At 43.0% G+C, this 144,179-nt stretch overlaps 1 protein-coding gene across 1 annotated transcript; it reads right to left on the bottom strand.

Moving 5' to 3' along the window:
- Positions 1 to 42,027: 42,027 nt before the first annotated feature.
- On the bottom strand, positions 42,028 to 121,314 carry SHB (SH2 domain containing adaptor protein B). Its single transcript, XM_013197526.3, has 6 exons — positions 120,550 to 121,314; positions 97,315 to 97,432; positions 76,768 to 76,983; positions 66,817 to 66,988; positions 62,460 to 62,579; positions 42,028 to 44,802 (listed from the first exon to the last, which is right to left on the bottom strand). Exons 1-6 carry the CDS (start codon positions 121,129 to 121,131, stop codon positions 44,619 to 44,621), a joined length of 1,392 nt encoding a protein of 463 aa, XP_013052980.2. The 5' UTR covers positions 121,132 to 121,314; the 3' UTR covers positions 42,028 to 44,618.
- Positions 121,315 to 144,179: the final 22,865 nt, after the last annotated feature.

Raw genomic sequence — 144,179 nt, 5'->3', positions numbered from 1 at the left:
GACAGGAAAAACACTCTAGAAATCTGAGACTGACAAGGGTCACTGACATGCTAGTGATGTCAAATTAGACATGGTCTGTAGGATGATAATCTAGTAAGAAGCATGGGCAGAATGAAGAAACAGCATGCCTCAAGCCATGGCCACAGCAAGGAGTTGGGCAGATATTCACATGCTCTCAAGAGGGGGCAGCGTCCTTATGCTAGTGAGGAAAAAAACATCTTTTTGTGTTTCCTTGTTGTCACCCCTCCTTTTCCCAAGCAGGGAAACAATTTGTGGGAATATTTCTTCTAAACTCAGATCTGTCATTAGTCAGTCCTGGGCAAAGTTAACCATCTGAACAGATAGGATTCTATTTTTGCTATTGTGAAGCCTCCGCTTCAAAACATATATTACGAAATGTGTACTTTACTTCTGGAATCAAGGCATCTGTAGCACATAAATAGGTGTGGTGAGTAGCTGAACTCCACCACAACTGCTCTCTCACTCCCCCTCCTCCTCAGAAGAGGGGGAGAAGAAAGTATGTGGAAAGAAAAAAACAAAACAAAACAAAACAAAAAACAACTCACAGGTTGAGATAAGGGTAATTTAATTAAAAAGAAAAGGAAGAGGGAAAAAAAACAAACAAGCAAAAGCCGTGTGGAAGCACAGAGAGAAAACAACTATTCTCTACTTCAACTTTCTACTTTCTACTTCAGCAAGTGATGTTCAGCCACATCCCAGGAAGCAGGGCCTCAATACATGTTGCAGTTGTTTGGGAGGGCAGACGTCTTCATAACGAGTGACCCCCCTCTCCTTTCCCTTCCCCACCTTTTATTGCTGAGTGTGACACCACACGGTATGGAATATCCCTTTGGTTGGTTTAGGTCAGCTGTCCTGGTGATGTCCCCTCCCCGCCGGTTGCCCACCCCCAGCCTGCTGGCTCTTGACAGGGTTGGAGGGAGTCTCGGTGCTGTGCCAGCACTGCTCAGTGACAGACCCAACACTGGTGCGATACCAGTGCTGTTCTAGCTACAGGTGCAGAGCACTGCTCTGTATGGGCTGCTATGGGGAAAGTTAACTCCATCCCAGCCAGACCCCGTACAATAAGTTAAACAAGCTATCCCTACTTGCATAATTTTCAGCCATGTGAAGTGAGCAAAACAAATGCAATCATTTTGGTTATACATCTGCTCAGAAAATGCCATAAATATGTGGTCATAAAAAGAAACAGAAATGCAGCTCTTTTGACTATAGCATGGTATCTTCTTTCAAAAGGTATGCAAACCTTTAAAATAACAATATAGGAAGCTAGGAGGAAAATCAAATGGTCAGTGCTTAGATTACAATAAGACAGAAGAATTGTAGGAGTTTGATAGGTGGATGGACAGAACAGCAGAACATTTTAAATAGGTGGCCATCTGCTAAATCACCGTTGCTACTGACAACCAGCCTCGGTATTCTCTCCTACACAAGTCCAACTGTCTTCACCAGGAATTCACAATTCTTGGATGTGCCATAGAGATCAGGTGTGTTACGCTGAGGCTGTGGTCTTCTGCAGAGAGTTTTGGTCTCTTCAGCCTTGCAGCAGGCATATATACGCTCACAGACTTGCACATCATTCTTTTGGACTAGACAGAAGGTGAGACAGAACAGACCTGACTGAGCACTTCATTCACCAGCTCTTTTCCAAATTATCTCCCTTTATCTATCATTGTGCAGCCTTCTGCTGCATTTGGAAGGAATTCTATAGAATTCCAAGGATCAATAGGATAATAAGAAGAATAGGATAATAAGAAGAACAGGACTCTAGAGTTTAGGCTTGCCATTTCCCTTCAGGATATGATTTCCTGCCACTCAATTAGACAACGGAGAAACATAGCTTATGCATTCACTTCTGTCTTTAATAGGACTTAGCATGCTACCTATGAGACTGGTAGTTATGTCCTCACTTCAGACGATATCAGAGAGACAATAGAGAAGGCAAATATCGAAATACCTATGTGTACATGATACAGGTAAGGAAGGCAAATGCCATATATATATATAGGTTACTGTACATATACTCGAATGTTCCTAAACCCTGTGTGAAAGAGGACAAGACTAAATCACCGAGCCATTGGAAATAAAACAAAGATCAATATGTTCTCTCTAAAAGGATGAATACTCCAGAGCTCTCATGAGATGCCAGTGCTGAATTCAATCTGCCAGGGAGACTGTGTGTCTAATGAAGTAGCTACAGAACAGTCATCAGGTACCTCTAACCTAGAGGAACAGGCCTGAAGCAGACATCCCAGAAATGCTCTTTTTCATTTCTGTAAGTTCCCGTTCTCTGAATTGTTAGAAGTCAGCTGTAAAGTTTGCTCCCTCTATAGGGAAAAAATCACTTCTTTAGCCCAATAGCTTTCCCGTAGTGAAGACTTTTGGCTTAGATTTGAAAAAATAGCACACTCCCTGGGATAGGACCTTGCTTCCACTCAGTTTGCACACTCTGTGTCCACCATTTAAAAGCAAGTTCTTCTACCACAGCAGTAGTGAAAACAGTCTGTGGGTCCCAGCACTCACTTTTTCCTGCTGGCCAGCTGATTCAACCCAACTTATTCCATTCTGTAACCAACGTCCCTTCTGTTTTTCTAAAACTTAATCCTGCACAATTTTGGTAAAAAGCAGGAGCTAGACTCTTTCAAAGCAGTATGTTTATTCACATTGTGGTGCAATATCATTTGAAATGGAATTTGTCATCACGGTATATGTGCCTCTGGGGACAAGCATTTCTTCGAGATCACACATGTATACAGGATCAGGGAGAGAAGGAATGTGTTCAGAAAGAAATGAGAAAGAGGGCCGATAATGAATTTTAGAGGAGCTAAATTTTGTCATGCAGGAAATGAATGTTTATAAACTACAATCCGAATTCAGTTAAAAAGAATTTTTGCTATTATCTTCACTGATGGTGAGGACAATTCATCCTTGTCTGATGGACATCCTTCAAGAGAGCAGGAAAAAAAACAATTTACCTGGTCAAACAGAGGCTCTAAGCAGGGCTAAGTCACTGGTCACGCTGAACTGAACAACACTCTACACAACACAAAACACCTCTGAAACGTCAGCTAGTGTCTCAGATACATACTCCCAAACTTGGACAACGAAAACAACACACAGTTTATGACTATCTGTTTCATCAGAAAATTATCTACAAAACACAGGCTCCTAAAAATATTTTAAGCTACACTGGTCTGATGTGAAAAACCCTGATAAAGGCGGAGGCCCTTGAGGTTTGTTTGTTAGGAGAATTTTTCTGTTGCCTCTCATGTTTCTTCTCTTCATGTTTATCAGCACAAAGTATCCCAGAAGAGTATCTAAGATGCATTTTAATCTCAGTTCACTGATAATGATATCATTATCACATGTATACTTATCTCTTCATTCTGGTGTTTTGCTGCTTATCCTGTGAATAAGTTTTCCTACCAAACCTTCCAAATTCCAGTGAATTGGACTTTGTGAATCACGCTTTTAAAATAAATGTTAATGAATCCCTTACTAGTGACTAATACTAGTGACATTGAACCTATAGTAAATAGCAGCAACTGCAGATTTGTCCACACCAAAGGAAAACAAGTGAAGCATGCATTAGTATGGTATCCCTTGTTCGGTCTAGGTATTAAAAGCATAATATGGGGCACTTTGTGAACCAGTTCTCCAAAATGTCTAGTCTATGCTTGATTTGATGAAGATCCTGCACTATTTGGGGGTCCATCGAAAACTGGTCATTTGCTCTTGATCTTGAGTTCCATTTACTCTGGCTGCTGAAACATATGGTGCCAGTGGTTGCTGAAAGGCAAAACCAAATCTCTTTGATTTTCCATACACCACAGTTCTGTGAGTTGTTTGAACTTTAGCCATTTAATCTTATCATTATTATCTGTAATTTACTTGTGAGACTGTATGAGGAATTAATGACCCAATTATCTGTTCTTATTTCTCGGTACTATCCTGTATCTTAGTTAAATAAATATCCATGTCTTCATCCCAAAACTTGGTTTTGAATTGAACAGTTCAATCATAGGTCAATGCTGTTATGTCTGGATTCACACAACCTAACTTGACATATATAATTCAAATGCTCAAATTAAAATCCTATTTTAAAACTACAGTGCAGTTTCTCTATGTACTTAGTGGAGACAGTCATGTCAAGGGAAGTATTTAGCAGGACAAATAATTCTCCAAATGGTGCCTGGTCCTCCATATAGAAATGCAGAAAGATTTCTATGTACAAAGTTTAGAATAAGTCCTTAGGTTCTTCTGCTGAATGCCTGAAGTTGGATAAGGGTTCCCCATGTCTTTGACTTTCTATGGTACAAAGCTCTGTCTATAACACACAAGTGTCAATACTGCCTCCTCCTGGATGTATCCTTCTCGAGGGAAGGAAGGCTCTGCAGGAGGATCTGGATAGGCTGGACCAATGGGCTGAGGTCAACTGCATGAAGTTCAACAAGGCCAAGTGCCAAGTCCTGCATCTGGAGCGTAACAACCACAAGCAGCACTACAGGCTGGGAGATGAGTGGCTGGAAAGCTGCCTGGCAGAGAAGGACCTGGGAGTACTGGTTGATAGGCAGCTGAATATGAGCCAGCAGTGTGCTCAGGTGGCCAAGAAGGCCAACAGCATCCTGGCTTGCATAAGAAGCAGTGTGGCCAGCAAGTCTAAGGAGGTGATTGTCCCCCTGTACTCGGCTCTGGTGAGGCCGCACCTCGAGTACTGTGTTCAGTTTTGGGCCCCTCACTACAAGAAGGACATGGAGGTGCTCGAGAGAGTCCAGAGAAGGGCAACGAAGCTGGTGAGGGGTCTGGAAAACAAGTCTTACGAGGAGCGGCTGAGGGAGCTGGGGTTGTTTGGCCTGGAGAAGAGGAAGCTCAGGGGAGACCTCATCGCTCTCTATAGGTACCTTAAAGGAGGCTGTAGAGAGGTGGGTGTTGGTCTATTCTCCCACGTGCCTGGTGACAGGACGAGGGGGAATGGGCTAAAGTTGCGCCAGGGGAGGTTTAGGTTGGATGTTAGGAAGAACTTCTTTACTGAAAGGGTTGTTAGGCATTGGAATAGGCTGCCCAGGCAGGTGGTTGAGTCGCCATCCCTGGAAGTCTTTAAAAGACGTTTAGATGTAGCCCTTAGTGATATGGTTTAGTGTAGGACTTGTTAGTGTTAGGGCAGAGGTTGGACTAGATGATCTTGGAGGTCTCTTCCAACCTAGACGATTCTGTGATTCTGTGATTCTGTGTGATTCTGTCATCTAAAAGGTCATTTTTCTAGGGTAAGGACTATCTCATGCTCTGTATTATACACAGCATTTGATACAAGAAACTTCCAGCTCTTCCTGAATTTTCTAGTTGCTACTGCAAGTAAATAAGAGCAAGTTAGGAAAATATAAAGATCCTTTGACAGAAGGAAGGCTTGCATGTGAGTATGTGATTGTGTTAATGAGCATTTTGGCTCATCTATGTGGAACAGAACTGGAAAATTAAATGCTGATTATAATGATTAACTAGGAGGAGGATTTCTGAATGACCCTGGGGGAGAAACGGAAGCTTGAATTCTAATGTTCCTCTTCTTGTTCTTACAATCACCTCCTAAAGTGCTTGGAGTTACACAAATGTTGAACATGGTCAAGAAGATTTTGCCTCGAGGAATGGCCTTGACACAAAGTGCCTGAATCTATGGTAATCTTTCTGCCAAGCTCAATCTGCTCTGATTTGCAGAGATAGTTTCAATTTTCCTTCCCTGGTGGGAATTTACCCTCTTCTAAGATGAACATATGCTTAAAGGGCATGGCAGCAGAATTAGCTGGGTTCTGAGCTGGCAACAGTTGGCACCACCTCTTCATTGGTAACAGGGAGGAATCACAATGCACAGGCATTTTGCACTGTCCTTAGGTTACTTAAAAGGCAAGTGACAAGTAAACTGTCCTTACATCCATATGTGTTATTCCAGAGTTTTCACATATAAATAGTAGGTACAAGCCATAGAGATTCAAAAATTTAAATATCATTAACTGATGGGGACATTTTGGGGAGGAATAATGACATGTCTCTAGCTTCCTCTGAAGTGTTCCAGACTCCAGTGAGTTTTTGTGAGCCAGAGAAATGAAACGGTTTTTAAAGAAGAGAAATGAAACCTGTATCTCCTCTGGCATGCACATAGATGCACATGGATTAGCTGTAAGTGCCTGCCTGAAGTTTTGGCAGAAGTCTATACGCAATAGGCTTTGGTCCTGCACTGAATTATTCACCACCACCACCCCAACATGCTCTCCCCCCTTCCCCCCCCAAAAAAAAAAATCTAAATATTCCTCCAAATCCTAAGTAAATTCTGTCTACATTGAACTAGAATGGATTGGATTCTGCCATTGTGTATCGCATTACACAAAGAAACCTGGCATTCTTCTTCTGAACTTTTTTTCTGCAATGTCTTTTCTATTGTGCTATCTCAGTGGTGCTTAGAGATTTGCAGTAATGTAATAACAACCCAACTAAAAGTTTTGAAACACATATGCTTATAATGCATACCTTGAGTTACGTAGCTCTGTAAGCAGTGTCTGATTCAGCAAATAAAACATGGTAGAAAATACCAGTCTCCATAGCAATAAAAATGCAAAGACTGTAACAAGAGTTACTCTTGTACTTGCTCCTTATAGGTACCTTAAAGGAGGCGAGGTGGGGATTGGTCTATTCTCCCACGTGCCTGGTGACAGAACGAGGGGGAATGGGCTAAAGTTGCACCAGGGGAGGTTTAGGTTGGATGTTAGGAAGAACTTCTTTACTGAAAGGGTTGTTAGGCATTGGAATGGACTGCCCAGGGAGGTGATTGAGTCGCCATCCCTGGAAGTCTTTAAAAGACGTTTAGATGTAGCCCTTAGTGATATGGTTTAGTGTAGGACTTGTTAGTGTTAGGGCAGAGGTTGGACTAGATGATCTTGGAGGTCTCTTCCAACCTAGACGATTCTGTGATTCTGCGAAGAGAACCTGTGATACCCTTGTCAGACCTGCAGTGCACAGGTTTGTTATTCCTGTGCAAAGCACAAAACTCTAACTGTGCTAGAGCAGGTATTTTCACATGAGACATCCAAATCTGATTTGAAAACTTAAATGACAGAAAATCTCAAATATATCTTAATAAGGTCATCAGCTGCTATTTAGCTACTGTGTAATTTGTTATAAACTTACATTTTTTTCTCCAGCCTGATTTTGTCTGCATCTTTGGTGTAATCATCTTCTAGATTAATGAGCCATTTAATCTCTGAAACCCCTTCTGATAATGGTATTAGTAAGCCGCAACCACGGCATTACCTCTTAACATCTCTTAAATAAGAGGTTTTGTATCTGGTTTTTGCTCTCTTCCTGCCAGGGAAGATTTCCAAACCAAAAAATTATTTCTCCAATTCTCATAATCTTTTCCAATATTCACCATACCTTGAGTATATATGCAAGAGCCAAATATGCTCCCTAATGTGGTACACAGTGTTGCTGGAACACTTGAATGAGTAGTTCCCTGGTACACACTATGAATTGTATTCTCTGTGTCAGTGCATTTCTCTGCTCTCTATCCAAAACACTGTTACGCACTTTGTAAGAGGAACTGATTCTGAGATATGAGACCTTTATTCACCTGAATTAATATTTATGCCATTCAGAAGAACATATTTTGCTATGGAGGACAGGTCTGGCCATCACATTTATCATCAGTTCTTATGAGTTAAAGTAGTGAATAAGTTTAATAATAAACTTCATGAAGGTGGGTTTCAAGCTTGAAAGTTTCTTCCAGACTATGCTGAAAGACAAAAACAATGTCAGTTATCTTGTCTACCTTTGAGAAAGCTGAATTTATTTCAATTTGATTTATTTAATCAAATAATTTATGTTAATTTATTTATTAAAATAAATTCAATTTATTTTCCCTCAGTGTTTGGATACCTCTTCAGTACTTCAAGATTCTTTAAAAATAAATTGAATCAGCAGCTTCAGTTCAGCACACCAGCCAACAAATTCCTATCAAACACTTGGATGCAAGTTATTCATAACCGTAAGTTTACAAATGCATAGCTTCAGGAGTTGCACTCCCAACAGCTTATTTACAGCTGGTGTAGAAATTTCTTTATTGTCCTCATAGTAGAATGTTACTGTATCATCCAGCTAATTTCCATACATGAAAAATAAATTTTTATGGGAAGTTTTTGCCATTTCAACCTTGATGTATTCTTGATAGCTTTACTATGTCTACTTAAAAAAAAGTCTTCACTATTCAGATATTTTATTTCTTTATTTGTGGCAAATCTGAAGTTATATTTTCTTATACTTTATAATAATACTATTTCATAATATTTTTATCTGTTATTAGTTGTCTGAACATAGAAACTAACGAATTATAGTCATTGCTATCAATTCTCCCCTTTCTGACTTTTTTTTTTTAATTGAATGTTCCAGGATTTATTTATTCTTAACAACTTTAAATAACACATCTCTCTCTCTCTCTCTCTCTCTCTCTCTGTTAATTCTGCTTTCAATCAGCTTTTCTCAGCTTTTCTTATATTTTTACGTAGTATGAGATCATCAGACTGACTTGCCAAGGGCGTATATGTTACTTATTAGGTTTGCAGTCTCTATGTACATAACAGAAGTAATGTGTTGGAATCACTTGTAGAGATCAGGGATTTCTTCACCAATGGTTGTCAGAATAATGTCTAACATAGAAATACTACACACTGAGGAAACTATTATCTAATTTATAGAATCACCGGGGAGGTATCACAGTAACACGGTACTTCCAGCTTTAGCCCAGAGTGGCTGAAATTCCCTATGACTTCACATGATTTTTTCCCCTAAGCCATGCCTAATCCAAGCTACAAGAGCCATTTTATCACATTGTAACTTGTGTCAGTGTCTGTATTAGATCACTGTTGAATTAGAGCAGTGATCCACGTGAATTGACAGGAGCTCTGACACAGGTCATGACATTTCCAAAGTAAACAGCCACACACTCTCATACCCTCCTTCTTGCTCTAGCTTTCCTAAAGAGGAAGAAAGGCCAACCTGCAAGACATTTGAATCCTGCTGACAGAATCATAAATTGGCTGGAAAAATGAAGAGCATCTACCTAACCTGAGCTAAACTTGTGCTTGCTGATTTTCAAACATTACCTGTCAAAATATGGAATATATATAAAAGTTCCTATGTATTCTTCAGTGATTTATTACAGAAGCAATCCTCAGCATCATTTATATAAGTATTTGTTAATAGTATTACTCCACAGGCAGACATAAGCAACCCTCCCTCCTCACATGGTCCATTAACAAGACCAAGACGCACAGCTGAATCTAGCAATATGCCATGAATATTAGCCTCATGGATGAGTTCTGCCATATGGTGTAAAACTAGTTCTGGATGTTCCTTGAACAGAAGTGGCCTGCCACCCTTCACATACTAGTAAGAGATTTCTGCAGTAAATTACAGCTAAGATGAGGAGGCTCAAGTTCTGCTCTTGGACTGGTAGAGTAAAATCATGCAGGATTTTCATCCATTCACATCCTATGAGGGAGTGAACAAAATGCAAAACTCACTGGGCTTAAAATAAGTAGTTTCTTTGCACTGTGATACAAAATCATAGTCCTGTAAAAAAATCATTGAAAATCACTGGGGTGTTGCTCTTTTTCTTTCACAGCATGACGACAAACAAGCCCTAAGCCCTACTGTAACCACTGTTATCTGCAGCGCTTTGGAAGAAGAGGTAGTATTTTGCCTGCACAATATTTTTTCTGCCACAGTCACATACTTTGAAATGTTTATTTTCTAAATTATGCTCCATCTTTCCTCCATTGTCCTATTACAATTTTTTTTTTTACTGAAAAAGAAGTCATTTTTCAAACTAAATAGCATTCCAAAACTTGCAAGAAATGAAGATAGTCAACAATTTCATCTGTGGACAGAGATCTTATCCACGAGAAAAAATATTTTAAACATTTAATTACCTGTGAATGCAAATTTGTCATTTTCAAGTGCAGACACTGACCTGGAAGATTTTGAAAACTCTTGTACTGTACTCATATACTTATTATATAATGTAGATATTTTACCTAATTATATAATAATAATTATAGTGTATAATATACATTATATGTCATGCAATATACTAATGCTTAATATATAATGTACTATGTAGTATATGCCATATACTATATAAATCATGTATCTATATATTTATATCTATCATCTATATATAAACTGATAATATGTTATAAAATAATATATGATACATTATATATAATATGCAATTATCTGATTATATATTTTTCTGTTTGTTACGTTTTACTTAATAATAATAATAAATTATAATATAATAATAATGATAATAAATAAAAAATATAGTATAATTGTTACTGAAACACCATTTCTGTAAATGCTTATCAAATATTTTACTACACATAGAATGCATACAGGTATAATTAATAGAAAACTAATGGTCAGTAGCTGCTGTTTTGGAATACGAGAAATATGTTAAATATATCCAATATACTTGATGTCTCTGCCTAAGGCAGGGCAGTTGAACTAGAAGATCTTTAAGGGTCTCTTCCAACCCAAACCATTCTGTGATTCTTTGAATATATTATTTGAATAGATTAATGAATTTCAGAAGGAAAACTGGAACAAATACAGAGATTGACTCCATAGCTCCTAGTACAGAGGACAGTGTCTCTTCACCTAATCTTCCTCTACTGTTCTGAACCAGCATAAAGCCAGAATGTTGTCCAATATATTTATTAATTACTGAATTACTGAGCCATAGCTTACCAGAAAAATAAAATAATAATAATAATAAAAAACCCACAGTTCTCATGTATTAGGATGCAGGACTAACTTTTACATACTATGGAGTGATACTGGCTGAGCCATTTGGAAGAAAATTGTCTCACATTTGCTTTTCTGTGTCTAACACGTGGACATTATTGGTATGAAAATAAAACTGAACCTTAGTTGTATGCATATCTAAACAATTATTTAGGCTTTTGCTTTTAATCCATTTTAAAAGTCAGTCAACAAACAGATTTTCTATCAGTTTAAGTATGCTAGAGAGTTATGCTTTGTACCTTATTAAGCCGTTGTAACTACTGCATTTGTATTTATATCAATAAAAGTGCACTACAGTGGTACTCTTAGTTAGATACAGGAATGTCAATTTGCAAATAATTTGTAAATCTTGCATCTGTAGCAAGTATTTGAACCTTTTGACCTGTAGTAGTTAGGGCTATAACTAAGACATTTAGTCTTCGTGTCAAAGAGGCTAAGCATTATGGAAGTTTATTTTTAATTTGATTTCTCCCATGATTGGAAGTTCAGCTTCCTAATTTTCTGTTTAGCTTGTGATAGCTTCTGCAGTGCTTTTAGTAGGTATTAATTCCTCAAGTTCCTACTGTTAAGTAAAATCTTTGACGAGGTATTAAAGATGATAGCAGTGCAGATTAGGTTTGAGTATAAAATTTTATAACACATTTCTATATTTCAATTTCCCATGCCTCCTGAAATACAGCTTGAGTTTCCTTTGCTCTGTGACTTTCCTGATTAATTTTATTTCTTGATGTTTTTCTTTTTAAAGGAAAAGGATGTCCAACTTCTCCTTTTTCTCTCAGATCAGATTCATCTTCCAAGGCTCAAGAAGAAAGCAAAAAATGTTCCTGGATAACTCTTCCTTAATATCTGGGCTATGGAGAATCATCACTTGATCATCACAAGGTGTAAAGACATCATTGTGCTTTTACCCCCACAGTATGAAAAAGAGCAGAAAAGGATAAAAGAAAATGCTTTTCAAAAATGAAATAATATATATTGTAGTTTTAAACTCTGCTGTGACAAATGAATTTTAATAAGCAACTAAAAAGATCAATGGGTTGTAGCCTTGTTTGTTTAAATAAGACATTCATAACTTTTACTTCCTTTTTTAATAATTCACAAATTGACACTGTACCCATCTGAAATGACAGAGATATGTCTGAAAACTGCCTTTCCAAGTAAATTGGACTTCTAGGTAGAATTTTTTTAGCACTGGTCTTTAGGCATTTGTGATGGAGAATTGCACATGGAGGTACAACTGAGTCTACATGATTCCAGCAGTTGATTGCTGCAGAGGATAGGAGTGAGGTTCTTTGATTAAATTGGTCATTTTTGTTATGGTCCAGGGGATCTACACAATAACTTGGCTCAGATATGGAAGCATGCAGACCTGGCAAAAATAGACATGTACATACGTGTAAAGACAGGTCACTGTATTTGCGTGAAAATCAAATTAACCCCTAATTGTATGCATAGCTAGACTATTCTTTAGGGCTCTGCCTTGAAAGTATAATACAACTCAATAAACAGACAGATTTTATACCTAACTAGTTCTTTCTACCACAATGTTTTACACAATTGCAGCTATCATGTTTGTGTTTACGGTGAGAAAAATGCATTATAGTGTTATGTCTTACATATGGGGATATATATTTAACTAATGTTGATTTCCATTGCCCCTAATTTTGTACCTCGGTTGAAGTTTACTAGTATATGAATATATTCATTGAGAGCAATAAATCTGGGACTACATTTTCTCTTCTACTGAACATTGAGGAGAGCACTTCAGTGTCTTTTACTCTTTTTCTCCTTTTGATCTTACATTGTGAATGCCTACACTGGTTTTTGTTTGCTTTTTTTTTTTTCAAGCTAGCCTGTCGCAGTGATGCCTAATTGTGTAGTGAGTTACAAATGTGAAGGAACGGTTCATCATGATACATAAATATAACACACCAGAACATCACGATGCATAAATATAACACACCAGAACACCAATCCATCTGAATTTATACATATAAAGTAGACTAACCTTAATTAATGCAAAATGTAACATCGTTAGTCTGAAATTATCCCTTGTTAAGTAAATGGTGGATTTGTAACCTGTAATATGGATTTCAATGAGCTAAATCAAGTTTTAAAACTCCCAATTATATTTTTGTTATAAATATCACTGTGAATAGGTAGCTGTATCTTTTCATTACATGAAAGAGACTCTTCTTTTTCTGACTTTCTGTCTACTGCAAATTTTCCAAGCATGTTTCAATGTTAATCACTAAAAAAACATTCTTAACTTATTGGAATGTTCAATCAATTCCCAGAACAATTTCATGTGAATACCAAAGAAAACATTTTTAAGAGGCTTAAAGTCCTTCTAAAAATGTATATAGTGATACCTCTAAAAGGTAGAGACAACTCTCATACATATGAATAGTGATATGAACAATCATTCTTTTTTTTCCCCCATTTTTGTGTTATTTGGTATGTCACTGTTGAAGTAATTTATGTATTTTATTAAGGCACATCTGAACGTGAGAGAGACAAGGTACAAAAAATGAACAACACATGATACTTCCATTAAGAATGGATTCTGGGATTTAAGAGCTTTCACCTCATCAGAAGTCTGTCATGGTCAGACTGTGTAATACCAGGAGAAGACCTTTACGCTTATGATGTCACATTTCCATCCACATATATCGTGGTGGAGAATGGGGTTCCAACCTGACAGAGAAACTGAAAGTCCCTAAATTAATGATTCCAAACTGTGGAGATACTATGCTGGTGGTAGACACAAAAGATCTGGAAATAAAAAATCGTGTGTTCCCTCTAATCACAGCAGTGAGTAGTGCTGACTAATTAGAACTAGAGAAAGCTTGAGATTTATTTTTTTTCCCCAAAACAAGAACAACAACAAATAATTTAATATAAGCCTTGGTGATGTCATAAAAACTGGATTTCATCTAACCAGAAGTTGGACTGAAAATGACTGATCTGGAGCAACACATATAATCTTCATTTTATCAGGAAGGAGGAATAACAACAAAAATTTCTGTCTTCTGAGGGATAGCTTCTTGAGTACCTCATTTATAAAAAACAGAACCTCCAATTTCTCTTGAAAATAAAACATAAAAATGTAGATATTACTTAAGCATATTTGTCCTATTATAAAGAAAGGCAGATTTCATCACCTAGGATAAATTACAGTCCTTCAATTTGGAATATTTTCTTCTCCATTGTATGTTCTTCAAGTCAACTTACAACATCATAAAACTTCCATAATATTGTGATGACAATCTCTCATTTGTTTTCTTGTATCTTATTACATTTGTATATAAAAATATAATGCATATCATGAAAAGTGTTTTATAATAACAAATAATATATGCTCTGTTTTACCTGCAACAGCTGTCATAAATTAAAATATCACTATAACCCTTTTAGAGATTCAAAACTTGTCACTAACTGAGGTATATCCATTACTCAGGCTTCTGGACATGCTTCTCCCATGCTTCAAAGAAAAATATGAGATTTTCAAAACTTGGATTTTTCAAAGGAAAATAGAGCACTGAATTTCAATGAAATTAATAGGAATTCCAAACCCACCAAATAAAGTAGGATTTTTTTCCTACTACATGTGATTACACTATCATTAAGGTCAAAAAAATATAAAATTTTGGAAAGGATTTTATATTTTTATGAGAAATAAGAACAACGAGGGTTAACATAGTTCATGAAAATAAACATAGTTCTCAATGTTCAGCTGCTTTTCAAGTTCTAAGTCCAGAAGTTTCCTGTAGGATGCTTACATGTTGGTCTTGATATAGCTGGTACCAACTGCTACTGCAGTTCTACAGGGGAAATGGGAATGGGGACTGCGGTCAGTCCCTGACACTTCATCTCCGCCACTCCCTCACGGTCCCTCCCTGCCCCTGCTCCCCGTGGGGTCCCTCCCACGGGATGCCGTCCTTCCCGAACTGAGCCTGCGGGGGCTGCCCGCAGGCAGCAGCTCTTCAAGAACAGCTCCCACATGGCTCCGTACCACGGGGTCCATCCATCCCCCAGGAGCAAACTGCTCCAGCACGGGTCCCCCACGGGTGGGCGGCAGCTCCCCCCAGACCCCCTGCTCCTGCGTGGGCTCCTGTCCACGGGCTGCAGCTCCGGCCCGGGGCCTGCTCCTGCGGGGGCTCTCCATGGGCCGCAGCCTCCTCCAGGCCACATCCACCTGCTCCACCGGGGGCACCTCCACGGGGGGGCTGCAGCGTGGAGATCTGCTCCGTGTGGGACCCATGGGCTGCAGGGGCACAGCCTGGTACACCAGGGGCCTCTCCCTGCACAGGCCACAGGGGAACTGCTGCTGCCTGCCTGGAGCACCTCCTGCCCTCCTGCTGCACTCGCCTGGGGGGCTGCAGAGCTGTTCCTCTCACACTTTCTCACTCTTCTCTCCCAGCTGCTGTTGCACAGCGGTACTTTTTCCCCCTTCCTTCAATCTGCTCTCCCAGAGGCCCACCCAGCATCACTCCCTAGCTCGGCTCTGGCCAGCAGCAGGTCCCTTTGGAGCTGTCTGGAGCTGGCTCTGCTCTGACATGGGGCAGCTGCTGGGCTCTGCTCACAGAGGCCACCCCTGCAGCCCTGGGCTAGCAAAACCATGCAATGTAAACCCAGAGCAGTACTGGAGATAAGATGTATTTCATTACTTGAGTGATTCATTTATTTAACTTCACAGTACAAATAGAAAAGTAGTCTCCTTCACACGACTTGGTAGTTTGACATTGTTTTGTTGACTCTGTGATATTGAGAACTCTCATTTTCCTTGCCTCGCTAAGGGTGCCTGTAGGATTTTTTACATTCCTCATGCAAATACATTGCAAAAAATACTAAAGGCTGTACTACCATGAGTATGGAGGTATGTGAAACCACCAACTCTCTATTTTTAATCTCAGAGGAAATAATTGCTTCATAATACTTTCTTAATTTTCATCACTGTATGCAGTGTACTTTTCAATGTACAAAATCTTTTGTGTAAGCACTTGGTATCTGTGTCCTGCCTAATATTTCTAATTTTCTAATATTGACAGCAGGAGTCCCCGAGGGCCACCATGCACTTCTAACATTTGTGAAAATAGCCTGAGGGGTGAAAATAGGAGTGTGTAAGCGATTAGAGGTGGCTAATTTCTTATCCTAGGAGTGAGTTTCTCTAGCTGAGTACTTGGCAAAGACAGATGTGGAGAAGGCTGAGGTACTCAACAACTTCTTTGCCTCCATCTGCACTGGCAGGCGGGCTTCCCAAGTCTTTCATTTCCCTGAACCCATAGATGGAGGCTGGGGGAGCAAAGTCCCACCCACTGTAAGTGAAGAGCAGGTTTGAGACCACCTGATGAATCTAAACAACAGGGACAGGTCTGTGGGACCTGATGACATGAATCCCAGGGTGCGGAGGGAACTGGCTGATGTAGTTGCCAAGCCTCTCTCCATCCTAGTTGAAGAGTCCTGGCAGTCAGGCGATGTCCCTGGTGAGTGCAAAAAGGGAAACATCATGCCCCTTTTTAAAAAGGGATGAGAAAGGTCGTTTAGAAAGTAGAGGAACTCCTACTCAGACTGGGAAGGGAGAAGAAGATGAGGTAGGCTACTCCAAAGTGGCTGGGCCATCAGAGGAACAGGAAGACGAAGAGGAAGATATCATAAGGGCATCAAGAACTACCCGAGGCCTATACCAGCGTGAACCTAACTGGGAATGGTTAAGTAGTTGGTTAACAAAGTTAACCAACTACTTAGGAATGCCATCCAGAGGTCTGTTCTGAGGCAGGAGAGTTATGAGTGGCAGGCAGTGTGGGAGGATATGGGCAGGCATCGAGAGCAGTGGACACCTCCAGTGCTTTGGAAGCTCACCCCTGACCAGGTGCAAAATCCTAACAAAATGGCAGAATGAAAGGCTTGAAAAAGGTGTGTCATCACCCTGGCAATTCCAGAGAGACACAAATCACTGCAATGTGCTGGGGCTTGGCCCAATGCAATTGCTCACCACCCGCTGACCAACGCCCAGCCTGTCTCCGAGCAGCCGGTACCCCTGCCATCCCCAGCCTGCCACCCCACATTACTTGTCCAGCATGACGCCAGATGGTATGGAATACCCCTTTGGCCAGTTGGGGTCACCTGTCCTGCTTCTGTCCCCTCCCAGCTCCTGCTGCACTCTGTCTGGCAGGACAGAGCGAGAAGCTGAAAAGTGCTTGATTCACTGTAAGCACTGCTCTGCAACCAGTCAAACAGCAGTGTGTTATCAACATTATTCTCATCCTAAATCCAAAGCACAGCACCCTACCAGATACTAGGAGGAAAATTAGCTCTATCCTAGCCAAAACCAGGACACACCACAGCACACGGTATGGAATATCCCTTTGGCCAGTTGGGGTCACCTGTCCTGCTTCTGTCCCCTCCCAGGTCTTCCTGCACGCCCAGCCTCCTCGCTGGCAGGGCAGTGTGAGAAGCTGAAAAGTCCTTGACTTAGTGTAAGCATGCTCTGCAACAATTCAAACTCATAGGAGGCATTTCTTCTCAGAAAGAGTGGTCAGGCATTGGAACGGGTTGCCCAGGCAAGTGGTGGCCTCACCGTCCCTGGGAGTGTTGAGTGCTGACTGGAGTGCTGCAATGACTGGCTATAGGCTCTTCAGAAGGGACAGGCAGCACAGAACGGGTGGTGGTGTGGCTCTCTATATTAGAGAGTGTTTTGATGTTGTGGAACTCGAGACTGGGAATGATAAGGTTGAGTCCCTATGGGTTAGGATCAGCGGGGTGGCCAACAAGGCAAGCATCCTGGTGGGGTTCTGTTATAGACGGCCAAACTAGGATGAGGAGACAGGTGAGGAGGAGTTCTACAGGCAGCTGGCAGAAGTTACAAAATCACCAGCACTTGTTCTCGTGGGGGACTTCAACTTCCCAGACATATCCTGGACATACAATACAGCTCAGAGGAAGTAGTCTAGGAGGTTTCTGGAGAGTGTGGAAGCTAGTTTCCTGACACAGCTGGTTAGTGAGCCTACCAGGGGAGGTGCCCCGCTAGACCTTCTGTTCACACAGAAGGACTGGTGGGAGATGTGGTGGTCGGGCGCTGTCTTGGGCAGAGTGACCATGAAATGGTTCAGTTCTCTATTGTTGGCGAAGTCAGGAGGGGGATCAGTAAAACTGCTGTCTTGGACTTCTGCAGGGCAGACTTTGAGCTGTTCAGGGCACTGGTTGGCAGAGCCCCTTGGGAGGCAGTTCCGAAGGGCAGAGGAGTCCAGGAAGGCTGGGCACTCCTCAAGAAGGAAATCTTAATGGCTCAGGAGTGGTCTGTCCTCACGTGCCCAAAGACGAGCCGGCATGGAAGAAGACCAGCCTGGCTGAACAGAGTTGTGGCTAGAGCTTAGGAATAAAAAGAGAGTTTATGACCTTTGGAAAAGGGGGCGGGCCACTCAGGTGGACTAGAAGGATGTTATAAGGCTGTGCAGGGACAAAATTAGAAAGGCCAAAGCTCATCTGGAGTTCAATCTGGCAACTGCGGTTAAAGATAACAGAAAATGTTTTTATAAATGCATAAACACGAAAAGGGGGACTAAAGAGAATCTCTCATCCTTTACTGGATGGGGAGGGGAGGGGAAACTTAGTGACGAGAGGTGAGGAAAAGGCTGAGGTGCTTAGTGCTTTCTTTGCCTCAGTCCTGAGTGGCAAGACCAGTTTTTCTCTGGATATCCAGTATCCTGAGCTGGTGGAAGGGGATGGGGAGCAGGATGTGGCCCTCACAATCCATGAGGAAATGGCTGCTGACCTGCTACAGCACTTAGATGTATGCAAGTCGATGGGGCCGGATGGGATCCAGACGAGGGTGCTGAGAGAACTGGCAGAAGAACTGGCCAAGCCACTTTCCATCATTTATCAGCAGTCCTGGCTATCAGGGGAGGTTCCAGTCGACTGGCGGCTAGCAAACGTGATGCCCATCTACAAGAGGGGCCGGAAGGTAGACCCGGGAAACTATAGGCTTGTTAGTTTGACTTCAGTGCCAGGGAAGCTCATGGAGCAGATTATCTTGACTGTCATCACACAGCACTTGCAGGGTAACCAGGCGATCAGGCCCAGTCAGCATGGGTTTATGAAAGGCAAGTCCTGTCCTGCTTGACGAACCTGATCTCCTTCTATGACAAAGTGACACGCTTAGTGGATGAGGGAAAGGCTGTGGATGTGGTCTACCTTGACTTCAGTAAGGCTTTTGACACCAATTCCAACAGCATTTTGCTCGAGAATCTGGCTGCTCATGGCTTGGACTGGCGTACGCTTCTTTGGGTTAGAAACTGTCTGGGTAGCCGGGCCCAAAGAGTCGTGGTGAATGGAGTTAAATCCAGTTCGAGGCCGGTCACTAGTGGAGTCCCCCAGGGTTCAGTACTAGGGCCAGTTCTCTGTAATATCTTTACCGATGATCTGGATGAGGGGGTTGAGTGCATCCTCAGTAAGTTTGCAGACGACACCAAGTTAGGTGCATGTGTCGATCTGCTTGAGGGTAGGAAGGCTCTGCAGGAGGATCTGGATAGGCTGGACCGATGGGCTGAGATCAACTGTGTGAAGTTCAACAAGGCCAAGTGCCGGGTCCTGCATCTGGGGCACAACAACCCCATGCAGTGCTACAGGCTGGGAGATGAGTGGTTAGAAAGCTGCCTGGCAGAGAAGGACCTGGGAGTACTGGTTGATAGGCAGCTGAATATGAGCCAGCAGTGTGCTCAGGTGGCCAAGAAGGCCAACAGCATCCTGGCTTGCATAAGAAGCAGTGTGGCCAGCAGGTCTAGGGAAGTGATTGTCCCCCTGTACTCGGCTCTGGTGAGGCCGCACCTCGAGTACTGTGTTCAGCTTTGGGCCCCTCACTACAAGAAGGACATGGAGGTGCTCGAGAGAGTCCAGAGAAGGGCAATGAAGGTGGTGAGGGGTCTGGAGAACAAGTCTTATGAGGAGCAGCTGAGGGAGCTGGGATTGTTCAGCCTGGAGAAGAGGAGGCTTGGAGGCGACCTTATCGCTCTCTATAGGTACCTTAAAGGAGGCTGTAGCGAGGTGGGGGTTGGTCTATTCTCCCACGTGCCTGGTGACAGGACGAGGGGGAATGGGCTAAAGTTGTGCCAGGGAGGTTTAGGTTGGATATTAGGAAGAACTTCTTTACCGAAAGGGTTGTTAGGCATTGGAATGGGCTGCCCAGGGAGGTGTTTGAGTCACCATCCCTGGAGATATTCAAAAGATGTTTAGATGTAGAGCTTAGTGATATGGTTTAGTGGAGGGCTTGTTAGTGTTAGGTCAGAGGTTGGACTAGATGATCTTGGAGGTCTCTTCTAACCTAGATGATTCTGTGATTCTGTGATACCATTCCTAATACTACATTACTTTTTGTATTGGTGAAGATGTTATTGCCAGGTGGTGAGCTGCTGCATCTCTTGTTGGTTTTTCATTCCTTCTTGTAACATGGGAATCTGTTTTGGATGTGTAAAACATCCTGCTCTGCTTGTTATTTTTGTCAAACTGTTTGGCGGTTTTCAGAGGTGCCATTCCATGTCTCAAGTCTAGATTTTCTTGGTATTTGTAACCCATCCATCTTAATGCCAGGGCTTGTATTGTCTCCACTAGCCAGTGTCTAGAACAAAAAGCTGTGGAATACATTTCCGCTATATCAATGTCAAATCTGAACCAGTCAATTGACTTTCTTTCTAATCCCATAGTCTGCAGAAGCAAGAAGACATGAGAAAAAAAAATAAAAATAAAAAACCTGCTTGACCTTTTAATGCCATATTATAGCAAAAGAATAACTTTCCACCTACCTCCACCTGAAAGAACCCTTCTACTTTATAAAATCAGGGGGAACAGGAGAATGATGAAATGGGGATGGAGACCCTCTGGTCCTCATTTCACATCTTGATCATTGATGCTCTGCGCTCACAGCTTCATGAGTGGAAGAGATAAAAAGCATCCAGATCCTGTAGGAAATAACTAGATTAACACAGACTTTACACAAACAGAGAAAAAATTGTGTGCGGGGCATTATGATCCAACCTCTACACATGCTATTCATTAGATAATATTTTCTTGTCTTTTGGGGGATACTCTTTTGATTCTCAAACCCTCTTTGTCTCATGACTGTCACCCAGCGCTACGTGGACAGAAAAGTTCTTTAGGGATCCTGTGCAAAATGAGGACATTAAGAAGTTGCAGCTATAATTAAAGATTTATTATTTCACAGATTTTTGTAATTAATGAAGCACAGGGTTTTAGAATCAGTGTAGCTTATGGTTACTTCAGTGTTTGTTCTAATCACCTGTGCCCTCTGCAGATCAGGTCAAATCTACTTGGCCTTCAACATAATAATCATAATCCAGATTCAGAATTTACCTAAAAGTACACAAGTCACTCACTCAGCCCTTGGAGGAAGCCAGTGATGGTGGAGACATCCCTGGCCAGCGCAGGATCACGGGTTTTGCCACCCAGCAGCAGTCCAAGTCCCACCTGGGACCTGCAGCTGCACAGGCAGTGCTCCCTGTGCTGTCATGCTTCCCTGTGCCCTGAGGGGGTCACTGCACCCCGGATGGCTTGGCCCAAAGCCCGGGACCTCACAGTGCTGGCAGGGAGAAAGGGGTTGATACGTGACCAGCTCGCTTACAGATCATGGCCACTTTCTTTCCAAATGGCGTTGATTATGTTAACCATATTACCAGGGGTCAGGAGCAGGGGGCACTAGTCACAATGACTCAACTGAAAAAGTCATCATCCTTACACTGTGGTCATAGTGCAGAAACGCATATCAAACTTGCTGCTACCAAAGATAAGCTGGAAGTAGAAGTGAATCCAGAGAATTCCTGGGAAGTGTATTTTGGAAGCAATCTTTTTAGACTGTCAGAGTGGAGGGAAGATCTTGTCCAGCTGTTCTTAATCAGATTTTTTTTCCTACTGAATTACAGGTTGCTTTCAAACCAAAACCTGGGTTCACCTTGGGGCATAAACTACAAATCAGGCCCAATGCAAGAAACTCTTAAATATATGTATGTGATCATTCTTCAGAATGTTTGAAACTGTGCCAGAAAAAGATTATTTTTTTTAAGCTCTTGACTTTTATTTTATTTTATTTTAATTTTTGGTGGAAAGCGTACTTATATAAAAATAACCTAAATTCATAGAAAAAAAAAACAAAACAAAACAAAACACCAAAAAAAAACCCACAATGGCAATTTTGTCAATTTTTGATTGAATAAAGTCTAATTTGGCAGCAAAGAAAGTTTACATTCTCTGCAGAAAACGAAAGCATTTCCCATTGCTAGCTGATGGTCCTTAGATAAGTAATGGGGAAAGTAAAGCATAGAGAGGATGCATCTCAAAAATCACCTCTGCAGTTCAAAGGAGCCCCTAAAGAGAACTTTTTTCTGGCTAGGCTGTCACAGAACTTAAGTATTTCTCCAAAATAAAAAATAACAAAAAATGTAGAATACAAAATGTAATAAATAACGAAAAGGTGTATCAGCAAATCATACTGATCTAAAAAAAAAAAATCTTTCTTTGATAACTGATTTTCTAAACAGAAGAAATATGAAAGCTCTTCCCTGGAATACAGAAAAAAAAAAAAAAGTGATAGAATACACAATAAATTGTTAGTTAAACTGGAGATTACCACTGCAATTCTTCACATTTTATGTTTGGGGATATCTTTTTCCAAGACTTCCTTTACTGACCACAGCACAGCACAAAATATATGCGTTCTCATCATCTTTGCTAAAGACACCAAGATAGAGAACATCTTCACTTAGGAGAAGGGATATAATATTTTACGGATTATACTGAATAGCTTTCAGAACTCACCTGGTGAGAAAGAAAATTTCAGATCATAAAGTGTATAGCTACCCCATATTTTTGTTCCCAGGTGGAAGCTGCTTGGTTGAATTATTTGTTATTATTACTCATGATACCCACTGCCAGTAGAAAGAAACTGTGAATGAAACAGTGATACTAGAATCCCTTGGGTAGGGTAATTCCATCAGTGTTGAGGAATTAGTAAAGTCATTATACAGGCGCTGGTAGATTTAGTACTGCATCCAGCTTTGGCCATCTACATTTTTACAATTTTAAATAGAAATTCAAACAAATGGAAAGTTGGATGATCAGGTTCAAGAAACAGGAGAAGCATAAAAGTTTATTTTATTAAAAAGAGAAAATTGTAATACTGTGATATTCTTTAAATGATAACTGCAAACAATAGATGTACATGATCTTCAGTGCTACATGAAAACTTTACTTATAAAGATATTTTCAGTGGATATCTGAGATTTTAAAAACAAAAGTCCTTTTTTCCCAACTATTTCATATGACAATTATAATCTTAGAATTCTCAATAAAATGACAAAAAAAAAAAAAAGATTTTTTTCCTCAAAACTTTAAAAACAACAACAACAAAAACAAAAACTTGGAGGTTACTGGAAGAACTTGATATCCTCTCTGAATAAAAAGCTGATTTTTCCAGTCATGTGAAATTATTAGATATGTCTATATGGGAGGGAAGAACATTAAGACTGAATATGCAACCTTTAAGACTTCTCCTGCTGGAAAGATAAAAAAATGTATTTTGTGTATGTGAGATTGCTATACCATTTATATATGTACATTAGATAACATTCCACCAGAAGCTGTTAAGTAAATACAATTATAAATTTAACACTAGGCCCGCAAGGGCAAAAAATATCAAGTAAGTGAAAAGAAGGTTTAAGCCTAAGGGTTGAGCCTCAGGTTTTGCTTTTAGAAGCAAGTGCTTTCATTACTTGAACTAAAAGGGAAGAGCAGTGTCTGAAACCTCACAAATGACCAAACCATTATAGAAGGGGAAAGTTTATAATCTCTTCACTGCAGACTGAAGAGCTAAGTAAAAGAATGTAGAACTCTGAATTGATGAATTATGCCTGAATATTAAAACTTGTGGAAATTTAAAGTTTAGACAATTCCTATGACAATTAATATTTTTACTTTGTCATACTGAGAAAAAAGTTCAACATCAAGTAGCCTAAAGTGTTCTATCCTGCCCTATTAGTCTACTCACCTCTGTTTTGGTTGAATTTTAGATGAGATCTTTCATCAAATAACCTGAACAAGATTCAGTAGAGCAATACAGAGACTTTAGCATTTGTGAGCATTAGCTTTTATTTTCTCTCCTTATAACAGGCAGAAATACAGAACACAGATAACATAGTAAAGGCCCTAACAGTCTGAGAATGACAGATAGCTGTGGTAAGGGTCCTTCTTCAGACATGCTCTGCAGTAACTATCAAATGTACCTGTAAATACAAGCACAGATAAACAGGGCTTAGACAAAACAAGGGCATGAATTCAGTATGGGCCTTAATCAGTGTTCAATTTTAAATGTAAAATTTTGCTTCTACATAGATTAAATAAGGTTGCTAAAGAGCCCCTGGAATGGCATAAGGATTAAAAATATTAAGGAGGGTTGGAATTAGATGATCTTTAAGGTCCCTTCCAACCCAAACCATCCTGTGATTCTATGTTTGCTTTTCATGGTGCAGTTGACTAGCTTGAGTGCTTTCCAGCTGTAGAAAATCTATTAAATACCTTTGATAACCCATATCATCCTCGTTTGTACCTCTTATGTCTGCATTATAACTTTTTTGAGAATGTTCGAGAATGAGTAATCAGAATTGCACATGATATTAAGTACGTGGCCTTCCCATTAATGCATTTATTTTACATTTTCTGCCATTGACTTTCATCTGCTGTTTTCTGCTGGCCCTTCATCACTGTGAAATCCTTTCAATGGCTAGCTTTAGCTGTGACTGTACCGAATACTTCTGTGTTTTCAGCAGAGCTTTTTATCTCACTACTCTCCAACAATTTATGGATAAAATGAGCACCTCACATTTGCCCTTTGGTGAGCTCCCTCTGTTGTGATGCCCAGAGACAGCATGCTCAGGTTGTTCCCTACAAGTGATTCAGAGTGTCCACACCAGCACCTGAGTGACACCATGAAAAATGAACAGTGTGACTTGCCATCCAAGCTGTTGTGAATATCTGGAGAGCATTAAAAGCCCAAGCATCAATAGCTCTCAAGCTACTCCTCAGCCTCACACCAGGCTTGCTTATTCAAGTACCATTTCAGTTAAGGTATAGATTTCTGCATATGAGTGGAAATCATTAAAACTGAGATATAATTTACCTGACATGACAGTGAAAACGAGCAGCAGATGAAGATCTTGTCGTTGGGAGAAGACATATAGAACAGCTACTGGTATTTTGTATCGCATCTTAAGAGCTTTATTTTTCCTTAGCTAGACTGCTTACAGATAAACTATATAAAACTGATAATCCACTCTACTAGCCTTCACTTCTCTGCGAATAACACAGTAGTGTCTCTACACATCCTACTCATCTTCCAATTCTTCAAGAACTTTTCTATTCAATCCAGAGGCCTTAAAAATAGTTTGTTGCTTACTTTTTTCATTGTGTCACAAGGGCTTCAAAATGCTTCTCTAACCAATGTGTATTTCTTTCAGCACCTTTCTACACATCCCCAGGCATTTCAAGTGCCTTTCTGTGCACCTTGTAGTCCTTGGAAAACTCTTCTGTGTGGCTCAGGTGCCTCCAGGTTCCTAAGGTGGTAGGGCATCTACTTGCCTCCACTATTTGACCACGGGTGCCTTCAGGCTCTTTTCTGTTCAATGCAGGTAACTCCAAGAGTATTTCTGTGTTGCCCAGGGGCTTCTATTCTTTTCTGTTAGACTTGGGGTACTCTAAGTGCCTTTCTGTATAGGCCAGGAACCTCTGACTGCTTTTCTCTTTGACCCAGTGGCCTCATTTTACCTTCATCCATGTGGCATAGGCACCTTTGAATGCCTTTGTGCAAGCATTAGGGCCCTGCAAGTGCCTCTCTGTGTTGCCCATTGATGGTTTGACCCAGGGTCCTCCGAAGGGCCTTCTCCGTGGCCCAGGGGCCTCCAAGTGCCTTTCCATGCATCACAGGGTCCTCTGAGTGCCCATCTGTGTGCAGCAGGGGCACCAGTTGCTATTTTATACAAGCCAGAGGCTTCCAGGAGTCATTTCGTTTCAACCAGGATTGTCTGAATTCCTTTCTGTTCAACCCGGGGCCTATGAGTGCCTTCTGTTTGGCCTGGGGGCCTGCAAGTACCTTTCAGTCCTGGGCACAAGGGCAGTTCAAAGGCATGCTGAGGCACTCTGGCTGTGCAGAAAGTCACGTCGAGGCAGCAGGGCTGTGAGAAAGGCACACCGAGGCAGCTGTGCCATCCACAAGGGCACACTGACAGAGATAGGCTGTGTGGAAAAGGCACACCCAGGGACATGAGCCGTGCAGAAAGGCATGCAGAGGCAATGGGGCTGCACCACATGGGCTGCTGATGCCATACAGAGAACATCTGGGGTCACTCTGTGTTTGGTGCTTCCCTCACCTCCTACATCATGGGCAGCCTGCACTTGCTGGGGACACTGGCCAGAGTGGGGCTGGGGGAATCTCCCTTCTGTCCTGCACACCCTGCCCCGGGCCGTCATCTCCCCATAGCTCCCAGTTGTGCCTCAGGGACACTTAGGGGCAGAGAACAGAAGGACATGATACTGGGGTTACGGGACAGGGGAGACACTGGGGACAGACTGCCCGGGCAGGGGCTCCATGCCTGCAGCAGTTTCTTCACACCCTGACCCAGGAACGGGTCTACTATGGGCCAAGCTGGGAGAATCCAGTCCTCACCAGGATGGCAAAGACCGGATTCTCTCCAGCCCCTTCTCCTGCAGCCCAGTGCCCTGGCTTGTCCCAGCTTAGAAAGCATCAGCATTTCTAGGCAGAGCATGCAGCCTGAACCAAAACTTCCACAGAGCTGGGAGGGACCTTATTCAGAGGGCTGCATGGTCAAGCTCACCTCACCAAGACCAGGTGGGCTGGGCGAGACCATACCAGGATGACCTGGAGAAGATGAAATAACCTAAAACCCAACGTTCTCATTCTCCCATCAAAACTTGTATGTTTGTTTCATTTTTCAAAGCAGAAACTAAACAATTTGTTATTTATATTTGAGCTTTTCCAGTAACTGGCAAAAGGAGGAGGAATGTGAAATTAATATAAAGGAAGGAAAGGAGAAATGCAGCCAAGAAACAAATGACAAAAACTGGAATGACCATAAGCAGGCTAAACATGGTTTCTGTTTTCTTTGTTGCTGTCGCTGAAATAACCAAAATGCTAGAATTCAGTAATGAGAAAACTCAGCATGAAGACAAACTGGAATATGATAAATATTGTTAACATTAAGCTTAAATAAAATAATAATAATAAATCCCAGTTGTCCCTGCTATAACTCCTCTCGGCTTGGTTACTGTGTTGTTTCTCTAAAAGCAGCAAAGCTTCGGTTTGCACATGCACCAGCCGCTGGGTGGCTGCATAGCTGTAAATTGAAGAATGCAAACTGTGTGCAGGAAGGACTCACACGGCAGCAGACAGCAGCTCCACACAGCAGCTCTGCAGCTTCTGTGAGCCCAGAACAATGTCACAAAGTGCATTTTCAGGAAAGGGTTTGGGCTTTGCAGAATCTTGAGGAAATGTAGGTGACAAGAGCTGTGTCCAGGAATGCCATGAATCGATTCGCAGCACAACTGATGGTGTGGAAGGGCTCTGTACTGTGGCTGAGAAGGTGATTGATGCTGTGCTTGTTGTTCCTGTGTGTTTCAGCTCTCTGACAACACGTTCAGTGCAACTTAGGTCTGGAAACAACAAACAAACAAAAACAAATACAGAAGAAACAAGTAAAACAAACAAACAAACAAAAAGTTGACCAATTTGTATAATTACAATTCAGTCTGGCACTTTTCAAAATAACCAAAGGTGTGTTTGCACTCTCATTTGCACAGAGTTGAAACAGGAGAAATTGTAGCTAACACAGTGAAATGAAGAAGAACAAGTACAACTAGAGAGAGACTCAACTGACACAAAACAAGCCAAAGTTCATTTCAAGGTCAACAGTCCTGGGTTGATCCTCTCATGTACTGGATGGTTTCTTTGGCTTGTGGAACTTGACCCAAAACAATCTCCATGTACAGATAAGCTCTGAACGTAAACAAAATATAGTTAGCCATTGTAATGATTGGACAGGGAAGTTCTTTCTAGAACAAATAAAAAAACAAAAAACTTTCATTATTGCAATTTTACTGTCTCAATCCCATAAAAATAAACTCAGGAATTATTATAATAGGAAACATGGCGCTGCATATAGTCACTCTCTAGCAGAACTTGTCCCTGCTCAGTTTCCTACCTCCTCCAAGTCAGGGAAGTACGAAAAATAGTCTAACACGTAAAAGATAACAGATTGCTAGAATTGTTCTAGACAAACTGAGAACACACAAGAACATTGTTTCTGGTGCCATCAGTACACCAGAAAAATTACAGTAATTTTTATAATGCTTTATCAAGCAAACAGGAGGGAAGAACAAGGACAAGTTGGAAGGACACTTCTACTTTCAGTTCCATGTTAAAGGGCTATTTCAATAAGTGTATTATTCTTTACTAAAATGTAATCGTATATCCAGGAAAAGCAGCTCTACAAGTGGCTTTATTCGGGTCTGATTTACAGTCCTGTAAATGAGAAGTCAGTGAGTCAGTCAGCCTCCGAGTTGGTGATGTTGCACTGGATCCATCTCTAGAATTACAGTTACAGAACAATAAATTCTGTGACTGAGAGTGGGCTGAAACCATAAAAAAATGGGAAAAAGAAGAACTTCTGGCAGAAAAAAATAATAATAATTAGAGGGATCAAGGCAAATGGCAATAATAGGACTGCCTGAATATCCCCTTTCTACACAGAGGAGCACATTCACTGCAGCAGACCTGGAGAAGTGCTACCTAATCCATGTTACCTTCACCAAATTTAGGCTGTCTACTACCAAGAAACAGCCTCTTCAGTGAAAATAAAGATATTGCTAATACATAGTTTGACATTTGTTTCATGCCACATTGAACAGGCAGGGGAAGAGTTTCTCCCATACTTTGATGTTTCTTGCATTTCCCCCAGAAAGGCTCCACATCTGACTCTGCTCAAAGTTTTAGGTGCTAAGGCCCGTTCCTGCCTTCCCTCTTCACATGTTCACACCCCTCCCTTGTTCTGACTCTGCTCCTGGTGTCAGGGGAAACAGTTGGGATGATTGCCCTCCCTGAAAGCTCACCAGCAAAGCAGTGATTAGCTTTTTGGTTGAGTTGCTTTCCTGAAGCAGCTCACTCCCTGACCAGACAAGTGCCCTGTCCAGGCAGGGTTAGCTCAGGCAAATGGGATAAGAGGGAGCACAGGGTCACACCAGCTCTGGGTCTGATTAGTGACTAACCTCCTGCATTAAAAGCTACAGTAGCAGAATGGCCCTTTTGGCAACAGGATTCTTGGGGATGCGATTGAATCATGGCAGAATGTCTATAGCAGATACGCACCTGAACACCTGAGGAAGGAAAAAATGCTAACTGCATTTTCTTTGGATGCTAGGTTTAACTAAAGAAGAAGACAATGAAATCTTAGCTACCACCGAAGAGACGGATAGAGTCCAGTCTTTAGCCACTGTAAAATGACTTTCATAGGAGTATAATAATTTACAGCATGAAAAGTTTGGATCTATGCTTAATACTTCCTCTCTTAAATATTAAAATTTGTCTTTGTTGAAATTACAGAAGGAATATTTATAGTCACAGAGCTGATGTTTGAGCTTCCAGAATACCTTTAGCACACTGTTCTTCAGCATTTCATAGACATATGCATCAAGATAGCTAAACTTTTAACCTGTCATAGAATTTCACGGACTATTTCTTCACCTTGACTTACCCAGCTATATCAAGGGTTGCAGGAACTTGAAAAAGGTAAGCTCACACTCACCTTCAAGAAAGCATGGAGTCTGGTCAGGGAACAACAGGCCAGTTAGTTTCACCTCAGTCATCCGGAAAGTTATAGGGGAAATCTTCCTTGGAAGTCACTCTATGAAGAGATGGTTCAGGCTCACTGGGCAGGAGGAGAGAAATGAATGGTCATTGTACACTTTAGCAAGGCCTTTGGCATTGTCTCCCTTCTATCCTAATTGGTGATGTAGGAATTGACAAGTTAGCTGTAAGGTGGATGGAAAACTAGCTGGACCACTGGGTGCAAAAAAATCTGTGGTACAAAGTCCAACTGGTAGCTGGGCATGTGTCATGAGGAATAGACCAAGCCCTCAGGGATTAGTATTTAGTCCAGCACAATTTAGTGTCTGTAGTAACTACACGGATGATAGGACACGTTGCCTTTGCATACATTTCACTGAAAAAAAAATAAATACAATTTTAAGGAGCAGTAAAAGTGGGAGGCAGGGCTGCTATTCAAGCAGAACCCAGACAGGCTGGAGGAATGGGCCAAGCATGAACCATTTGAAATTTGACAAAGGCAGTTGTGAAGTCATGCACATGCAAGGGACTGAGGCCATGCACTGGTACAGGAATGGCACTGAATGAAGAGAAAGTAGCTTTGCAGAAAAGGACCTGTGAGTCCTGGTGGACAACCAATTGTACATGTCAGAAATGAACCCTTGGCATCAGTGAAGGCCAACCATGCCCTAGTTGATCTCTCTTGGCATGACTGTAGCCAGCAGATTAATTCCAGAATAAATTTCCAGAATTAAGTGATTCACCGTCTGTGTTTGGCCATTGTTACAGTATATGTGAACATTGTTTTTGGGTTATTGGCTCCTTACCACAAGAAAGGCATGACCATTTGCAGAGTAAGTCCAGTGGAGGCCGAGAGGGGTAGCAGAGTCCTGGAGCACTGGATGTTCAAGGGCAGATTGAGACAAAATGGGTTTGTTCAGCCTGATGTAGAAAGGTGAATTTGGCCTGGAAGGTTGTTCCAGAGCCATGGCACAATTTCTGCTTCCAGAAAGGGGTGTGCTTGGCTGCAAGCTCAAGGATACTTTGTCCCACAGCTCAGCTCTGCACAGCTTTTCCTTCAATGATGTTACTGGAGAAACTATTCCAGCTCACTCTCTTCCCACGTGGGTGGCAGAAAGAGTGGCCATGTGTCCTGGTTTTGGTTGGGATAGTGTTGATTTTCTTCATAGTAGCTGACATGGTGCTGCGGTTTGGATTCAGGATGAGAACAATGCTGATAACACACCGGTGTTTCAGCTGTTGCAGAGCAGTGCCTGCACAGAGCCCAGGATTTTTCAGCTCCTGGTGCTGCCCTGCCAGCGAGGAGGGAGGCTGGAGGTGCACCAGGAGCTGGGAGGGGACAGAACCAGGACAATTGGCCAGGCTGGCCAGAGGGATGTCCCACGCCATGTGGTGTCATGCTCAACAAAACAGCTGGGGGGAGTTGGCTGGCGGGCTGCTGTTCCTTGGAGACTGGATGGGTATTGGTCAGCTGGTGGTGAGCAATTGCATGGTGCATCACTTTAAAAATTTTTATTTTTCATTTATTTATTAGTAAGCTACTCCTATCTCATCCTGTGAATTCTTGCACTTTTACCTTTTTTCAGTGCTCTCCCCATCCCAGGTCAGGGTGGGGAGCAAGTTGCTCCCCAGGCTGTGTGGTGCTTAGCTGCCTGCCGGGTTAAACAACACTAGGTAATAAATGGAAATCAAGTTATTGCTAGCACAGAAGGCCCAGGAGTACAAAGGAAGCCCAACAGCCTTATAAGAATGATCCCAAGCATATGCCCTGCTGGGGTAAAGCTACAGCCTCTGCCTGCGACGTGAGATGAAGAATACTCAAAGCCAGTGCTTCTTACATGTTCTTTCTTACCTGTGACACTGTCACCCCACCCCAGGAGAGTAGGGGCTTTCGGCAGGTGCTTTTCAGCTGTGCAGCTCTTCCCCAGGAAGCAGCCAAGCTCAGGCACAGACTGCCTCAGCACCAGATCCACTCCTTAATGCAAGTAGCTGCCAGCAGCAGGGCAAAGTGGACTTTGCCCTGCTTCTGTTGAAGAAGCAGGAAGAGATCCTGCCCGACCGTGGGCATGCCACTCCTTCCAGCAGGGCCCAGGGCAGAGGTAACTTTGCCAATTACTCCGTGACATGGCAGGTGTCAAGACAGGCGCCGCTGAGATGGGGCCAGCTCTTGCTCCTGAACCCTCGCTCCTGCCTGGGGTAGCCAATAGTCCTTTTCTTCTTCCCTCTCTCCTCAGGTGATTTTTTTTTTCTCTTTTTTTGGGTGCCAAAGACATGGTGTCAAGCACACTGGAGCGCGCCAGAAACATACTTTACAATGCAGCCATGAAGAGGTCACTGTGCCCAGAGTGATAAGCATGCTTAGGGCCACCCTTTATGTGAAGTACAGAAGACACCGGAGCAGCGGTGAGCAGCAGTGTCTAGTAAAAAGCAGCTCTGTTGTCCTCTCCCAGGGCACGAGAATGGCTTCCTGTGGCAGGGCAAGGCTGTTTTTTGGGAGGGCAACAGGGCTGGCTGGAGTCCCAGGCCCTGGATCTCAGGAGAAGTTTGTTAGAACTGATGACCATGTGTGGGGGGAAGCCTGGCCCTAGCACAGCGAGGTGCAAATGGAAAGGTCTGCATAAAATCCTGTGGGGTCTGCCGTACAAGTCCTGGAGCTGTGTAACTGTGAAGAGCCCGGGTTGTCCAACCAGCCTATCGAAAAGTTTAATGGCAAGTAACTGAGTACCAGGAGGGAAAGGAGGTTTGTGAGGGAATGCAGGGCAAAGCCAGGCTTCTGGCCTCCCCTCTCTGCCTGCAGAGCTGGCTGTGTTGCAAAGCTCTGTAGTGTTGTCCCTGAGAGTATTCTGGACAGCCAGAGAAGTCTGCATGCAAGCCAGAGAGGTAGCCTATGTAGCTTAGGCAAACTCTGCTGCCTTGATTCACAGGGCTACTTAGGAGTGAAGGAAACTATGCCTACGCATTTGAGCAGACAGTTTAACTTCTTGGGGCCTGAAGGGAAGTGTGACCAGCGATTGGTTTCTGCAGCATTGTCCTTGGTGACAGATGATAGCCAAATTCCTCTTAGGCCTGCTGCTGTCTGCAGGAGGTGAGAGAAGAACTGCTGAAGCTTCGTGGTGTTGCTGCCTAGCCAGGAAGGGCAGGAGTAGAGCTCTGGTGTCATTTACTGAGGAAAGCTCACATGTGAGAGTGTGTATTCTGCCTACTAGGACTGCCTCTCCCTCTAGGAACATCCTCACATCAGTGCTGCCTGCATCCCCACAGTCATGCTGTAGTCTGTTTGCTGAGTTATGGGACAGAGATCTAGTTTACCAGAAAAGAAAGAGAAGCAAGAGATGCCTGGGAAGTTCCTCTGTCTTGATGGTGCTTGCAAAAGTAAAGGGTCTCTTAGCTCCCATACCTTCCCCAGCACATTCCATGGCATTGCTGGAGTGGGTGACAGCTTTCCTGAATGGGTGAGTGGGAAGGAAAGTGCTCTCACCCCTCAGGATATTTGTTTGCTGGAGGTGGCTGGCTCTGAACTCCATGTTATGGGGAATTTGTAAGCTGTTTCATTCTGTTGGTGCTGAGGTTTCTGGTATCCCAGCTATATGGAGATTACTGAGGAATTCGGTGTGTTTGTGTATGGGAGCGGTTTCTGGGTGACTTTTCAGTGAAATCCTTGACCTGGCCACACAAATAGCTAAGCCAGGTGTCAGGGAGCAGCAAGGGAAGGCAGTAAGAAAAAGTGAGCTGGGAGCTGAGAGTGACAGCAAGACATGCTGCAAGGAGCAAGGATGTTGAGCCAGCAAGCAGGGTCTGTCTCAGTCCACTGCTAAAACAGCAGGTCCATGGGGACATGGCAGGCCTGAGGTTAAGCCAGGGAGCCAAGGCAGTGGGTCAGGATCAGAATCAAGGAGGTGCAAGACTAGCCATTAACGTAAATGCTACACAGCTGTGATGTGGCACAGGTGGAACCAGCAGTTAAAAGCAGTTTTGAAGAGAAGGTGCTTCTAGCTTTCATCACAACAGCTCCTATCTGGGGAAGAGCTAACCCTGGGCTTTCCTCCAGGGTCTCTTGCAGGCAAGTCAAATTCTGCAACTCAGCCTCTGCACAGTGGCCTGAACCCAGAAGTATTCAGGCAGTTGCATGATGACTGCCCCAGGAACATGAAGTAAGAAAAGGGTCTGCCCAAGCTGTTGGTTTAGAAGGGTGAAAAATGGCCTTAACGGCAGGAGAACAAGAATATTCCCTATGTGTGGACGTAACAGGCAGATGGTAAAAGCTTACAGGCCATTATAGAATCATAGAATCATAGAATATCCTGAGTTGGAAGGGACCCTTAAGGATCATCAAGTCCAACTCTTGACACCGCACAGGTCTACCCAAAAGTTCAGACCATGTGACTAAGTGCACAGTCCAATCTCTTCTTAAATTCAGACAGGCTCGGTGCAGTGACCACTTCCCTGGGGAGCCTGTTCCAGTGTGCAACCACCCTCTCTGTGAAGAACCCCCTCCTGATGTCAAGCCTAAATTTCCCCTGCCTCAGCTTAACCCCGTTCCCGCGGGTCCTGTCACTGGTGTTAATGGAGAAAAGGTCTCCTGCCTCTCGACACCCCCTTACGAGGAAGTTGTAGACTGTGATGAGGTCTCCCCTCAGCCTCCTCTTCTCCAGGCTGAACAGGCCCAGTGACCTCAGCCGTTCCTCGTATGTCTTCCCCTCCAGGCCTTTCACCATCTTCGTAGCCCTCCTCTGTACACTCTCCAACAGTTTCATGTCCTTTTTATACTGTGGTGCCCAGAACTGCACACAGTACTCGAGGTGAGGCCGCACCAGCACAGAGTAGAGCGGGACAATCACCTCCCTTGACCTACTAGCGATGCCGTGCTTGATGCACCCCAGGACACGGTTGGCCCTCCTGGCCGCCAGGGCACACTGCTGGCTCATATTCAACTTGCTGTCTACCACGACCCCCAGATCCCTCTCTTCTAGGCTGCTCTCCAGCGTCTCATCGCCCAGTCTGTACGTGCAGCCAGGGTTTCCCCGTCCCAGGTGCAGGACCCGGCACTTGCTCTTATTGAACTTCATGCGGTTGGTGATCGCCCAGCTCTCCAACCTATCCAGATCCCTCTGCAAGGCCTTTCCACCCTCATTCGAGTCCACAACTCCTCCAAGTTTGGTGTCATCAGCAAACTTGCTCAAAATACCTTCTATTCCTACATCCAGATCGTTTATAAAAATATTGAAAAGTACCGGCCCTAAAATGGAGCCTTGAGGGACCCCACTGGTGACCGCCCGCCAGCCTGACGCAGCCCCATTTACCATAACCCTTTGGGCCCTGCCCGTTAGCCAATTGCTCACCCATCATATGATGTTTTTATTTAGCTGTATGGTGGACATTTTGTCCAGTAGGATCCTATGGGAAACCATGTCAAAAGCCTTGCTGAAGTCCAAAAAAAATCACATCAGCTGGTTTCCCTTGGTCCATCATACGGGTGATCTTATCATAAAAGGAAATCAGGTTAGTTAGGCAGGACCTACCCTTCACAAACCCATGCTGGCTGGGACCAATGACTGCTTTGTCCCCCAGGTGCGCCTCAATAAGTTCGAGAACCATCTTCTCCATGATTTTACCAGGCACTGACGTGAGACTGACAGGCCTGTAATTGCTATGGTCTTCTTTCTGACCCTTCTTGTAAATCGGCACAACATTTGCCAGCTTCCAGTCTACCGGGACCTCTCCAAATTCCCAGGATCGTTGAAAAATAATTGAGAGAGGTTCCGCGATGACGTCCGCCAGCTCTTTCAGCACCCGGGGATGAATCCCATCCGGACCCATGGACTTGTAGGGATCCAGGTGGAGTAGCAAATCCCGCACACGTTCAGGGTCGGTTGGGAGTTTGTCATCCCCACCGTCTCGGTCCTCCAGCTCAGGGCACCCTGGGTCCCAAAGCCCATCATCGGCATTGAAGACAGAGGCAAAGAAGGCGTTAAGCGTCTCTGCTTTGCCTATGTCATTGTCTGTGAGGAGACCTTCCCTATCAAGGAGCGGCCCTATGTATTCTTTAGTTCTCCTTTTTCCATTCGCATATCTGAAAAAGCCCTTTTTATTTTCTCTCACAGACACAGCCAGCTTCAACTCTAGGTGTGCTTTGGCCACACGAATTTTCTCCCTACAACACGAACAGCATCCCTGTATTCTTTCCATGACACCTGGCCCTCCTTCCAGTAGCGAAACACTCTCTGTTTCCGCCTAATCTCCATTAGAATGTTCCTGGTCAGCCACGCTGGCCTCCTGCCCCGCCTGCCTGACTTGCGATATGTAGGAATTGCCTGATCTTGTGCTTCTAGGAGGCATCGCTTAAAGAATGACCAGTACTGGTGGACATCGAGGCCTTCAAGAGCAGTTTCCCAGGGGACTTTGCTGACTAGTTCCCTGAGCAGCCTGAAGTCCGCTTTCCCCATATCTAGGGATGAGGTTTTGGTGGCACTTTTCCTTCTGTCACCGTAAATTTTGAACTCAACCACTTCATGGTCGCTTTGACCAAGGCGGCCACCAATCACCACATCTCCCACCAGACCCTCTCTGTTTTCTAGCAACAGGTCTAGGAGGGCACCTTTCCTAGTTGGCTCCGTTAGCACCTGCACCAAGAAGTTATCATCTAGGTGCTTCATGAACCTCCTGGACTTGCTCGTGTCAGCCGTGTGGCACTCCCAGTTAACGTCTGGCAAGTTGAAGTCCCCCATAAGGACAAGGGGAGTTAATCTCGAGGCCTCTCTTAGTTCTGTAAAGAATAATTTATTGGTGCTATCGTCCTGGCCAGGCGGTCTGTAATAGACTCCCACAACGACATCCCCTTTATTCGTTTGTCCCTTGATCCTTACCCAGAGGCTCTCAACTTTGCCATCGCCGACGTGAAGTTCCACACAGTCCAGCCCCTGCTTCACATACATCGCCACCCCACCACCTCGCCTACCCTGCCTGTCCCTCCTGAAGAGCCTGTAACCATCTATCGCAACACCCCAGTCACAGGACTCATCCCACCAGGTTTCGCTTATGCCGATGATATCGTAGTTGCAGGACTGGGCCAGGACTTCTAGCTCATCCATTTTATTCCTCATACTGCGTGCGTTCGTGTAGAAGCACTTCAGGTGCGTCTCCTTACACTCAGCACCTTGTGGATCTGCCCGAAGGACCTCACTGGCACACAGCCCCTCTGATTCTAGCGTACCTTCCCTTAGGTCTTCACCGGCGTGCCTGGTTTTAGCCCCTTCCCCCTTCGACTCTAGTTTAAAGCCCTATCTATCAGCCCTGCCAACTCCTGACCAAAGATCCTTACCCCTCTCCGAGAGAGGCACATCCCATCAGGTGCCATCAGGCCCTGTGTAGCATAGACCTTCCCGTGATCAAAGAACCCAAAGTTCTGCCGGTCACACCAGTCTCGAAGCCACGAGTTTATGTGAACAGCACGCCAGAGGAAAGCTGACTTCTCTTGTGCTGAAAGAAGGATATGAATGAAAATTCAAAGATGTTGTTTAAATGGATTTTAATCTCACAGAGCTGATGATATATGGATTGAACAGATGGAGGCAGCAGAATAGATAGCTCCTTCCAGGGCTTCAACTGAGTCCATCCTGGACATTTGAAGTCACTATTCAGAATTGTCCTTATTATACTGATATGGTTATCAATTACAATGATTTATTAAAATTATACCACTTATATTTGTATTTGGAATTATTTAACCACAATAGCAATTAATTAATAGGGAACAAAGGACTCAAGGCCAGTTTTTGCAGTTTAAGACCAAACTGACAGTGCGGAGACTAAATGGAGTCAGACACCAAACCCTCCTGTCATGGATATGTTTGATGTTAATGATGATTAACATGACTCCTCTGTTCTGCAGGGAAGTCTGTGTAATTCAGGAGAGAAGTTGGGTTGTTCACTGCAGTAGTTCCTGAGATAGCTTTCTTTCCCTGTGTGGGAAACCACACGGGAGAGAAGTCAGGAGTGTCAGCAAAGCAGTACCAGCCATGCTGTGTGTACTCTGACCGTAGCTCCCCTATGTGAGGTCGCCTTTGTTTCTCTGTAGGCATTCCTGTGATCTCCCCATTTTGTCTCCAGGGTTTTTCTTGAGGTCTTTTTGGGTCTCTCTGGAGTCTCCTCAGGTTGCTCTAGTATCTCCCCAAATCCTCTCTCTCTGGGCTCTCTGTTGGAAGTCTCTTCCAGGTCTCTTGAGTGACACTGGACAATAGCAGTTATAGATTGCGTAGAGAGGGCCTGGTTCCAGTTTGGTGTATCCAGATTCAATCAGCATCTAACACTTGGCTCCTACCTCATTGGCACTCACAATACACCTTTTTTAAAGGTCCTCCACACTTTCCCCATGATACATTTCCATCTTTCATAGCATTCAAATGTTGTTTACTCTTAAATTACTCCCTTTTTCTTCTCCGTGCCTTTGTAGCTAAATTTCAGCCAGGCCCAACCCATGCCACCTCCCACAGACTCTATCTTTTATTCTCTACACAATCCTGCAACTCTTCATACAGATTCATTCCATGCAATCATCAGGATGTTCCAGCCCTTTCATGGTGGTCATCCCCATGGCTTGAGCAACTGAGTGAGTTTGCAACCATTCAGTCAGTATTTCTGCCATGGTTAGTACCACTGTTTCTTGGAGGCAGGCTTGGGGAGTGGATCAATGCAGTTAACTTGCCAAAAAGCTGCACCAGATCTCCACACATTCTTTTAAGCACTGGCAATAGGAAAATTCCTCTGTCACATTTCCTTTACTACAACATGTAGTTCAAAGCCCTGAATGACTTGGATAGTGGAAGATCCACCCCTCTTTCTCTGGCCCAACAATGACTACCATCTTGGCCTTTATGGCTGGCCATCTCATGGGCCTGTTGGACCACTGATAATTCTCCTTTGCGTTGCCAGTACAGGTTCATAGTTGCAACCAGGGTTGCAATGCCCCAGTTAGTACTTTGGTTGGCTTTAGTGTTTTGGTGTTCTTCTGTGGCTCGGTTGTTTGGGATGCATGCACTCACATAATGTATGAATACATACCTTTGCTGGATTTGGTAGACTATTTGTTGCCATACCCTGGTGGCCAAGATGTGTTTAACTCAACATTCCCATCCTTGTTTTTTTTCAATGGTTCTATACATACCTACTCAGCACTGGCCACCAACTAAGAGTCACATAAAAATACAGTGTGCCACTTCAGTAAAATCCCTACCACCCACTCCTCCACGCTGAGCTTGCAGCACCTAGGAACACCGTCAGCGAGCCACAATGATACCTTCCAGAGTTCCCACTGGGAAGCTAGACAGCTGTGCAGGAGGGAGAGCTCAACCCATCAGTAGCCTGAGTGATGCAAAGCACCAGATAAGAAGTAGCAGCAATGTTCCTCTCCACGTAGGCCAGGTACCCAGGCCCTTGAACCCTCCCACCTTCTCTCGTTCCAGCTGAACAGGCCTGGTTCCCTCAACCTGTCCTCACATATCATTTGCTCCAAACCCCAGATTCTCCCTGTGGTCCTGCTCTGAACTTGCTTGAGTTTGTTGAGATCTCTCCTTGCAGCTGGGAGCACACAAACAGGAGAGTATCCAGATGCAGCCTCACCAGGGCTCTGAAGAGGGAATCATCACTTCCTTCCACCTGATGGCTGTGCTTCCACTGCACAGTACTGACTGCAGTATGCCTTCACGTCTGCAAAGGCAGACTGCTGACTTCTGTTTAGCTCCTTTTTCACTCTTCTCCCACAGGTCACCCTCCAGTCTATCCTCTTGCAAGAGGTCAGTGCATCCTGGTTTGGGACTGCATTTGTTGAACTCCAGGAGGTTCACGCTGGCCCATTCCTCATGCCCATCAAGCTCCCTATGGGTTTCCCTCCAGTTTATCAACAGCTACAGTCCTTTCCAACAAGTGGACTGGCAGAAGGAGGCAGTCCAGGATGCCTGAGAGACTAGGATAGTCATGTCTGAGATCTAAGATAATCATTGGATGTTCTTGAATAAACTCCTGATCTACAGGCCTTGTGCATTTTGACCTTTAGCTGGCAGGTTAACAGTGTCTTTCTGGTGGCAAAACTGCTTGACCAATGAGAGGGAAGGTGCTGATATCAATCCTCTAAATTTGCTTCTCTCAGTGGTGTGGATAGCAGTCAGAGCCCTGAGATTTTTCTGAGGCTTAATAGCGTTGTAAGGCTATGCTGTAGGAGTGTTTTGTATTTGGAGAGCTGCCTGAAATAGAAGTCACTGACAAAAACGTCACATCAGTTTCACATAATGGGTAGGCACTGTGAACTGCTCTGGGCTGAGGAAGGCTCTGACAGTACGGCACCGAAGCAACGTTTTGATTTTCCAGTACTACTACTGCAGGTATCAGCGCTTAACTGTTACCTGTATCCCTCCAGTAATACTAACCTCTATATTAAGCTTAGAAAGAAAATTGAGCTCTGCAAAGCTTCAGTTAAGCTACCGTGTTTGTATCCTGGAACCAACAGCATCAATAAGTGAAACCCAGGGACTCTGAAAGACACGTGACAAAGCCCAGGCAATGCTTGGATTGATGCTCTCACTGAACTGACCACGAGGTCCAGAGCACTGAGAGATCATTACAGCAACTTTGAATTGTGGGTGCGTGGTTCTCAGAGCTAACTCAATGCCTAAGACCAGCAATAACATGCTGCAGAAAATGGGATTTTACATGGCTGTTTCACGCAACCTGCCAGCATCTTTTTCAGCAGGATTCCTACTTGCTTCATTTCAGACACCCAGCTTTGTTCAGCTGCTGCAATTTCCTTCCTTTCTCATTCCCTTCTTACAAGGGACTCCAGCTAGAAGAAATAAAAAAGAAGCAATTTGCAGTGTTTTATGTGTGATCAGTTCAGATGATTAAAAGGGAAAGACTGTACAAAAACCAGGAGACTCTCTACGGTTTGCTCCCTTCCTTCCTTACTCAGACCAGGAGTGCAGAAAGGTCTGTTTCATTTCTGTTTCGTTTCACAGTCATGAAATAGCCCCTTTCCAGGAGTCAGTGCAGCTGTGTGTTGGATGTTTTTAGTTGCTGTTGTATTGTTGCCTGTTGCTTGTTCTGCTCCAGCACCGTGCCAGGTACAACCCAAGGACAGCATGAATTACCAGCAGCAGCAGGGGAGGAGAAGGGCAGACTGTCCCCTGCCTCCCCAGCTACTGAGGACCAATTGATTACCCCAGAGCATAGCTTAGCATTGCAGAGGGGTGAATATGGAATCCAAGCTTGGATGAAAGATGGCATTTGCAGCCACTACCAGTATGACCATACAGTGTTTGTGCGGACAGCCTGAGCCATGAGAGCAAGAGAACGGGCAAACCCTGAGCCTCACAGGGATAGGAGAAACAGTACATAAATGTGTCATTCCAAAACCGTTTTTTCTTAGAGCACAGACTCAGGCCAAGTTCTCTGAGAAGCTACAAGCGTGTGTTTTGCACTTCTGGATTTAAGACAGCCCTGCCCCTCGCTGTGCATCCTGTCTCCACAGACTTCACAGTCAGATGATAAGCTATTAGCAAGTACAGAACCTCTACAAACCTTAAGGATTTTTCCAATTATGAAAGGAGCTGTGACGTGTAATCATGCCTACTATAACAGCTTTATAGCAGTTATATACTATAACAGCTTTTTAACAGGCTATAACAGCCTTTTACCATGCTGAATATACTCACCAAAATAGAAGCCTAATTAGCATCTCTTTTAAAATTTGCAGAAGGTAATTCAGCAGTGTTATGCTGTAAACAGCAATAACTGTAATCCTTGAGCATCTCGAGCAATAGGACAGCGATGTCATTCATACATGCACCTGTGCTGCTTTCGCACAGCCTTTGCAGAGCTGCACATTATCCAGAGAATTACTCAGGGCAGAACTGAGCCATCTGATTTTCCAGACTCCAAAACAGGCTATAGCCTAATAACTACTTGCACTACATAGTTAATACACAAACAAAAGTTGTTCTGAAAAGCCACTTCCACTGTTCCCTGTTCAAAACAATCTGAGAACACATTGATAATTAGAGGAAGAAAAGGGAGATGTTCATGTTTTTTTTTAAATAATTTTTTAATGTGCTATATAGGCATGATCACTACGAGATCTTTCACCTATATGCAATACTACACACTGCAACACACCGCATTTTCAATGTACATTAAAAAGTCTAGGAAGAATATTCCTTCACTGGAAAAATATCATACAATCACTTAAATAAACAAAGACAACATTACAGTGCAAACAAAATCCTGGTTTTATTTATTCTGCAATTACTGAATACTTTCTTTCTAAAAGTTTTTTAAAAAATAATTAAAAAACCTACCCACAGACAACCAACATTTTCTGAGATGATTTCCATTTGCTGAATCATGGTCTGATCCTTGAAACTGTAGTAAACTGTATACATATTTGTATGATGCATATTGACCTGATTTGTGTCAGGTATGGGATCCCAACCCCAAACCTGCAGACGGCAATAAAGTGGCACTGCTGGCTTCAACTGACTTTTGATCAGCCTGTGTCAAGAAAGATTCAGTACAACAGTCCTCTCCACGAACTAAAGAAAGCGTGCTTCAGGAAGCCGGGCAAGGTCTTGGTTTAAAATGATTTTGGTTTCTGCTGCTAATTGCTGTTAGGGAGAGCAGGTGCCTACTTCTCCACTACAGAAGCCCAGTCTGTAGAACAGCAACGATGGCAGATTCTCAAAAACGCACTTCAACATGGGAAAAAGGCAAAATGATACCCTTCTGTCCCAGGAGGCATGAGGGTGTTGCCAGAGCCACACAGGTGAAGAAACAGACTGCAGCAGATACAATCTGATTCCTAACATGCGTAAGCCCTGCCACCTTCATGAACTCCTACTCTGACACATGAACTTTAAAGTGCCTGCATGCTCTTGCCAATTGGGTGATGTTAATAGGAGAATGAGAGTCCTGTGAAGACATGAGGGAAACACAAAGTGCATGTAGGTGAGTACATAAAAAAAGGGGATGTTTGGTTTCACTTGGAGAGGAATGTTGTCTCTTTGTAAACTTCATTGTACCACCCTTCTCTCAAAAAAACACAGTAAGAACCTCTGCCTTTAAATTATGGGTGAGATAGGGACAGCAAGACCCACTACCATTGTGGCACAGAGTGACACTGGGCTCCTCATGCATGTGTGATCCGCTCCTGTTCAAACTGTGTTGGATGCCATAAACAGAACAAGGCAGGCTTAAAAGACAGGCAGCAGAACATTCACCACTGATGACATTATATGTGACATCCTTCAGGTTCTTATCAAATTAGACAATACAGTGAAGCACTACTTTTACAGGCAGTAAGTGATTACTCCATTACATTTTTCAGATTTGCACTTCTATGCATACATAAAAGAAAAGAGTAGGAAAGAAAGCTGAATTAAATAACACACAATTTCACAGTCCTTTTGCAGTCTGTAGAATACCTAAACTGCATGAAACCAGTTTGCTACTATAACAGCTGATAGGTTAATGCACAACACTCTAGATATAGGTGGGAGATGGCACAAAAGTGAGGACTAGCAGGCTATTGAATCCCCAGTTCCAATTTTTGCACAATTATAGTTTTTCACTTATCGCATTCAACGAGCACACAGAGCATGTACCAAATATCTCTCAAGTGGATGGGCACTGAGTTGGCAGGACTGAGGTAGAGAGCAGCTTCTGCAGCGCTTCTTGCTGGCAGTGAATAAAATACAGCAGGGGGGTTCTGCCTATGGGGAAAATGAACACTGGCCAGAAAGTGTGTGTCAAGGGACCGCGTTTTAAGAACGTCTTGTACACTAGAAAACCAAATTTCTGCTCTGCTGAACACCGTTCTCATTTGCACAGCTGTACAGGCCAGCTTGTGGAAGGGCAGTATAACACACACTTATAAGTCTGCTACCTCAGTGTGACAACTGTTTGCTCCAGATGAAATAAGCAAGTGAAGATTTTGCCTACAAAAGCCTTATAAAAGCCTTTGACCACCCTCATGCATAAATACTAACCCACATATTAAAATGACTCATTCTCAACTACTCAAAACACCAGGGTGCAACTTCCCCAAACAGAATTAGCCACCTGCATCTATGAATGAAACTTGCAAATGAAGACAGTAACCCTTATAGATTTATTGTTGTACCAAAAATGGATAAAAATATATAATAAACTACTTTTTAATTATATTCCCTATTCATAAATAATTGATCATGACTTGCTGTCAAAAAACTGTTAAGATTTTGTGCCTAATAGGATTTCTGTATTTGACTACCCCATGAAACTTTGGGGTTGGCATAAACTCTGGGCATTAAAAAACAAACCCCACCAAGCTGAGCGACCACACAGAGCTGCAAGGACTTGCCTGCTAAGCTCCTTCTCAAGTCCACCAAGAAGACCCTAGTGTCCCCTCAAGGGCAGGTTACTCTTTCACATGGAGAAGTTTCTCAGGGTGGCAAGAGAACAAACGTTGCTGGTGCTTTACAGCTGAGAAGAACTTGTTGATTCAGTTTAAAACAATGAGTAAGAACTTTCTGTTGGGAAGTATTTTCATTCACAGAGAAGCTCTGGGAAGGCTATCTGTTCCCTTTGCACCAAAGTAAAATTTCTTTCTCTTACACAGAAGCATAGTTCTAAGGGCATGCTGCAGCATAAGATTACCATACACACAGTCCCATACACAATTCTGTAGATAGCCCACATGCCCGAATCTAAAGGCAGCCATTCTCCATCAAAGACTCAAGCACTGAATTCTGCCTATGGATTTAGTGCAACCCAGCTTACCTCTCACCTCCCATCCACAGGAAGGGGTGAGACTAGGATATTATAGGGTCCGCACAGCCACCGGGTAGAGCAGTGACAAGTGTTCTGCTCCCTTGATAGGCAGCTTTTTTGTGGTGTAGTAATGGATGACCTCAGGAACGCTGTCGAAGGGAGGGCTGTTCTGACCCAGGATGTATTTTTCTTTGGTTTTCGTCAGTTTCATATGCATAAAACCTTGACTGCTCCTGCAAGAAAAGCAAAGCGTTAGTTCATGATTGCGTATGGGGAGTAAGGCAGCACCACAACGAGCTCATTCATGACATAGGGGGATGCAGGAGAACAAAATAGTTTCCAGGTGACAGGCCAAGACTACTCCAAAAGACAGTGACTGTTACCTGCAAACCCCCAAGGACAGTCCAACACTAAGGCAACCTAATCCAGTACTTTGTTTTCACCACCTTCTCTCTCTGGACTTGAGTACAATGCTGTCTTACCCTGGAACTGGCCCGGAGGCATGCCAGAGGACAGCCTGTTATCCTGTTACCCCTCAGTTTTGCTGTGAGCATTTGATTTTCCTAACAACCTGACATCAGTTCTGGACCAAAAGGTGTCATTAGTTTTGGCATATCAGAAGCCTGAGGCTTCTTCACAGAGGCACGTGCAGGACGTGAGCCTCATGCAGATGAGGCCAGGCCTGCCTTGTCCTGGGGCGACCTCTGGACAGAGCACACTCATCCCACCCTGGCAGCAACTGGCCAGAACATGGCCATGTGCAGACGGACCTACTGCTGCCAACTGGGGAAATATCCTCAGAGCAGCCCTCTCCCAAGACTAATGGCATGAAGAATTTCACCTGCACTGTGCTGAGCAAAGGCTGCTGACCTGCAGCCCTTCTGCAAGCACAAGTCAGTATGTGGCTTCACTGAGAAATATTTAATATATCCCTTACGGCAAATTAAACACGTTCATGCTTAAATATAAAAAGAAAATTTAATGAACAACACATTGGACAAAGTCCTGCTACCATAAGCAGCTCTACAAGGAGTCTGCAAAGATGTGTCATGAGCCAGTTCCCTATATACACTTGCCCCAGCATCAACCGTGAGCGTTGGCACAGGACACCTTGCCTGGTGCTGGGTTTGTCCCCCAGCACCACCTCCGCTCCCCACAGGTCTCCTCCAGCGCCTGCACCACACGATCGCTACAGGAGAAAACTGCAGCGTGTCTTATCTCATCAGCAAGGGGAACTGAACTCCCTACACGGAGCCGCTCTGTCCCTGGTGTTCCTGTTTCCCCTCAGCTTAGCCCATCCTGCAGCCAGCCCTTCTTGCTCTCTGTGCCAGAGCCTCTCTTGGTCACAAGTTACCACTGCCAAGTGGTTACAGTCTGAATTTCCGCTTCGTTACCAAAAGGAAAGAAGAAGCTTCAGGTTCTGTGATGCACTGGACAGGTCTATCAGGAGTCTTCTAAGATCTCTAAGAGAGAGACTATCTCGGGCTACTTTTGCTAAAAACACAACTGAGAGGAAATATAGGAGATGTTGGGGCACCTGTCACCTGTACAGAGTCACTTAATGAAATAAACTCCTCTTCAGGACACCTGCTTATTGTGTATTTCGGCACTGGTTAGTCCCGAACACAGTGCCTGGAGCACTCTATTTTGCCCATTTCCCATGTTGTTCATGAAAGTGAGTGAAAAAAAAACATGACCTAGTAGTTATGGAAAGAAGCCTCATGGACTTCAACCAAGACACATAAAAAGTTTCTGCCTTTGGACACAATAAACCCAGGCTGCAGCGCAGGCTAGGGCACAACATGCCAGAAGAGGAACCATGTCACGGTGGACAAGACACAGAACATGCACCAGCAGTCTGCCTCTGGAGCCAAGACAGCCCACTGCAACCTGGGCTGCACGGTAAAAGTGCAGCCACCTGGTGGAGGAAAGTGACTCCCTGGGGTACAGAGCACCAGCGAGGCTGTATCTGGACACTGCAACTGGTGTAAGGGCCAACCCATAAAAGAGGGAAGTCAACACAGGAGCAAGTCCCGAGGCAGGGCCACCAGAAGAGCCTGCGGGTGGGAGCATGGGGTGTAAGGGGTCAGCTGAGGCCACTGAGCCTGTTCAGGCTGGAGAGGGGAAGGCGAGGTAGAGGGTGGCAGGCCGCCTAAAGAGGAAAGTTACAGAAATTACAGAAAAGGTGGATATTTCTCAGAGTCACACAGTGAGTCACAAGCACAAGCTGCAGCACACAGAGTTCCCTCTGGGTGTAAGGAAAGTCTTCTCCATGACAGTGGCGCAGCCCTGGGGCCAGGCTCAGAAAGTTCAGGTTTCCATCCTCACAGGTTTTCTAACTTTGCCTGTAGAAAACACTCAGCAACCTGAAGGGCAAGTCCTGCTAGGATTAGGGGGTACGATTACACGCCTCCAGCTGTCCACTTCCTTCTAGAGTCCTCTAGAAGTCTATGGTTAATCTTTACCATTTTTATATTTCCAGAAATCACTAAGCAGAGCTTCTAGTTCAACAACAATTTTTATTTGAAACATTTATAAATATTGAATATTAAAGTGAAAAGACGAAAGAATCAAAAGTAACCTCTGAAACTTCACGACTTCAAACTAAAATTTTCTTGAAACTGAAAATGTGCTTTGGGCAATTATTTCATAAGAAAGCACAATAAAATCTCCCTGTTTCAAGCAAGGCACAAAACACTTAAGGGAGAGACTGGAAAGGGTGAAAGTTTTGACATCTGAGAGGTTCAAAGGTGGTGAGATGTCAAACCAGGGTGATGGCAGATACTACAAGATGCAGACTGTACGCAAGTTGCTCACCTCCTACTTTTAATACTTGATCTTTGCCAAGCAGGGATGACATCACCTTGCAACTGTATGTAGAAAAATTTTGCAGTTAATGAGGCCAAGGCTGTAGACACGCTGTTGCCCTGTGTTCAGGTCCACCCTAGTCTGACAAAAATACCCGGAAACAAACTATCCTGTCCTGGGCAGAAGAACAGTACTGACTCCGGGAAGCAGGGAAGACAGTATCTTCTGATAGGCTTGTGTTTTAGAATAATAAAGGGGTTGGATTTTTTTTCTTCTTCTTCCTTTGGTCTTGCCAGACAAACACAGCGGACATCATCTCCATCATCAAACTAAAGCCCTGGCCAGCTGAGAGCCATTTCTCTTGGGCTAAGTATCTCTTTACTGCTTTAATCCTTTTAGGGCAGCGTTCTGGTTCAGTGGTTAGAGCCTCCGACTATTTGCTTACAAACAAGGGAATGTTTGTGCTGCTGGTTTTCCCCTTCACTGCAAAGCAGCTGAAATATGTTAAGAACTAATAGTTCTGTGATTATATTATTCCACCAAAGCACTGTTTATGGTTCACACCGACGCTGCACAAGGCAGCTTGACTAGTGCCGTTTCTTATCAAAACAAGAACCTTCTTGCCCGTTTTTCTTCCTTTAGTAAAACATGTTTGAGGAGTGAACTGCAATCACAGAGAACTCCCCAGCAGGTAATGCATCTCATTAACGTATATGATCTTGAAAAGGAAACATAATGCAACACACACCACTGCTGGATATCACTCTTTATCACAACAAAAAGCAATTTTTGATCAAAAGGGCTATGAAATAGTGCTAATGAAATTGACCTTAGTAACAAAACCAATCCACTCCTAAAAAGCAAGATATTTAATAATACATTATGTAATTCTGCAGCTGCTGGTGCCTATCGCCTGCAGCTAATATGTACCTCTTACTTTTCCTGGTAATTGCTCAATGAATTTTTCATGAAGAATACAAGCAACACTTACACTAAATCAATTCCTTTCATGGTAGAATGACTTAAAAACCCTTGCATACAAAACTGATATGACTGGAGGTAGAGGGGCCACTCTCTTCTTACATAAACAGTAGACCTCTTAACGTAATCCACATGCAATTTGTATTTACAGGACCAAAAGCCCCATCCCTAATTTCCGAGATTTCTATACCATCTCATGGGTATCTCACCCCACATCCATCCTTTTCAAGCAGCCTGTATTACAGACTTTGAGAGGCAGACTTGCAATTGTTAAAATCAATAGTGAAGCAAACTGACTCGTGGGGCAAGAGGATTAAGCTGATGACCAAAGGACCTTTTCTTGCCATCACTGAATCATCATTTATATCACCACTTTATCTCCACATCCCTCTCTGACATTCAGCTCATTTAGCCACTAAAAACTGAATTCCATGAGACTAACGCACCAGGGGATTTTATTTGCCCAAAGCTCCTCTGTTAAAATTAACTGCTAACAAGGATCTTTGTGGAACTTCCCAAATGATTCATCTTTCAACTGGTCACATGAAGATGAAAAACTGTAGGTTACTTTCATTCATTGACCTTCACTTATCTTCATTTTTAGCTATCTTCTCTAATTATTTGTTAGATCTCTGACATCCCTCCATCAAGCACTAGTTTTCTTTTCAAGGCAGTATGTTGGAAAATGGGTAGGAAATAGATGGCCAGCTAGCCTAACGTTTTCATTGTTGAAAAGCTGATATTCCCCACCTGCATGCTATCTCATGTCCCGCCTCCTTTGTGTCTTCCCCCCACCAGCACATATGCTCCTTCTTCAGCTTTTTGAGTTAGAACAGGTCAGAAACCGGATTTTCCTTTTGCAGCTCTTCCCCTTGGTAGTGTTTTGCAGGTGGTTTGAAATACCGGTAGATTTTATTGTGGTTTCTTGTGAAATAATTGTACAAAAAGACCCACATCCCAGTCTGTTTCTGCCTTTGTATTTATATGGTTTTGGGTTCTCCTCCTAAAAGAGCAGGATATTTTTCACTACGTAAGACCCAGTCCGAAGGGTTTTTTACAAAGCAAAACCCAGTCAGAATCCTCAGAAGTGGATTTCTGAGTTTCTCTTTATGGATGCCGAGGAGGAGTAGAGGTGGCAATCAGCAGCTATTTGAAATTGACTTCAAAGCTTTGCAATGTCACACATGCATGTTCACAAAGAAAAAGGACTGACGGGATTCAGACAATGGACTGATTTTGCTGACTGCTAGTGTTTGCAGCCAACATTCATCCACATATTGTCAATGATGGGCTGAGTTTTAGTTTCTGTCCCAACTACTTTCCTGGATGTCCAGAACTCTTCAAACTGAGCATTGTTCCAGGCTTACTGGTGGGTGAAAGCAAAGATCATTAAGGAACTGGAGCTTATGTTTTCAAATGTTTTCCTCCCTCCCTTCCCGACTTTTTTTTTAAGTTTCCAAAAGTTACACTGTGAATCTGTTACCTGCTTTCCTTATTCCAAGTAAGCCAATGGAGCCATCACTAGTTGCAGCTAGAAATATAAAACAAGCTACTTCTCATCTTCTAGAATGAAGAACAGATTAAGTTGGCAGGAGGTGGTCAGGCAGTTGGACTCGCTATTTGTAGGTCCTTTCCAACTGAGCTATTCTATTCTAAAGCCAGCTTAGCACCTTGAAACTATGCCCTCCAGTTAAGCACTTCCAAGTGTAAAGGATTTGAAGCTGTTCACATCTCCAGTCAGGATCCTGCTGTGCTGTACATCCCATCCTTCTCCAGTTGTTCCTGAAGTCTCCCTTCCAGAGCCACCTCTTCTGGTATGCCTTGGCTCAAAGAAAATCAGTGCCTAGTAACTGGCACGGGCAGAATGTGCCTACACTTGTTTTACCACACTACTTCTGCTAGTGCAGTGATGAAGATTATAGGAACACTGCTCAGAAAGAAACCTGAAAGTCAAATTCCTCCATCTTCTCCAAACCCTTTCAATTCAAGCCCTGAACTTAGTAAGCAGAGAGATAAGTGAAATTTAAGGCAGAGATGAGGAAAAAGACCCATGATTTAACTGGCTGTAAATCAGTTTCTGCTTAGTTTTTTAAGTGTTGTTTGAATCCACTTAAATCTTACATGTACAAGCAAAATATGTCCCTGATAGTAAATCACTCTGGTTTTGGAATCTGGATTTCTCAATTTTTTCAAAAGCAATAACTATTAGAGCCTGCCAGGCCTGCCACACAATGAGCAGAACCTAAATGACAATCCCAAATTCACATTCATGAAAGCCAGTATCTTAAATAGATCTCACGCAAGACTTCAGCAACAAAATTCACTGGAACCTTACTTGTTTAACTCATTTAACACATTGTTACACTGGGATTTACAAATGGTGCTAGCATTTCTCAAATGTTGTAATGGCTCTGTCCAAACTTTTGTTCAACTGAGGCTGACAAAACAGCGACACTGACATGACAGCAACACTACAGACCACATTCACTCCTTTCTATTTCAACCATTCCCATGAGTTTCAAATGTAGAACAGGAAAACTCCTAAATACTGATCCCTGCACCAAACTGCTTTGGAAGTCTCAAGGACAGGTGTTTATACAGACACAATACTTGATATATGACTAATAGTCACACCTTGTTTAAAATGTTTTGTAACACAACCATAAAACCAAGCGACTTTGAATTAGAGCTTTCCCACACGTTTTCCTTCAGTTTTCAAAACCCAGTGAGGATGGGAACAGAGATTGTGCAGACAGCTCATCAGACTGTGCTTTGTTTGATCTTATGCCTGAATTGTGTTAAAAGAGCATTCAAGAAATATTAATTGGATACTAAACCAAGTATTTTTTTCAAGAAAATGTTAATAGCTATGAAACATTATTCATGCTCACAATCAGGAAAACTGGCCAAGCCTTCCAAACGTTGGTTTTGCTGGTGAAAGTGCTGTTTTGTCAAAACAGATTTTCTGCACCAAGGCATCCATTTTAATGAAAAGTCAGCTGGGCAAGAAATAAAGCAACAACATTCCAATAACATCAGAAAAAGCACTGTAGCAGTGCTGGAAATGTGTTGTTTTGTTTTTCCATTCTGAAATAGTTTTCCACTTCAAAATTTTATTTTATATTGTACGTTGTTGCTTTGAACAAAACCAATGTTTCACAGAAACCTACAGCAACAAAGAAAAAAATTAAAATTTCCAAGACACAAAAACCTGCATTTTTTTTTCCTCTACATGAGTGATCACTTCAAAAAAAATAATTCTTTACTGGAGACAACCAAGAGGCTTACCTGGGTATATTTTTTTCTGGCTCATTTCTACTTTTTCAAGCACAGAACACATGACACTGTCATTCTGCATCTGAGAACCACTGTTACTGTCTAGTAGCAGTGCTAGGCAGTGCTAGGTTAAAGGTTGGACTAGATGATCTTTGACGTCTTTTCCAACACAAATTATTCTATGACTCTGTGACTTCTGTAGAAGTGGCAGAATTCTTGCCTGCAAACAGCCTGCTCCCTATCATTTGTTTACACTGACAGCAGTCTAGAAATAAATATTAAAATACTGTTATTAAATTTCTTATTTAGAGAGTTACGAAAAATTCCCTTAACTCTTTTAAATTATATTGACAGAAGGGAACTAGGATTTTATTTATGTCACAACAGTTCTAATAACATTTTATGTGTTCTAAATTAGGTAAAAGGTACAAAGCGTGGCACTGATCTGAAAACTATTACCTGTCCAGAGTTCTCAGTTTTGGAAAACAGGATCTCTTCTACAGATCAATCCTGAAATTTCATAAGTGACAACGGCTTTTATTGTACTCCCTCTGCCATTTAGGGAAAACCACACACCTATTTATAAACACCCAGGAGCAGTGTTTCAATACACACCATCCTCCACAGATGAAACAAAAGTCTCTGAAGTCAGCTCTGTTCTCCCTCCACTGGTAATGACCATGCAGAAATTATCTGACAAAGCAGAAAGCAAAGACCATTCTTGCTTATACTCACAGTTTTCCCATTTAGCTGCCTTGAGAAATAAACTTAAACTAAAATTTAAAAGTAGCTACATTTCCCCAAACTGAAAAGTAAGTCAGGAAATGAAGAGCAGGCATGGTATACATCATTGCAAAGGGCCTTGGCAAAACCAGATCCTTACTGAAACAGTTAAACAACAGCACTGGGAACCTTATAAAATTGTCATAAGCCAACCACTTGAACAGTGGCAGAGCCTCTTGAGTTTCTGATAAAACTTTGTAAAGGGTTGAATACCACATATTCCCTGTGGCCAGAACAGCCTCAAAACCAGCAAATAAACAGGGCTAGAGGCAATTGCATTCAGGGTTTTGAGATGAATTTAAATATTGGAGCAGATTTCAGGAGGATCAAAAACATATGGTATTACTCTTCAGGACCCCAGGCTGGAGACTTTTATTATAGTAAATAAACATTCAGCAGTACTAATAATTCTGAAATTACCCACCATTCATTCCAGAGAAAAGGAGCCATTACCACCCATCACGCAGGCATACTTCATTCACTGTCAAATCACTGGATTTCCTTTTCCAACACACTTACTGGTATTTGGAGAGAAATCAGCCATCTAAATCCGCCAGCTGTTTTCATGCAGTCTAAATGAGCTCTAGCCAAACGAACCCTTACAGGCTCTTGCCCCTTACATTTTTAGAGAAAGCAGTCAACTTTTATCCCTGTCAGGCAACACAACTGAGTATCGAGTTTGTAACCTTTCCATTACAAGGCAGAATACTGCCAAAATGCCAGCAAAATCTTTTTTTTTTAATACTATGACATCATTAAAGGACGATTACTGTTAGATGTTAGAGAAACATCCACCTTTTCTGTAACTTTCCTCTTTAGGCAGCCTGCCACGCCACCCTTCACCTCGCCTTCCCCTCTCCAGACTGAACAGGCTCGGTGGCCTCGGCTGTCCCCTTACACCCTGTGCTCGTGGCCCTGCCTCTGGACTTGCCCCCGTGTTGACTTCTCTCTTTTATGGGGGGTCCTTACACCAGCTGCGGTGTCCAGATACAGCCTCGCTGGTGGTCTGTACACCAAGGAGTCACTTTTTTGACCTACTGCCTCTGCTTTAGCCGTTAGAGCCCAGCAGGTGGCTGAATTTCATCGAGCAAGACTGAAACATAACACAGCTTACAAACGGAGATGTTCTAGTGCTGCAGTTCATGATGTACCTCCACGAGTCGTGCCTGAACTCCTGAAATACTTGTAAGATGGCTCTCCTCTTGCCTCCATATATCTACCTCCACCTCTTCCACCACCCTACATACTAGTAAAAAAAATAGACCTAATATTAAGGAGCTTGCAACAGGGCATTTCAATGGCAACAATGACACTGCCACCATGAGTAGGGGTCTCAAGTTTTTTACCTAGACTTATGTAATTAAAAACAGGTTTACAGAAAGAGCAGGAGAGTATCAGTGGGCCAAACACCTACTACCCTGAAGGAACACGCTATTTGTGTGTATGGCCCTCTCCAAAGACCACAGAACACAAAGCTTTCCTAATGCTGGAGAAGATGGTATTCAAAGACAGAAGTGTAGTATTTGGTTACATTAAACGAAATTGAGCAAGTGCTACCACCTTCTAACTTTTCAGATATAGGTAATATTTGTATAGATTTCCATTGCCAGACATTGCTGTATTTTGGAAAACCTATTTTTCTGTTTTTGCCAGAGAGAAGAAAACCATAAAAAAAACAGAGCAGAGCTGCCTCTGTTTCAAAACTTGCAACATGACACTACACAATAGACTCTACATCACTGTCACAATCTAAATACAAAAATTAGTGTTTTTTTCTTCCTTTTCCTCCATATCAGAAATGTGCAACGCTGAACTGAAAAAAATGCTGACTCACACATAGATGCTGGTGAAGGTCGCTGAGGGGCACAAACACACCTAAAATACAATAGTGAATATGAATGCCTAGGGAATGTGTTCAACAGCTAAATGGGGATAGATGCTGCATCTTCTGCCCCAGAATGATCTGAAAGATATAGACCTACACGGTTACTAGAGCTTACCTCATCCCACAAAGCAACTCCACATCCCACTGACCTGATTAAGTATTTCCCTATTTTTATGACTAAGTAGAACCATTTTTGCCTAAACAATAAGGAAAACACAGGGTCATCAATCAAACAATGCAACCACAAAAGACAGAAGTAACTCACTGTATTTCAGCATCAACCCAATCTGATATTGGAACCCTTGCTTTAATGAACCAGAATGGAAAAAGTAGTGCTCCTGGATATTGAAACAGAAGTGCCTTTGGCTCCTGTACCAATAGGTTTGGAAGTGCAGTTTACAAAGGTCAGTTTCAGTTCTCCAATTCTACCCATTCGTAGCTAGCAGTTTAGTAAATCCTTGAGAATCTTTTTCCATGGGGTGACTTCTTTTTTTTTAAACTAAATTAAATCTTCATCTTTCTATTCTCTAGTGTGATTGATTTATGCATTGTTACACAAAGAGGTCCATTTTATTATTTGTCCCAGAATATGCCAACACTTTTTTTAAAAAAAAAAAAACAACACATTTTGCAGCAAGAGCACTAGTAGTACAGTTCCACAAACTTAACACTGGAATTCACTGTCTTCTTCCAGTCAACCACCATATAGATATACTCTTACAAGTCAGCTACATTCATGGAAGAGCTTGCTGTAAACAGAGTAGAGAATTTGCCAGGAGTTGAAATTTGAATATTAAGTGCTTTGCACAAAACATGGACCTACGGTGAGTTTACTCATATGTATCTATGTGGGTTTATATAAATTCAAATTTTCCCCAGTATTTTCCCTATAGATGTTATCTGTCCCTCAAAAATGTGTACTAGTTTATTTCATGGAGTCACTCCCGTGGGTCAACAGACATTCTGCCTGCCTCTCAGCTCTCCCTATCACAAGCTGAGAGGTATGTCAACTTACCATTTGCTGTAAGAGCCAGCTGGAGACTGACTACCCCTTCATACTGCAATAGATCGTGGATGGTCCATAAAACATCATGTTGCTTCTGCTTCTGTTGCTGATCTACTGCTTGATCCCGGAGAGATCATCACCTCTGTGCCCTCATCCTCCTGCTCAAATAACATACCTGTCCAATACTGGGGCTTCTGGAGCTCTCCTGATGTGCCTGCCTACCTGTTAGGATGGTTAATGGTCTGAGGAATAGAAACTGTGTGCTTTATCGGTTACAGGCACACCAGGAAAAGGGTGTGAAGGAAGAACAACCCCCACCCCCCACAACAACAACAAAAAAAATAAAGGGAACTCACAGTCACTAGATTTGTCCCACCAGAGGGATTATTGTATCCCCCGCTCACAAATTGCTGTGAAAAGCTTATATTCCACAGGGAAGGAAAAAAAAAGGAGCAAAAGCAACATAGAAGCTTCTCAGGCCTGCCATACTTGTACCAGCTAAACCCATGTTAGCAAGCGTAAAGAACCACAGCCAGGATGCTCAGCGTATTGGGAGGACACCGACTACAGACAGCCAGGTGCACTTCAGAACATTAAGTATAATAAATTTGAGGAAAGAATTATAGAAAGTAAGAGCAAGATGTATCACACTTAATTAGATGACAAAAAACAAATTTAATAATTACATTTTACAAATCTACTCCAATGCATTGACAGAGCAAGACTGGAGGGCCCACCTCCACGGCCTTCAACTTCAGCACTGCTTCCCCATATTCCAAGTACAGTCACGCCAGTCACAGCATATCCATTTCTTTAGGTCTCTGCTGCCTGAACTTCCATTTCAATACATCTGAATTGAGGATACAGGCCTAAGGCGGTACCCAGAGGCAGCCCTAGCATCCCCAGAGAAAATACCCAATCAAGCTGGACTCTGAGATGCAAATCTAGTATGTATCCTAGTTCTCCTGTTGCAACACAAACCCCTTCATTTTGGCAGGAGACCAATTACTACACACCAACAGGTTTTACTTGGGTCTGTGCCCAGCTGTGGGGTAGTACTCCCTTCTCTCCCATACATCAGACAGTTGTCCATAATTTTATGAGTCTTTCTTTGTTACTCTTCCTTTGTTCCCTTGTTTGCTTTTCTAGCATGGTTTTACAGTCCTGGAGACCTAGCCAAGCCCCAGAGGATTCAATCTTGGTCCAGGACAGACAACATAGACACTCCTGGAGTTACCGACTGTAGTCTATCAGGTAACTGGTTGTCTTCTGTTTATAAGATGGGAACAGTTCTCTTTTTGGGGGAAAAAGGCAGGCACCACTGGAGATGAGTGAGTCCAGAACCAGCCCCTCTGAGGTGCAAGCTCAAGGAGTCTGAATCATATAAAATATAAGGACTTAGATAATAGCATAAAGCACGAACACATGGATGGAAATAAGTTCTTGGGTCCCCTACCCTGTAGGCCTAGTGATAGCCTGCCCTACTAAGCACAGTTTTTTGTCACTCAAGATTATATCTTCACCCAGACCTGTAATTTAGCTGCATGCAACTAAGTGGAAAAAAAAAAAAAAGAATTCTTTCTCACCACATAAAATCAGCAGTTTTGTCAACTGCTATCCATTTTCCTGCCTGCAGGCATTCTTTAAGAGACTCACGGATAAATGTAGATGTTGCAAGAGTCATCCATGAAGCTACTCACAGCTTAGATACAACTCAAGTATAAAATAGATGCTATTCTTCCTTACCTGCTGGCCTGAAAAAGATACTGATGCTCCATGCCAGCCTCACTGTCCTCTTGTGACAATACTGTGGCTGCAGCTTCTTATTGACAACAGAAATCCTCTTATGAAAGAAAGGTCATAGATGTTTTTAAAAGGGGAAGACAATACCTGTTTTCTAAAATGTATTACTTTGGTACTTGGTGCCAGTTGGACAGCCGCAGCTTCAACCAATGTACATTTGAATTATTAGCGATGTGTTTAGCTGACAATAGCAACAAAATACTGAGCCCTCACTCTGTTCATAGCTTTAATGCAGTGTCCTATTTTGGCACTGATGTATATGTGAAAAGGAGACTTTACTGACAAATTAATGTGCTGCTTCACTGCAACCATGTCAACACCCTACAAATTAGAAATTTTTCATTTATTTATTAACCCGCCAGATTATTCTCTTATTTTCTATTTGTTCTAGCTGAACATGGTTCTACTACATAACAGCATTGGCTGGGCAAATGTAAATGTAAATTGCATTTCGTTCCCTCTCCCTCACAGGAGCAAGGTAATATTGAAACAAAAAAATACAGATCAAGCTGTAGTCAAACTTTATGGAGTATTATTCCCAAAGTCTTATACAGCATTTCTGAAGAGACGTGTCTCCAGTAACGCTTTCAAGTAAATTCTGGTGCAGGTAATAACATATTGCAAGTAAAAGGAACTTCCTTTCTTCACATGTCAGGGAAAATGCCATCTACGCTACAGTCAGCAATAAAGGCCCCAGCCTTTCCTGCAAAACATACCACCATGGGGCTGGCAGTCAGGACACCCCTTTATTTTCAAAGTAAAGAAAATGCTCTCACAGGTAGAGAGAATAAATAGCAAGGTGTGGAGAGTAACACATTATCCAGCAAGCAGCTTACATGGAAAGAAAAAAAAGAAACCAAACAGAAGTTACTGTAACTGTACCAGAAGCACTGGCACAGTTTTGGGGATACAGGGCTAGTAGACTTCTGATCCAAAAGCCTCTGAGAAACAGACATCAAATACCTGGCAGCTACTCCCATGGGACATGATGACTATGAACAGAATCACAAAACTGTAGGTCTCGAGGCCGCTGTCTATATCCCAACACAGCCTCCTATAATCGTTTTCAATTTACATGACAATGACTTTACTGAAATCGTGGCAAGAAATAGTTAACAACTGCAGTCACCTTCAAAGCCAGTAGTCTCACATTAGCATAGGCCTGTGCTCTAACAGTAGCATCACAGACTGCTTCCTGGGAGGCCATTCCGTGGAAAAAGTGGCCTTATACTGTATGCTAAACAGGGACATTGCACAGACCATACCAGAGCAGGACCTGGAGCAAGTATGTAGGTCGAGCTTAAGCACAAGCAGAATCCAAACAACATGGATGCTCATGAATTATTTACAGAGAACTGCTCATTTTTTCCACTTGTAGCATTCACCAACTCCAGAGCTATGTTTCAAGAACCATATCCTAACAAAATTATTATAGGCAAATGTAACAAATGACAAGGTTGCAAGTTGATAACAAGAAAAAAATTACATATGCCTGGTGACAATTAATTTTGTGCTACTGCTTTATTAACATGTTTACCTGATAACTATCATGTATCTTTATAGTGTGCTACCAGATGCAGTGCAGTCAGGACTTATCATTTCATCATAAACATACCCATAAAATAAAACAGAATTTTAATGTTGAAATTGTTCTGAACTTCATTTCACTGTGCACATTCAGCAACATCCAAAAGCCTCTGTATTTACAAGTCTCTTACACCTGCAGAAGACCTCAAGCACCCCCAAGCCTGCCTGCCAAAGAAAAGGTGAGCAAAGCCTGTTTTTACCATGCTCTTTTGCAAGTCCTGATGCAGCCCCATGCAGTAAGAGGGGCGCTGGATTGGTACAGCAACACAAATCATGTTCTGCATAGCAGTAGATAGACGAGCACATTATTACAAAGTCTTGGCTTTACTGAGGACACTGCTATAAAGCATCCACACACAACCTCATCCATGCTCACACCAGCAACACAATGCCTGAAGCCCCTTCATTTTTATTTCATTTTTATTTTTTGTGATGTGAGATCCAGTCTCATATTCTATTGGTGATGATGGAAATTAGCTGCTTGCCATTAACTTAAGGTTGCACTTGAATGTTCCAGGGGCTCTTTTCTGCAAACAGAAGTAATTATACTTGTGGCAGCATAAACAAGGTTATACATTTCCTCAGTATAGTTTGAGGAAGGGATAGCTGATTAACATTGCATCTGTGGTTAATTCTGCCAATTACCCCATGAACACCTTGTATTGAGCACTTTACGAGCTATACATTTGTTCTGGTGAAAATGGGAGGTGAAACAGATCGTCTCAAATCTGACCAAAAGATGGGGCACTGGGACAAACACAAAGCCATCTGAAGACCGTCAGCCCCACTGATATACTTCTTAGTCCATTCACTTAAGTCAACAAAACTGTGAAAAGGACACATGGGCTTGAAATCTCTCATCGTCACATAGAAGACTTACGACTGCTTAAACTAGACACGCAATGTGACACAATGCACGTCAGCAATACATGACAGTCACTTCAATTCATGCTCATGAACTCTACACCACTTGGAGCCATATCAAGAAAAATACATATTTGCAGTAATGCCCAGAGATGGGATTGGTAGGGAAATATACAGCAAACAAACAAAAACACCACCAGTATGCAAAATGAGTTTGAAATTAAACCTCACAACAGGGAGAACAACAAATATGAAAAAGGAAACAAAGCTAGTGCCAAATTCAGAGGAAGTTCACTGGAAATAGGTGAAAACTGAATATTATAGAAATGAGTACATATGTTGCATTTCAAATCTCAACAAAGGATGAAGGAATTAAGAGGTCCTGCAAGACAAATGCTAATAAGGATGTAAGATCACATGGCAATGAAATGAAGAGATTTGTCTGACCTCAAGTTATGGATACAGGGGTGCAAAATAACCTCATCACAGACTGATCAGTTGCCTCTGGGTAAAAGAATCATAACCCCAAATAGCAGCATGTGCTTGGCACTTTGAAGGGCGAGTTTCCTACAGCTAAAAGTAGTGATAAACCAGACTGAAACACTTCCTCACAAGGATTGTGAGTGAAACCTGAGAACTGTCTAATAACTCAGCTTTTTGAGCTTAATGAACAAGAATTCTTCCATCACCAAAACTCTCCAAAGCCTTACTTTTTTATAATCATCTTCCTTGAGAGAGGATGCAAAAAGAACAATTAATTATACATTTAGTGTCCTGAATGGGGGAAGAAAGGGAAGAGAACCTTATGGCAATGAGAAGAAATCAGGTGTCAGGGAACATTGAACATGAACTTTGTGAGTGGTCTACAGATGGTAATGGTCAGCAAGATGGCAAGTAAAACTTAAGCAGGTTGCTAGCAGAGTAAGCAAGTTTTCATGGTAACTGACATATATGGTTAAATTATGTTATTTTTTATTTAACTAGATACTTTGAGAGAAGACATTGGTTGCATTTGCAGGATATCAAAAGAGCTCCTTAAAAAAAAAGGAAAAATGGCTAATGAACAAGACATGAACTCTAAGTGCAGTACCATGGGCTTAAGAGGATTTTGCAGGTTCTGGAGGAGCCACTGAAAAATGATCAACATCACAGGGAGCTGATACACAGTTAACAGACAGCATGAAGAGGCCAGGGGCAGCACTAGTTTTGACAAATTTATGGAAGGAGAGCTGAAGAGTACCAAAAACACTTTTCTTACATTCCAGAAAATGCAGATTGGAGTTCAGTCATTTAGCGGTCTTATTTAATTATTAAATTATTATTTATTGTCTTGTTATGGGGAGATTTAAGATAAGTGCCATCAGGAAATCTGGTTTAGAAAATCTTGAAATATAACACACTACAGGGACATGAAGGGCCAGCATCCAGATGTCTAAACTTGCAAAACAAAGAAAATAAAGAGAAAGGTGAGGCAAAGAAAAGATAATTAAGAATTGTAGGAGATCCACAAGAATTTACTGTCATCTTTTTCTCTTAAAGCTGTGCACTGGTTACATAACAAGAGTCACCATACTAACGCAAGAATTAAGTGATATAGTATGGCATGCTTCAAGAACAAAAGCCGTATTTCAAGACTTTCAGAATACGAAGAGGAAAATTTAAGCCTACATATATCTGAAGAATGTGCCATCAAGCCTCCAATGCTTGCAAGTAACTAGAGAAATATTACATCAGAGAACACACAGATCAAATGACAAAGGGGTCAACTGCAGCTGAACCACATTTCTAAAGCAGGTGTGTTACAGTTCAAGGCAGGACTCTTTAGTGCAGAGAGACCACAACAACAATAAAAAAGGAACCAAGATTTTAAGAAATCCTACAAAATATCTGAACAGAATCTTAAAACTAGGTTAACAGATGCACTTCTACTAAGCCCAAAATGGGGATATAAAACCAATCTGAAATCTACTGTTTAGATCATCTGCATAAAACAGGGTAGAACAGACACGGCCCCGTAGTTCCAATGAACCTGAGAACATACATAGGTTAGCACTGTCTCTGAAAGCATTACCATCAAGCATTACCATTATCCAAGCAGTAAAACGTGCTTCCAGAACAGCTCTGTGAAGAGACTGGTTAAAAGCCAAACTGTCAGGAGCAGTGGTGGTAAAAAAGGCTAGGTCTGTTTCTTTCCTACTTGGAAGATAGGTTGCACATCAGACCCTATCTTGGAAGAAGGAAAGCAAGGGAACAGTTCTCTTTGCCCTTGTACAGCCAATATGATGGTGAAGGGCATTCTTGTTCTCCTGCATTGAAAACCTGGGAGCCTGAGAACTTTCTCTGCTGGAAATGCAGATGAGCATACATTGAAGCAAGTATCTGTAATATATTCTTATCAGCCAAGGTACGTGAGGCAAATAACAGCACTGAGACCGGAACAATGAGCATTTCCCAGTTCTGCAGATCTTCCAACCTTGATCCTAGGCTTTTTACTTTCAAGAATTGTATCAATACCATCCAGCTCTACTACACAAAGTCTTCCTTCCATATGTGAAGCCTCTTTTATAAAAGGAATAAAATCCCCAAACAATGCAGTTGCTTATTCAGCCTGAAGCAGAAGCAGCAGAGCATTTCAAATCAGACCCAGGAAAAAAAAATCAAGTTTATTTAGTTAAATGGACACCACAGGAATACTAAAAATCCCTTAACATACCCAAATTATAAGGTCCTAATTCAGTGATTGTCACTGTACATCATGCAGGCTGACAGTCTCAAACCTTCTGGGTGCCCTTCTGAGCTGAATTAGCGTATCAACAGAATGAATAATTTTCCTTTTTTGCACCGAAGAAATTATAGCTTATAAATTACATATACTATGTATACTGGCAAGTACTTACTTCAGTGAAAGAGAATAGTCATGCTTGCTTGTTTGACTGTTTCGTACAAGGTAGCTACACTCTTTACATAGACGTAACAGGTGTTCTGCATCTGTCCTACTGATTGCTCCATGATACCATCTAGGAAAAAACAGAGATTAATACACATTTTCTAACTCATACTGCTTTCACTACTTTGTTTTTAAGGTATGAATAATGGTTAATACCACATGGATATCTTTAAGATCTAATACATTAGATAAAAAGCATGTTGTTTGCCTTATCTGAGGTTAACATTATCACTTGGCCTCTCAGCTGAAAGAAAAAAATCAGATTAGGACAGCATGTGACAGAACTGGCGTACATACTTTTGTAAGAAATTTGCACCCAGAGCAGCAAGTTATAACCTTTATCTTGCAAGCAGGAGATTCACAATACACACATTTACTTGATTTCAGCCCTTCAATATACCAGTATTTCAATTTATATAGAAAAGAATAAAAAACACACAAAAAAGCAAACAAAACCATAGCAGAAGAATACAAACAGTTTACAGTGAAAAAGATCACTTAAAAAAAACATTGAGAAAGGAGGAAATTGATAAGGGTGTCTGTTTAATCAACATGAAGATTAACAAAGACTTGTTCTAAACTTGGTTATGACAACTTTGAGTGCTTTTAGTAAATCCCTGGAGAATCTGCGTAGTAGGTGTAGTCTTGTATGCAGGGAAGAAGGGGAATGGGGAGAGGAGAGATGTGTCCTCTACTAAACTGACCAGTGCAAATAAACTCCTCAGTACCTGCTTTTTTGTATTGGCATTCAAAATGCTTGACCCTGCCCCCTGCCATGTAACATGCCTGGCCCTGCACAGGGTCAGTCACGTCTCTGAAGGAGATCTCCCCCTTCCTGCAACTGGAAAACACACTTTGAAGCATGATATGACACCGCCTAAGCAGGATAATGCATGCACCAGAAATGTTCTCTGCCTGTCATTACCAGGAATGGACTCGCCGTGTGCAAAACAGTTTCCTTCCATTTGTTCTAAATTCATTTATCTGCTTAATTTACTTTAAGAGAGATGTTCAATTAAAAGGAAAGTGAATAAACAGAGAGGTTCTTTTGACAGAAGTCATGCTTTTGACTATCTTGACCTAATGTCAGCTCCACTGTCAAATGGGCAAAATGAAAGTTGGTGTTCAGAAGAAAAAATCATCCTGTGCCTGGCTACAACTGAAGTCTGCATTAGAGAAAGCTACAAGGAGGGTTTTACTATTATATATTCAAGACAGACTTGAAAAAGGGAGACCCTGACAGCTCCATCACATTACAAGTAACACCGACACAGATGTAGATGTTTTCAGGCAGCATTCCCTCTGTACCTCATCAGTTACTGCTGAAGAGTATTTCTCAACAAGCAATTTAAAGACTAGGTTAGAGACTAGGCCGTCTTCTGAATGTGAAGAATATGAATACTAAGAGTCAATCAAAAAATGTATTTGAAAGAGCCTAAAAACTATTCCTATTGTTTATAAATCATTTCTTCTTAAATGGCCAAGTAAAACCAAAACAAAATATGACCTAGCCCAAATCAGGGAGATAAATGATATTCAGAGGGAAGTACTTTGTGCATTCTTTGGGCCTGGTGATCCCCGGTTGGCAGAGAGGTTCATGGAAAAAGAATGCAGAGTTGGTTCCAGGAAACAAAGCCAGCTTTCAAAACAGTCAGAAGAAAAACGGCAAAGTATGAAGACAACTGATGGGAGAACATCTGATTCAGAAACAATGCCTGGAAGCTGTTCTGGCTACAGCTGAGAGTAAACAGCAGTATTGAGAAGTGTAATTGCTTGTGAATCATATGCTCATGTAAATGGGACATTCAGCTTGCTCCTGTTCCAGCTAACTGAGATAAGCATAGTGCTATAATCAGTTTAAAGTTCCTGGCTAATTTGCAGTTTCAGCTGTACCGGGGCTGTTTGCCCTGGGTGTGTCTATTTTTTAAATGTCAACATATAGGTATTTGTACAGAAAGTTCAAAGATTCAAATGTGAATTATGTGATCGCAGAACTGTGAAATAACAACTTGTAGAACACACCAATGCAAAAGCACGGGACATGAGAGCCTGACGACAAGCATATCTTCTAAGATATCCCAGAAAGCACAGGCACACAATACAAACCTAGAAGCAAAACTGAAACGCAATCACACTTTTCAAGACTAATTGAAAGCATCCTGACTGTGGTTTACAGATGCTCTTCCTGACGTCTCTTGCTTTGCCTATAATCAGATTTCAGATGCTGTGGGGTCACAGCTCCACTGCAAACAGGACAGCTGCATCAGTTATGCAGTAGGTGTGATCAGTTATTACGGCCCACAGGATGCACAACACTACTCCATTTCTGAATTGGTCAGAGCAAAACAGGAAGTCACCAGACCTTGTATACAAAGCAGGGAGGGATTCACTTTCAGTAGAACATACAAAATGGCAGAGCACACTTTCCTTTTTTTTCACTGCTACGTGGAGGAAGCAGAACAAAATCATTCAATTCCCTTGTGTCCATGAGTTACTCAGTTTATGGTTACGGACTCCTTAATCACAAGCAACTAGAAGTAATTTGATATATTACACATTGGAATTTCTGCCTGTTTGGGAAGCTTCCTAACCTACATATTAGAAATTCACCTGTTAATTTGCATGCTACTTTTCATGTAGATCCTCTCTACAAAAAAAAAGAGATTCCATTCTTATACAGAAAAGATAGTATGGTGCCATGAAGAAATCTCACACTATTTAAAAATTAAGCATTTTGAATGATTACGAATAATCAAAGGTACAATAAATCCACTCATTAATTTTCTGATCAGTTACTGTTAACTGGACATTCATTTCAGTTTTGATCCTACAAAATGAAGAATTAAAAATAATATTGTGACTAACACTTGAATAATTAAAGGAAACAAAACCAACTTTGCAGTCTCCATTTCTAAATTGCAGTTACACTATAATAGAGATCTACACAACAATCCATTCGAGTCAAATGTTAAATAACAGATGCTCATCTTTCCACAGTGGCTTAAATGTATTTTGGGGGGTTATGGTAGGCTGGAACTATTCAAGTCTGAGGGACAAATTTGACAGTCAAATGTATAGCCTTTAGTTATTTATCTGTAGTATCAGCAAGTGATTTCACAATAGTGGTCACTATTTCCTGTATTGCACATAAGTCTACCCTCTGTCAATGAGCAGGTGCCTCAAAGGCTGAGGTGTAGTATGATACCATGTGGAAGACGATAATCTCTTTTTCAAGCTTAAGGTTCCAAATACTGCATGTAAAAATAGTACATCAAAGGAAAAAGAACTTCAGGAAACACCTTCTCTCAGACTCAACTGATAGAGGGGATTCTCTCCTACCAAGAATTTGAAGTGCAAAAGGATTCAGCACTAATCTTACCAAAACCTGTACCATTCAGAGATGAAGTATTCTGACAGAGAACACCCTCACACCCATGTTAAAGTACGTCCTCCCTCTCCTTTGAATATAAATTCTGCATCTAACTTAGAATGACAGTGTCTGAAGTGGGACTGTCTTGAGGATTAAAGACACAAGTCCCTGACTTCACTGTGTGAATCTGTTGGACGACTCAGTGCTCACAAATATCAATGTACCCTGTGTAAATTGTTCCATGCAAAGATTTTTCTTTGGTTTTGGCCCCTTTTCTGAGGCTGCACATCCAGTATGATACAGGACAGTGGGTCACTCCACCACACAAGCCAGTCTGTCCAAATGGCTCAGAGAAGGGTAAAAAGGAGGCAGGACGGAAGCCACCCTTGTGGATAACAGATATTCACTCCATAGAATTTCTCCAGAACTTGAGTATGGAGCTGACAAAGCTGATTCTAAATACCATCCTCAGCTTTGACAACACAGAATAGAAATAACACTCTTTTTGTAAAGTTTTGTAACTGGTCTCATCAGGCTCTCACTAGAGCAGTATTACAGCCAAATACAAGGCATGTCTGAGATACTAGAAACATTGCATGCAGCCACAAAGATACAGAATTCATGCTGCTTTAAAGGACATTTTGGATTATGTGATACATACCTCCTTTCTCTAACGCAAGGTAATCAACATGGTTATAAGGGGCATGTGATTTAGCAGACAAAATTCACTGTTCCTGAGGTGAGAGGTTCCTATTTAATTTTATATTGTCCCCCAAAAAAGTTATTTACAGTTTGCAGAATTAACAACGATAGTTTTCTGTGTGCACTAATGCAGGGGATGTAGAGGAAAGGGAGCTGGACAGCAGGATCTAGGACATCTGCTGTTCCTGTAAGCGGAGAGGCAAAGAGCTAGAAAGCAATTGCTGTGCTTACTTACATCTGCTTTTCCAGAGGAACAGTTGGATCTATTCTCTCTCCCAGGATCCCACAAAATTCTGGGCTGCCATGTTTGATGGGTTTAAAGCCTCTTCGAGGTGCTCTTAACTGCCTGCGCTGGTCATTTGAGGGAGGAGGAGATGCTTGTCGTTTCTCACTTCCGTTAAATTGGGCTGCAAGATACACAATAATTACCTCTCTAGGCAAGGTTAATAAGGACCAACACAGCTGTAGCATTTAGAGAAGCTTCGTACTTCCCAGTGAGAATAAACATGCATCCACCAACATTCAGATACAGTGGTTTACCTACCAAGTTATATGTATCATCTAAAGCGTTTCTAACTATGCGAAATACAGCCCTAAAACTCTTGCCTTTCCATCGACAAAATCCATACCCTTCTTAATCCCGTTAAAATAACCCATGCTTATATTAACAATTGGTGTTTTCTTCCCCAAGAGATGATGCTGTTGAACTACCCCTTGCAGTAATGAAGACAGGCTGCAGTGGTTTTAGTCAGGTGGGCAGCTGAGCTCCACCAAAACTGCTCTTTCATTCCCCCACCTCAAAGAAAAAGGGGGAGAAAATACAATACAAAGGGCTCAAGGGTTGAGATAAGGACTGGGAAATCACCCAAGAATTATTGTGATAGGCAAAACAGAGTCAGAGTAGTGAAATTAGTAAAATTTATTTCCTTTTACTAGCAAGCTAGAGAAGTGAGAAACAAAGGAAAGAAACTAAAAACACCTTCTCCACATTCCATCCATCCTCTTCCGCCTCCTCCCTCCAAGCAGTGCAGGGGAGCTGAGAATGGTGGCTGTGGTCAGTCACTTCGTCTCCGCTGCTCCCTCACGGTCCCTCTCTGCCCCTGCTCCCCGTGGGGTCCCTCCCACGGGATGCCGTCCTTCCCGAACTGAGCCTGCGGGGGCTGCCCGCAGGCAGCAGCTCTTCAAGAACAGCTCCCACATGGCTCCGTACCACGGGGTCCATCCATCCCCCAGGAGCAAACTGCTCCAGCACGGGTCCCCCACGGGTGGGCGGCAGCTCCCCCCAGACCCCCTGCTCCTGCGTGGGCTCCTGTCCACGGGCTGCAGCTCCGGCCCGGGGCCTGCTCCTGCGGGGGCTCTCCATGGGCCGCAGCCTCCTCCAGGCCACAGCCACCTGCTCCACCAGGGGCTCCTCCACGGGGGGGCTGCAGCGTGGAGATCTGCTCCGTGTGGGACCCATGGGCTGCAGGGGGACAGCCTGCTCCACCAGGGGCCTCTCCCTGCACAGGCCGCAGGGGAACTGCTGCTGCCTGCCTGGAGCACCTCCTGCCCTCCTGCTGCACTCGCCTGGGGGGCTGCAGGGCTGCTTCTCTCACACTTTTGCAATCCTCTCCCAGCTGCTGTTGCACAGAAGTTTTTTTTCCCCTTCCCTCAATCTGCTCTCCCAAAGGCCCACCCAGCATCACCCCCTGGCTCAGCTCTGCCCAGCAGCAGGTCCCTTTTGGAGCTTTCTGGAGCTGGTTGTGCTCTGACATGGGGCAGCTGCTGGGCTCTGCTCACAGAAGCCACCCCTGCAGCCCGCCGCAACCAAAACCTTGCCACATAAACCCACTACACAGGCTTTCAGTCACCTTCTACAATTAAGCCAACAAGCAAGTGAGAACATTGCAAACCCAGCTTGCCTCAGCTTAGATGGATCGTCTGAACAGCAATCTCAGTGCACTTCCAGACAGGTAACACCCTCGTACCCACATCAGAAATGCTGGCAAACAGTGATCAATTAAAAATGTTTCTACTTATATAATGCAACCACAAGGCTTTTGTCTTGAAAGGCTAGAGTACAAAGTGATGAAAAGGGAAAAGCACACTTTTTAAGTTTCTCTCACAAACTCCGTGATGCCAAGGAAAGCAATATGGCTTATTTAGCAAAGCACATACTAACGAGGTCTGCATCCTCATTCCTATAAAAACCACACTTACAGACTCTACATATCTATAACTTCAAAGAATTAAAGAATTGAATTCTGACAGAAGCAGTGAAAGGAGCTATCCACACCATCTTCCATACACTCTCACTGCCCTCTGGGGTTTGCTTCTTCATCACGAAGTAACAAACACTCCCAGCTGTGGATGGATTATTGTTTCTAAGGTCATCTAGTGGGGAACAGGCTGAACAAACCTCACTGTATCAGGAAGCTCAGGAAGCAAATATCACAGTGCACACAAAGCAGTCAGCTTCTGTGTGGATTTCAACAGCAGCATTACAGAAAATGTTGCAAAAACAGTTACAGGGAATCCCTACTAAAGCTTGTTGTAGATCACTTGCATTCAAACCTCGACTTGTAACAACACAGCCAGTTAGGCATGTGACTGGTAATACTTACTGCTTTAAAGCAACTTTACAACAGGAAGGAGCTGTAATCTTCAAAAAGATTATGCATACAAAATAGAGATGTGTTGGACAAGGAAAATATTCTAGAGCACTTTGTTTTGGCTATTTTTACATGCTTTCCTCATGACTTAGAACACCTCCAAATTGCTCCTCTTCTTAGAGACAAAGTAGGCAGGCACCAATTATTACCAAAATTGGGCAAATGTATTAAATCATATTCTGAAGTATATATGGCAGAAGTATGGTTACATTTTAAAATGCAAATTCATACTGAGCTTTCATTATCCAGTAATGAGGTTGATTAGCATAACAAGGAGAAACATTGCATGTGTGTACTTGCAAGTTACACATACAAACAGCATAGTGGTTTCAACTGTAAGAAAAACACCTGGATACTATAATTTGGGAACTCTGAATACTGGTGAACTTAATGTTGTCTGCTACTGACTGAGCAACATCTTTCAGACACCAAAAAAATCATTTCACAAAACAAATATGAAACTCAGTTCTTACAGTAAACAGTGATATCTTTATGACATGGTGATGGTTGGAAATAGGATCTGTTCTACAAAAATAGCACAAAGTTAAATTTCAAATGCTTTTGAATGTTTTGTTTGTCTGAAAAGCTGAGACATGTCTCTTGGCTCCTGCCCTATTTCTTTTTTTGTGAACTAAATTGGCAGGAAGAAGCAGCCTAAAAGGGATATCCAGGCAGACAAAACTGGCAAGTATGCTATCTAGTCAGGCACTGACCCACGTGATGCTGTTATCAGGATGGATTTTTAGGGTACTATAAATCCACTCTTGACCAAAGATGCAGTACATACTGTGAAGGTTCAGAAGTTCAACTCCATGCAGTTGAGAGTGGAAAGTTTCTTATTGCCATGGTATTTCTGTTTATGCGGCTGTTACTGTTTTGGAACCGACTGCATCCCTGACTCTTCCTCATTCTCCTCTCCTGCCCTGTAGCTGGTGGCTTACCCCACTGGGGTGGTATGTCAGAACAACCCTGCTTCTAATCCCCTAGCGTCCTGGGCACCATCCTTCTGTGCATCAGCAGTTGCACGCAGCATAGGTGCCCAAGTAACTTGAAGATCCTTCATGAAGGGCTCTGTGATCAACACTGAGTGGTGAAAGCTACTACCAGATGGCCTTCTTCGTACTAGAGGAGCACTGATATTCTTAAGTGATAACTGAGATTGGTTGTACAGATTTCACATGCATTTCCTTTACCCAAAGGTTTGCTATGCCCACCAGGAAATGCCTGCTCTCTCTCACACCCCAAGCAGGAGCCAGGGTCAGCTTGAAGTTCCCAAATGGACTCTGGTTTTGCTATCTCCTTTTCCAGACAGACTTATGTACCAGAAAGTTACCTTGTTCCTGTTATTTTGCCAAACTCAACTCCTCTGGGCAAACTGGTTTGCCCAGCTCAGCAGGAGGTCTAACAAGACCTGCCCACATCTCGTAAAAACCTTCAAAAATGCATTTCTGCTTCAGCCATTATTTCCTTCCTGCTTTCTTCTCTGTACAGCCTCCAATGAAACAAAGCCAAACCTGTCTGTGAAACAACTCGAACTTCAGACAGTGAAGATGCTGCACTCCAATACAAAGAGACCCATCTTTCAGCACTGCAATTAACAGCTGAAGTCCCCGAGGAGGGCTCTACATAGCCTGCTCCGCAAGCATCAGCATGACACCAGACCCAGACAGTGCTTGGGAGCTACAGCAAACACATGCTCTCCCTCAGACTGAGCAGACTTCACAGTTTGTGCACCCTTTTGGTCTGGCACATCTCGGACTCCAGGCTGGAGGGAGACAGCTCCTATCCATACTTCACCAATAAATCATGAAACCATGGCAGAGGTACAAAAGTTTTCCTTAAAAGACTTGCATGAGTAGTTGACTCCATGGTAATTCTAGTGTTTCTTGCCATTTTGGCTTGTTTCCTAAGTCTATCGCCTAACAAATCAAAAATGTTTGCTGCATAAAGCTCATTGTGTCTGCACTTCACATCACAAATGCATATTGTTCCCTGTGGATGAACCTCTCAAAATAGGAAAGTTTCAGCAGGAAGTGGCTTCAGTTGTGAACCTTTAATTTCTAATACCACTTAGACAACGTTGTGATCTTCAGAGAAATCCACCTCACTCAAGAAGCCAGCAAAACCCACACAGCTTAACTAGCTACATTACAGAACCACAGTACACATGAAAGTCAGAAAAGCACTTCGAATATCTCAGCAGAGGGTCAGTACTTCTCCACTGCAAACATGTCATTGTTTCAAACTTAGGAGTTGAATCTCTTCTTCCCTTATTTTAAATATTTATAATTCCAAGCAGTTAAAGTATAGGAGAGAACCGGTTAGACAGCAGCTTGAATCTATGCTTGCAGCCAGTCCTGATGCATTGCTTTGTAGCAAATAACCAGGTACCTAAGACATGCTAAGTTGTAATGAATGACACACCCCATCACAGAAATCTAATTCATCTAAAAATATGTTTACTCTCTTAGCACTGTAAAACAGAACTTTGCATGCTGATGTGAGCCCATAAGGAATTCAGCCATATCATAATACTTTTTAATTAAATTTCCTTTTAGTCTGTTAATTTTGTAAAGCAATATGTGCTTTCATAAAAGTTAACTACGTAATGCCTTAGAAGAATATTTACACACAGGCCAATCATAAAATCTAATATTGGGTAGATGGTGTCGCGTTAATCTACACTCAAATACATACTAATTAAAGACTACCTGATGAAGAAAAATTGACAAAGCTAAGATTTTTTATTTTTTTTTAATCAACACTCAAGACTATTTCAGCATTTACCCACTAAAGATCAAAAAGTTGGGCACGAAGATGATTAGAGCACTCAAAGACTTCACAAATGCCAAGTAGTGCACAAAAAGGAATGCCGTAGAAACCAATACATTTATTCTCTGGATTTAATTTAAACTCAGCCTTTCCATTTGATATGCACAATGCATGAAGAGCAAGGTCTGAGATTTCCATATGCACACACATAACTCTTGGGACAATAACTTTTGAAGCCAGTAACCTCACCTCTGTGGCTGCTGTATTACTACTAATTGAGAAATCTGTAAAGTATGATCTCACCACAGACAGATGTGCCCTGGTTCCACAGAGTTGTACTGTAAATATTTAGCTTGTATCTCAGTATTGCTAAACAATGAAGTTTCTGTTTTAGGTATTTTGCATACTTTGAAAGAAAAATGTCCTCTGGGTAGCACACAGTTACCATCCTTGTGCGGGAAGCTCACAGCAACTCTGATATTATTCTTAGCCTCTGGAATATTATCAAAACTAGTACATAAAGAGAAACTCAGCTCACAAGGCAAAAACTATGCTAGGCTACAACACAGAAAGAAACTGCAGAGAAATGAATAGCCCTAAAGAATTCCACCTTTAAAGATTTCAGGGTCACATATTCAAGCATGTGTTCCTTCCCAATATTTTATGCAGTCCAAGGGCTTTATTTACGCTTGTCTTCAAATAAAATATTCTTTGCTCAAAAATAGCTCTCTTCCAAAATTGTCCAAGAACACATGCAGGAATGGCAGACCATGCATCCAGCCAAACACTGGAGAGAATGGAGAAAAATATCTGGAGGACTCTCAGGTAATGCAGCCAGCCAGGATTAACTGTATTGCTTCCTTGTAGGAGCTCTTCAACAGCAATCTGTAGTCACTACAGGCATCCCCACAGCACTAGCCCAGTGTGCTAAGAAGGATGGGGATAAAAAAATGAAGCACAGCATTTTCCTTCCTTGTGGACAGAAATGCACACTCAGGTACTAGGAAAGGGTGATAGGGAGCTGGTGTCTGAAGGTAGGAGTTGAGAATTCCCAAGGAGACGTAAGAAGGTAACATGATGGGACCAGGTGTTAGATAGGAAAAGGACGAATGAGAGAGACTAGGCATAGATGCAGATTGGTGGGAGAAAAGAAAGGAAAAGCAAATAAAAATGATACCACATGCAAAAATAATAAAGAGAGGCAAGGTGCAAACATGGCAGCAGATGGCAGAGGGCCAGAAACCCTCTGGAATGGAGAACAGAGAAATTCACTGGAAAACAATGCAGAGCAGCTGAAGACGTACTGCAAATTCACTGCGGATGGCACTGTGCAGCCCCTACTGTGGGCAGCTTGTGGATCCTTCCAGGCAGCAGACACCCTACCTCTAACAGGCTTACTAGGGACCACGCTGCAGTGTAGTGAGGCTCATCAGTTGGGAGACAGAGGTTGCACATTTGCTCCAGGCACAGACAACACTACTGCCATCACAGGGACGCACAAAAAGACTCATCTGAGCTGGGACAGTGGTACCTGGACCAGAAAAGGAGTCCCAGAGCCTAAATCCAAAGCAGAAGGTTTTAAACATATGTGACAGGCTGACTTTCAGCGTCTGCAAAAACACCTTAGTGGCACTGGAAATTTAGTGATACGTGCCTCCTATGAGTATGGCCAAATTGATTAGCCTATCTTGACACACAGTAGGTATCCCAAGCCGTGGCCAAGATCTCCCAGCCAGACAGTCTCCCAGCACAATTCTTGCAAGCATTTTAACTGGCTCAGCAAAGGGGATGAGTCAGCTCAGGCAAGCCCGAACTGAAGCCTGCTTCCAACGTGGCAGGGTTCAGCAGCAGAGCTGTATATCCTACTGGAAGCCACATAAACAGGTTAGGCTTTTGTGCTGGAGTTCATGCTCTTTAGGGAGAGACATTATACCTGCACAGCATGCAACAGAACTGGATGGTGGCTTAGATCCAGGCTCCAAAGAACCATTAGCATATACTTAATGGCAATTGACTGAGTCTGGAATCCTACGAAGATTATTAACATCTAATATGCCAAAGCAAACCATGCTGCTAGAAAGTAGAAATCGAATTTCTCTAGTCTCTTTTTCTCTTCCATAGGAGCCCAAAAAGAAGAAAGGGGATGTTGAGCACAAGGTTTCTTTTTTAAGGCAGCTGCTTCAGGCTCATCCAGGTCTCTTGCTCCCAGCCACATTCTCAGGATGGATGCTACAGACATCAGCTTAGGTTGGAAGCAAACGTAAAATCAATTGCAACACAAAGACAAATGAACAAATGAAGCTGAGGGGTAGAAATCACTCTTACGACAGATCCACACTGCTGTGCTACACTGTGCTACAAGAGAAACACATTTGTGTCACCCACCTCCACCTACCTATTAGGTGATCAGGCCAGGAACACCCAAGAAGGGCAGTGTCACAACAGACTGTTTACAAAACAGTGTCCCTGCAGAACTGTTGAGAGAATGCACTCCTAATTTTGCAGTGTGGCCATATCACGGCACACAGAACTGCCAAATCATAGTGTAATTCAAGTAGAAAGGGATCCTGGGAGGTGTCTAGTCCAACCTTGTCAAGGCAGGGTCTGCTACATGATTAGATAAGATTGTTCAGAGATCTATCCACTCATTCCTTTTCTCAGGATGAAAATATATAAAAGCTGAAGACTGCAAAATATCCCTTGGCTGTCTTCACAGAGGGGAAAAAAAACTTCCCTGTATCACATCAGAACCTGGCCTGATACAACTTATGCCTGTTGTCTCTCATCTTCCAATCACACACCTGCTCATCTGTGAAAAGCCTAGCTCTATCTTCTTGAAGATCTCCTCAGAGACACTGAAAAGCTGCTATTAGATCCCTCCAAAGCTTTCTCTTCTGCAGACTAAGCAAGCTCAGGCAGTTCTGTCAGCATCTCCGCACGTGCTGCAGTTTCCTGTCATTTCGGTGTCTGTCTGCTGAAATCAACATTTATCAGCATCCTTCTGACATCAGAATGCTGGACACAACACTGGGCACAACATCCCACGTTTTGTCCAAAAAATGTCAAGTAAAGGGAAACTTTGCTTGACCTACTGGCTATACTCCTGTTTACAAAGGCCAGGATGCTGCTGTCCTTCATCACTACCAGGGAGCACTGCCAGCCATGTTTACTCCACTTTCCCTCGGGACTCCTAGGCCCTTTCCAGTGAAGCTGTAACCTGGCAGCCTTGGTCTATATCATCACAAGGAGTTAGTCTGCTCCACGTGCAGATCTTTGAATCTGTCCTGGATGGGTTTCACAAGCTTGTTGCCAGCCCTTTTCTCCAGCCTGTCCCATACGCTCTGCACGGCAGCTCTTCACCCCTCCATTTGGCATCGTTCCAAACCTGATGACGTGCATTCCCTCTCCTCCTCCAGATTATACTGATAAAGATGTTGAATAGGAAGGGTTCCAGAACTGGTCCCATGTGGAATCACACCTGTAAACTGATTCCAGGAAGAGTGTGAATCACCAAACACTACCCATTGAGTTCAATGATCCCGGCATTTTTTCCTCTCATCTAGTAGTCCACCCATCTAAGCCACAGCATTTCAAACCACAAAACAAGGATGCCATAGCACAACATGTTGAAGGCTGAACTCAATGCAGATGACACCTACTGCTCTCCTTCCATGAAGGGATCAACTAGTTTCAATACAGAAATCAATCAGGCTTGTCAAGCAGGATTTACCCATGGTAAATTCACACTGACTACTCCTAAACATTGCTCTCAGTATTCTTCCATGGTTCCAGAGCCACATCTCTCGTCTTTTCTCACACCCACAGTTCTCACCACATATAGCTCTTCCTCCCAAGCCTTCTTGGGAAGCCAAGCTGACCCCTAAAAAAAAAAGGTGAACAACCCTGTTCCTAAACAGCTTTTAAAAAGAACATGTAATTGAGGGGGAAATCATAAAGCATGTATGACTAGCATCCCATAGGAGCTTCCTGGAACATGGTCAAACCATGACTTGGCCAGGCTTTGCTGTGAACACTGAGGCTCTAGCAATAAAAAAAGCGCTTGGCCTCTAGAATCACATCATCAGTGAATGAAGCCCCCTAGCCATTTCTGCGAAGCAGCATCAGGGACTAAGAAGAAGAAAATAACCAACACCAAGCACAGATATTTGCAGAGAGAGCAAGTAGTTTTGTGTGAGGTCTCCCTGACTGACAAGTTCTTATGTGGGAGAAACTCAGCCATTCAAAAGAATTAATCTGAAAACAAGTTCTACACATCCATGGGAATGCTCACGATTGGAATGAAAATGACAAGTGACAAGCACCAAGAAACATCGCCAAGGAAAAGCATGTTACCGCACGCACATGACACAGCTACTTTATGTCCTGCCCTTTTAAGAAGTGGCCCATAAGTTAAGGACTTTGCAAAGCATCACTCTCATCATACATCCACTCAACAATAAACACTATCTGCATCACACTCACTGAAATAGGGGTGAGATTAAGGGGTTTACTAACATGAACCAAGTGCTGAGATGGTTGACAACAGCTCACCTGAAGCAGCAAATCAGTAAGTGCAATGTTCCACATTTCTGCAGCAGGTAAGGACTTGAGACTACCCACAAACGTTTTTGACAGATTTCTCCCCAGCCCCCATTCTCCCCACCCCTCACCCTTCAAAAGAGCAGAAACATTTGACTTCTCCTAAAGGCAGGCATATATGCTGTGAAAGAGAGAATTTTCTGGTCAGAATCTAGGATTCCTACCTGCCAGAGCTGGGATGGTGACTTTATTCCACTCCCATGGCTGATCATACTCATCTGCAGGCCTGTCATCATCCTGTGGCAATTTGCTTTCTCGTAAACGTTGACTCACCACACTTTCAGAATCAGATTCCACACCACTGCCTTCTGGTTCATAGGGTGTGTCATATAGCTGCATGTTTTTCTGATGGGACTTCGTGCCTTCCTGCTTCTGAAACTCTGTTATCAAGAAGGAAAATTGCATCAGTGTCACTACTAAATATGCCTTATCATCACAGTTAATAATTTTAGAGCATTCAAGTTCCATGCACTACTTAATTTCTGCATAATTGCACAGATGGCAAGCTGCTACAAGACTTCTAAATTCTGCATTTGCTTACCTGTCTGCAAGCAAAAGTTTGCTCTAGCTAACAACCAGAGCACAGACAGTCTCATGCCTCCATCAATACACCCTGGTCTGCAAAGAACCAGATTACAGGAAACACACAATAATTATCAGCCTTTGTAAAGCACGCTTACAGTCAACTGTGCAAAAATCCCCAAGAACACTGAAATTTGTGTATGCAGTTAAGTCTTCCACAGCAGATCATTCAGAAACGTAACTCAAATACCAACAAAAACGTACTTCAGAGTGTAATTATATTAAAGTTTACATAAAAAGTTATCTGTAGTTACCTCTAGAGAATGCAGAACACCAGCTGAAAATGAGCTGGGACTACAGTAAGAGCACTAAATGGAAGCAGCGCTGAACGGACCTTATCTCACATTGTATTAAGGAACACGTTTAAATTAACACAGACTTTGTCAAAAAGTAAGCATGTTGAAGCTTAACAGAAAGGAACAGTGCATTGCCATTCTGGTTTCTCTGTTCCCTGGATTTTACAGAGCCTTGTCTAGATAAAGTTATGGTCACTCCATCTATGTCTGGGGGCATGGCTGACGACCTCCAGAAGGCCCTCTCCTTGGCCAGAAGGCCTTGGGATTCTGTGAGCTGTTACACGTAAACCCTGTGTAGAAACAACATACAAGAAGGTTGTTAAGCTTCAGCGATGAATTTAATTCCCTCCAACATGCCAGTTTATTCCCATTTTGTCTATGAAAAAACTCTTAGAAGTCTTCAGGCGTGTCATTATGCTAAACCATTATCGAGAGTTTTACATGAGCAAGTCAAGACACTTGTGAAGCATACAAGAGGTGGAAGCAGGGTCGGGTGACCCAGGATGAATACAGAGACAGCACCTGATTGCACAAGAACAAAGGCTGGATTCAAAGAGACCTTTGGCTTTCCTGCCTGGTGAGGTCAAGAAGAAAGTACATCAGCGGCAAAGGGAAGGCTAGGAATAATATGGGCCCATAGCTAAATGTGTCAGGGTCCCTGCCCTGGTGACACAAGATAAAGAAATAGCAGAGAGACTCAATGGCTTCTTCACCTCAGTCTTTACTAATTGGATCAGCTCCAGGAACCCCAGACCCCTGAGAACACAGGGAAAGGCTGGACCAAGGGAGACTTAGCCTTGGTGGAAGAGGATCAGAATGGGGGCCCAAGGGAAGATTTAAAGGAACTGGACATACATAAATCCATGGAACTGATGTGATGCACCCACAAGAGTTTATAGAGCTGGCTGATGTCATTGTGAAGCCAGTCGTTTTTGCCTGTTGAGAAACTGTGGTAATCTTGAGAGGTTCCTGAAGACTGAAAGAAAGACCAATGATCACACCTATCTTCAAGAAGGGCAAGAAGAAAGACCTTGGGACCAACAAGCCCGTCAATCTCACCTCAATTCCAGGAAAGATGATAAGAGTGACTCGTTCTGGAAACCACTTCCGGATGCATGAAAGATAAGAAGGTGACTGGGCATAACCAGCAAGACTTACAAAAGGGAGACTGCTTAACCCACCTGAAAGACTTCGACAATAAGATGAGTAGCTTGGTAGATGAGGATAAGCTATATCCTCGGTTGCATTAGGCAAAGTGTTGCCAGTAGGTTGAAGGAGGTGATTATTCCTCTCTACTCAGCACTGGTGAGGCCACACTTGGAGAACTGTGTCCAGTTCTGGGCTCCCCAGTGAACGAGAGACACAGACAAACTGCAGAGGGTCCAACGTGAGGCCACAAAGACAATGAAGGGCCTGGAGCACCTCTCCAAAGAGAAAAGGCTAAGAGAGTTGGGACTGTTCAGCCTGGAGAAGAGGAAGCATAGAAGGGATCTTATCAATGTATACGAATACCTGTTGTTTGAGAGTGAAGATGGAGCCGAACTCTTCTTGGTAGTGCTCAGTGACAGGACAAGAGGCAGCAGGCAGAAATAAAAATACATGAAATTTCATATGAATGCAACTTTTTTTTTTTTTTTTTTAACTCTGACAGCAGTCAAACACTGAAACAGGTGGCCTAGAGAGGCTGTGGAGTTTCCATTAATGGTGATATTAGACACCTAACTAGACATAGTCACAGGCAGCCTGTTCTAGCTGACTCTGCTTGAACAGAAAAAAAGAACCTGAGCAAAAAAAAACGGCAACAAACAAGCACACAACAAAACACCTACAAATGATGCAAAGATTTAGAACAGTTCTCCCCATCAGTATATCAAAAGGTCATTCACCAATTCATTTATCAGCAAGAACAGTTTATCAGAGTAATTGTTCTGAACTATTTCAAAAGTACAGTGAAAGATCTACAAGAAGACAATGGCCTTGTTGCCTGGAAAAAAAATATATTAAGTTTAATGCATTACAAGTAAATCTGACGAAACCTACACTAAAGCCAATGATCTAAATGCAGGAAGGCAGGTCAGAATGATTCCTGGTCACAAACGATAACCACATCACCACCTTCAAATACAAAGAAAACTTGGGAATAAGTACCTAAAAGGGTAAGTTATTTGAAAAGAATTGTGCTTTTGACCTGCCAGAAGTAAAACAGTCCTTGTGTCAACTACCTTTCTAAGATAATTTTGCTCAAGGACATAATGCTGCACTAAGAAAAACTTTCGTATTAAAAAGAACACACTGCTGATACTCTCTTGAAATCTCCTGGACATAAGCACTGCATTGCTTCTAAGCCACAAACGTGGCGTGCGTCTGTCTCTCTTTCTGTACTGTGAAGCCAGCCAGTGCTATACCAGGAAGAGCATGCTACTGAGGAACAAAGGCATGATTCCACCAAATCAGAGATTTTATATTGATTTTAGAGTGCTAAACACAGTTTATCCACTGGCTTCTGCTGTGTAAGATTATTTTAATACAGGAGCCTATGCTCAACATTTTTCTTTTACCCACAGAACTAGAGCATCAGTCTGCACAGAAAAGATGACGCCTTAATAGAAGGTTGTAAGCTACTATTTCGTGACTTGTGGTCAGGGACTACAATTAAAAAATGTCAAATATTTGATCGTAACGAAGAAAATTTTCTCTAGAAAAGGCCATAACTTCAGGAAATCAAAGAAGTGGAAGAGGGAGAATATACATATACATATACACACACATAGATACACATGCTGACATACATAGTCTTTTTACAGCTTCCTGTAAATTTGCTTGCGAGTCCGTCTTTTATGTAATACATTGGAAGCATATTCGTGGAAAAAAGTAATTTTACTGAAGTTAAATAAAAAACAGCTGCTTTCAATAGCAGGCAGCAAAGTTGATACTGTACCACAAGCAATATTAGACACTGACAGCTCAGTGCAGACTTGAATATTTAAGAATGAGGTTTCCATGTAATCTCTAACAATGACAGCTATGAGTACTAAAACAGTCACTGGACTGACCAGGGAGTCCAAAACTGTATTAATTGTACTTTATTTGAAGTCTGACTTTGGCTACTTGAAAGGTCAAGCGTATTTTTCACTGTGAAAGCAGCAACGGCAACGAAAAATACATTAAGAATACAGTGCAGAAGACTTGTATCCGTTATATATAACAGTTCTCAGTTATATATATGTTCTTAGCTATATACATGTTATACATAACTGTTCTCAGTTCACATTTTTGTACTTTGAAATTCTGGTATATTAATTTTATCCTTTTATCCTCTTACTGCTAATATAGAAAAGTGCATTTTTGTAGAATTATGCTCATTAGTTAATTAGCTAGTAGAAAAAGAAGCAACTGAAATTTTGAAAGAGCTAATTTTGCTAGCAGGCTAGAAGACACAAGTAATTCTTATTCTCTTAAATTAGCAGCTGTAACAGAATCAGGCCCCAGGAGCCTGGACACCTTTATAAAACAGAGAACCTGATCAGCAAGGTCCAGAAATTGAGATATCTGGAGGACAAGTTCCTGTGATACAAGACTGAACTTCACATTCTTCTTCCCAGATGGTGAGCAATTCTGACAAAAGTGAACATACAGAACAGACCTTGAGCACCACTTGACACGCAGATAACCTCACGGCAATCTTTCCAGCTGTAAACTTTTTAAGTCTTAAATAACCCAACAGCATTACTCACTGGGGCACTGTATTCCTGAGGTGAGCTTGGAGAGAATTGGGGGATATGTCATCAAGAAAACAGCTATGCAGACAAGAAAATGAAATTCTGAAGATGGTATTACTTGCTTACAGAATCTAGTAGGTGAGCAAAGGTCTCCTTCCAAGGCTTCCAAGGGGATGCAACAAAACAAAACCTACCAGATTCTCCTACAGTGTACAGAAGCCACTGGCTATTTCCTTCATTTCAAACTAAAGCATCCAGTAACAAGAGGTCAAACAATTTTGTTGTACTCCTGAAAAAAAGCGCCCACGGAAGTTCTGACAACAGTGTTTTCCCAGATCAAGTATACCCATTCACCATGCAGTAGTAAACTCAGCCTAATCTGATACATCATTTCACACCCATTTTGCAACATTTCCTTGGCTGAAATATTATAAAAACAGAACGCAGGAGTCCCCCTGCAACAGCTGTGTAAGAAAAAGGTTCCCTGAAGTTGAGCACTTGTGAGAAAGTTGTTGTTTCCTTGGCTGGTGAGAGGCAGTGAGCTAAAGGCTCTGTTGGGCAGGTTTGTAAGTGAAGGCAGTTCCTACATCACGGCAGAAACACATCTTGCCTGCCTACATTCAATATGCCAAAAGGGAGACTCCTGTTCAGGCAGATGTGGTAACTCCCCTGCAGCCCTTTAGAGCCATATTACGAGGACAGAAGTGGCACTGGCAACCAGAATTCTGGGCTTCAGATAAAGTCCTCATGTTGACTAACCCTGGTTCTAGCCTGCAAGAGAGAAAGCAGCAAATCAAATGAATCCTCTGATTTTTTCAACCCTACTCTTCTACAGGAAAAGCTTTCAACATTTTACACACAAGGATTTCACAGCATCCGTGATAACATAAGGCATACGAGCTTCCTTAACACTCTGATAGCAAACAGTAATTCCTTCATGCCCCACTGAGAGACTTATAGCGTAATTAGACTGTCCTAACAGATCTGCAGCTGTTTTCTCTACCAACAAAGTCTTATTCTAGTGAGCCAGATCTGACTATGAATGTAACATGCTGGAAATGGCATTGCAATCATGCAATGCCAGCTTCTGAAAAGCTAGCACTGAAACTTTTTAACCAAAGTGCAAGGGCTGTGAACAACCTTTCTCCTTGACAAGACTAGGAGCAGGACAAATGACAGAATGCTGTTGCTGGGACCCTGCACAGCACTTGTAGTTATACCCACATCCACTCAAAAGTAGAGATCAATGCAGAATTTAAGCTCATACTGGTGGATAGAGCTTCGCTCTCTTTCCTAGAGCATGAGACAAAATACTTTGCAATGCTCCATATCCCAATCAATAGCTGTTGGCTGAGTGAAAATACAATGATTTTTCGGTCCTTTATGCATGCACTTGACTTTGATCAGATACACAGCCATCTGAATTAAACAGACTGTTCATTCTTTCAATACACACAAACATTTAAACACTGTGCTGGAGGAGGACTGTATAGAACAGCTGTTTACAGAACACAAAAGTAAGATTTTCTGTCCTCCAACCTCTGGACTCAGACTGTGGGTCTCTTTCAGATGGTCACACCCCTCTTCCCAAAAGTCAGCATTTGAACAGCATCAGTCTTAGTTACATGGATGTAGCTTTCTGCTTACACACATCAAGAATGCAAACTGGCACAACAAACTAAAACCAGCCTGGAAGGAATACCATTGTGCTATTAATACATTTGTACCACTCAAACCTACTGGATAACTCCAGCTACAAAGATCTTAGCACTCAAGAAATTATTTCTGGAAATTACAGATCTTCGTGGCATCAAGTTTTCAAGGCACACAGAAAAACTAAATTATCAGTGGAAAGGTCTGAATATTTAATTAGAGGCAAGCAACCAACAATCCTTTGCTTCGGTCCACTGTTTGCATCTCAGTCTCCTGATGTACAAACACAATAACCTAAATAGTGAGAGCATTTCAGCAGCCAGGGAACAGACTAACCCGTATTCATCTAGGACAGTCAGAGCATGACTTTCAAAACGTGGATTTGAAGATTTCATACTCAAAAGCTCCAGAAGGCAGCCTGCAAGGCGTTTGGAGGGCTTGCTGTAGCACTCTGGTTTCTATCAACAACCCTGGGATAACTAGAAGAGCACCACAATTCATAAAAAAAAGTACCTGAGAACATAACTCAGGAACAAAGCCTACTTGTGGACAATACGTTGTCATGTATTGTTCTTCACCAGGGAACAGGCTTTGTTGAATTGTTTTAAACCTCTGCTCTCTGCACACACTGCTCTTGCAGCTTGCAATGGTGAGTAACCCCTCCGAAGGTAAGAGAGCTGTTTGCACCACACCACGCACCAGCCAATAACTTGCCGGAGGCGTAAGACAGATGCTAATGCAAAGATCACCTTGACAGAACATTTACTCCCACTGAATCTATTTCCTTTCCCTCTCCATAAACAGGCCAGCCAACTGCTTGCTTTTCCCAAGCCTCACCGTAAACATTTCTTTTCATGCCTATCTCAGTAAGATCATCTGGAAACACTTCAGAACTCATGCTGCAGAGTTCTCATCATGTTAGTGCAACGTCTATTCAAAACAGAAGCTGAGTTTCACCTCTGCTCAAATTTCACCTCAGACCACCAGAACTCAAGCTGCTTTCTGCTCTACGCCCAGGTCCAGCTGGATGTCTCCAGATGCTGGGCAGCAGAGAGCACCAACACCACCCCAATAACAGTGAGGTCTTTTTTGCTTTGAGACTGAAGCAACTGCCTCCCAGTGCTCACAATTCCAGTTTACTCTGCAGGAAAGGCTAGATAGGGAAAGATCTTCCCTCAGTTTTCCTTCTAAACAGAAGCCAAACCACTCAGAAGTGAGCCAGGGATGAACAAGAGATGTTTGCTCTCCTGCCTTGGTTTGAAAGCTTGGCATAACCCCTCGATGTGAAAAGCAATGACTGAACAGCTTACACCATGACAGGAATCCTCCTGGACTCCAGGTGTGACTCATTCCCCCAGGAAAAGGCACGTGGAGCTCCTTTACACCACAACAGCCCTGACAAAGTATTATGCGGGTCATAGCAAGGGCAAGAGGGGAGAAGTCCCAAGTATCAATAAACCAGCAACAAAAAGCATTCATATATTTTGCAGATACTGTGTTCTGAAATAAAACAAGCAAACACTCTGCCAAAGAAGACAGGAGGTACATGTTTTTCTTTGGGGGATGTCTGGGGGAGTGGAGGGACACTGATTTAAAACAAGACACATAGGAAGAAAGACTAAATCCTGGTGGACAGGAAGAACAGCAGTATCGTTACCAAAGCACATGAAAACTGCCCTTGGAAACATAATTCTTTTATGGCAGATGCAATGAAATTAAAAATTAAATTTCATCAGTTCCCTGAAGGCAGAAGTTTATTCTACAAAGTCTACCCCCACCCCCAAACATCCCATTGTCTGTTAAATGAGCCGTGATTAAAAATTATAACTGACATCTTAAAATTCAGAATTTCTGCAGACTGCATATTTCAGAGGTGCTTTGCTGCTGCTTAGCCAGCTACTCATTACACATTTCTCAGAAAGACCTAAAAAAGGAGAAAGGATGCTTTCTTTATTCGGGGTGGAAGCCCTCTTGGGCACAGAGCATGCGAGCAGAGCACAGCACTGGTACTTCCATGTACACCTATTAGCACCATGGTTCTCACTGACCCATGAAACAAACCAGAGTGTCGTCCCCCCCCAAATGCTCTAAGGTTAGCACAACCAGAATCAATTCTCATTGAAGGACATTTTAATTCCAATGCGGTGGCAATTTTAAACAGGTTAACACTCTCCAGTGTCAGGACAGAGAACAGTGCAGCAAACATGACTGCTGTTTCCTGCAGTTTGATCAGCCTTGCAACTCATGGCTGCTGCCAGTGCTCACAAACCCCTTGCCAGCTCTCTTCAGACACACCGCCTTATCCCTTGACAGGAATCACCTTGAGAGGTGTGCGGAGTGGAAGGAGAACCCATTCATAATGTAACTGCAGTTCAATGCTTTCACACAAGAAAGATATTTTCTTGAATCTCATCAATAAGCAGACTTTGACAGGCAAATAGCTTACTCAAAAGCATGGAACAAGACAAGCACTGAGCAATAAGCTTTTTAGTGAGTATAAATATGTATCTACATTCAAGGAGATATTGCAAGGGATATCCACATATGAGCAAAAGTGAGTTAGTTTTTTAAATTTTTTATTTTTTAATTTTAAAAAATATTTTTAAAATATTTTTTTCTAAATCCAGACAAAATACATAATCTGTTCCCTATACTAGAATGTTTAAGAAGAATCCTTTTGTGCAGATGTAAGTAATTTCAAACTTGGCCTTACCCGGGGAAAAGTGCAAAGTGGATGCAGACCTCCCTGCAGGCCTAATTGGCCAGAGATAGAGTGGGGACGACGCTGCTCACAGGAAAAAAAAATACATGGCAGACCGAGGCAGTATATTCATGTAGCCAGAACAGCCGCCATTCAGATTTAACAAAAGCCAGACAAGGTGTGTTCTCAGCCAGATGAGATGTGCTCTCATCTGATTTTAGCCACCTGACAGCATTCTCCATACAGAGTGCAACACTGAAAGAAAGGCTGCTGCTGAAAAACTCCTGGAGAAGATTTCTTCCAAGGACATACAGGCTACATGGTCAGATTCACAGAAATGTGTATTGCACATTGTTTCAAATGAAACATCTAGCCTGTGCATGATTGTGTCAACTGTGATTTAAAAACAAAAAACAAAAAACAAAAAACAAAAACCAGAAATGCGAGCTCAAACACATAGCCTGAAGCTCCCCTGATGACTAACTTCCATTTAAATTTATTTTCTCCTTGTTAGTCATTTTTCATAAAAACACCCTGAAAACAAAGAGAAGCCAAAGCTTTGGAAGTGATACCTAATGCTAGAGATCTTTCCCTCTGACCAGGATTCCAGCAAGAGCAGGCACTATCAGTACTTAGTCATACGTTTCCTCCTTTGGCAGGACTTAAAAGCCACACAGCATCTGCATACCAAACAGCCTGTTTTTCCCTATTCGCTGCAAGAACAGCCACAGTGATTAAGTGCAGTTTTGAAAACAAAAAAAAAAAAAAAAAATAGTGATCAGCTACAGACATCATTTACAGTTTTGCCCACTTTGGCTTGCTTTCCCAAGGAGAATACTGTTCTAGTCGCAGCCTGTCTGTCCTGTCACCCAAATTGAGCTATTGGCACCGTCCAGGAGCTCTGATCAGTACCTGAGGACTTGTAATGAATCTTGCTGAAAGTAAAAGGCTCCAAATGTAACTACAAATGTTAGAATGGGAGATTCAGTGAGCTCCATGTCCAGCACAGACCCGCACAAGCATACAGCAGGAGTCATTAATGTACCCAATGAAGAAGGGGCTAGATTTGCTGTTCAGCTCTAAAGACAAAAATAGTTTGACTTAGAATTCTACCTCCTCGTGAGCTGACCAAGAACACTTCTCTGGTGTCATCACAACCCGTCACGGATTTCTGTTTCTCATAATCCAAGGCCTTGCATGAAGTAGAAGACAGCTAACTTGCTAGCACTGAAAAAGCAACAGGGATATGAACACTGAAACTACTGAGAATATGTTTCAACTCACCCCCTTGGCAGGTGATTCCTCCACCCATTGAATCAGCCTAGCAAGCGATGGACGGAAAGAGAAACTGGTCCACAGCACTTCCAAGCATCAAGTGCTCGATACTGCGCTGTCCAACTGCTCATACTCAATACCTCGCACTTGTTTGCAGACTTACCTGTAGTTGTCACACTGCTCAGACAACCCCTCATTAGATACCGATTTTTAGTTGAAAGACCAGTCACAAAGAAATCTGTTAGTATTTCAATACTGTAGTTTTTTTTTTTTTCCCCCTTGGCACAATACATTCATACAACAATACAGAACCTGAAGTGGTGTTTGAATGCATGCAGCTATTGACAAAATGCTATAAAGCATACAGTCTATCACATCATCATTCAACAGCATTTGTGCTTGCACAGATATCTAACAACAGCAAATAAATCTGACTAGCATTCAGCAGAGCATCATTAAGAACAGACCACTTTTAGGAAAACCAAACCACAGTCATGCAAACACCATTAATCAGCTCTCTTCTTCCCTCTCTGTAACAGAAGCATCACAAATCATGAAGAGTAATATCTGGGATTTTCCACTGAGGTCGGGTCAGAAAGTGTCATGTTATAGAAATTCATTCCAGTCATGATCTTGCTGCATATAACTGAGTCAACACTTTCTGATAATTTTTCCAGTTACACTTATTTTCCAATATATGCTTCTAAACCAGTAACAAGACTGCATGGAAACATTCTTAAAGCACAAAACCTCATCCAAAGAGACAACTGTAGGAGCTGTGTTGATTGCTGGGTGTTTTGCTCTGTTTTTAAAGACAGACACAAAAAGATCCCCCTTAACAGAGACATTAGGAGAAGCTGTATGTTGATCTCTTTATTTCACTATGATGCCAATTCTTCTCAGTGATGGTGCATCTCACAGCCTAAGGAAAGGTGCACAGAGGGCAGTAAGTCCTATTCAGGACACACAAAAGCAATGGTAGATCTGAAAGACATTTTGTCCCTTCTCTCCATCTTCTTTTTACTTCAACAGATGCAGCAGAACAAACACCTTCTTGCTTACCTGGGGCTGCATTATGGCCTTAACAACTGCTCCAGCACCTAGGAAAAGCTCATGAAGGCTCAGGTCTGTCATCCTATTTTACTGCTTTACAGTCCATTCCAGACAAATGCAACAGTTTGACAGACCTTCACTCCTCCCCCCCCCGCCCCGACAATGAATGCAGAATTCAAAACAAGTCCTGATTTTCTCGAGGCAAGACTTATTTCCCCACAGTTTGCCTCGTTTGTTCTTAATTGCTAGTCTGACCTATAATGGCATCAGTTTTGCATACCTACATCCTGCTTCATAATGCCAAGTTGTATGCAAACTCTTCCACTCCATGCCACCAACAGGTGACACTGAGCAAGGCAGAACCAAGAGCAAGTTCACACCAAGCTTGAGCACCTCCATCTTCTTTTCACACACGTTGATACCGCTCAAGAAATCCAGTCATAGTAACACAACACACCGCCAGTTACTAAAGCTTTGTTTGGAAGGGATGACAGAAACAAGTGCACATACCAGGATATCAGCACAGACCAAAAACATAAGAGGCTTGTCTGCCCCCAGCTAGAAAGGACAGGCTGCTCCTGCAAAGAATAGTCTCTAATCATTTTAGCAACCGCAGTGTCAGTGAACAGCTGAGTCTGCATTGGTACTTTGGCTCCTCCAAAAGAGCCCTTTCAAGCAGAACTGTGATTCTGTGAACTCTTCGTAGACAGAAACCAGACAGGATAAGAAGCTGTATGTTGTGTCGCAAGCCCACATAAAACGCACAGAGCACGAAGGCTGGGTTTCTGAACAGTTCCTGCTGAAGTTATAAGCCCATTTTATGACACTGCTGTGAAGCCATATTAAAAAGCTGGTACACAGATACAGCAAGATGTTCAGCCTCTGTTGCAAGCAGACAGAACCGTCTGAGTCTTCAACCCTCGTTTACTTTTAAGGATAAGAAAATCTCCTTCGGTTTGGGTCGCAAAACCAGAAGAGATGCAGGAGAAACGGCTGCTATCAAGTTAACAGCTGATGTCAGAACACAGACTCCATTTACCTAAATATGCCATTCTTGTTTTGCCACTACAGAATTTCAGAGTTTGGATGAAAAGCCAGCAGGCAGAAAAAAAATCTATCCATTTACCGGTAAGCTAAGCACATAAATGACAAAATATTACAGTTTGAAGGGACATCATCTCCTTCCAAGAAGTATTGTCGTCTTTATCACATGCTTAACTAGTACATAGCATACCAACTTGTTTTACTCTAAGCTGGCTTTACATTTCTGTAAAATATAGTGAAAAAATATAGTTACTGGAGTAATAGAGAATATAATATGAAGGGATGTTAGAGAATACTTCTGAGAAAGAAAAAGTTCAACAATTCAAAAGAAAATAAAAAGAAAAAGGTACTCCCAAGAAGGACCTTTGTCTTCAGCACAGCGAGCTGAGATAGAGGTAAAAATTCCTTTTCACTTCATAGCACAGGTAACATCCACCACTTTTTTGTTTGTTTTTAAAGAAAGTCAAAGTTAGAGAAGAGATATTCGTTTCCAGGGTTGTAATCCTAGTACTAATGTACTAATGAAAATGCTGCTCTCAAACATTTTCACATGGGCTCTGGAGTCTAGTAACCACACTTCCTTTTGCTAAAAGCCACTTCTCAAAAGAACAAGTAGAAAGATAATAGTAAAACTAAACTTAACGATGAAGAATTGAAGGATCATTTCAGTGAGTCAAGGGACTGTTGGAAGAAGTTTTAAAAGTGCTGCCAGTCTTGTATTTTGCTTGAGCATCACTGTTCCAGCTCCAGTTATCAAATCCTTGTAATGCTCAACCACAACAGCTCGCTCCTCTCTCAAGCTGCTGACTCTTCACGTAACAAGTCCTCTGTTTTTCTCTTGAGAACTGTTCCAGAAGAACAATAGGATCTCGCTAGGAAGATCATGGGCTGACCTTAGAAGTCAGCAAGATATACCACTGATGTCCTCCACCCAGTACAGAGTAACATTCTTCCCAGCCAGGGCCAACAGGGAATGCTTAAAAAGCTCACTTCTTTTCTCTGCCGACCAGAACGGTACCAGTCAACTACATTTCCATCACACTTCCAGCTGGAGAGCTGCCAGAGTTCCCACCAGTATTGTCCAGGCATGCATGTGCTGGCCCGGTCCAGCCTCTCCTCAAGCTGTATTTCAGCAGGTTGCTTCTTTACGCCTTGCGAACACCAGTCTTGTCTTTCCAGTGATTAAGTTCAAAAAGATCAGTACTAGGAGCACACCAGTGCAGTGGCAAATCTGAAAACGTACTGAATCCAAGCAAAGATGTATATCCCATAAGCTGGAATATCCTGGTTCCCAAAACTGTTTCTCAGTTTCACAGAATAGCTGACAGACCAGTCGCAGGGTGTGGGACAAGTTAGAACCTCAAGAAACCTCAAGAAGTCACCTTCTTTAGTCTGCTACTCAAAGCAGGGTCAGCGATGTGGCCAGGAGAGGTTACACAGGCTCTGTTCCTGCCATCCAGTCATGAAAGCTCTCTCACCTTTGTAGACAAAAGATTTCCAAGATTTCCAGTAAATTCAGGCCTCATGAATTCTTCTCACTGTAGGGTCACAGCTCTCTTGTGTACTTCTCAAATACCAGCTACTAGAGTTGTAAAATGACCAGTCCTCTTGGACTGTGTGGAATCTCAGTGCTTCTCACACTGCTGCCAGGAGCATCCCTGCTGCTCACATCTAATGTAAAAGAACCACTGTCCTGAAGTAAAGCTGATTGAAAACTTGCAACTTGTCAGAGGGCGAGGTGGAAGGGGAAGATGGAGTGGGGAGACCCATGTTCAAGTCACACAGGCACCAAGCAATAAGCACCATCCTATGTTACAGATATTGCTCACATTAGGAAAGCAAATAGGTTGTGTCTAAGTAGCCCTTTTGATCGAAGTGGCTTAAAACTAGTGTTTCGTATAAACACAACATGTTGTAGGGAGTCTTTCAAACCGTGGGCATGGGTTTAACAGCATTTTGAGCTCGATGGCTTGTCTTTCCCAACCACCCAAGCACTCATTCCCTCACTTTGGCTTGTGTTCTTCTGCAAAAAGAAGATTCATCACAGACTAAGCAAGTAAGTTTCAAGAATTAAGTTTCTTCCACATGTACTCTCAATCTGTTATGATGCTGACATACCTTTCCAAAGTTCTTGACACTTTGTTCCCCTTACTTTGTGCAAATGGTTGTGTATTAATGGGAAGTGACAGAAACCCCAAAGAAGTCAATTTACATTTCTGAAGTAAGGCCTGTGATTCAAGTCTTACTTTTAGTCCATTTCCAGACTGCATCTAGTCATAAGGGGACGATTAAAGCGTTGAAACAGAAGAAAAAAAGTTAATTCAATCTTGGTTTAAACCTATTTTGGGCAGTATATTTTTGAACTGAAACTAAGGCAACAAAATCCTGTGTATCAGCTTAATATTCATTCTCTACTCTATATTAGGAGCAACCAATTACCACAGGCTTGGTACCTTTGCAATTCTGACTCCAGTGTTGATTTCTGGCCCATATATCTGCTGCATGGAATAGCAAAACACACGATCTCTTCCTAATTCCAGTTCCAGACCAAGACTGGAGGGGAAGGATGGGGAGGCAAGAGGATGCTCTTTTAGGATAAGGCCAGGCCTCATATTTACATTTACTCAGCTGCACAGAGTAGAGAAGGTTGTTGTTGTTTTTTTCCCTCCATACATTTGTAAGCTTGTATGCACTAACCAAAGCAGCAAGCACCACTATAATTTTAAACATTAGGGAGAATGCTTTAAATTATTTCAGGGGAGGAGACAGAGTTAAATATAGAGAAATGCTATTCATTTTATGTACAGCTGGTTTCCACCCCCAGTTATGCATCTAGTTTTAGCAACCACAACACATCACAGTCCCTCCCAGCACAAGAAATTAGACCCCACACATTCTGGCCTTATCTCCTCACAGTCACCGACAGGGTACGAAGTATCCCTGGTGGCCACTGGAAATGAATCTGAAGTGATGAAGTTTCACAGCATATGCCAGATCTGTCACTTTGCTCTGAGAGAAGGTGAGGACTAGTGTTGAAGCAGCTTCAGCGTTCTTTCAGTCATACCTCAATTTATGCACATCAGAACTAGCGGAAAGGAAGAAGTCCTCTTCTGTATTGCTTCCCATTACACAATAGATGTGGGATACCTAGAACATGCCTCCCCCCTGTCATCTGCTTTCCTTTAAGTAACTGCTGAATGAAATCTCTGTCCAAATTTCCAATAAAGCAAGAAACAACTTCAAATAGATTCTGAAGCCCAGGAGGTTTCTAAATAACTAGCTCTAGTATGTTTTAAAGAAGGAGCAGAGCTGTTGAGAATATACGGCCTGATTTCTGCTGCTGGGCTGTAGGGAGTTCTGCACCACCTCCAAGCCAGCAGTACATGAGGGCCAAGCTCTATAAACACACATGGTAACACTAGCATCATGCTCCAAACCCTTGGTATGCTCAAGACACGTCAGATATCCACTTCTTTGTCAGCTCGGCGAGGACCTCTCCAAGATTTCCAGTGCAGTCTTTTACAGAACTGACAAGTAAATAAAGCTATCTTGTTACTAGCCACAAGCTCACCTCGATGTGCTGTTGAACTTCTTCAAAGCTTACATGGTGAGACTGCAAACTACTGGCTGAGAGAAGAGACACATCAAATTTCAAGAATGAAGTTACCTTACACTTCTTCCCACCTCACATGTGAAGAAAAATCTTGCTGTGCTAGAATGACCAACGTGGTCACACCCATTTGCCAACAGACAATAAATTTATGAGTTTTAGTGAGGAATCAAAAATATCATATGAAATGGGTTGATGATGGATAAGTTCTCATTTCGGGCCAACTTCTAGCCATGACTAGCCAAATGTTAGATCTTCAAACAGAATCTATAAATGGAGCACACAAAAATTTAAGCACAAGAGAACAAGCTTAAAGTCTTTTCAAAACTATGCCACAACTGTCAAGCTTGGTGGCCAAACACAATGACTCTTAGGTGATGGCTACAGCTGTTCCTTGTATTCCAATACAAGCAGATAGCAAATCTTAAACTGCTGAGCCACTACGGTGCCTAGAGACCACGCGCTGGTTTGCTAGGCTCAGTGACCTTCAATAGGCCAGAAATTTTTATTATGAACATCTCTTGCTGTACATGCTAATATACCTGGCCTAATATTTATCAGCATAATTATCATTGCTCTTTTTGCATTATTTGCAACTGTATACTTGGCGCCAGCAAACAACATGCCAGAGGCAACCTGGTAAAGGAAGAATGATTTTACAAGAACTGACTCACCACCAATGTGCTGTAGTGACTATTCAGATGAAGTTACATGTCTGTACAAAAAAACAGCCTCTCCAGTTACAAGGGAAACTGACACCCAAGGTCTTCTAAAGTAGGTGCAGGTTCATGGGAATACTGTTTTCCTCACACTCCCAGCATTTCTGCGATAGCCTGCAGCAAGACAGACCTACTGCTCCCAGCATGCCCATGGGGAGCTCCCAGTTAAGACAGATGCACTTGCTCTAGCTAGGCTGCCTGTCATGCACTTGCAATTCCACCACAATTCAGGCACAGACTTACTGCAGTACCTAGGGGGAAAAAAAAAAAAAAAAAGCAGTGATATGCACAAAAGCATTTGCGCTTCTAGCACTGGCTGCACCCTTTCTGCATCCAAAGCACAAAATCCCTAGGTGTCAGCCAGTTAAAATTGCTCACTGCTCTTCTACTGCATAGCCAGGATGATATGTATAGAGACAGGATAATAAATACACAGAAAAAAAAAAAGAAAGAAGAGGCAACAAATTTTCGTTTGGAATCCTCTCCAATATCCTTTGTTCTTGTTTAACCTCAAAAAAGCTCCTGTTGGTGCAATCCTCATATTTATTAAGGTCCCTCTGGATGGAGGCACTTGCTTAGTTTATGTTCACCTGCACAATTTTGCTGATGGTGAAGACGTATCAACAGCCAGGCTGGTGAACATGTTGAACAACACAGGAAAGACCATAAGACAACAGCCATCTGTGCCGTGAACCAAATGCTCTAAAGCATCTCTGGAAATCTCTTTCAGCTCTTCAAATCATGGACACACCTTTCTCCTGTTGCAGTCACCCACTCCTGGAGCATGTACACAAGCTGGTCTGATCAATTTGTTTTACACAGACCAGGCTTGCATGGGGAAGGACACGTTCCTTTCAGATTTGACAACATCCCGGAGACTTCAGCTTTTCATTTACATCTAGAAGCCCTTGTGGGACGTACTTAAATCTTCTGGTCTTCAAGGGGTACTGGCAGCATGCTGCTGTGCTGATTCAGGACTGACTCGAAGGAACACACATTGATACCTTCACTAGTCTCGAAGGTTGATATATCCTGCCTACAAGATCTAACGCAACCTGTTCCAGTACAACCATGCAAATAACTTCATGTAAGAAATGCATCAAGAACAGAATGGCACTCCTGCCTCCACAGACTCAAACATCTGCCTTTGATTGTCCTGAAAGAGCCTTAAGTAGCTTCTGAAGTTATCCCAAAGAGAAGAGAGGCACAGCATGCACTTTATCAATTGTGTTATGACTGTCTTCTGAAGTCTGCTCCCAGCACAGTGCTTGCTACGTAAGGGATACCAAACGACATGTTACTTCTCAGGGAAGGTGACTATTTTCAGAAATGCCACCCACCAAAATCTGTAGCAGTCTGAAATAAGAGGATGGATTTCTCTCTTCCTACCTGAAGCACATGCATGAAATGGGGACCAGAGCCCTAAGCAGGGGCTGAGGCTCCTGGCCCAGCACTAAGTGATGCCTGAGAAAGCAAAAGAAAAACAATGTGTACCTTCAAATTTCTGGCAGGACACAGAGCTGAGGTATTTCTAGGCCTCTAAGAAATCAAAGCACTGATGTACTGTCTGCTTATGTCAGCTTCCAAACCAATATCCAAGCTCAAGGGCCTTGCTTGCCTCAATCCTCCTTCACTCCCCATTCTGACACACAGAAAACACAGCTTCTAATCTGCAAAAAACAGCAGTGTTTTTTTTCCTGCCAACACCCTCTTTAAGGTGTACTTTTACACAGCCTTCCCCTCAGTGAGGATGCTTCTTCTCTTGGAAAAAGAAATAAATAAAAAGTACACATGCTTTGGGTAAGGTGGCTCCAAATTAGTTTGAGACTTGAACCGACCTTACAATTTAAATAAGCTGATTTTTATACGAAGGCATGTGCCATGTCAGGCACCTGGTACTCAAAAATCACGAGTTGAAGGTAAGAGGCTGCCTTTAAAGCCAAATGACAAATTAAAAAGGGCAACAGATGCAGTCTTATCTCATCCCTGTAGCTATCATTCCTTATCAGACCTTGAAAGGCTGACATCTCCATCTGAGTGATGATCTAAAATTGGATCCTCCTTCAAAGGTAAGCTTTATGAGGTCTGTGGTCCAACACATAGCTGTGTGTTGCCTTGATTTGGCATTTGACTGCAAATGTTGCATGTGGTCTGAAGAACTGATTAACTCCTTCTGAGAAGCAGAGATACTTCGAAGAGCTGACTTGACACATGCAGTTGTTGGGAGACAGTGGAAAGGCACCATCCCTTCCAGCTCACACGGCTGTGATAACAGTCTTAAAGGACTTTAATGGGGGGAAGAAAATCACCCAGATTTTCCCCGGTATACCCATACCCATGAATTTGGGGAACATTTCCTCCTCTCAGGTACAGGATTACCACAGAAAATAAGCAGAGCCTTCTGCATCATTTGACACCCAGTGCAGGCTGATGGGAGTACACATTCAGAAGAGGCCTATTTTTTTACCTCCACTAGCACTGCCTGGGAACAATGGATGACATCCAGAGCAGCCTGGATGTCACAGGCACCACCACTCTGGCCTGGCAGGGTCTCAACCTTCCACTGCTGGAATGTAGCAGAGCAAACCGTTGTTCCTCTGGGGAACTCTCTTAAGCACGAAGCATCTCCCAGGCCTGATCCAGGCAAAGACACTTGACATGTCAACGCAGTTAGCTTCGCCTGTTCTTGTGATGTGTCTCATAATCACAGCAAAAGAAGGCTCTAGACTGACACTAAGGGAAAAATAAGAATTGAAAGCATGCATAAGAAAGCAATGGAAACATCATACAACACGCTTGGACAGACAGCCCAGTCATTGCAAGGGGAAAAAAAAGGTTTTATACTGCTGTTCCAGAGAGAACTGAGTCTTTTCAGCTGTTAGCCCGGATGCAAGTCAGAACCTGGGGCAGCAGCTTTATAAGGAATCCCAGTCACAGTGATGGGGTTGCTTCTTCCTTCACCTCTTTGACTCCAATCTTTCTTCGCCTATTTCTTGCTAGGATGTGGTATACAGGTATTATTAGCAATGCCAGTATCTTCTTAACAGGTAGCTTCTTTCTCTCTACTCCATCTTCTTTTCAGTATTCTTAGAAATCAGCATCTTCTCAGCTATCTGTACTTGTTTTCAGACACGCATGATAGCAGCCAGGCCAGGATCTCACTCCATCCAGGATACAGCATGTCGGACAGATCACAGGACCTCCTTCATACATTGTTTTTATACTGGGACATCCAATCCCCAAACAGAACAGGGACATGGCAAATATGCAACCACACTGCACACCAGAAACTGGATTCAGAAGGATTTTCTCTGAACCTCTGGCATAGACAGGGCAGAGGCTTAAAAGTATCAGCCCAGGCCAGCAGATGTGGACGGCTGCCAGGAGATAACAACTTGTTATAAACATGCATTCGTTCTCAGCATGCTTCTGCCTTCGCCTCAAGTCAAGCCTTTCCTCACCTTTACATAAAGATTGCTTTCTTCCAATCAATATAACTGCAAATCTGGGAAGGCAGTATTTTAGGTGGCACTACACAAAAGACACTTCAAGCTTGATTAAACCAAATTCTACCATGGAGTGCACAGAATCAGATGGACCATTTATTAAAATCGTTCACTTCCAGGCTTTTTCATTTTTTAAAAATTACAATCAGTTGAGAATTAATTGCTCAGAGCCAAACAATTCAAAAAAAAAAGATGAAAACACCAATGCTGGTAAGCAAACAAGATTTTAATAGTATTCACAGATTGTTCCTCCACATATTAACTATTCTCTCCTGGAAAAAGGATCTTTGCATCCAACAGCCTCATCTCTCCCTTCTGATTAATCTTTCATAAAGGCCCAAAGCCAGAGCTGCCAATTGAAAAGGAAAGCACACAATCAACAAGGCACTAGAGTGATTTTTACCTCATGATGAGGATAAAAGGAACTGCTGAAGAAATCTGAGAAATGCAAAACAGATCTGCACAAACATATGTACTATTTCTGTTTCATAGCAGTTAATATCCACATGAACCGCAATGCAATTAAATATGATGTGCAATTTTATTTTCTTACCTGTCATTATTCTCTGGGCTTCATACGGTTCCATATAGCCAGTGTTCTCCCCTTTTACCATTTTGTTCAACTCGCTTTTGGCATCAAACGGATCTGAATAGTCGTCTGCTATCAAGACCTGAAAGACAGGAAAGTAACTGTTACTAGAATCTCAAGTCAGACATCTAAACCAGAAGACAGTAACACCCTAGCAGATAAAAAACATTTCACATAGCTACACCCTATGCCATCTTTGAAGTACAACCTGAGTTCAGAGTATAAAATTGCTGAACTTCATTGACTATATGGTGCTGAAATAGAAACGTGCTTGTCCCTCCTCATCTCAAGGATCTCACAAGGGCAGGCGCTATGTCAGAAGTTTTACCATTTGCTGAAGACATGGAATAATGGGTAAGGACAAATTAGAAAGGTCTAATCACTTAGCACATTCGATCCAGTGCAACTCTTACCAAAGAAATTTGTTAATACTTGGCAAAAAAAGCACACTTCCACTTGCACAAACCCCATCCCCTGTTTTTAGCTTTATGAGACTCAACCCGAAGTACTGCTAACAATTTTATCTGCTGATAGGAATCAACCCTTCCTACTACTGATGGGTAGGAGATAATCTTGGTTTCTAAAAGCTAAGAAGGGGGCCAGGGCAAAGAAAAGAATCCTCATGTGAGAGTTACTGGAGAGCATAGAGATGTGATACAGGACAGGCGAAGGAGTCTGAAACAGAGAAAGCAGAGACAGGCTTCTGTCCCTCAGTATCAGAACCACCGCAGAACCATAAAACAATTCTGGTGGGATGGACCCTATCTGGTCCTTCACTCAACACAGGGAAAGCCTGAAGGATCCTGCCCTGAATGTCAACTCTGCTTCTGAGGGATTTTTAAATCATGTCTCTTTCTGTCCCATCATTCACTTTACGCCTTTAAGACCAGCACCAGTGGGACTGACAACAGACTGCTATTTCAACAGCTCCAATTTTGTTAACAAAGAAGTAGGAGCACATTGCCGCTGTAAGACTGAAGCTGCATCTGCTCTGTCTCTCCCTGCCAGAATAGCCCCACCAGACAGAGACAAAAAACACCACTCGCAAGCACATCCCAAAGGGACATTTTAGATGCATTCATTATCACTGACCACAAAGGCATGAATGTCAAAGCAAGGCTTAGCTATCCTACAGTTACAGGTTAACAGCTGGGATACCAAACTGTCTTGGATCGATATTTTAATTAAAAATCAAGGGTGTTTTCCTCCACTCAAAGTTGAAAGTGCTTGGAAATTTCATTTGACGAAACCACCAGACTGACAAGGATAACAGAGGGAGGAAAGAATAGTTCTTTCTCTCTCATAGGGACCAAAATGCTTGTCTCATTGTTGTGAAAAACAGCTAGCCCAAAAGAGAGAAGCCCCCTCCCCCAGCTCCGGCGACATATGCCCAAGCAGCAAATCAACTGCAATGTCAGAGACATGTCAGCGGCTGCACACACTTAAGACAAAGACAACAATGTGCATCACGCAGCACTAATTTCTCCTCGTCAAAAGGAGAGGTTTATCTCTAAAAGCCCTGCAGCTGAAATGCCCATCCATTTAGGCTTCTGATGCAACCCTGTCAAAAGCTGACGGATGGTAGCACGGGCTCCCTGTTGCTCTCCTATTACAAATGTCAACATGTAATTCTTGACGGTCCTTAGTATAACTACACTAAAACATGAAACACAGAACAGTCTTACATAGACAACTATTTGATATTTCTTCTTCCCCGTTTGCCAAAAATCTAATGGGAGGAAAATTACACAGACAAAATGCTGTCAAACAAGATAAAAATCAAGACTGATTTGCTTTAAGCATAATGGCAATGTAGTCAAGAGCTCAGAATATCTAACGTGAACACAAAGACTACAGAAACTAACCTGGTATTCAGAAGAGGTTTAACAAAACAAAACCCGCTAACACTTCAAAAATTTGTAAGGTTCATATATCCACATTAATTCATTATTATATATATTATTATTAAATTATCCACGGATTTGTACCAGATCTGACTGCAGCTGGAAATAAACCCTGCTACCATATCCTCTGGTGTGAAAACCTCCCTAGTTTGGACAGGGAGCGCAAGCTCCTCTCATTCTGAGGAATAAGAGCATCAGAAGCACTAAGGAACTGTGTACAGGTCACCATAATTATGTTTTCAATTTGGTCACCGATCAGCTTTGTCAGATTGAGAAAACCTGCTCCCAAAATGGCCCCAAAAAACTCCCCTCAAAACCCACGAACATATCTCCAACCCACTTTTCAGAAGTCAGGCAGGCAGAAATAGCAGTCTGCTTCTCTCTCCTCGAGTTGTGTATCTGCATGTCCTTAGTAGGAGTAGCTCTACAGCTATCAGCTGTAAGAAAACTTCTCAGGTGACTGTTACAGTTTCCTTTTATACTAAAATTTACAAATTCTCTACCTACGTATAGCAGTCAGCTAATACAAACATTTGATTTCTTCTATACTCGTTGACAGCTACCAATTCTCCACTTCTTTCCAAAAGAAGCCTTCATTCAAAATGCCATGAAAACCTCAAATTAATATGCTTGTCAGTTCTATTATGACACACCCCATGTAAATTTCTAAACTCCTTTCCACAATCCCATTATGGAAGATCACCTCTACTATGCAAGTCTTTGTACTATCTCTACAGAAATGACTTTTACCTTACTAAGTGCATATTCCAAGCCTCTATGCATTATGCCTGTGCAAGCCCATAGTTAAGCAGCAGCCTGGTGTGCTAGGCTGACAACAAGCCCCAGCAGAGAGAACTTCCACTCTGTGAAACTCACCAACTGTGAATCTCAATGGCTGAGGTTTGAAGGGACTTCTGGAGGTCACCTGTTCCAACCCCTGCTCTAGCAGGGACACCTAGAGCAGGTTGCTCAGCACCATATCCGGATGGCATTTAAGTTCTCCAAGTAGAGAACTAGAACATCTAGTCCATAATTCATCAACTTCTTAAGAATCTTATAGGAGACAGTGTCAAAGGCCTTACTGAAGTCCAGGCAGGCAACACCCACTGTTCTTCCCTCATCCATCAGGTTTGTCATTTCATAGTAGAAGCTTATCAGGTTGACTAACCATCTGACTCTTGAGACAGACTTGCCAGAAAACATCTCTCCAGACCTACTGCCACTTGACCAGTTGGCACTTAACTACTAGATCATGCTCTACCAAAGGCAGCTTCAGAGAGACAATCCACGCTGCTAGCTCACTACCCATGTGAAAAAGCATCTCCATGCAACCTTCCTCTACGCGGCACACAGACCACTGACACAGTACACATTCAGGCAAGCTTCCAGCAGTCTTCTCTTCACTACGAGACACATAGATCAGCTGTCCAAGCAGAGGTCAGGTAACCAGCGTGATCCTTATCAATGCAATGAACAATGTCTTTTGATGAAAGGCAAGGTTCTGACTACAAGAGTTTTCTATGATACACAGAGCAAACCAGACATTGCTTCATACCAGTGAATATATATAAATACTCTGTCCTCACGACCATTTCTGCCAATCTTACCAAGCACAGGCTTACCAGTTTTACAAGCAAGTTCTGTTCACTAGCTGATATTCAGCAAGTATACGCCTTGCTGTTCAGTGGGGATCTGCAGACCGTGATCTGAATCACCTCCATGCCATGAGAAGATCCAACCTGGGAGCACCATGCTGTCCGTCACCTCTCCCACCATACACGTGTAGGAGTAGGCCTTTCCATATGGTAAACAAAGTGCCTCCATGTTCACCAGTGTTCATTAGCATTTCAGATGAGGATAATTGTGTCATGAGTTTTTCTACCAACAACCTTATAGGAGCTTCAACCTGCTGGGCAGCTGAACTCAACCACGTTGCTCTCTTACTCCCCTTCGTCAATGGAAGAAGGTGAGAATACATGATGGAAAGTGCTTGAGGGTTGAGATTAGGACGGGGAGATCAGTCACCAATTACCATCACAGGTAAAACAGACTCAGCATAGGTAGATTATTCTATTAGTAATAAGCAATAAACTAGATTAGACAAGTGAGAAACTAAAAGCAAACTAAACCCACCTTCCCCTGTATTGCTCCAGCACGGGTCCCCCACGGGTGGGCGGCAGCTCCCCCCAGACCCCCTGCTCCTGCGTGGGCTCCTGTCCACGGGCTGCAGCTCCGGCCCGGGGCCTGCTCCTGCGGGGGCTCTCCATGGGCCACAGGCGCCTCCTCCAGGCCACAGCCACCTGCTCCACCGGGGGCTCCTCCACGGGGGGGCTGCAGCGTGGAGATCTGCTCCGTGTGGGACCCATGGGCTGCAGGGGGACAGCCTGCTCCACCAGGGGCCTCTCCCTGCACAGGCCACAGGGGAACTGCTGCTGCCTGCCTGGAGCACCTCCTGCCCTCCTGCTGCACTCACCTGGGGGGCTGCAGGGCTGCTTCTCTCACACTTTTGCAATCCTCTCCCAGCTGCTGTTGCACAGCAGTTTTTTTTTCCCCTTCCTTCAATCTGCTCTCCCAGAGGCCCACCCAACATCACTCCCTGGCTCAGCTCAGGCCAGCAGCAGATCCCTTTTGGAGCCGTCTGGAGCTGGCTCTGCTCTGACATGGGGCAGCTGCTGGGCTCTGCTCACAGAGGCCACCCCTGCAGCTCCCTGACACCAGAACGCTTAAGCTCAATACAAAACTATCACCCACTGCCCAGCAAACTAGTCAGCCATTCGTTTTCTGTAATTCAGAGGCCAAGGCCAGCACAGGAGACCCTGGCCTGTGGCCTGCATGCACACATCCACATCTTGAGCTAAGTGCGCTTCCAAGACAAATGGATTAACTTGTCTGACTAGCTTCTAGAATGGTCCTTCATGTTAGCGACTGACAAATGGAGGACAGGAGAGAGAAGAGAATGGAAGACATCCATCATCTACCAATAACATCTCTCTCAGAAGTCTCAACTAGCCAGGACACTCAGGAGCTAATACTGTACCTAGACGCAGCAAAATGGAAACACACTGAGGTTCTGAAAGCAGCAGGCTAGACAGGGCATTCACACACAGGGTCTGACCTGACTGGGACATAGCTAATTTGCCTCTCCCCTTTGCTAAATCCAGACACATTTCACATGGGTCCCAGCTGTCAAAACGAATCACAGCTATTAGGAAACCTCCAGATGGCTTCAGGCAGCCATTCGGATTACAAATGTCTCAATTTGCTTCATTTGCCAGTACCTAAATTGCATGTTGTTCAGTGGCAGAACTATGAACTACAAAAAAGTTTTGATGGTTCTGCTCTAGATACACAATTAACAAGCAGAAAAAGATTGGGAAGTGAAAAGCTCCCCTTATTTTGACTAGAAATCTAGTGCATTTCAGTCTCACCATTACAGCTTAGTCTACCACCATGCAACAGAAGATGGACATTCCACCTCCTGAAAGCAAACATGCAATGGCAGTCAACAAAAAAAAATATGCCAAGCTGCAGCTCCTGTTGTTTGTGTTATCTACCTCTCTTTGTCTGAAAAACAGGTGATATAAGCTTAAAGTGAGTCACCCTATTGTCAGTATATATCTGGCCATGTAACTGTCAAATTTCCAGCTTTCCTCAAACACAGCAAGTCTTCGATCCTGTGTAGCTTCTGACATGTGGGATAAAATTTCCAAGCAACTAAAAAAAAAAACAACCACCACAACCAAACAAAAAAACATCCCATCAAACCAAAAGGACACTTTAAGCATAGGTTTAAATTGTTTTCAAAAGTGGTACTGTGCTGCTTAATGTCAAACAATTTTATTACAAATAATTTTGATACAGCAAATATAGTGCAAATAGTTACCCAAATTTACAAATAGCTTTTTTTTTTTTTTTTAAATAGCTTTAGAGGATTCAGTAGCATTACCATTCCTACCATACATTCATATCAGGCCATCACAGAAACATGTACAAGTAAGCTTTCCAGACTTCACCTGAGAGATCTGCAAGTACAAGAACCACCTACAGTCCAGGACAGGGCCTAGCTCAGAGCTGCGATTCAGGTTATTCTAACTTCTCTTCAGAGTTTGTTTCCTAACACAATAAGATCTATTGTGGAGATCAAAGCACACCTGTTACACTGTGCCACACAACGCTGCTGCTAACATCCGTTACACTTCACCTCAAGTGCCCAAGCTATTCTGTCATTAGTCACTACTTCCCACCAATAAAGATAAGACACTTTAAGCCAGAGTTATAAGAACTTGGTCTGGGTCATGAACATGATGAGACTCTTCTGAACAACGTCTGGTGGTCATGGTTTCACACTGATGGCCAAATAAACCACCACACTGCTCTCTCACCCCCGCCTCCTGAAAGTAAGGTGGGAGGGAGAGCGGAGAAAACATGCTGGGGGAAAAAAAAAGGCTTATGGGTTGAGATAAGGATAATTTAATTAAAGGAAAAGAAAAAAAGACAAGCAAGGCCGTGAGGAAGCAACGTGAGAAAGAACAATTATTCTCTATTCCCCATCAGCAAGTGATGTTCGGCCACGTCCCGGGAAGCAGGGCCTCAATACACACAGTGGTTGTTCAGGGGGACAGACATGTTTCACAATGAGAGCCCCACCTCTCCTTCCCCTTCCCCACCTCTTATTGCTGAGTGTGACACCACACTGTATGGAATATCCCTTTGGTCGGTTTAGGTCAGCTGCCCTGGTGACATCCCCTCCCCAACTCTTGCCCACCCCCAGCCTGCTGGCTCTGGGGGGTTGGAGGGAGTCTTGGTGCTGTGCCAGCACTGCTCAGTGATAGACAGCACACTGGTGTGATACCCGTGCTGTTCTAGCTACAGGTGCAGAGCAAAGCACTGTATGGGCTGCTGCAGGGAAAGTTAACTCAATTCCAGCCAGACCCAGTACACGTCTGTTTTGCTGCTCCACCACATTCTGCCCTGCAACATGCTCACACTGACCCTACTTCAGTGGAGGGAAGGGCACCACTTCTCCCAAGGGTTTTACCTGTGGAAACAAGACATGGGATGACCAAACAGAGGGGTTATGAAGTGCTACTGGAGAGGTGAGCAAAATCACTAAGTGTTGGGACTTTGAGCCCACCAGTTTGGGTGGCCAGCCTTCATACCCATACCCTTCATACCTGACCAGCCTCACCTGGGTCCTCCATCCATACACTGTGCTCACAGCTCCATTTCAGCTCAGGCTGAGGCCTTGGTCTCATCCTGAGTGGTGTTGTAGGTCCTGCCACCTCCAGCTCTTCCCAGCTGGACATCCTGGACATACCCAGGACCTGATACAACACTTCCCTGAGTCTGCTGGTCAGCAGACAGTGGAATCTGTTACTGTCACCAGCCTGGCCCTACATGCGAGGCTACCGCCTGGCCTGTGCCAGGGTTGCTAGAGTTAGAGCAAGAACTTTCTGTTCCACCTTTAAACCAATGCACACTGAAAAAAAAATTTATAAACCTAAAACCCTCAATAAAAACAGCCCCCCTTCCACCCTGCAAAACAGGTAGAAGCATTTCTGCGCACAGCTCACAGCAACCGATACTGAAACATGTGATTCATTTTGCAGGTATTCCTCTATTTCAACAGATGCTTGTTTTCAAAAAGCATCAATTTGAGCAGAACAGTTACTATCTCAGTGGCTGGGAAGTCTGAGTTTTTCTGGTGCAAAGAAGCTGCACTTGCTCTGAGCAATTGTATGTCCTCATCTTTCTGGAGACAGAGGCAGCTCCTTGTATCAGGAGGCACACTTTACTACCACACATTCTCTGCTGAAATTCAGATTTAATCTAGCAAAGCCATCTTTGCTTTTAAAATGGAAATACTGTTTGGAGTACAACAGCTTGGACTCAGAGACACTAGGGACTGGCCCCTCTGTCACTGAAAAGAAAGACCATGTATCTTAACAGTGCGAGCACAATAGAGTAAAATTGGGCTGAGTCACATGAACACATGAACCCTGTCATTACAGGGTCTGTGAAGCCTGTGTTCCAGATACCAAGCAGAAGACAGGCTTCAACATTGAAGCCACCTGGCCTGCTGTTTCAGAAACCGTACCAGGATTTGGCTTGGCATAACCCTCTCAATTACTGAATGGTGGACAGACTGTGAGGTGTATAACTGACACTCACATACTTCACTCTCCTACAGGTTTTTTCCAAACAGACGCAAACAACACCACCATACACACACACAAAAAAAAGTTCTGCTTTCAATCATTCAAATGGAGTAAACTACTTTTCCACTATTCCAATAAATGCTCTTGCATAGTAATCCATCTACATGCAGTTAATCTGATGTCATTCAGCTTTCTTTCCAAGGAAAATGAATCAGTCTTGCCTTTGGAAGAATGGCATATAGGGAAAGAAAACCACAGAAAATTTAAAGTCAAAATGCAGAAACATAGCCAGTAACATCTTAGAAAGAAATTATAAATTAGAATAGGCAAATGTCAGTCATATGAATCACCTTCCAGAGCCATTTAAGAGGTCCCTAACAGAAAGAGATGAAAAAACATAAACACGCAATATTGTTTTCTATCATGTAGATCTAGGAATACCTAATGTATGAGTACCTTCAAGCAAAAGAAACTCTGAAACATAAATAGAAGTGCACTGATATAAAATTAAATGAAACTTGTATTTGGCCTTCCTAGATCAGAGACAACAACAGGGAACACTCTCAGGAGTTCTCCCACACAGGCACTCCGGTAAAACTCAAAGGCAAAAGAAAATGAGCATGGCTCAGTTACCGGGTAAGTTGACAAATTTGTAACAATAGCACCAGCTAAGATGCCAATTAGCAAATACAAAATTGTTTTAAGAAGAAAAACTCAAAGTTAAGTATAAGATGAAATTCAGTTTTACCCCTCTAGTATGTATTAACTAAGATGCAAGCATTGCTATCTTTGTTCCTCTAGAGTCTTAAAAACACCATGTAAGACCTACATATGTTGTTATGCTACACACAAAAGGAGTTTTTGCATATGCAAAAACATGAACTGCATATAAAGCCACAGGAAGAAAACAAAGAACAAGCACAAATGCATAATTTTGCAGGTATCTATCTCACTAAAATCACATTTCTAAAAGGAACAAGAAAAAACACCAGAAACGACAACAAAAATGAGAACTTGCCATACTGAAGCACAACCCTTCTTTGAACTGAAAGAAGATACAAAAAAATTATCCTGGAAACAGCAACTTCAGCACAGAACTGTCTGTTAATTGACTTGCCACTAATAGTGGCTATCCCAGTTAAGCACACATTATTCTGGAAAAATCCAAAAGGAACTATGACAAATAGCAATAATCAGAAAACAAAAGACCTCTTCTGCTAGCTGAATCTTTGGGAGAATTATTATGAAAGACCCTTTTGGGTAGAGATTCATTATTATTTTGTAATTAAATCTCCCCCCAGAAAAATGACAGGTTGCGTAGCCTTCCTTTCCCAGCTTTTGTGACTGGCAATTAAATCCACCAATATCACAGACAAGAACATGCAGCTGTCAGCAAAGATAGGGCAGGAGCTCTCACTTAAAGATGAGCACTCTGAAGTTGTGTCAGACAACACCACAGTTACTATGCTTAACACAACGTAATGAAAATTCTTCATCCTCTCTGAAAATCTAGTCACAAAAGACCAGTCACTTTGTATTACATGCCGTTTTGGTTTTTGTTTGTTTCTTCTTACAACCCTGAGAAATTTTTGACAAAGCCAAATTTCTCTCCCTGTCCCCAAGGGATCTCCAGGTCTCTCACATCACAAACACGCCCGAGGCAGATATTTCTGTAAACACAGTACTTTCATGTAATGCTTAGGCGCTACACATCAGAAAGGTCTCTGATGACGAAACCTAGATGAAGTTCAGCCTGCATACAGAAGAACTGCCAAGTTTCATCCAGATTTGTTTTCCAAACCAACGAAAACTTGCACTCCTGCCTTCTTCCATGAAGCCCCAAATTCCAGAACATGTTCAGGTAATTCTCCCTGTAGTTTCAGTAGTGCCTTCTTTCAAAATAAAGTTCAATGCATGTGCATGTTTCCCAGGTTTGTGAACTTTACATGGCTGAATTCCCACAAGAGCCAGCAGAGGGATCTCCACCATCCTGGTGGCATTAGATCAAGAATAGTAAAAGCAGGATTTTGCATATCTCACTAAGGAATTGGAAATTTAGGTCATGATACTAGCGGACTACTCCACAGATCGTACTGTGTACGGAGCCTTTCCTTCTACTCCTAAACTTGCGTGTTGGAAGGATGTCCCAGGTGTCATTCATAGCTTTGATTTCCAGAGGAGAATGTATTCTTCTCTAAAATGTAACTGAAGCTCAAATCTGGAAAAGTAGCTCCAAATTTTCTGAGAGAGGGTGGACTGGTGGTGAGGCAGAAAAAAAAATACAAAAAAAAAGGATTTAATAACATTTCAAGGGCTACTCACTCATGCGTAAGGCTTTGTTCTCACAAAAGACTGCTGTTTGCAGTTTACAAAGCTCAGGCAAATGCATTAACGTACACCTCACACTGACAGAACCCAACTGCTGACAGCCTGAGACAAACAATTCTCATCTTCTTGCCTCCCCATCTCCCTCCCTGTATGCCCTTGGCTGCCCAGGCAGTGACTGCAGTTCCCTGACACAGAATCAAGGAATGACTTGGGTTGGAAGCGACCTTAAAGATCGCCTTGTTCCAACCCCTCTGCCATGGGCAGAGATGCCACCCGCTGGATCAGTCTGCCCATATCCCACATGTGTCTAGCTCATGTGTGTCCCTCCTTCATATAGGGCAACACAGACCCAAAAGCTGCTGCTGCTGAAAGGTTAAAAAAGAGTTATACCTGCTTTCCCTTCAGTAGGGAAAGAGTCCTTCCTTGAGCCATCCACTCAGCTACTTTAAATTTGAAAATACACCTTCCAGCACCTGCCAACAGATCCAAGTTACAGAAGGATGGACAGACACAGCAGTTAATAGGCATTGTTCCTTCTGGAATACCAGGTTAAAAAAGTAAATAAACGTAGGATTTACCTCATGCACTGCTGTTAGCAGAAAGCTTTGTACAAAAGTTTTCTACACTTCAAGCATGATGCACAACTGCTCCAAAAATCACATCTTATATCTGTTTCCATGTTAATGGACTGCTTTACTGTAACACTTAAGGAAACAGTGAGACAGCCAGGAAGGCCTGGATGGCAGTCCCTTTGCTATCTATCACCAAAACCCATCATACACTGTTTCAGTTGCCAGGTTTCATATTACTTACGCTACTTGGACAGCGATGACTGGCATATGCTCAGTGATGGGATACAGTCACACTGACACAGGGCAGCAAAGGGAAGAAAAGAAACCATATTCCTTGTCAGGGGGTAGTGCTGACCACAGCTCTCCATGAATGTCTGGGAACCAGACACCAAGACCTTGCTAGGCAAGGGCACATACAAAGATGTTTAGACACAAAGTCTCTCCTCCCAGTACCGATCAGTGTCAGGGAACATGGGGAGCAAAGGAGCTTGTAAAGACGTAGAATAGGCATTTCTTCAGTGGTACAAGTAAATACAACGGCAAGCTCGCCACCACAAGCAGATCAGATCGTAAACCAGAAGTTTACTAGACAACTTGACAGTTAAAAAGAAACAGATTCACTTTTCTTCTTTCTAGACCTTCCTACTCATTAATCAGGCTAAAAGACATTTACCTAAGTTCCCGCACGTTCTTGTGTCTGCCTTCTCATTTAAAGGTCCCTTAAATCACACAAAATTGCCTAACCTTATTTTGCCTATAGGTTTCCCCTTCCACATATGCATTACATTAGAACAGTCCCAATGCTAACACCGCTTGCAAGTGTGCCTTAAGCTGGATGTGTAAATAACCGTAATGCAGACCTCTTTCCTTATCTGAGCAGTTTAAGGGAAGAACGCAGATAATATCTGTCCTGTCACACAACAGTAAGGAAGCTGCATTTATGGTGGCCCAAATGTAGAAACAGAGTTGTGCAATGATGCTGTCTCAGTACTTCAGTGTTAACAGGCAGACTTAACTAGCTCAGCTCCTGCACACACCCACGTGAAAACTCAGGGGACAACCTACAGAAGAAAGCACAATTCTTTCCTTCTTGCTGATCAGCAAGAGTGTTCAACCCTGCTTTAGTGTCCTCACAACATCATTCTCTCCCACTGACTCACCCAGCCGTGCCCAACTGTATACACATGCACTTGATCTGAACAAAGCCCTATTCACTCCTTTATGCTTTTGCAGAAGAAGGTATGCTTGTACACTTCAGAGACCACGTCAGACTAACTCCACATTCACCGACTGCAAAGGTTCAGCTGCAGAATGGGAAAGACACTCCAGCTTGACAGAGCTGTACCTTAGATCCCGCACTGCTGTCCTTACAGGAATGCACTATATTAACATTACAAAAGTCTGTTGGCAGCACTCAGGCTCCAGGGCAGTTTTTGAACATCAGACTTAAAACAAAAATAAAGGCTTAGGTTCTGTGAGATCTCTGAAGACAATTAAAATCAGAGTCAAAGCTCACTGTCCTGCTTTGCTCAAAGCAGGGGTCATGTGAAAGCTAGACCATGTTGTTCACGGTCTTGCCCACACAGGTTCTGAAGTGCTCCATAGCTGGAAGTTCTGCAGCCTCCTTCTAAGCAATATGTATGCATATAAAATAAGTAATAATTATAGCTATATAATACATACACTATTTATTTATGTATACCTATGTACATACATATTATGCAAATATCATAACATTACATTCAATATATGTAACAGGAAAGCCTACATTTGAGGCAAAACAAACGAAGAAGATGAGTGTAATTGGTAGACTCCAGCAGCAGTTTGAGATCAGACAGGAGCTGTGTACACCGGAGGATGTTACTAAGCATGCATTTGGATTCCGTTCAGTTATTACAGTCCCCATTAAGACGGAAGACATGAAAGTGCTATATTGATGGACTGCTCTGGACGTTTGCCCTGATCCCTGCTCTGCACTCATTCAATTTAGAAGAAAGCCTCACTAAGCAATACATAGTATCCACCACGTATTTTTCAGTTCTATTTGAAGCTGGAACTTGTAAAGCAACAAATTTCGCTTTTGGCATTCTGTTTTCACTGCCTCCTTTTGTTCTCCATGCAAACTCCAATACTGCATTATTTTTAAGCAGATTTTTTTTCCTTCACCATCTGATAGCTACGTTTAGCCTTATGCAGATTGTTACTACCGTTTGAGGTTAAACTGCATACCTCTTCTTTGTCTCCTACATTTATTAGCTTTATCAGTCTGAAGACTAATTAGAATTGCTGGCTCAACATGAAAATGCAATGACAAAAGTGTAACCATAGGGACAGGTCTCAAAACTACTGTTAATATTATCCATTCCTCTGATACGCGTGGTAAGCTAATGCTTGGTCACAGAGGCAAGTTGAACTTTTACAGGGAATGCTTCAGGGCCTCCCCTGTCTGACACAAAAACATACAAAGACCGGGAGAACACAAACTGCATCTGCAGCACGCAGCTTTTTTCTTCTGTCCCCATGCACTGTCAGCTGCTGGAACCAGGTCAAAGTCATCACACCAGCAGAGGCATATAAAAGCAATGAATTTCTTCCCTCTTTCCCCCAGCTGGCTTTTCAGCGTACCTCCTCACAGCAATCCCCAGATAGACAAATTAAGAGGTGAATTTATGCAGAACCAGTACGAAGAAAACCAACTGTGAAACACATACTGCAAGCTGGTAAAGGGCAGGCCTGTGCTAGGACCTGGAAGGCTGCTGCACACGGTAATGCCCTTCCAGGGACACCCTTGCAGCCCACCTCACCTCCCAGGGACAGGGCTCCGACCCGCTGAGTCACAGCAGCACGATGCAGCTCCTCTGTCTGCACCAGGGAGGAAGAGGTGTGCCCTCCTGCTTGCTCACAGAAGCCCAGGTGTGTAGCTCCAGGGTATCACCTTGCCAAGAGAATCACAGCCAGCATCCTGCTGCGCTGTTCTGCCCGCTGTTCTGCGCACAGCTAGCCCCTTCTGAACACAGGCTGTTCCAGTCTCGCCTCCAGCTGCCATCACAAACAGCTCTTGTCCCTTTCTTCCCTCCCTTCAGCATCAGGAGCATGTGGACTCCTCCAACACACTAGATGCTCTAGCTTCAGAGTGGCAGGAGACCCTGAACAGGCTTTCCAGCCGCAAAAGAGCCACCCTGCAGTGCTATACTACATCTAGATGATCAGCACAACCTGAGTACATCAAGCCAGCAGCAGCTGCCTTTCACCACAAAGCTTCTCCATACTTTGTGCCAAAGAGCGAACAATCATTCCTTCCGCAACTTTCCCAATATCGCAATGATGGTGGCAAACTCTGTATAATTAGCTTGCTCCCTCACAGCTCAGGGCTCAATGAGTTGCATTACACTGGGTGGAAAATCACTCTCCAGTCTGGTTGGCTTTACTCAAGCGTGTTTCATGGAGCAGACATACCTCAGAGCTCAGAACTCAGTCCACAGAAAACCAAGGAAAAGCAATCTTAAGATGAACCTCACAGACTGATGAGCCAGGGTCCCTACATCACAGCTCAGGACTCAAACTCAAATTCCACCCAGATTTGACGTCTCCCTCCTCTACACTGTAGATCACGGTCTTGTTCCCCACGCCTTAGCAGCGGTTAGAATGACTTCAGCATTTAGCAGGTGTGTATACCCCCAAGAGCGCTCAAAGGTACACGTGGTGAGACCCTCTGCTGACCTAAACTGGTAAGGGTAAGTGACTTACCCAACTCCAGACAAAAGCAGTAAGTACAAGTTTCCAGCTGTGCCCGCTCACAGCGTAACATGTGCCGTCCAGATCCTCTTTATGGAATGGGATCACCCTGTTCCATTCAAATGGGGTGCATCAACCTGAAACAGGACATGCTCCAAAAGGCAACATGGCTAGTTCTCTGGGTCAGAATAATTAGGTGGCAGAATTTACTCATGAGCAAAGAGGTCTCACAACCTCAATACGTGATAAACATTTGGTTTGAGAAACCACTAACTGTAGCTCTTTGAGAGCTGGACCAGAGGGGCTGCCCAGCGCAGGAGATGTCCTGATTTCTGTGTCACGACATGTGAGACCAGTGTGCAGTGTGGCTTTGGCTACTAGTCTCTCTGGGGTAAGAGATCTAACCAACCTGAGATTTAGCAATTTACAATTTAGCAATTTAGCAATTCACGTTTTTCATATTTGTTATCTGATCGCGCTCTTTCCTTATTGCTGGCAAAACTAATCTTTTATTTCTACAATAAGTTGTTGCAAAGCTGGTGTTGCCCCACATATTTCTTTGTTTGGTATCCACAAAACCCTTGTTATATAGCAGCATGGTGACAGCAAATCCAACTCAACAGCACCCACGTCCACTCCAATATTTTCTGTCACCCTAAAAAGCCCTTTTAGCAACACCCATGCACTTCAGTGAGCCCAAACTTTAAGACTCATCCATTCACCTTTCAATATACCACGGTGACAAACAGGCCAGTTCAGTCACCCATGGGTCTGCAGAGCATGGTGTTACACACAGCACTCGGGAGCTGCAGCGCACAGCCAGAGACCTCTCCGAGCCCCCCCAGCTTCCCCTGTCTGAGCTTCATGACAAGAGTGTGGGAGGGAAAAACAAAAAGCATTTGTCTAATTTCTCGGGGACAACTTGTTTTTCCCCACACTGAACACAATGAGCGCCTTGGTCACTTTCCACCTTTCTACCACGACCTAGGAGCGTTTGGCAGCTCACAGTTTCTCTCATGTTGTAGCTTCTGACTCTCAACCATCTTGAAGTCATTTATCTCTTCCTCCCATTAGGAAAATTTATTCCAGGATTTAGTGAATCACTCAGCTCACCTTCTTCACTGCTGCTGCAGTCTCAGTAACCATGCGTTGCTTTTGCCAGAGATGCATGTCTGTCAGCCACATCAGAGCTTCTCAAATGAATTTCAAGGTTTATATCGACTGCAGAGGGTCTTCATTCTCCAGTATCTACTACAGATCAATGGCTGGGCAATCATGCCAAGCACTGTGGCTGACCAGCTTATTTCTTTAATGCAGACATGTCAGGGGATGGGAGATGAGAGAGGAACACTGGAGACTGAGGCAAAGGAACATCTCTCTAATCTGAAATAGTGATAAGTTAGTCACAGATCACAGTGGCCACAGCAAGTTGGACCAATGCTTGCTCCTTGAATTGCGGGACACATCATCCCAGTCAGTTTAACGCTAACCAAGCATTTACTCCTTTCTACACTGTCCTGGTTTTGGCTAGGACAGAGTTAAATTTCTTCCTGGTAGCTGCTGTGGTGCAACATTTTGGATGAGAATAACACTGATAACACGCTGATGTTTCAGTTGTTGCAGAGCAGTGCTCGCACAGAGCCCAGGACTTTTCAGCTCCTGTTGCTGTCCTGCCAGTGATGAGGCTGGGGGTGCACCAGGAGCTGGAAGGGGACAGACCCAGGACAGCTGGCCCAGGCTGGCCAGAGGGATGTCCCATGCCACGTGGTGTCATGCCGAACAATTAATACGGGGTGGTTGGCTGGGGCAGGGGGGTCCCTGCTCAGGGATGAGCTGGGCATCAATCAGCAGGTGGTGAGCAATTGCATTGTGCATCACTTGCTTTGTATACATTATTATTATTACAATTACCATTATTACTATTTTTATTTCTTCTCTGTCCTATTAAACTGTCTTTATCTCAACCCACAATCTTTCGCCTTTTTCCTCCCCAATTCTCTCCCTTGTCCCGTTGTGGAGGGGAGGGTGAGAGAACAGCTGCATGGTACTGAGCTGCTGGCCAGGCTCAACCACAACATATACACACCACAGGCAGAGTTACACAGAAGACGGGACAAAAATCTGTTTGCTGGAACAATACTGGTTGAAACTAAAAAAGAAAGGTATCTGAGAGGGTAAAACTTTCTTTAAAGACAGAGACCACTCAAAAAGAAAAAAGAGAGACACCACTCTCAGACCACCTGAAGAGAATCCATTGCAATGCAACACCTCCCTGACAAACTTCCTCCAAGTCCCAGTTACTGAGCTACAATCTCACTATCTCTGCAAGGTTCAGATAGGGAACTACCCACTGCGTATGTAGCACAGCTCCGGGCCGTTCCTATCTCACTCAGCACATGCCGATCTTTAAAACTACATTTGGCACACTGCTGTGACTCTTCTCTGAAGATTAGACTACACTGTTTTTTAAACCACGCAAAATTAAAATAGATCTTGAAACATTTCAGAAGAGCAGGGATCTGAATTCCAGGAGGGTGGTAATCTTTCACACATGCTCCTCCTGCAGTTCCTCAGCAGCCTTTAGTCTGCAGTCCTAAATAACTGCTGTAGGTGGCTGAAGTCCATCAGTGGTCACTACCACTCCCACATATGAAGCCTATGAAATACTTTAACACTTTGGGCATTGCAGTCACTGGTAATCCCTCCAGTGGAAAACATCCCAAGTACTTGCAGGCCACAGCAGCTATGAGTAGTGGAGGTTTTTTGTTTGTCTAGTTTTTGTGGTTTTGTTTTTCTTTTTTTTTTTTTTTTTTCCTCTCTCCAGCTAGAACTGAAAACTGTGGTGAAGAAGTCAAAATGACTGGCCTGGTAGACAAGGGAAGAACAGTGGATGTTGCCTGCCTGGACTTCAGTAAGGCCTTTGACACTGTCTCCCATAAGATTCTCAAGAAGAAGCTGATGAAGTATGGACTTGATGGGCAGTGAGGTGGATTGAAAACTGGATAAATGTCAGGCCCAGAGGATAGTGATCAGTAGCACAAAGGCTGGTTGGAGTTCACTCACTAGCAAAGTACCTGACGAGTCAATACTGGGTCCAGTCCTGTTTAATGTCTTCATTAATGATGTGGATGATGGGGCAGAGTACCCTCAGCAAGTTTGCAGAGGAAACAAAACTGGGAGGAACGCCTGCCTGAACACCAACCAGCAAGGTGCCCTTGCCACAAAGAATGCTATCAGTATCCTGGGATGCAGGAGGTAAAGTGTTGCCAGCAGGTCGAGGGACGTGATCCTTGCCCTCCACTCAGCACTGGTGAGGCTGCACCTGGAGCTCTGTGTCCAGTTCTGGGCACCCCAGTACAAGAGGGACAAGGGTACACTGGAGAGAGTGCAGTGAAGGGCCACCAAGATGAAGGGACAGGAGCACCTCTCCAATGCGGAAAGGCTGAGAGAGCTGGGACTGTTCAGCCCGGAGAAGAGAAGGATCAGGTAGTTTCTCATCAGTGTATATATAAATACCTGAAGGGAGGGTGCGAAGAGGACAGAGCCCAGGGCAGGGGCAGAGGCAGTGTTGCTGGACCAGGTATACTCCAGAGGTCCCTTCCAAACTAATCCATCCTGTGATCCTGTCTCCTGTGTCAAAGGCTAAGCTCCCTGGTTCGAACTTCACGTCTTTTGGTATCTGTTTCAAAATGTGACTTTGAACATAGATGGAGAGAGAAAAATTAATGCACAGACTAGTTCTGCAGTAACTACCTCTCAGGCCATAAACTACTCAGAATACAGGCCTAAGATAGAGAAGATCACACATGCTAATTCCTGATGTCCAAGAGTAGGACAGGGACACAACATCAAGATTAAAGTGTCAATGACAAGAGATGTAATTAAAGAGCTCACAGCTGGACAATGCAAGGAAAGACAAACACAAGCATTATTAGAAAACAACTGTGTCTATTCTGAGCTTTTGCCTAGAACTGCCAACCTCACATTTAATATTCTGTATCCCACTCAGTCCAAAGTGAATGAGAATTTTGTACCACACCATGAGCACAGAAACTGAGCACAAAACAGCTCAGAGTCTCTGTCACTAGCAGCAGTGCCGATGTGTTGGATGGGGGATGACATCCCAGCACAGACAGATACCAGTCTTGCATGCTCTCCTGTGAAGGAAAACAGGGCACACATAAAAGATTGCTGCAGGCACATATTCCTGCTTGCTGGGGGTCAGGAGGGGCCATGGTTTGTACACATTACACAGAGGTTGCAGAGAAGGGGATGGAAACTGAACAAAGGTCCACTATCCTGCCCAGCTCCCTTACAGGCATTCGTACCGCAGTAACAGCCTTTTTCAGAGCGAGGCCATGCGGAACGTGTTCAGCTGCAGTCTCCCAGTAAATGATTCAATACCTACATCTGCGTTCAGAAGGGGCAAGTCAGTCTTTTACTTGAAGCCAGTAACTGAGGCACTGTCAGTGCTCTGGATCCATTTACTGCAAAGGTATACACAACACACTCTCTCAGAAGACAACCACTCACTCCTTCCATCTGCACGTGTCCAACTGCTTCAAAATCCCTTCTGGTAGCCTTTTTCTGCTCCAGTTTTCTTTGTCCAAAAGTCTGAAAGTCTGGATGGTTTCCAGGGCTGAGATGGTTTGCAGCTGTTGCAGTACGCTGCAGAAGCCAGGCATGCTTGTAACCAAACAACCCACCACATCACTTGGAAGAGCCCTGAAGTCACAAGGACTCCACAGGTTTGGGTAACAACTGAGTACCTTACCTTTCCTAAGATGGATAGTCCCTTGATCATCAGACTGATGTATGTAGAATACATTTCTATCTGTCCGAGATGCATGGAAAAAAAATACAGCTTGCTGCCTTTATTCATGGTCATATCCATACCTTTCACGCAGGATCACAAGACCAGGGGCCACCAGTATTATTTTCCAGACCTCTGGCTCAAAGACAGAACCATATGTCAATAGGAACCACATGCAGAAAGCAAGATTGTTTCAGAGTACAGCCTGTTGTAAAGAGCAGCAGCCTGACACCCTGCTGCAACGGATTATACATGGGAATATGACACAGACTTCCATCTGTAATTTAGGATCTCTAGAAAATATACACTTGGGTATAGATAATTCTAACAGTGCTAAGGTATCTTGTGTTTCTCAGTGCATCTCAAAATACCAGCTACAAGATTCTGCTAAATACGTGTGACTTGCTCCCACCTGCAAGATCAAATGCAGACCTTCCAGATAAGAAAATAAGATAAACATCTTCTCAATGTTTACTAAAAATTTTGATAATATACAGATATTAAGATTGTTCTATGGAGCATAAGCACTTTTATCCTAGAGCTGAAAAGCTCAAACTGCATGTTCATAGCCAAGTGCAACACAACAAAGGTAGTTGTTTCATGCATAATAGAGGGACAGTTTCCAAGGCACATGGCCTTAGCCCTCACACTTAGCTAGCATCCAGATCTCAGTACCATGAACTTCTGAGGTTCTTCAGCTCCAAAGCCAAGTGGAGAAGCATTCGAGTGAGAAATTACACAAAGTACACTTTTACACAGACACTTTCTCCTCAAGTATTACTACCTTCACAGATTTACACACAACACCAAAAAAAAAAAAAAAGGAAAATGAAGAGTCACTCAGGAGGATCCCGGTTCACCAAGAGGTTTGTCCACTGAGTTGATAGTAAGCCGCATCCTGCATTTGTTCTTACACAAAGAGAGCAGCCGCCGAGTTTACACATACGGCCACATGTCATTCTGGCTCACCAACACTCATTTGCCTGCTGCAGGAGAGGTGGGCAGTTAATTTCTTCCAGGTTAGCATTAACGGTGGAAGCCACTAATTTATTTATCATCCATACTAGGGGAACTGAACTCCTTCAGCCACAAATTGTTACCTAGCCTGATCTCCCTTGCTTTCAGATAAGCACCACTGCTAAAGACCCCAAACCTGCCTGATAATACTACCTAAATAAAAAAATAAAAATAAAAATCCACAAACCAAGTTGAATTCAAATACACCTTGCAGTGGTGACACCCTTGGGCACCTCCTTTGAAGGCCATTCACTTCACCATGACAGGTGCATGGCCTCCTACCAATTTGGGTTTCTCTGCTTCAGCCTTGGTCAGTCAGTATTCTCACCTCTACCATCAAGCCTCCTGAACTCCAGATGCATTGCATCTCTGCAGTTACTTTCACAGCCTCTGCACAGAATCTTGCAAAATACAGTCATGTGCCATTAATTTAATTTGTATCTCCTCTACTACCTGAATCAGTTGGTCTATCATTTTTTTCCCTGGGAATTTAGACTAACCAGTCTGCAGTTTTTTATACTGTGCCATTTGTCCTTTATATGTAACCACACCAAACAAGCACCTTAAAAAGTCTCCTATCCATTCCAGTACCTCTTGCAAGTTTAACACATAATGACCAGGCACAAAGCTTCAAAAAATTCTCACTGAATTTGTTGAAAAACATACTTCTCTGTAAAGGAAAACAGCACTTTATCCTTGCATGTTCAAAAAAGAAAAAGAGACCAGAGAAGTTAGAACAGACCACAAGACTTTACCAAACACTCCTGGATTGTTAAACATTAACACCTTTCTGAGATGATGGACCTATTCTGCAATTATATTTTCTTTCATTTGTAATATACTTTCCAGTTTAAGCTATGCTAGTCATGGACTTTTTTCCCCTCTCAATGTTTTCAACATTTCTATCAACTTTTCTGAATGTCTGACCTCTAGATGTTTTTTGTCTTTTTTTCCCCCCATTTGTCACCTTCTTTACCGTCCCCCTTCTGTAGGAAGGTTATTTCCACCTGCTTTATTTGCCACTGAACGCGCCACACTCTTCACTGAATTCCTCATTTTTTCTTCTCTCAGCAAGTGACAGAGTTGTTCTGTCAGGGTTCACTTTGCCGAAACAAAAGCATTTGTCTGCCTGCCCGTTAGGGCACTGCTTTCCAGGTTCACTTGTCAGTCCTTGCATATCAGGGCTGCGAAATGATAGCGATCTCATTTCCATTGCTGGGAGGAAACAAACAGTACAGAAGGCAAGGTGCGTAGCTCCTCATAACCAGCCTCTGAGGGGGGAGGGCAGGGACAGGCACACCTGCCTTTTCAGACCAGTAAAGATTTCCTGCTCATCTCTCTCAAAGCCAGGAAGCATGAGGCTATGGCATGAGCATTCTGTACCTTTTGGGGAATCATCCTATCTTGCAAAGGTGCAGGCTGCTCACTCAAAACCAGTTTTAGAACACACAGAAAGGCGTGGAGCAGCACACACTTATAACCACACAAGGTAGCAGGTTGGGTAAAGATGTCACTTCTGTTTTGAAAATTGCTTCACTAGGTTCTAAAACAGAAAGATTAAAAATAAAAAAATAAAAAAATAACTGCCCTTTTTTATATAAAAAGAACAGCAGCTGCACTTGGAAGTGTTTTGCCCCAAGCAGTTATTTTCCCTAAAGTACGAAGTTGTTGAAAGTATTTGCCTAAGAGTGGATACATAACCCTCAGCACAGGTGACTGACAGAAGACTGAATATACTGAAACCGTAACCTTAATGATGATTCACTTCCGCGAAACAAGTCGCTTCCAGTCAGGAGCTAGGTGTAAAAAGACAGACTAGGTAATAGGAGTTTTAATCTTGTATCATCACCATGACAAGCTGATTTATTTGGAATTCCACCTGGACAAGATATAATTTATCGGGTTGTCATGGAGATGTGCTACCACTCAATCCAGTCACCTTACAAACTCAAACATGTACACGCAGATCATCTGAATTGATAACATTCAGCACATACTTAGAATTCCTGTGACATGGTTATTACTCTGCAGTTTCACAAGCTAGTTTACAACAGGGATAAAATTTAATTTCCTATACATATATATATAAAATTAAACTGTGCTTACAGGAGGAGCAGAGGTGGGGGAACGGAACGTGTGCTGTGTTTACAAAATAATTAATGCAACTTCCCTCTGCAAAGTTTCTCCCCGGTAACCAGAGTTCAAGATCCCAGCACTTGAAAGTGCCGTTCCTACGGTATTTGTGGCGAACCACCACTAGAAGATAGGGGAACATCTGGCTACAGGAGCCAGCGGCTGGGCAGCTTGCTGCGGGTGCCTGCCAGCTGCGAACACGCAGCGCGAGGCAGGCATTAGGCTCCTGTGACACGGGAATTGGCGCTGCCTCACCTTCAGCTCTGAACCGGGAGGTAACGAAGCCAACGTGTGAGAAACAGCCACCTCCAGGAGAAGCAAATCGGTAATATCTCAACGTGAATTGTTGCTGTAAGCTCATGGCTAGCCCCGGACAGGAGAAGTGCGGTTGGTGAGTGCCCAGAGCAAGCCTACTCTAGGGGTTATACCCAAAGCCTGTCAGAACCAAAGCACCGAGCCCTGCAGAGGGATGTTACCACGTCAAGAACACCCTCCTGAGAGGGAGAGGGGCGCAGAGCCCTGCGGAGCGCGGCACCCACCTTCTCCTTCCCCGTAGCGGCCGCGGGCGGCTCGGGGCCCGTCTTCTTGCCCTCGCCGATGTCCACCCTGATGAGGCGGTGCCGGGGGGAGATGTACCTGACGTCGGGCGGCGTGCCGGGTCGCCGCTCGCTCTGGCTGCGGAAGAGGTGCGGGGAGCCGGGCGCGGCGGGGCTGGCGGCGCCGCAGGACGAGGAGGAGAACAGGCGCGGGGCCGGCTCGCCGGGCTCCTCGGGCCGGCAAAGGGCGCGCAGCTTGCGCAGGGACGAGCCGGGCCCGCTGTACGGGTCCTCGAAGTCGCGCTCCTTCTGCGCGCGGTAGGCGCGGAGCAGGTCGCTGGTGTCGTCGCGCAGGTGGCGGTGCGGGAAGCCGGGCGAGGCGTGCGGGTGCTGCTGCGGGTGCTGCTGGTGGTGGTGGTGCTGGTGGTGGTGCTGGCGGTGGTGGTGGAGGTGCGGCGGCCCGTCGGGGCGGGGCGCGCCGCCCGCACCGTTGCGCTTCTCCCGGTAGTCGGGCCGCGGGGGCTGCGGGGGGCTCTTGGTCTTGTTGTTGCCCAGGCTGAAGTACTTGTTCAGCCATTTGGCCATCGTCTCCTCCGGGCGAGGGCCCTCAGCGGCGGCCGCTGCCCCCGCCGCCCTGCGCGACAGCTCCGCTCGCCGCCCGCATGGAGGAGCCGGGTGGCGGGGCGGCACGGAACCGGCCGCCCCGCCCCGCTCCACTCCGCGCACACGGGTCCCCCCCCGGCGGGCTGCGGGCCCCCGGCTTTCCCCCGGCCGCAGCCCGGCTGTCGCGAGCGCCGCCGCCGCTGCGCCTGCACCGCGGCCCGGGCTGACCTCAGCGCGCCGCCGGGCGGGGACGCGGCTGCGCGGGGCCGCCCACCGGGACGGGACGGGACGGGCGGGGCGGGGACGGGCGGGGCGGGGCGCGGGACCGCTGGCAACTGGGGGCGGGGACGGGGGGGGAGTCCGTAGGGAGGTGCACAGTGGCTGGGGGGAGCGCATGGAGTACGCCGTGGAGTGCAGCTCCTGGTTCCGCACAGAACCACCCCAAAATCAGCCCACGTGTCTGAGAGCGGTGTACAAACGCTGCTTGAGCTTCCCCAAGTTCACTGCCGTGACCACTGCCCTGGGGAGCCTGTCCCAGTGCCCGACCACCCTCTGGGTGCAGAACCTTTCCCTAACCCCCAGCCTGACCCTCCCCTGTCCCAGCCCCATGCCGTTCCCTCGGGTCCTGTCGCTGTCCCCAGAGAGCAGAGCTCAGCGCCTGCCCCTCCGCTCCCCTTGTGAGGGGGCTGCAGGCTGCCATGAGGCCTCCCCTCAGCCTGCTCTGCTCTGGGCTGAACAAACCCAGTCACCTCAGCCACTCCTCACATCTTGCCCTGTAAACCCTTCACCATCTTTGCAGCCCTCCTTTGGACACTCTCTAATGGCTTTGTGCCCTTCTAATACTGTGGCACCCAAAACCACACACAGTATTTGCAGTGAGGCCACACCAGCACAGGGCAGAGCAGGAAAATCCCTTCCCTCAACCAGCCAGCCAGCCACATCATGCTTAATGTGCCGCAGGTTACGCTGGGCCCTGGTGGCCATCACCACCACCAGCCGTGTCTCCCTGGGCGTCTTTGCCCCAGGTGCCACAAGGAGGCAGCAGGCATGAGCCCCCTTCTTCTCCCAGCTGCTCTGAGCCAGGAGGGCTGCAGGCAGGGTCATGCACTCCCATCCTCTCTTCACCATCTCTGGCCTCTCCAGTCCCACTGCCCGGGTGTGCTCCTTCCCTTCAGCGGGATGGGGTCTCGGGCCGCGCCCCCAGCAAAGGGCACCAAGCCCTGCTGGTGGCTAGGGCTGGTGCTGCTAAGCAAACAGGATGTAGTCTTGTCAGTAGATGCCTTTCCCAAGTGTGTTCATAGAAAAGGGCTACAGTAAGTCGGAGATGATACCTGTGTGAATCACCCTGCTGAGCAGGTTTATTGCCAGGAGGGCTTGTCACCTTCTGGTCCACCATGGTTGTGACCAGTTAATATTGCTGTTTTTAACTTGCTCCATTTGCCCAAACTGTAGCAGCTTCTCCCAAGATTTTTTCTGCCTAGCTGTGTTACTCTCACCTGCATCTTTAGTACCCATCTCTGTAATGGTTTGGTCTGGCCTTGGCAAAAGCTGAAGGCACTGAATGGATATGTAAATGGGGATAGGACTCTTCCTTAGGCTGATCTCACTAGGCCCATCTGTGGCCTCTGCAACAAGAAAGAAATTAATCAGACCAAAGAACTACCGAGGTGAGAACTTTGCTGGTGGTTCTTCAGTTGTGGGTACTAATCTGGGACAGGAGGGTCTCATTGTTCTTCTATTCTGTGTACACTGCACGGGTGGGATTCAGCTTCAAAAATAGTCAAGTCCTCACCAGTTGCATGTTTGGGAGGCTTCCGTCAGCCAGAATTGAGACCCATTGACACAAGCACTAAGAAGCTGGTTAATCTTTTCCTCCCTTTAGGATCACCCTTTTCATCCCTTCGGTTCAAACCATTCAAAACTATGACAGGGTTTTTCAGACCCATACTCTCACATAAAAGACCATCTCCCTGTTGCTTTCTCGAGTCCATGAATGCAGAGAGATGAACAAGCTGGGGATCTGCAGCTCAGGATCTCTGTTCTTTTGATACAGGACGAAACTCTGCAAAAAAACATCCAGCCTGATTAGGAGCCATGGACAAGTGCTTACCTCAGGTAGCGGTCCTAACTTGCTTTCTGCACAGAAGGGTGGCCTGAAACTGGAGTTGAAACGTATGCCTCTTTTACAGATGGGAAAGGCAATGTTATACAGCGTTCAGAGACTGCAGCAAAGATGTAAGGAGCAAGTCATGTTTTGCACTATTGCTTGTAATCATTTGGGCCCTCTTCTTATCTTGTATTTTATATTCCGAATGAGGGAGAGGAGAGGAAGCCCTTATCAACACGTCATTACAAGTTGACTGTGCAGTGCCCTGCTTGCATTTTTGCATTGTTAAAGTCCAACATCAGAGCCATGCCTGTAATACACCTGACACGCCCACCTCCAGTCATGGTTTCTGAAGGCAGAACAAAGTCTGTTGTCTTCACGAGTTAATTAAAGACGGATTGGATTTTCCCATTAAGTTTTTCCCTGGTCTTGTGGGCCATTTTAGCCCTGCTCTTGGAACATTCACACACTACAGAAAGCCTCATTCTCTTTTGAATGCAAAGAAATTTCTTGCTTTTGGTCATCACATTGAGCAGCTTGCTCAAGATAAGCCTGCCTGTGGGTTATAGTGTCCTCCTGCAAACAGAGCTCCCCCATTATGAACACAGGGCTCAAATATAACTTCTTCCTGGCAGGACTTCCTGCAGCTTGTGTGGAAAGTTGCGTAGCATGCTCCCTTACTAGTCTGGGCAACTGGAAACATTTCCCTTTTAACATTCCTACTGCTGTTTGCCCATCTCTGCGCTGTCAGCATATGCACCTTGTCTGACTGTTGTTTTTCTCAGAGCAGCCTTTCAGCCTGAGATCCACCCCGAGAAGTGTCCAGTTTCTCACCTGGCTAATAGCAGGGTCTTTCTGAGGGTTGAAAGACTCCCAGCAGTTGCTGTTTCTAGGAATGGACCTTATGCAAGTGTGAGTTTCTGTCCTGAAGCAAGATGGGTTTCAATTTATTTAAAACGCCGAGGACCTCATTACTCAGAAGCCTAGCTCTCTAAATACTCCCTAATTCCTGTTCTGCCAGTCTTTCCACCAAGAATTTGGCTCCAGAGTGGAGGCATGGGGAAGACATGAAGGCCCCAGGAGTACCCTGAACTCAGTCCCATAGCTGTCCCTTATGGCTAAATGAGGAATTACATTTTCTACGCTGCCTTTACAGGCAGCTTGGAGTGAATTGAGACAAATGCTGCTAATGCCAGGCAGTTTATCTAATACTCCAGAGGTTCTTTTAATCTATCTACCATCAGATCTCATCAGTGTGTGAGAATAGGAAAGATAGGGAGGCTGGACAACCTCAGGAAAAGCCAAACCTGGATGACAATTTGTGTGAATGAAAACAGAAGAATCTGCCAGACAGCATAGCAGAAAAATGAGATTAATATTTCTGTTGCCTGCCGAGCACACCAATCTCAGAAATTGCACCAAGCTGAGCTGGCAAGGACCACAGCCCCCCTGGGTGCTTTCCAGCACCAGTCTGCTTATGCAGGATGTACATGTGCACCTGCAGCACTCCTGGTCTCAGCTTTGTGTCTCATGGTTCTTCAGAGGAATCAGGCTTCATCTTTTCAGAGCTCTTTGAATGGGGTTATGAGTTCTGGTTAGTTAGCTTCTGTATTTATTTATTTATTTATTTATTACTTATTTTTACATCTATGAGAATGGAAAGTGAGTAGTGAAAAAGACAACTTTCTGCTTCTGCTTGGCTCTTCGTCTCTTGAAGCAGAAACACTAGGAGAGGGTTTGCAGTTTGTTCCAACTTTGAGAATGAGTAATAGTGAGATTCTTACTGCCACTGAGACCAAGAGAAGAGCTGGCATTTGATACACATATATTATTACATGCTAGCGTATATTATTTTACATTTGTGCTAAGTGTGCACACTGCTAATTATATTAATTTAGTTAAATAATGAAGTTAAGGAGCAAGTTCTTGGGAATTTACAAGACATTTGTTTCCTCACATGCTTCTGGTTTCCATGTGTAATAAATATGCTGTACATTTTAATTGCATTTCAAATTAACATAAAGAGGAAAAAGGAGCAAGGGACATGCGGAGCAAGTAACTTTCTGGATTAATAAACATACAAGCAGTGTTGCTATATATAATTCCTCTGTTTTTATACAAGAAAGCAAGTCCATTATCTTTCTATGTTGATCAGGTCTTCACACTGGAATACCCACAAGAGGGTTGGAAAGTAGGAATGATTCTGGCTTTTGTGGCTTTGGGCTAGGCAAAGAGTTACAAGCATTCAACATGTTAAGAACTGCCATCACAAAACACAGAAATGTTCTCATTCTTGATATGCTTCTTTCTTGGTGACTAATGTTGGCTATTTCAGAAAGGGTGTGTAGCATCCATAATGCACTTGGATTTCTCCTAGTTGTGCATACTGCACCACATTCAGGTAATGATTCCAGATCAGTTTGGACCCATGGCCTATCAAAATTCTGAACATTTCCCTTTTTGTGTATGTGTACGGCTAAATGTGGAATTACTTGGAAGATCTGATATTTCTGCCTTTCAGAAAGACCTCCTGTGAAAACTGATTTACTCCTGAGTAGGTGGGAGTGCTCATGCTGTGATCATGTTTTAGTTATTTAAGTCCAACCAATTCTTCCCACATTGTCATGCTTCAGGAGAAGAAAGGCAGTTGTTATTCCTTTTGTATTTTTCTTTTTTTTTGATGATGATCTCTTCCCTCCAAGAGCCAGTGTGGTTCGTATGCAATTATCTTTACTTTTCTTGTATCTTATGGGCAAGGTCGGATCTTGAAGTCTCTTTTTTTTTTTTTTTGTCATCTATAGATGACAGTGTGTTTGCAAGCGTTCTGAAAATCTCTGGCCCAGGTGACCAATATGGGCTGCATCATAGAAGTACTTTGGGCATGGGCACTCTGGAATCATAGGAACTGAGCTTTCCAGTCTCAGCAACCCTTCAGAAAATGATCAGGTCTAACAGAGATGTAACTGCAGCAGCAGAGGATTCTTTATAGGTTGTAAAATTTGGCTGGGACCTTGGTTCAGCCTGTGAGGCTGAGTGTTAAATGGCTCAAGTGCGAACTCTACTCAGCTGGATAAACAGGAGCTCTGTCACTATGGTGCAAGGATGTTTCCCTGCTTTATGTTGTAATGTGCAATGATCTCAAAATTTCTGGCTTCTGCTCTGAACTCCAGTGCCGCACACAACTTCATGGAAGTTATGGGACCACTGCCCAGTGAAGAAAAGTTGGGCACTGCTACAGGGGCCCAAAGAGGCATGATGATCTTCATTGTCAAAAATTCAGACCTCAGCTGGAGAAGGCCCTAAACATGCAGATTTATACTGGCCCAGCTTTGAGCAGGAGGGTGGACCAGAGGGGCCAAAAGGTTCCACGTGACCTAAATTATTCTGTGCTCCCGTGAAGCTGCTCTCCTTTCCATGTACTCCCCAGCTCCTGTGCTGCTTTGCTGCATAAGACAGGACGTGTTCTGACCTGGAAAATCTGTTGGCACAACAGGAGGATTTTCCAGGTGGATATACCTGATGGCTGCCCTGCTGAGTTGTCATTATTCTTACTGAACTCAAAGCTGTTGTGCTACTTTGAGTCTTCCCATTATTTGTGCCTTACAGATGACTGTAGATTTTTTCTCCATGCTTCTCACTTACCTAGTCTTCTTGCATCCTTTTGAGAGGCCTTCAAATTAGCCACTAGCTGTGAGTATCTTACATAAATTTAAGTCATCAATGTATTTTGTCAGCTCAGTATTCAGACTCTTTTCCAGGTAACTATTAATGAGCATCAGCAGCCCTAACATAGACTCCACAGGCATGCTGTTATTAACCTCCTTCAGAGGTGAGAATTGGCCATTTATTTCTTCTCTTCATTTCCAGCCTCTTAACCAGTGGTTAATCCCTCACAGAACTTTAACTACTATTATTTTGTTATTTCTTTTCCTTGATACGCTCCTGTGAGAAACAGCATCAGAAGCCTTTCAAAAGTCTAACTAAACCCTATCCTCAGGTTGTGCTTTATCAGTTACTCCAACATTTTCATTGAATTCTAACAGTAGTGAGGCATGACTTCACCTCCCAAACCTTATTTTTACACTGATCCAGGGGCTCTGCGCATGTTCCTATTAAGTGATGCACTTCAGGGTTTGAAGATACTTAGCTGTTCCTGACCATACTGTTTCAAAGGAACTGACCAGAGTTCTTTGCAGTCTGGTGAGTTACAAAAGCCAAAAAACACGTCACCTCTACTGGAGCACCTTTGTGGTTACAATGCAAATGAGACCATGTATTGCCTAGCAGAGTACTGGGTTTTCTGTGCAGTATTCAGTCCATGTAAAAAAAATCTACTGCTTACACCACACTGGGGGTGACAGTGAGGGCCACCCTTTGCTATATCTGAGAGTGTGCCTTCTCAATGACAGACAGAGAAACAAGAACTAGGTAACAGTATCTCAAAATAGTCAGCTACCTTTTTCATCCTGGTTTTAGTTCTAGGATAACACAGTTACCACAGCTATGACTACACACCATTTGTAACATATATTGGTCTAGCCTAAGGCAAGAAAAGCATTGTCTCCATTCTTCCTCACTGTTCTTCCCTAAGCTTCGCCCACCCACTTACAACTGCCGGGGGGAGGGGAAAGAGAAAAAAAAAAAAAAGGAGGCAAAGGAAGCCAGATTTGTTGGCATCTCCCCCCTTTATATCCATATCTATGTGGCTGCTGCAAAGATCGAACACTAGAAATGACTAGCTGACATCAGCTGCATCCCTAAAGCACTAGAGATGTGTTGGACATGAAATTCTGACAACAATACCTCATGTAGTGCACTATTGCTCAGGCAGGGAGATTATGCAGAGTAAGCAGTAACACCATAATACAATTTGTCATTGTAGTAGTATAGGAATTGTTTGCACTGAAATATGTTATTGGTAAAAATAGATTATCCTGTTTCTCTGCATTTTGTGTTCATTATTATTCTAGCTAAATCTCCATTTCATCAGAAAATGTATGCAATACTATGAAATTGTTTAATTTTCTTGGCCATATGCATGGTTTAGTGAATGCGTTGTAGACATTAGCCTCTAGTGTTGGTGAAGGTGAATATAGAGGATAGGAACTATTCCCTCACCATTCAAAAGGAGCAGTGGAGCCACGTTATTCTAGTGCAACGACACAAATGAGTAGCCATGGGGAGAAAGAAAGGCTGAGAGATGGAATTCAAAAATCAAAATGTGCTCTTAAGATTAAAGGAGAGGATAGAATTTTAGATTATTAAGTGGTCAACACACTGCAATAGCTCCATAGGAGGAGGGAAAGCATGACATGAAACCTGAGTAAGTAGGACAAAATATGTTGCAGCAGTGTGTTCGCCAGGTTCTTCAATGTTGTTCTTTTAACAAAAGTCCACTGTACAAGGCCAGACAGGCCAGCTGATAGAGCAGAGGCCTTCCAATGACCGCATTCAGAAGCAGGGCCTGACCATGCAGATCAGAAGCTCGCTCATGTGCAGCCCATACTGAATTAAGCTGGAGGAGGATTTGTGAAGGGGGAGAAAGTCCAGTATCTTGCATGCAAGGAACATCATTCACATGATATTGGCATGTAAAAGGTAGCCATGCTTTTGGAAAGAGAGTAGTAAACCAGCGTCAGGCCATTCAACTTTTAGAAAAAAACAATGTTAATGAACACAAATTTGGGATGCAATCAACTCAGCAGGGTTTTCTTGTGGTCTGAAAGAGCACCAACCAGTTATTAACCACAACATTTACCTTAAAAGACCAGTTGCGGAATGCAAGAAGAAATGGGACTCTGGCATTCATTCCCAGGAAGTTCTGGTTCTTCAGGAAGAGCCTTGAGTAAAGCCTGGAGTCTTTTGTCTATGCTTAGCAATACCTACTCTAGTCAGATGGCAAGGGAGGGATATGAAACAACCAGAGAAAGCAGAAGTGCATGGATGCGACTACTCCCTCGGTAACAGAGCAATGTGTCACCTATCTTTGGAGGGAGACAGACTAGCTGTCCCAAATCACTGGTGTGCAAGTTTTGCTAATGAATGGTTACAAAAAGTGAAAGTCCGTTTGCTTCCAGCCAGGCTTGAGGCAGTTTCACTGGAGGATCTTTGCTGTTGAAATGTGGAACTTAGGCTTACAGAAGGATCAGGTGGTAACAGTGCGTCACCACTTACAAGTAGCTGGAGAGTAATTTCAGATCTTTTTTTTAACTGCACCATAATGCACAGGAGAAGAGCTGTTGCCTCTATTTCTCTTCACATTCATTTGTCAGGTATGATATAAGAGTTACAGACTATAGATCTGTTGAGTCCATCCTAAAAAGGCCTGTTCAGCCAAGATTGCTAACATTATCTTGCTTGAAGGTACACACTGCTTTTGACTGATATTACTGAGCATTTCAAAACACTGGACATGAAATTCTACCCTCCCCTTCTCTCCTTCACTGTGCATCTCTTCAGCAGACTGTAGATTTAACGCTCACTGATTTAACAGCCCAAGTTTCTTTGGTGTTCTTGACAGACTTATATAAGAGTTAATCTAATTTTGTAAACTTGCAAGTGCTGTCATCGTGGAAGAAATTGAAGATTTCTTCCAATAGATAGGGAAATTCTTAATAAAGCATAGGGAAAGATGCAATGGCCCAGGCATTCTATAGTTAACAGCATCAGGAAAATCCTTACCAAGACTAGAGAAAGTGTTGGTCAGATACACTGCTCAGTACCTCAGGAATGATGAGAATTAGTAGCAGAAAACACACTTAGCAGGCATTGCAAAGTCTGAGTTCTATGAAAACACAGAGCATGGTTCTGTAACTAAAGGCTGGATTATAACACCTTCAAGTAAGTTGTTAAATTAAGTTTCTGCATGCAACTTTAATTCTACCACTACCCAATCCTACAATACAAGTGGCATATTCTGTTATTGCTCCCATTTTAACATTGAATTCCTTCAAGTAGAAGAGTGGATTAATGATTCTTGAGGTCTTGTGCCACCTTATTTTCAGTTACCATGGAAAGAGGAACTACAGTTTCTCCAGCTTGATTATTTAGATTGGCTACACATCTGCCTTTATACCTCTGTTGGGAGATGGGCCTGCAGATTTTGCTGTTCATTTCCTGCTCATTGTGGATCTAAGAAAGAAGAATACTTCTCCTGCCAATCCTGATCAGGTGCTGCTACAAGAGGCAGCAGAAGCCATTTACCATTAATCTGTCTGGCCTGGTGGACTTCAATGGATTGAGCAAGTTCTGGCTGGCAGTGGCATGACATATGACAGCATATTGCCCTGTGGTTTTAGCCACATATAGAAAGATACACTGATGTCAAAGTCCATACAAACCCTTCTCCAGTTAGTGTGTTCACTGATTCACAGCTTTTCAGTCATGTCCCCAAACCCAGCAGGAACAGAAAACATCTCTGTGGCTCCTGTTTGCACCACGTTGGTGTTGCTTCTCAATACCAACATTTTCCTACAGTTATATTTAGCAGAGGACCTTTCTGCTTTAGCTTGTACATGAGAGGAGAGTAATCCGTAACCAAACAGCACCAAGGTGCTTTGCAATAATCAAGCTCCTACCAGGAAAACATGTACACAGCAACTGCAGAGGCCTGAAATTCTGATTCCAGAAAAGCAGAAAATGGTTTGGTGACTTGTACATAGGCATATGCTGCAGAACAACTAAAGCAGTTCTCTTCCTTTAATATGCCTCCTAATATGCCTTTAATATGCCTTCTCGTCCTTTAATATGCCTTTAATATGACTCCTATGCCTTGAATCAATGTCCACCTATCAGAGGTTTTATTCCTTCGGACTCTGTACAAGGCTAATTGCTTACTTTTATCTAGTGTCTGATGGCTTATGGATGCCCAATCCTGGCCATGTTACCTGATGTGAGACTTTGCAATGGCCTGACTATTAATCCAGACACAGATTTGCATTTTTCATGCTTGGAAACCATAAAAAGAGCTTTAACACAATCAAATTGTTCAAATTCAGTTAAATGGCTCTCAGTTAAAACAATGTTTCTCACCCAAAAACTGTAACTCACTGAATTTAGGTTATCCTTCTGCACACTCTTATTGCAGGCTTAGCAGAGATCCTTGAAGCCTTCAAAGTTCACCAGGGTTTTAAGAAAATTTATGGCCTGTCCTTGGAGAGAACAGTGGCTACTGACTGTCTACTGAAGACCTCATAACAGTCTGCAGCATTCAGTGCATGTGCATCCATCTTTGGAAAAGAGTTATTTGGAGAAAAAGTGTTGATGACTCTCAGTATCTCTCTTTAAAATACTCTATACAAGTTCAAACGGAAGATGTCTAGGCATGTCAGCTGGTGTCTGTGGTCTCTTTTAACAGGGATCAGTGAAAAACAGTGGCTGTGTAAAAATAATTAAAAAAAAAAAAAAAAGACATTTAAGGAAGTTGTGTACTTTTTCCTTTAACAAGGGCAAATAATACTCTGCAGGAATTCAGATCAGACTTTCTTGTTCAACAACTCAACAGAAAGGACAGCTTCTGAAATTAACTGAAGCAAGAGAACTAGTGATTGCAAAAGATTTCCTGAGGATCATGCCTCATTAAATAGCCTAATCACTTAGAAAGGATTATGTAATGAAACAATAGACAGTCGGTATTATGCTGGTTATTATGTCACAATGTTGGCAAAACTCCAGCTGTCAGTATTAACAGCCATTTGCTTTTAAGGCACAGACCTACCAGAAGCAGAGTTATTCCTACCTGTCATTACTCATGAGACTTAAGGTTATATGGAGAGAAACGAGCAGGAGATGAGCCTACATGCACACAGTAGATTCTAAGCAGGAAATAATTTGCCTACATTTGCTTTCTCCAATGATCAACCATTTGTATTCTCAGAGCGGGGAGCAGTGTGGAACAGAAATTCCCAAAGTCAACTGGAGGAGAAACATTCTCTGCAGGCTGTGAGTCTCAGGGAGGATAATCTGTGCTCCACACTACTTGACACATTTATTCTCACATTGCTAAATGTTAGCTGTAAGAATGGCAAGCAGCAATAAAGGAAAATATATTTTGCTGCTATTCCCCACATGAACAAGTACAAAAAATGTGCCATTTGTTCCCCAAAGGAGAAAATGTGACAACTCTAGGCATAATATAAGAGCCTGAAAAAGTGGATGTTCAGTATATAGACGCTTCGTGACTTCTGAACTCCCTGCTGTCTGACCTTTTATTTTTAATGCAGGAAAAGCTGTATATGCATTTCCCATCAAAACTGGTATAGCTAATAGATTTTATCAGCTGACACTCTTTGCTGGATAGTAATGCCATTCTGCACTTCTGAAATCTGAGTACATGCAGCCTCAACCTTTTTTTTGTCACCATGTTGCCAAAGACATTCAAAGATTCATAGTTTCCCAGGGAGAGGGGGAAAGACAGAAAGTAACATGTTCAGAGCCAAGGCTGATGCTGTGAAAAAGGTTGTGCATTTAAGAACTCCAAAAATAGATTGCTCAAGACCCAGGAACTCCCACAGTGAAAGTGCTCCCACATGCATATGCCTATTCTTCTTCTCTTCTCCTCTCTTTATACTTTGACCTCTCCTGACATGATTCTGATTGATATAGTGCTCTGACTGGGGACAAGAATGTTTTCAGTTATTGAGGCATTAGTTTTCTGTGTGTGTGGCAATTATCCACCACTGCAAAGAAGACAGCAGAAGCTTAAAAAAATGAAGAAAGGAGACAATTTTGGATCAGTAACAGCTTGGAGACCTATCCACTTGGCATTAATATCACATACATACATACATCAGTAATAAGTCCAAAAAAAGGCCTGTTCTTGTTCATGAAGGAAGTTAAAGATTTCTTAGACGCAATGAGAAAGACTCAGTCTGAGACAGTGGGAAAGGGGAATGCTTCTTTCTCATCCATTCTGATCTCTTCCAGGAGTCAAATGCCACACAAATCCCAGAAAACAAATTGTGTTGTCAGTCATTCTTCATTGCTGATTGGCAGAATTTGCATTTGTGTTATAACATAAGCAAAGCCTTTTCCTTTTATATCAGTGATACAGACAGTTCCTGAGAAAAGACTGTGAGCTAGGACTCAGGCTTATTTCTAGTGAAGCAGTTAAGGAGGTAACATGAATGGACCATGGTAATTTACATTAGCTGATGATCTGTCTCACAGCACTCTAACTTATGCTTTGGCTACCTGGGGAGTTTTGAATTCAGTCAACTTGCAGGCAGGTCATTTACCTTATATATGCCTTAACATTAAACCTCAATAACCCAGCATACTTGACCAGAAGATTTCTTAGTGGCAGACAATTAAGTGCTTAATCCAGGTTTGCCATCCAAAGTTATTATTATTTTTTTTTTTAAATACAATACAACTGCAGTATATCCTTAAAGCACTATGCCTATCCAACAACAAATTTCCTCTCAGCTTCCTCTTTTCCCCCTAACCAAAGAGGGCATCCTGGTTGCTTTCCATTCACTCACTCAAACCAGAGCTGAACGTGGATCAGAGTAGCTGTGGCAGGCCATGTTGTAGCAGGTGGGGGAAAACAGGAACCAGGGGCAGGGAGGCAGAACCACTGCACTCTAGCACCAGGATGGAAAAGCTTAGCTGAAGCTTGGCATGGTCTGCAAACACACTGCACCTCTTTTCTTCCCAGCTAAAGGCTTCTTCTCACAGACCACCAAAAAGCTGACTGACTACATGCCCAAAAGTTTTAACAGCACAGCAGTAGTGGCTGGGCTTGTGACTTTGCTTGCTGTCAGTAACAGAGGAGATTTTGAGAAGATTATAAAGTGGGGCTGGATTCTGGTCCACCCCAGATCTTCCTGGCACAGACCTTTTTACAATGACACACAGAAATATGTGCGAGTCTCCAGTGACTGAATCCTGCTATGAAGGACAAGTCTTGCCACCAAAATGAACAGGAAAAAATACAAGTATGTTTATCTTTCAGGATAGTAACTTGGGAGAACCTTTAACATGGTAACCAGTTTGTTTATCACCCTTTATAACTCCTTTCCTTATGAAATGCCACTTGGTCTTTCACACTAACTCGATAAAGGATCATTAGTGGGAGTGCCAGAGCTTAATATTCTTTGAACTCCTGATTGTTAGTCCAGATGGTTATTATGTAAGAGGTACAGGGATCTGTGTTCCATGAACCTCCTTAAGACAAAGCATGGAATAGCCATTATGGTCCTTAATTGCCATTAATTTTCTGCTAATGATAATGTAGCCCACCTCTTTATGTTTTCATTGAATGCAAGAAATTTCTGTCTCATTGTAATCTTGTGTATTCATCTGCTACTTTTCCAAATTGTCCTATGATGTCAAGAAGAGAGGAATGATTCTTACATAGTTACAAAATGACAATAGCATAACCGTTCCTGTAATCAGAATACAATAATTGATGTTTTTCTAGCAATAGAAGAGCCGGTGGGGAAAAAAAATGCATTTTCCTTTCAAAGGAAACCGTGCAATTTCCCCGTTGCATTGTGGCATGAATCATAGTGAAAAGTCAAAGCATACCCGAAATACCGGAGGTAAAGAGTAAATCATTTATTTTGCAATAGAATCATAGAATAGTCTGAGTTGGAAGGGACCCATAAGGATCATTGAGTATATGTAAATACATGTACAGTACAATACACATACAGTGCAGTACATGTAAGTAAATAAATAGTAAATGAAGTAAGTAAATAAATTCCATCTCCTGATGTTATAAAAATGAGTTAAAAAAAAAAAAAAGTGATAATAATCACTGCAAGAAAAACAGAGATAAAAAGACCAGTCTTAATCCATACTTCCCTGTTGAAAATTTGCAAATAAGCCACTCCTTTAAGTAAACTGTGCTGATTGACAAGACCACAAGTTACAAATGTTTCTTAACAGTTGAAGCCTGCATAGGCCTATGAGATTTTTAAGATGTAGAGTTTCAAACCACCTTTCTGCAAAAGATCTAGAGTATGGCAGAAAGACTATAGACATCCTGCTCATTACTCCTGGGAATCCAGGATCAATCACCACATGGGCTGTGCTGTCCCACCCCCTGTTCTTGACTCTAGATTTATAATCATTTATAGTCATGAGTCCAAGCACTTCTTCCTTTTCTTCTTCCTTATCCTTTAATATATTCAGTATCGTTGTTCTGGTCTCTGCTTGCACCATGTCTCATTCAATAATCTTCCATACCAGTTTGCTGCAACGTAAGATCAACTGAACCAATATATATATGAACACCAAAGTTAATAACAAAATATACTTTAATTCTGTCTTACATAGTTTGTCCTAACCATCTTTCTATGTCTGGGAGCCTTCCCCAACAGCCAAATAGTTTTTTCCCAGTTATTTCATACACTGTCTGAAGTTCACCTTGAATATTATATACGTCCATTTCAATTCTCTGATCTTGGTCTGCATATATACAGCAAATGGTGTTAACTAATACACAGATACCTCCTTGAGTGAAAAACACATAATCTAATGTCATTCTCTTTTGCAGGGTTTCTTGAGATGCTTGTTTTACTACTAATTCAAGGCTGAAATTGTGTTAAGCATAACATTACCCATCTCTTTTAATTCTGATGCTACTAGTCAGGAGATGAATGCTTGAGAAATCTGGTGGAAGCCTGTTCATCAAATAACAAGTAGATTTTGCACAGAGCATTTTGTACTTCTTTTACTGAATTGGGTAAGTTTTGCCTGTCATTCCAGAAGAGGTCTGAATGTGCTGAGATGCCAGGAAAAAAAACATCCTAATGTATGAAGTGCCAGTCAAATTAACAGGCTGTATGTTATGGCCTTTGAGCCATATACCCTCATAATTCTTCATTCCCTGAGGTCTGTTCATATAACAATTCTGACAAGTTGGTGCATGACCAGTAATAATAAAAACACAATGCAAAATCCCAGAGCAAACGAAGCTACAATTTCTAAAAACAATCAAGAGGTTTTTGATATCAATAGGGTCATCAAAGTCTGTTTTCAGAGTTGTAAATTATACTGTTGTCACGGTTTGATCAAAAGAAGTTCCTACAGATCACTCAGCTCTGCTGTGACAGGTGATACACCCCGCGTTGTGTCTGAAGGTGGCGTGATCCCTTTACACTGGGAAGTGCAGATCCAGCTGAACAGGCCCCTGCACTTTAACACAGTGTTAGCAATTGCAAGTACTTGATAAGGTCCATTTCGGCACTGATGAAGTGTGTGTTTTCACTGGCACATCTTTATGTAGATCCAGTCTCCTGTTTTCGAGGAGTGACACTTCAGTGACGGGTTCTGGAAAAGGTTCTTTCAGGTCTGTGGAGAGTCTTAACACATTTCAGTAACACCCAACAATATCAGAATAGAAGTCTGTTACAATAGAAGTCTGTTTTCTGTTAGTTTTAGGTTTGACTGTATAGGAGTTAAGGGTGCTGTTTGAGACAGTCACACGGGTCTGCCCATTAAAATGTCGTTGAGGTGACAACCCATAATTTCTATTCACGTTGCTTCTTATATATTTAATTAATGGGAGAGATAACATATCTGGACATTTCAGGTGTGTCTCCAAAAATCCTTGACAATTTAGTTTTCAAACCAAATTTTTTCCACTCTACAACCCCAGTGGATTGGCGGTGATAGGCACAACGACACTTTGGGTCTATTTGAAGGGCTGTGTGAATTTTCTGCATTAGGTAAAACGTGCCAAGGGAATGATATCTGGTGTAAGTGGAATACCACATCCAGGAATATGTTCTCCCATATTTTTTTTTTTCCCAACAGTTTTTACGTCTGCATGTTTAGAGGAAAAAACATCTACCCATCCTGAGAATATGTCTAAGATGAGAAGGACATGAAGTACTAAGCTTTGGTATGCAGATGTAAGTGCCACAGCTGAAGTTTTAAAGTGATCTTTATTTTCCTTTTTAACTTATTTTCACCTTTTTAACTGGTTCTTTCATTTTGTGCATTTTGTCCTGAAAGCTAGCTGTGATAGGTTTCTGCTGGTGACTTTTTTTGCTTCTTCGTACCACAAAAACTAAGAATCCCTTTGTCTCTATTTATTTTCTTTGAAATAATGGTGAAGCTAAGTTTATTTATCCATGTCAAAGGTTCCTATGTCTGGAAATTACAGTTCTTTAGAATAAGTATAACAATTACACTGCTGGGCAAATTGAACTTATCACTTGATCCCATTTTTTCCCAGTCATGTGCCATAATCATGGCACATGGAATGTAATGACTTTTAGGATCCAGACAAGAGGAACTTTTGTTTGTTTTCCTAATTTGTCTCTGATTTTTCTCAGTGAGGGAGTACAAAGGTAAGGCAAGGGAGTACCATTTCTCAGTGAGGGAGTACTGAGCAAAAAGTTCTGAGTTCACAGCAAAAAGATAGAAAGAGAAGTTTGAGCATCCTCAGGAAGATGGAGATTTAACTTTATCCCCTTGAAGTCAAAAGCTCTCAAAACCTGTTACCTTGGGCTTCTGGGCCCTTGCAAAGCTGAAGAAACACAAAGCTGAGGCTTGTACTTGTAAGAAGTATAGGAGAGGTTTGGATGTCTCTGAGAAGACAGAGCTTTGACTTTATCACCTCAAAACCTGGGCTCATAAATGAGACAGCTCATTGTCACTCTTGAAAATGTCTCTGGAGCTTGATTTGAGCTTTCAGAAGTCTCAAACTTAGCCTGCTGTCATTCAGTTAAACAAAAGACTTATAATTCAGTTTCCCCTTAATTTCTCCCTCCTCTTTATATCATAAAAACAACCTAAAATAACAAGGAATTTGCTTACTGCTGATGTGATGCCCAGCTGGGAGACATGGTAGGGGATAAAACTACATGCAAACAAGAATTTGAAACGAGAATTTCTCACCTCTGTGTGGTGGTGTCATATTGGGCCTTCCCTCCAGTTGCAGACTAGCTGATACCACCAGTGTGCAGGAATTACTGAACGCTTAGTGACAAGAACTTGATTTGGCTGTGCAGGAAAAAGTCAAGTCATCTGTAGTAGGCAGAACACAAGATTTCTGACTGGAGACAGGGTCTTGCAGGTTGCATTCCCATCTCTCACAGGCATACCCACAGAACTGAAGATTACTGGATTTTGGAAATGGAGTCTCTGCCCCTTCTCTAGAAAAGCTTTCGTGATGGTGAGCTGCTGTACTGGGTTACGGCATGGGTCACACAGCCACCCAAACACAGTCCTGAAGCAACTGTAAGGATCACAGAAGCACTGAATCACAGAATGGCCGAGGTCGGAAGGGACCTCTGAAGACCATCCAGTCCAAGTCCCTGCCAAGCAGGATCACCTAGAGCACATTGTGCAGGATGGCATCCAGGTGGATTTTTGAATATCTCCAGAGAAGGAGACTCTACAACCTCTCTGGGCAACCTGCTCCAGTGCTCTGTCACCCTCACAGTAAAGAACTGCCCCCTCATATTCAGATGGAACCTCCTGTACTTCCGTTTGTGCGTTTTCCTCTTGCCCTGTCACTGGCCACAACTGAAAAGAGACCAGCTCCATCCTCTCAGCACCCTCCTTTCAGATATAACACCCTCTGGTCTTGCTTCGTTAGCTCCATGTCTCTCTTGTACTGCGGAGCCCAGAACTGGACACAGTACTCCAGGTGTGGCCTCACCAGAGCTTAGCAGAGGGGGAGAATCACCTCCCTAGACCTGCTGGCAACACTGTTCCAAATGTAGCCCAGGATACTGTCGGCCTTCCTGGCCACAACAATGTGGGAAAAGGACCATGGTTCCCTTCCCTGGATCTCCAGCTTGACTGTAGAGACTTTTCAGCCTTCTTTTTCCACAGCTGTCCCTTCTGGTCTGTAATCACAGTAGGCTCAGTGGAGAGTTCCCAGATACGTGATTAATACAGGTAATGCTATGATGGATCAAGAAAAAAACATACTTCCTTAAGTAAGAGCTGTCATAATATCCAGGCTGACTATAGATAATTGTCATTATGCGTAAAGTAGGGATGAATCATTTTCCTCAAAGGAAGCTGAATGTGTTCTGTGTTCTGTGTTCTGGCACATGTGAAGTTGCCTTAACACCCAGTATTTTCATTGTAATTTCTGCATGGGAGGGAAGCCTTAGCAGGAGCTCGGATGTCAAAGCAATAGGCAGAGAACTTGCTAGCTGGAAGGTATCTACACAGAGGGCAGAGGTTATGTAGGTTTGCGATTTACTCCATCTCTCTGAGATGTGTCTGAAGATTGTTTTGTCACTTATTGTTTGGTAGACATCAAAGCCAAATGCCACACCTTAATCTCCCTATGGTCCAGAGCTCACTGTGTGAACCCTTTTACATGCACTGCTATGACTTTTACCTTCCCTCAGGGGCTGTCACAACTGATCCCTGTGGTCCAGGATCTTGGTTATCCTATGCATCTAAACTAGTATCTGAGTGTAGCATATATTTGCTTGGTGTTTTTTATCTATTTCTTAATTTTAGTTGTTTATTTATTTATTTTAGTTATACTAGCTAGAAATTTATAAAGCTGCTAAAGAACGAAGTTCTGGAGGGGTTGTGTGTGCTGGAAACACCAGAGTAAGAGGAACAAAATACAGTAGTGAGGATAAAAAGCCATAATCATCTGACTTCGGCATCTGTAAAAATAGTTAATACTGTTCAAATAGAGCACTTTAACATTCTGTATAGTATTGAAAGGTCAGAGAAAGCAATGAATATGACTCACATCTGTTGAGATTTTCCCTGGCACACTGTTATTCATGAACGGGGAAATTTCATTTTCAGACTAAAAGAGGCAAACTGCGTCAAATGAAAGTCTCTGCACTTCTCAGCCCTTTTCTCCTTATCTGTTTGATTATTTGTATTGGAGCAATACCACGCTTGATTTTCCCCCTCTCTAATCCAAAATTCAATCTTTTTTACTTATTCTTAATCTTTTGATTTGTCAGTCAGCAAAGCTGATGTTCAAGTATACGCAACTGCAAGCTGACTGCATATACGTGGACTTAGGTACCGCAGGGGTAGATTCTCTTTGGTACACAGATGGGCGTGTGAAAGAGACTCAGAAAGAGGAGGTACACCTATCTAAGGCTTTCCTGAATTTGGTTTTCAAAAAGTATTTTAATAATCTTGTAGGCAAACGATACATGACATGTAGGTAGGTTTGTTTTCTATCCTCTTTGCTGTTAGAAATCAAGAAGTTTCAAAGTTATTAATAATAACAACAATAAAATTAAATATCTTGACCAATGTTGAATGTGCTTTATTATCCCTGATGAAAGATTGTGCTCACTGAATGTCCTGAGGCCAACAGGTTTGTCCGTGCAGGTGAATTGACTCACCGCAGCACCAAGAAGAGAAGCCAAGCAGGGACTGGTGGTATCTTACTTGTTACTCCTTACATGGGCTTATGTTACTTCTTACATGGACTTCTACAACTCTGGGATCATACTTGCTACAGAAATGTGCCTCTGCTGGAGGACAGCATTGTACTTCAGCACTAGGTACCATTATTGAGTTAGAGGCTGTTGGGTAGATGGCTTGGTTTCTTGCAATTTTGGGTCCCTGAGGGTTCTCAGCATTGCAACACAGTGGGCATTTGCACCTGGGTAGAGGCAGTCCCCACTATCAGTACAGACTGTGTGATGAATTTATTGAGAACAACTCTGCAGAGAAGGACTTAGGAATACTGGTGAATGAAAAATTAGATATGAGCTGGCAATATGCACTTGCAGCCTAGAAAGTCAAGCGTATTATGGCCTGCATCAAAAGAAGCATGGCCAGCACACTGCTCACTCCCTTTATTCTGCTCTCATCAGACCCCACCTGGAGAACTGTGTCCAGTTCTAGGTCCCTAGTACAAGAGAGACATGGACCTGTTGGAGTGGGTCCAGAGGAGGGCCACTCAAATGATTAGATGTCTGGAGCACTTCTCCTATGAAGACATGCTGAGAGTTGGAGATGTTCAGCCTGAAGAAGAGAAGGCTCCGGGGAGACCTTATCGTGGCCTCCCAACATTTTAAAGAAATCTTATAAGAAAGATAGTGAGACAATTTTTACTAGGGCCTGTAGTGACAGAACAATGGGTGATGGCTTTAAACTGGAAGAGGGTAGGTTTACATTGGAGATAAGGAATAAATTTTTTACACTGATGATAGTGAGACACTGGAACAGGTTGCACAGAGAAGCTGTGGATGCCCTTTTCTAGAAGTGTTCAAGCCTCAGTTTGGATGGGACTTTGAGCAACTTAATTGAGTGAAAGATGTCACTGCCTATAGGCAGGAGGGTTGGATTGGTTGATCTTAAAAGGTAACTTCCAACCCAAACCATTTTATGATTGTACTGTTCTATTTGGCTACAAACAATAAAGAAAACAGACATTATGGATCTTGCAGAAGTTTCATAGCAACGTTTGATATGAATTATGCTTTTTGTTCTATACACAGGAAAGGGATTCTGTGAGCAAGATTTGTCCTTCTCTTTAAATCATTAAGTTGTTTTATTATTACAAATATCTCAGGGTCCAAGTTTAGCAGATAAATTATCAAAATCCAAGTACCACTAAGGCAGAACAGACGTTCTTTTTTGCTTTCTGTTTGGAGGTCGTTTGGGTCCAATGGCTGCTTGGTAGAACAGTGAATTCCCACTGTCTGTGCCTGGATATCTCTGTTGTCATGAGTCACCTTGTTACACATTTGGGAGTCAACCAATTATTTTTTATTGGTCTTTGTTCTTTTCCTTGATATCCACCGTGGTAATTTGGGCAGAAAAGTTTGGGAGTGTCCCAGGATTCAGAAGAATCTGGCAGAGCCCTTTTGAATCTCCTTTTCCTTAATCCAGGGAAGTTTCTGCATGGCAAACCGAAGTTTTTTTTGATTGAAGCATTGATTCATTCTTGAGCAGGTATTTCCTGTGGCTAGTGACGTTAGTGTCTCAGCTGGTGGCTTCCCTCTTTCACGTCTCACCTTCATTAGAGCTACACCAATTACTTTTGTTCAGAACTGCACAGGCAGCAGATAACTATTCCATGTTGATCACCTTCCAATTTGTTGCTCTAGCTGCAATCATGACCCTGATTTCTATTTTATGAGCAATCCCAAACCCAAGCAACTGTGTAATCTCTGTAAATGAGAAATGACATAGTCAGAAAGAAAGGGATATAAAGATCCTATATCCACTCACCGCACCACTCCAATTAACATGAGATACCCATGTGAATCTTTGAGTTCAATGACATTATAATCCTTCAACTGCACATAAACTTCTCATTCCTCTGTTTATTTCTTCTAACTCTTCCTAATACTTATTTCTCATACTGCATGGATGAAAGAAACTTCATACAGAAACTTCAGAGAGGCACACACTGATGCTGATTTCTCACAAAAGATATGAGAGTTTTTCCCAAAATACTGCTTTATAGCCACTTCCTTATTTATGCACATATACTTGGAGTGGGTCCCCTCAAACCTTGTTTTATTGATTATAAGGGCCTAGCTGCTCACATTGCTCCACACACTTTGCTTGGCTATCTGGTTCACCACTTCCTCACTTGATTGCTGGTCCCTCCCACGTCTCCCTGTTTTGAAATTAGCTTTTAGCTACTCTGTTTAATCACAGCATTTATTTATTTATTTATATATATATCTATTTATTCTGATACTGGAACCAGGAAACCATCCTACAGAGTACAAACTAAAATGTATTTGCTCATGCAGTAGCTGCAGAATATTTTTGGATCGGTTTCAGGCCCTTAGGAAGAGCTTTCCTGGCATGAAATTGCCCCTTTTGGCTGTCTCCGAGGAATAAATTCTACATGGACCAAAGTCACAATCCCAGCTGAAACAGCAGAATTCATGTTGTCTTTCAGATCTCATCCCAAATATTACATGGGAATTGAAAATATTTATTTAAATCTTAATGAATTACCCTAAGTTGAATGTGTGAGAACCTAACTGAATGACCAGGTTCCTTCAAGTGATCATGGTGCTTATTATTTTGAGCTGTGGTGATAATGTTGTTCCTCTTCATGAGAATTGACAGAAATCTACAGACATGTATCCAAGACATTCATTCCCCCTAAGAAAGAAAATTGCCTTGTCTTTCATTAATCAGGGATAACTCTTCGGACAGGGGGTCCAGATGCCCCCAGCTGTTTATCTGCTCCACAAGTATGGTCCTGGCCATTCTCTCGTTCACACAAACCTTTCTAGAAAAAATGTAAATCAATGAAAAAGAACATGGAATGAAATTCCCCAGACATTTTAGACATACTGAGTCCCCTCTTTGAGGTTTATCTTTGATGACAGGTGCTAATCAGAAAAATCTAGGCTACTCCAGCCAAATGGACTGTGGATCAATTCTCTGCACTTGTGCCTTCATTTAACTTGGGTGCACACTGCAGTATTCATTATTAAGAACGTATTTTTTTCCCTGTCCCATCAGAGCTAATCATTAGCTTTCACTGTCATTATCACAGATTGCTCTGGTCTGCACCTGGAGCGTCATTTAGCAACAGCTCCACCAAGGACTCGTACCATCAATGTGGAGTAGGAAATTACTACCCTGGAGGAAGTCCATCTGCCACCCTCACTGGGGATTGTAGGAATTCTGAAATCATTCTTCTGCATGCCAAGGCTGGAAGCATGGGAAAGAGCAGACAGTTCCTCCCCCACAGGAAATCTCTTTACATAGATTAAGCAATAGCATTTTTTGATTGCATGGGGATGGGTGAGCGGAGCTGCCAGGTTTGGATGTTCTCATTCCTCAATCTTTGTTCGTCCTGTGAGTCATGTAGTACTAAACATGTTAGTAAATGAAACTAGATCCAGGTAGATAGAGAAAGCAAATATTCTGCTATTGCCAATGTCTCTGTACAGGACTGGAAATTAATCAGGAATTTCATGAGTATATTGTCTGATGACCTCAGCTAGTAGAATTTCTTTCCTTTCTCCCACACTTCCTTCTG

This window comes from Anser cygnoides, chromosome Z, assembly GCF_040182565.1.
Source record: "Anser cygnoides isolate HZ-2024a breed goose chromosome Z, Taihu_goose_T2T_genome, whole genome shotgun sequence".
In the NCBI taxonomy this organism is placed as follows: Eukaryota; Metazoa; Chordata; class Aves; order Anseriformes; family Anatidae; genus Anser; species Anser cygnoides.
The sequence above is the reverse complement of the archived record's forward strand: the minus strand, read 5'-3'. Positions and strand labels throughout refer to the sequence as shown.

Excerpts from the sequence above, each read along its gene's own strand:
- SHB (XM_013197526.3), bottom strand. The coding sequence starts at position 121,131 with ATGGCCAAATGGCTGAACAAGTACTTCAGCCTGGGCAACAACAAGACC. Across the intron at positions 76,984-97,314 it reads AGCCCAGAGAATAATGACAG|AGTTTCAGAAGCAGGAAGGC; the intron begins GTAAGAAAATAA and ends TCTTGATAACAG. Across the intron at positions 62,580-66,816 it reads GTTCCTCTGGAAAAGCAGAT|ATGGTATCATGGAGCAATCA; the intron begins GTAAGTAAGCAC and ends GTTTTTTCCTAG.